At 43.2% G+C, this 124,248-nt stretch overlaps 1 protein-coding gene across 1 annotated transcript; it reads left to right on the top strand.

Moving 5' to 3' along the window:
* The first annotated feature begins 53,215 nt into the window (after positions 1 to 53,215).
* Positions 53,216 to 114,930, top strand: LOC126176500 (facilitated trehalose transporter Tret1-like). Its single transcript, XM_049923655.1, has 5 exons — positions 53,216 to 53,273; positions 69,154 to 69,546; positions 94,942 to 95,201; positions 105,331 to 105,543; positions 114,454 to 114,930. The coding sequence occupies exons 1-5, from the start codon at positions 53,216 to 53,218 to the stop codon at positions 114,928 to 114,930; spliced, it is 1,401 nt and encodes a 466-aa protein (XP_049779612.1).
* Positions 114,931 to 124,248: the final 9,318 nt, after the last annotated feature.

The following is a 124,248-nucleotide window of genomic DNA, read 5'->3' as shown; positions in this document are numbered from 1 at the left end:
GTCTATATTGCATATGTTTCTAATCTTAGTACCGGTTTAGGTTCAAGTGAAGCATCTTCAGATCTGTGGAGATAAAAAATAAAAGAACTAACCATAATATAACGACAGATTCACAACTTCGTTATTACACCAGGTACTTTATTGTACATTTGCTATTAGTGATGGGGTTACAGTAGCGTTGTGCACCTTAGGTTATATTGTGGTTAGTTATTTAATTTTTCTGATCCCTACAGATCTAAACATGTTTCTATGGAACCGAAGAGTAATAATATTAGCCATATTTGCAATCTAGGCGACGATGGAATATATTGTAGTCTACTTTTTATCCCTTTTCCTTTCGTGGCTTATCACTGCCGAGGTCTGCGAGTGAAAATTCTGTGGCCACATATTTCGAAGGATTATTGTCCTTTTCGTTCGCAAGAGGTGTCTTCTTACAAAAATTCATTGTGCTCAGCCCGGCTGTAGAAAGAAAACAACAAATAAGGTGCATAGCGCCTCGAAGCATGTGACAAGATCATCCTCATCACATATTGTTCTTTATCTGTCGATAACAATTGTATATTCTCTTCGTTAAATTTCTCGTTTTTGTTGCATTTATTGTATTTCTGCACGTACATTTATTAGGTATCTCTCATCTGGATCTACTTAAACACTGCGAAAGCACTCCAGAGTGCATTCTGGGTACAACAAATATTTGTTAGCAAGTTCAATGTAAACATGTTACGAGTACACAGTGAAACTTATCACATAACACGTGAAGCGGAAAGTAGGATATTTATTTAGCTAACAATTTTTACTAGCATGCCCTTTAGAAATATTGCCGATTTGATACATTCTCGGTTAACAAGTACGGAACATAGTCATCAAAACATATGTTAACTACAGGTGCAAGTTTTTTGAACAAAGGTGTTCTCTTTGTATAGTTCCTTGCAATTATAAAAGCAGAAACGTCGCAAGACATGACTATATACTAAAGTGAGTGTATCACCTTCACAATTGCTTCTGTCGGAGTACTTCTCTGCAATTTAGTAAGATTTTTGCTTGCTTCTGCAACACAGATACTTGTAAATAGATGAATCCATTCAACTCCACCGCTTATCGTTCGTCTCTGTTGAGCTATGTGGGCTGTGCCATTCTTCTTCCAGTATGTACTCACGAATAATTGAATACAGACAGAATTTACGTATATTTTCAAGAAAAGATACCATCAAACTAAGCCAAACATAGTACGCGGAAATGAGTAGCTATGTATTGTAAATAAGAAGCGATCTTCAAATTCTCTATCAGGTTCAATACGATCACAATGTTTGTCATTTAAGTTTGTGTTAAGTACAGAACTCTTTGGAGTGTAGGCAATATTTATTTTGGAGTGTCAATCATTTACATGCTACTCATATTTGGGTGGCTTTGTAAATGATGAAAGAATATAAATAATTAAATATGCTGTTACGTGCTTTATCTAGTCAATATCCCAGCGATGTTCGTTTTATTGTTATACATATGAGGTAATGGCAATAATATTTAATGTGTGTGTCCAGAATGGGATGTAGTTTTAAAGTGTATTTAAAACAAAACAAAGCACAAATGACGTATACAATCCTTCTGTTTATCAAAATGTATATTTTCATCCATTAAATTAATAGTTTGTGCATTTTGTTTTTTTATTTGCTAATTCATTAATTAAATGTGACAGTTTCAAACTACAGCACAGGTCCTTTTATACAGTCAGCATTTCTGGTCATTAAATACGTCTCGAGTTATTGATCCTGTTAAATGTCTTTATATATACTTGACGAGGCTCTTTTCGTTTAATACAATACTTGCTACTCGTGTAAATCCACAACTCCAGTCTGTCTCTGATGCGCATTCATTGTAGATTACAACGCCACTAGTATTCTAGAAACTTTTCGCTTCCTTACGTTTATAATGTATATCAACCCTTCGTCATACAACTTTCGAAGATAGTTGTGACGGCCGGAATAATGCTACAGGGTGTAATGTCCCCACAGAAAATTACCCTCTACCACGCACCAATTAATCATTGTCAATCAAATCATCCACATTTATTCACTTTTGAAAAGTATCTGATCGGATTTTCTAGTAATATATGCGCCGACAGCTCGTCGACGCCAAAGTATTTTCTAGTACGTTTATTCTTTGGAATAACAGAGATACATGTATGTATTCTCCAAGGTTGTTAGACTGGTAACTAGGACAGCTTCGGAAGTATCTGTTGAAAGATTGACGGGTTTCTAAAAGAGACATATTTGCTTTTCTTCTCGCTAAAGCGAGCTATTAACATTTGTGCCACTAGCGGGTTGTTTGAAGAGAAAGAAACTGTAACGGAAAATAATTAAGACTTGGAACCAACAGAGATCTGGACATGTAATGGAGATGGATTGAATATACAATTTCCTTCATAAATAAGGTTTGTGACCCCTTTTATTCTGGAGTGAATGAACGAATGAGTTCTCTGTCTGAATCATTGATGATCGCGTTGGCCCTGTAATTAGTGGGGAAGTTTCAGCTGTGTCGAAGAGAGCCTGCAATCACCGAGTCTTTGTTAAATCGTCCAAAAAGGCTTCGTACACATCTGGAATTCGAAATCTTTCGTAAAAGGAACGAATTGTTCAAACGATTGATTTTCCCAACTGAATGTAGCGCTTAACAATAATAATAAATGTAAAGATCTCTTACAGCAAGCCAGCCGCTGAATACTAAGACGAAGGGCTCCACCAGAGATTCTATTTGGCTGATTTCCGTAATGAAATATTATATAAAAAACTATACATAGATAAAGGAGAGAGAGAGAGAGAGAGAGCGAATGAAAATTAGAGAAAATACTAATAATCCTCCATTAGTCTAATTTTTCGCCTGTCTTATCACGGATCAGCCTAAAGACAAAACGGGAGGCCCTTACTTTTCTGTATAGATTTATGTGTGAAAGTGAAGGAATCTTAAAGGCAACAGATACACGTCTATACAGACAAGACATTACACGAAGTTGGCGGCAAGCTGCATGCATTCATCATTCAGCATCTATTCTCCTTACTATTAATACATTACTTACTATTCATCACGCATCATCTAATCTATCCTTACATTAATACATTATAAGGGGTATGGTGCAAAATATCAGCTCGGCGCATTTGCAAGCTGGGTTACCTCATACTGTGCTGTCTCTGCCCTCCTATGTGACTGGAAGCAGCGTTGTGTCAAAATACAATAGAGTCGAGTGAGTATAAATACTGGCCACTCTGGCCTAGCAGTATCTGTCTTCTACAGTAAGAACTTCTCCACGCCAGCCGTATCTACAACTAGCTGCCACCTCTGCTAGCTATGGGTCTAAGCGCCGCTCCTAGACCTGATGCTTATGGTGAGCGGAATGTTTCAAGTGGGAGCCCTCCATCTAGGGGTCTTTTCCAGGCTGTCAACTGGCTCTTGGGCATATGCAGCGGGTTTTGGGTTTGCAGTCTGTGCCCTGCCACGATCCACACCCGTTGTACTTCTGCTGCCAGCCAGTCTTCAGCACTTTTGCACCTCGCTGTCAGTGGAATGCCAACGTGACTACACTCCACAAGGTCGCTTGGATGGCGACTCTGCCTACTGGCATCTGTAGACTTCCAGCATATTGCCCAGTGTTGTGCTGTGGCGAGCACTGCTGACTGGGGTCATCGCATGTCATAGAGGTGTCATTCTTAGCTGATGTACGAGGCTAGCTAAATGAAGTATAATGACGATTTGGTTGCATTTCCGGTTCCACAACTGCCAAGGAGCACCCAGCACCATGGTGACTAATCTGAGACAATCGCCCTGGTGCTTAACGGTACTGCCATGTAGGCAGCAGCTTACTGTTCCTCACTGTTTGTCACTGTTGCCTTTATTACAATAGCTGCAAAGGTAAAAGTACGGTAAATAATCAGAGCCACGGGGGACATTCCCTTAAAATTAAATTTAAAAAAATTGGTAGCATGGCAAAGTTAGAGAAGTTGCTTGTACTAGACAACAGAAGATCTTTTTGTATGGAATCCTCATGAAAGAAGACATCTTAGGATAATTAGAAATCTGAAGGACTTCGACCACATAACGCTGTCTAGACACAATCATCCATACAACATGAGACACTTGGGATGACCCTAACAGCACGCACGATAAATGTGGCCAATATAAACTTGAAAGAATCATCAGAAAAAGTACAAAGACCCGTAATAACGTGTTTATCACGCAGCGTGAACAAGGAGCAGACTATGAAATACACAAATTCGTGCATCCTCCTTAAAGCTTATAATACTGAACAAAAATGACAGCTGAAAGAATTATGTCAAACATTACAAACCTTCTATGGCAAGGAGAAGTGTTTCAAGTAAAAACAAAATAGCCGCTCTACATCCCAGAAATGAGACTTAAGGACTGATCGATATGTTGTTGTTGTTGTTGTGGTCTTCAGTCCTGAGACTGGTTTGATGCAGCTCTCCATGCTGCTCTATCCTGTGCAAGCTTCTTCATCTCCCAGTACCTACTGCAACCTACATCCTTCTGAATCTGCTTAGTGTATTCATCTCTTGGTCTCCCCCTACGATTTTTACCCTCCACGCTGCCCTCCAATACTAAATTGGTGATCCCTTGATGCCTCAGAACATGTCCTACCAACCGATCCCTTCTTCTGGTCAAGTTGTGCCACAAACTTCTCTTCTCCCCAATCCTATTCAATACTTCCTCATTAGTTATGTGATCTACCCATCTAATCTTCAGCATTCTTCTGTAGCACCACATTTCGAAAGCTTCTATTCTCTTCTTGTCCAAACTATTTACCGTCCATGTTTCACTTCCATACATGGCTACACTCCATGCAAATACTTTCAGAAATGACTTCCTGACACTTAAATCTATACTCGATGTTAACAAATTTCTCTTCTTCAGAAACGCTTTCCTTGCCATTGCCAGTCTACATTTTATATCCTCTCTACTTCGACCATCATCAGTTATTTTGCTCCCCAAATAGCAAAACTCCTTTACTACTTTAAGTGTCTCATTTCCTAATCTAATACCCTCAACATCACCCGACTTAATTCGACCACATTCCATTATCCTCGTTTTGCTTTTGTTGATGTTCATCTTATATCCTCCCTTCAAGACACCATCCATTCCGTTCAACTGCTCTTCCAAGTCCTTTGCTGTCTCTGACAGAATTACAATGTCATCGGCGAACCTCAACGTTTTTATTTCTTCTCCATGGATTTTAATACCTACTCCGAATTTTTCTTTTGTTTCCTTTACTGCTTGCTCAATATACAGATTGAATAACATCGGGGAGAGGCTACAACCCTGTCTTACTCCCTTCCCAACCACTGCTTCCCTTTCATGTCCCTCGACTCTTATAACTGCGATCTCTTTTTTGTACAAATTGTAAATAGCCTTTCGCTCCCTGTATTTTACCCCTGCCACCTTCAGAATTTGAAAGAGAGTATTCCAGTCAACATTGTCAAAAGCTTTCTCTAAGTCTACAAATGCTAGAAACGTAGGTTTGCCTTTCCTTAATCTTTCTTCTAAGATAAGTCGTAAGGTCAGTATTGCCTCACGTGTTCCAGTATTTCTACGGAATCCAAACTGATCTTCCCCGAGGTCGGCTTCTACTAGTTTTTCCATTCGTCTGTAAAGAATTCGTGTTAGTATTTTGCAGCTGTGGCTTATTAAACTGATTGTTCGGTAATTTTCACATCTGTCTACACCTGCTTTCTTTGGGATTGGAATTATTATATTCTTCTTGAAGTCTGAGGGTATTTCGCCTGTTTCATACATCTTGCTCACCAGATGGTAGAGTTTTGTCAGGACTGGCTCTCCCAAGGCCGTCAGTAGTTCCAATGGAATGTTGTCTACTCCGGGGGCCTTGTTTCGACTCAGGTCTTTCAGTTCTCTGTCGAACTCTTCACGCGGTATCGTATCTCCCATTTCATCTTCATCAACATCCTCTTCCATTTCCATAATATTGTCCTCAAGTGCATCGCCCTTGTATAGACCCTCTATATACTCCTTCCACCTTTCTGCTTTCCCTTCTTTGCTTAGAACTGGGTTTCCATCTGAGCTCTTGATGTTCATACAAGTGGTTCTCTTATCTCCAAAGGTCTCTTTAATTTTCCTGTAGGCAGTATCTATCTTACCCCTCGTGAGATAAGCCTCTACATCCTTACATTTGTCCTCTAGCCATCCCTGCTTAGCCATTTTGCACTTCCTGTCGATCTCATTTTTGAGACGTTTGTATTCCTTTTTGCCTGCTTCATTTACTGCATTTTTATATTTTCTCCTTTCATCAATTAAATTCAATATTTCTTCTGTTACCCAAGGATTTCTACTAGTCTTCGTCTTTTTACCTACTTGATCCTCTGTTGCCTTCACTACTTCATCCCTCAAAGCTACCCATTCTTCTTCTACTGTATTTCTTTCCCCCATTCCTGTCAATTGTTCCCTTATGCTCTCCCTGAAACTCTGTACAACCTCTGGTTCTTTCAGTTTATCCAGGTCCCATCTCCTTAAATTCCCACCTTTTTGCAGTTTCTTCAGTTTTAATCTACAGGTCATCACCAATATATTGTGGTCAGAGTCCACATCTGCCCCTGGAAGTGTCTTACAATTTAAAACCTGGTTCCTAAATCTCTGTCTTACCATTATATAATCTATCTGATACCTTTTAGTATCTCCAGGGTTCTTCCATGTATACAACCTTCTATCATGATTCTTAAACCAAGTGTTAGCTATGATTAAGTTGTGCTCTGTGTAAAATTCTACCAGGCGGCTTCCTCTTTCATTTCTTAGCCCCAATCCACATTCACCTACTACGTTTCCTTCTCTCCCTTTTCCTACACTCGAATTCCAGTCACCCACGACTATTAAATTTTCGTCTCCCTTCACTATCTGAATAATTTCTTTAATTTCATCATACATTTCTTCAATTTCTTCGTCATCTGCAGAGCTAGTTGGCATATAAACTTGTACTACTGTAGTAGGTGTGGGCTTCGTATCTATCTTGGCCACAATAATACGTTCACTATGCTGTTTGTAGTAGCTTACCCGCATTCCTATTTTCCTATTCATTATTAAACCTACTCCTGCATTATCCCTATTTGACTTTGTGTTTATAACCCTGTAGTCACCTGACCAAAAGTCTTGTTCCTCCTGCCACCGAACTTCACTAATTCCCACTATATCTAACTTTAACCTATCCATTTCCCTTTTTAAATTTTCTAACCTACCTGCCCGATTAAGGGATCTGACATTCCACGCTCCGATCCGTAGAACGCCAGTTTTCTTTCTCCTGATAACGACATCCTCTTGAGTAGTCCCCGCCCGGAGATCCGATTGGGGGACTATTTTACCTCCAGAATATTTTACCCAAGAGGACGCCATCATCATTTAATCATACAGTAAAGCTGCATGCCCTCGGGAAAAATTACGGCCGTAGTTTCCCCTTGCTTTCAGCCGTTCGCAGTACCAGCACAGCAAGGCCGTGTTGGTTATTGTTACAAGGCCAGATCAGTCAATCATCCAGACTGTTGCCCTTGCAACTACTGAAAAGGCTGCTGCCCCTCTTCAGGAACCACACGTTTGTCTGGCCTCTCAACAGATACCCCTCCGTTGTGGTTGTACCTACGGTACGGCTATCTGTATCGCTGAGGCACGCAAGCCTCCCCACCAACGGCAAGGTCCATGGTTCATGGCGGGGGGGGGGGGGGGGGGGAGGCAAATAAATAATCTGCTCTCTTTTTAAAAGGACAGTGAATATGACACGAGCACCTCCAGACAGCATTAGAAGCAGACTTTTTAAAAACGTCGATCCTGAAAGTCTTCGACGTCCTATGGACGTGTGAAAAACTGAAAAACTTTCGCCTCCAACACACGAGGGCGGTTTTATAATGAAATAAGTTGTTTGAGCATTGAATTAATAAGGTTTTGGTTGAAAACAGTCTTGGGTGCAATTTCAGTTATTTATGTTTCAACTGCGCGTTTCACCTTATTTAGGCATCTTCAGGTTGATCTACATAGAAAACAGAGAACAAATACATCTATTTAAGAATCGCGATTGCGTTGTGCAGACTTGAATAACCTAAAAGCATGTGTAAACAGATCAAATACTGAAAGAGCAAATACCTTAATTTGGTATTTCTTAGAACGATCCTTTAGACAGTGTAGCCAAAGGGCATCGTCTAATACATCAAGCCAACATCGCCTTCGTTAACCTCAGTAAAACTAGACATTCAAAATAGTAAAAACAGATAAGAGAATTCACCAGTGATCGGACACTCAGAAATGCAATCATATTGCCGAAGCCTTATGATGAGGCCTTACCTTCCTAGATGGACGTGAGTGACTCCAAAACCCGCATAACGCGTTCCCGTTCACAGGAGCGAGTAATAGAATAAGATGGGGCTCAAGTAGTAAGCATAATGCACAACAGCGTCGTGTGCTAGTACTGACATCTAATACAGAATCACCTCAATAGTTGGCGCTGCCACGCAGCTGTTGGTAAGAATGAGTGATGGTAAACTGGATATACATAGCCACTAAAACTTTATAAATATAATGCACATAAAACATTAATAAGATGGAATTGCTAGGAGCAACACCTGTGCAATAACTTATCCTAAAATTTTGACGAAGTAAAATACAAATGAAGGCGGTAAATTTAAAATGAGAAAACAGGGTGTATAATACAATACACAGATGCAGTACTTAAACAGATTTTACGTGTCATATATCACTAGAAAGAGAAGATTAAAAACACAGGACCGTAATTTCATATGAAGAGTTCCCCCTATAACATGCAATACTGCGTCATTCGGAGCTAAAACTTCTACCTAACAAGAAAACACTTTTTTTTTATAAAATGCAAGTAAAGTTATTAGTTATTTAACGAAGGCGATGTTGGCCTGATGTATTCGACGATGCCCTTTGCCTACACTAAAAAACAAATTGCAACCAAGACTGTATTCAACCAATACTGTTAAGCACTGGTTTGCTGTGTGCCACAAATGGATTGGGAAAAAAAATCTTAAGGTCACGACAGTTGAGGTCGAGTGCTACTGTGCATCAAGGAAAGAAATTTGAATGAAGAAATAAAACAGCCAATTCAGAAATGTAGACTGGGCTGCTGTTTGGCTCAACATTTGTCTAAATGGCCTAACTTCCGGTGTAGTAATGACTTTATACAAATCAGTCAACAAGATCTTTAACACCAACGAGCAAATAAACGAAATCCGGGTTAATCAAGTAAACTTTTGCCAATGTTGCAGTCTGGTCGACACAGTTATAACAATCTGGAGGAAATATAAATAATTGACATAGAGCAAATGGCATTCATTACAAGATCTATAGCTGCGATCATAACAGCATACATGCTTTGCAGACCTCAAACACGTTAATTCGTAAAGAGAAAAAACAACACTATGTACCTGAATCTGACACCACCATAGATTTCAAGATATACAAGCTGAAGAATGGGGGTAGCATAAAAAAAAACAGTAGAAGAAGGACTAAGGCACACTTCAAATGTCAATGACATTTTATTCTATTATTTTCCTTTATAAGAATTAAACTTTTAAACTAGTATTCATAGAAAGAAGTTTCTTCTTTTTGTCATCTTTAGAAGGATCTCATTTGTGCTGCTTTCCTAAATGAGTCATTTTCCATATACACTGACGGAAAAAAATTCCAGTGGTAAGTAATAATTACTGTAGAGTAACAAAATTTCTAGAATACATTTATCTAGGTAATATATTTAAGTGACTAACGTTTTAAGATCAAATGTTAATGTAAGCCACTGCAAAAGTGAAATACTGGTATATTAATAACAGTTGTAACCTCCAGAAAGTTGAATGTTAGCATGCAAACGTGAGTGCATTGTATCGTACAGATGCCACATGTCAGTTGTTGGGATGGAGTTTTGGGATGGAGTTCCGTCCCTGTTGCACTTGTTCGGTCAATAAAGGGACGGTTAATCCTGGCTGTGGGTAATACTGGAGATGTCGTCCAGTGATGTCCCATACTTGCTCGATTGGAGGCAGATCTGGTGATCAAGCAGGCCAAGACAATATATCGACAATCTGTGTAGAGAATGTTGGATTACCACAGCGGTATGTGGGTGAGCGTTATCCTGTTGGCAAACACCTTCTGGAATGCTGTTCATGAATGGTAAGACACCAGGTCGAATCACCAGCCTGACGTACAGTTTTCCAATCAGGGTGCACTGGATGCTCATGAGAGTGCTCGTGCTGTTCATACGAAATCGCACCCCAGACCGCAATGCTCCGTGTATAGGTTCAGTGTGCCTAACACGCAGACAGGTTTGTTGCATCTCTTCAAGTAACTTCCTTCTAACCAACATACGGCCATTACAGGCACCAGGCAGAGCCATCTTTTATCAGAAAACACAACAGACCACCACCGTGCCTTCCAACGAGCTCTTGCTTGACACCACTGAAGTCACAAATGGCGGTGGTTCGGTCAGTGGAATGCACGCTACAAGGCCTCTGGCTCGGAGCTGCCCTTGAAGTGACCGATTTGTGTCACTGCGGTGTCAACTGCTGCTCAGATTGCTGCTCAGATTGCTGCTGCAGATACAGTACAATGCTCCAGATCCATACAGCGAACACGATAGTCTTTCCTCTCGGTAGTGCCAAGTGGCTGTCCAGTGCGCGGTCTTCTTGCGACCATACATTCTCTTGACCACTGCTACCAGCTGTCTTGAACGGTGTCTACATTCCTACCAAGTCTTCCTGCAACATCGCGGAAGAACCATCCTGCTTCTCATACCTCTATTACACGACCTAGTTCTAACTCAGTGAGGTGTTGATAATGCCGACTTCATTGTCTTAAACGCATTCTTGACTAACATCAACTCATTACGCCCAGTCTCAAAGGTAATTAACGCTCACGACTTTTTTCTTTATTGTTATTTTAATACCTTTACAATAAAGGTAGGCCGGCAGCGGCCTATCTACGCCGCTCTTCGGCCACAGTGAACACATACAGGAAAAAGAAAGACAGAAAAACAAACAAACATGGCGGAGAAAAATGGGAGACAGACATAAAGTAAATGAAGCCATTCACGGGCGCACTGTTTGGATAAAAAACGTTCATGACTGTACACAACGGAGAAGAACGAGTTTACACACGTGAACGGAGGAGCACAAACGGAGAGACACTGAAGCACTGATGCGAAGACACACACGAGCACTGGCGATGATCTCTGGCACACGAAGAATCACTGTTCTCGCACAAAGGGAAGAGTTGCAGGTAGGAGGGAAAGGGGAGGGTGTTGGTGCCAGTGGGAGAGAAGAAAGGAGGGGGTGGGAAGAGTGTAGGCGGGTTGTGGAAGCCCAGGGGAAGGGAGGGAGGGAGGAAGAGAGGAGGGAGAGAAGGAATAGAGGTTGCCCTGGAGGAAAAACACAGGGAGAGGAAGGGGAGGATCAAAGTTGGTAGGAGGGGTAGATGGAGGGGAAGAGTGCATCATCAGGGAGTGGGAGTTGGCGGAAGTCACCTTGGGCAAGGGTATGGAGTGTAGAGAGATGGAGAGCAGGTGGGATGTGGGAGTACAGGAGCAGCAGCAAATGCGGGTGGGAAAGGATGGGACAGACAAGTGGGTGAGGGGGATAAAGTTTTCAGGAGGTGTAAAGGATCCGTATTCGTTTGAGGAAAAGGAGTAGGTGTGGGAACTAAATTAAGTCATAGAGGATCCGTGTGGGGGAGAGGAGGTGGATGCAATAGGTGAGGCGGAGTGCATGGCGTTCCAGGGTTGAAGGGATCTGTAGAAGCTAGGAGAGATGGTGATCCATACGGGATGGGCATAGCAGAGGATGGGGCGGATGAGGTTTATAGATGTGGACGATGGTGGAGGGGCCAGAACCCCATGTACGGGCAGAAAGAAGCTTGAGGAGGCGGAGTTGGGAGTGTGCCTTGGCTTGGATCATCCAGAGATGGGGGATACAGGAGAGGCGAAGGTCAAGGGTGACACCAAGGTACTTGAGGGTCTACATTTACATCTACACCTACATGATTACTCTGCAATTCACATTTAAGTGCTTGGCAGACGGTTCATCAAACCACAATCATACTATCTCTCTACCATTCCACTACCGAACAGCGAGCGGGAAAAACGAACACCTCAACCTTTCTGGTCGAGCTCTGATTTCTCTTATTTTGTTTTGATGATCATTCCTACCTATGTAGGTTGGGCCCAACAAAATATATTCGCATTCGCAAGAGAAAGTTGGTGACTGACATTTCGTAAATAGATCTCGCCGCAACGAAAAAGTCTTTGCTTTAATGACTTCCATCCCAACTCGCGTATCATATCTGCCACACTCTCTCCCCTATTACGTGATAATACAAAACGAGCTGCCCTTTTTTGCACCCTTTCGATGTCCTCCGTCAATCCCACCTGGTAAAAATCCCACACCGTGCAGCAATATTCTAACAGAGGACGAACGAGTGTAGTGTAAGCTGTCTTTTTAGGCGACTTAATTCATCTTATAAGTGTCCTGCCAATGAAACGCAACCTTTGGCTCGCCTTCCCCACAATATTATCTATGTGGTCTTTTCAACTGAAGTTGTTCGTAATTTTAACACCCAGGTACTTAGTTGAATTGACAGCCTTGAGAATTGTACTATTTATCAAGTAATCGAATTCCAACGGATTTCTTTTGGAACTCATGTGGATCACCTCACACTTTTCGTTATTTAGCGTCAACTGCCACCTGCCACACCGATTTCTAAATCGCTTTGCAACTGATACTGGTCTTTGGATGACCTTACTAGAGGGTAAATTACAGCATCATCTGCGAACAACCTAAGAGAACTGCTCAGATTGTTACCCAGGTCATTTATATAGATCAGGAACAGCAGAGGTCCCAGGACGCTTCCCTGGGGAACACTTGATATCACTTCAGTTTTACTCGATGATTTGCCATCTATTTGCCGTGAGGTTGATAGAACGGCCGTAGATAGTGAGATAGAAATCGAGGAGACGGAAGGAAAGGGTGGTTTTGCTACAATGATCGCCTGGCTCTTGGAAGGATTGACCTTGAGCAGCCACTGTTTACACCAAGTGGTGAACCAGTCATGATGGGATTGTAGAATATGCTGGGAGCATTGCAGGGTGGGGGCGAGGGCAATGAAGGCGGTGTCACCGGTGTACTGGAGAAGGTGTAAGGGAGGTGAAGGCGGCAGCATGTACACCGTGTAAAGAAGGTGGAGAAGGGGGGATGGGTCAGAACCTTGGGGCACACTGGCGGAGGGGTAGAAAGTGTAGGAGTCCGTGCTACGGATGGTGACATAGGAAAGATAGTGGGAAAGAAAGGAGGCGATTAGATGGACGTAGTTAACAGGAAGCGACGGGAGTTGAGTTGTTCGGAGAAGAAGGAGAAGGTCATGGGCAGACAAGGATGGGCGAAAGCCACATTGGGTAGCGGGAAGGAGGCGGTGCTGATGGAGATGCTGGTGGATGCATCGGGTGAGGATGGATTCCAGGACCTTGCTGAAGACTGAGGTAAGGCTGATGGGATGGTAGGAGGAGACAGGAGATGGTGGTTGTCAGGTTCGAGGAACATCAGGATCCGGTAGGTTTTCCACAGGTTGGGGTAGAAGCTGATGGACAAGACCACATTATATAGTCTGGCCGGGGTGGAGAGGAAGGAGGTGGGAACTTCACTGAGGTGACAACAGGCAACATGGTCGTGAACAGGAGTGGTGGTGCATTTCGTGTGGAGTGTAGATATGAAATCTTGAGTAGTGATCAGGGCATTGAGTTCGGTGATAGCAGCGTCAGCTGCCGAGGAATGACTGCTAGTCAGACACACGCACGGTGCACGCAGTATTAGCGAGCGTGCTGTCCGTAGTACGGAGAAGGAGCGCGATCTATCTGAGTTTGACCAAGGGCAGGTTGTGATGGCCCGGAGGATTGGCACGAGAATTTTGGAAACTGCACGACTTCTCGAGCGTTCTAGGAGTGCTGTGGTGAGCGTCTTCGACACGTGGCGAAACCAAGGGAAACCACCTCCAGATGTCGTGGGGTTGAGCGGCCACCCCTCATTACATATGTCAGACGTCTTCACTGGGCAGTGAAAAGTGCCGGAACTAACATCAGACTTGAATGCGGGCAGACTAAAAGTGTGTCCGAACACACAGTGCACCAAAAACTCTTAATGATGCACCTCCGGACGACCCATGCATGTGCCAATGTTAACACTACGACGTCGGCATTTACGACTGGAATTGTCACGTGATCATCGGAACTGGTCGCTGGCGCAGTGACAGAGCGTTGTATGGTCTGATGATTCCCAATACCTTCATCATCACACCAATGAGGGGGCGCGAATTCGTCGTCTTCCAGGGGAACAGCTCGTTGACACCTGTACTGCGGGACTGAGACGTGCTGGTGGCGGCTCCATTATGCTCGGGGAAATATTAACGTGGGAATCCATGAGCCCAATGGAGCTCGTACCGTTAATGGGCAGGGATTGACCACGAGGGGAATACAGTAGGCACCCGTTGAGGTGAAGTATAAAACATAGCTTAAAATGTATAAAGTTTTAACGCCGTAAGAAAAGAGAGGCCTGGAGAAGCCGCCGAGACTGAATGGGCAGCCGTCCAAGAGAGCAGGGGATGTGGGCGTCTGGTCGGTTTGGAAGCTGCCATTAGAAGAGCGCGAATGGTGTGTCCGCTCCCGGCAGCTGGCCGCGGTTCCGCCCCTACTTGACCACCTCCAAACCTCCCTATTGGTCGGTCAGGTCGTGAGACGGGTAGTTCGATAGCGTTACCTCGTCAGCAACACGTGAGTTTAGCAGCTGATGATTCAACACTTGAGTTTCAGAGTGGTTCTATCCAGATCCGGGCAACGTTGAAACGTCCCCTTAGAAAAATTAGTAACTTATTGTGCTGGTAAACCCCTTACGTTATTTGATTTTCAAACAGCTGAGCAAAACTGACCGTACTCAGATATTTCTCTCGTGACTTATTCTGATCATCACTAAACTGACACACAATATTTTTAGCGCAACGCAATCTTACTTTCAATAATCCCTACAAAAGAATGGCCCTGACTAACAATAACCTATACCTTCCATGAATCACTTACCTCACAAAAATCTTCGTTACTCGAACTACTGCAATACAGCGAGCAGCAATACTGCTAGCTAAATAAAGGATTCTAACTACTGAAGGCACAAACTACTGATAGGCATAGCAAATGAGAGATTTTGATAGAGAACAAACAATGTATTCACCTTAATGGTGTTCAAAAGTCTTTATATATATATATATATATATATATATATATATATATATATATATATATATATATATCAGTTCATGACATCCAGTCTTACAAATTTACTCATTCTGATGGACACACGTCCAGATCCGCTCTCAAAACTCCGCCACCTCTCTCCCCACATCCACCACTGCTGGCGGCTCACCTCCAACTGCGCTGTTCATATCCAGCTGCCCAACACTACAATAGCAAACTCCAACAATGCAAACCCGTTACAGAATGCACACCGCACAGCCAGTGATTTTCATATAGAGCGCTACGTGGCATTACCAACATAAAAACCTAAACAGCATACTTACATAGCCCCCATGCGCCCCACAAAAAAATTTTACAAATTGTTTTGGGCACTGGCCAATACATATTTGTTAAAAAAATTATATTAACACGAAAAAATATATCAAATGCACACACTTATCGATACAATGTTGGTCAAAAGCTAAAATTTTCTCACAGTCCATAAAGACAGTCCGCATCATTCATCATAGTATTAATAACAATTTTATGCACAAAGTCTGAGCAGTAAAAGAAAATGCACACAGGTATAGTGTATTTCCATGCAGCCTTGAAGAAGTAGTGTTGTCCTTCCAACAGACGACAGTGCTGACTCTTGACATGCAGACAGGTAATGGGCCACAACAGAGTAAACCCACACCAGAGTCAGTCGAAGTTTTGAAGAATATTGGTAGGTAGGTCATCACAGAACAGACCCAGTATAGTTCTGGTAGAGATTATGGTATTGGTGGGCCACCAGAGGTGCAGACCCACTGCAGTCCTTGTAGAAATAATGGTATTGGTGAGTCATCAAAGGTGTAGACCCATTGTAGTCCTGGTGGAAATTATGGTATTGGTGGGCCATCAAAGGTGCAGACCCACTGTAGTCCTTGTAGAGATGGCTAGCAGCCATTCATTGTGACTGTGTGGGTGCACAATTACCATTGATGAGTCTCGCGGATAATATAGCAAGTCCATGAACCACCACTTGTACACACACAAAAATTTTTTTTGAAGTGTCCTTAGAACCAGCAATGCTGTCAACCAGTCCCTTGCTGAATTATCAACACACATGCGATGACTAACATTCCTCGTTTTTTTCATATATTATGCATATACTATGACCAACAGAAATGTGTGCAGTGAAATGAATGCTTATAAGTTACTTAATTTGATGAACTGGTGTCAATTACAATTTTATAACATGAGAATACAATAACAAAGGTACAAAATACATCATTAAAGAACATAACAATACAGATAACATTTGCAGTAATACAGACTTTACAATAGAATCGAAATAACATATACATCAATGTTATAGGAATTATGACATAAGTACATACATAAAAGATCAGATTAACTTTCGAAACATCAACTTCACGCATGAGCATTAAAACAAAACAGAATAAATAATGTCTAAACATCTTTACAAAGTAAATAACATAGTATTAGAAAAAATCTACAACAGAAATCTTATTAGCTAAACATATAAAGACAGAAAAAACACAAATACACAAGGGTACACAAACACATAGCGGAATAACACAAAAGGAAAGGACAGGGTTCGTTTTCAGTGTAACATTTGGTACTGCACTTCAATCCAAAACTTCATTCCATAGATCTTTACAGCAAAAAACAAAATCCTATCTAAACCTGCTGTCCCTAATCCCTACTGTTTTGTTTGTATCCTCTTTCAAATAAATATTTCTCATTGTACAATACTCATTTTTATCCAAATCTTTTTCATATAACTTCTCAATGCATTCTTTCCCTATTCTTCATAGTTAGTTTCTTATATAGAATCCCCCCCTCTTAAGCTAACTTAAATCTACTGAGCTCAGATACATAAACTAAGGGACGAGGCAATGCAGCAATACAAAACCATTAACACACACAGCAATGACAAAAAATGCAAATTGGCAAAGCAAGCAGCAGTATATCTAAGTTAGCAAAGCACATGCAACATTACAACTAATATGAGCCAATGTGTAGCAACAAGAAAAATAAATCAGTAGTAAAACTGGCTTAATAAAGTAATACCAAGTGAAATTAAGTAGCACTACACCTGGCAAACACAGCAGCAAATGCAATAACTTATATCTAAACATGACAAACCCACAAGAAGAGAAAATAGTACACTAAAGACAACAATGCAGATAAGGGAAATGTCTGTTCACATCTTAATGTCTATGTCATTAAAGTGGTGCACCACAACAACTTATTCTACCATAAAAATTACCAAGTACTTGAAAAGATAATTAGATATGCAGTTACTCTCACTTGTCCCTTCTTATTGTTCTTTCCTTTCCAAGTGCTCCTTTTTTTAAGAATGTGGATCATAAAATTATTATTTAACAGATCTGTTGACAGAAAGTGTTCACATTAGCAAATGCATTTAATTTTATTTTATAAAACCAATGCTGAAACACAGCTGGAAAACAGATATCAAATGAAATAAGTAACTATGTACAAAGCAAAGCATAAAAACATCATTCAATAGTCATGTGGCATTTCATAAGTTGGTTGAAATTCTCTCAACTCTCGTAGAAAGACACTTGTCATAATCAGGTGTGCAGATGCAAGAATATTTCCCCTCATTCATAAGCATTTCAGTAAGTAGCACAAAGTACGCGTTCCACAATATAATCATATGTTTCCAAGTAATGAGCGTGTCTTATTTGCGATGCTTTCTACAAAGGAATGTCAATAGCGAGGTTAATGGCCTCTTATTTCTCCTCCTAATAGCTTTTTCCCCAGGTGACTGGCGCAGTTGGGTGCCCACAACACATTACATCAAGGTTACTTAACTTTCTTACCGAAATATTTACGACAGCAGTTTGCACTACAGTGACAGTCTGATATAAAAAAATTTCACAGTTCGAGAATTTGCATTACAAATGTGTAGAAAAAAATCCTATAAATATAACAGTGTCCAAAAAAATTTTCGGTGGCATTGTGATACATTCACGCAAGTACACACATTTCATAACTCTTAAAGTACGATTCTTGGTTTCCGACATCCTTTTTCACATATCAAAGACCCTAACCACTATTCATTACTCCTTACCTTATTACACATATACATATTCGTCGACACTTCTTCAATATTTCATCATTATAAATATGTAGCATAATCAAATTCCTCATATAGCATTAGCTTATTGATCATAAACATACCTCAACAGCATAATACACATCGTCGTCGTAATAATATCATCATAACACCTCAGTCAAATCTCAAAAACGTCGTAGCTTTCTGCAATAATTTCAAAACCTAAAAAAAATTCTCTGCTCATTTCAATAGTGTCATCTACCTCAAACGTTCTTTAAAAATCATGATCCCATACCAAATACGTCATTAAAAGCTCTCATAGTATCACAATGGTTCCAAAAAAATATGAACAGTTCACAAAGTACAGACAAAACACAATTGCATAAGTGTGAAGTTATCCAACTGTGTAATTGCGTAAACATGTGTCACTGACATAGTAAAAAAATGTTTGTTCCTCTGTTAAATAATCAGATACCTGTGTAATTCTGTTAGGGAAATATGGTACCGATGTGTAAAGTTGTAGAAGCAAATACCATATTAGCTAGGGCTAGTAGCGCTCGCTACACGCTTAGCACACAAAGTATGCGTGTACCCCCTGAGGATTAATGTAATTGTGGCAGTGATATTTTTCATGTCTAGTGCAAAGTGAGATCAAAAGTGGGCGAGAGTTTTTTTTTGGTCATGTGTTGTTTTTTATCTTTGCCATAAGACTATAGGATCTCCTAGTTTTTGTTACTTCTCTGTTGTTTTTAGTTTTCTTCTCAGTGTGAGTTTTCACGAATAAATAGTACTCCGTTAACTCATTATACCGGACGGCTATGCAATTATTTGTTGTAGGCAAGTCGCCTACATAATTATACCCTCGGGTGTTACAGATTGCAGCAATGGAATCAAAGTTATCACAGAAAATCGTTGTATCTTTGTAATTCAAAAATCTTTAAAAATAAATGTTTTAAGTACAAAATTAATCACTCAAATACGTGCACTCTAGCGCTAAACTGTGCGTCTTGTTGTAAGATAATCTCTGTTATTACTTAAGGTTAAAAAATGTGCCAAGTGTCGTAATTATCGCCGTTCGTAAGCAAAGTTCTGTAGAAGTCAATGTACTTACCTCCCAATAAATAAAAGTGAAATGCTATGCGTATAGATATGGTAGTTATTACGTACATTACCATGATCAAGGAAGTACTATAATATAACGTATTGTTGTGCTACGGAAAGGGCTGTCTCATTGTAGCTATACAACAAAAGTTACTGCTAAAACATGTTTTACTTTCCAGAATTATACATAAAAACTGTGCAGATCTAAAACAGATAGACCGCAAAAACAACAATGTAAATTGTGTCACACATTAGTAGCGTCGTGATATAATCGTGTAGCTGTCAAAGAAACCGAATGCTAAGTCATCTTTAATCTCACAGAAAGTACTTTAAATCTAGAATGTATTTTCAAGTAAACCAAAATGTTGCGTTAAAATCTCGTTAGCAGTACTGGTATATGTTCTACGTATGTGAGCCTTATAGTCATTACGTAATTTTGCAACTAACAAGGAAGAATGTACACACACAATAACACTGTGTCGTCTGTTCACTATAACAATGCATTCGTAATTACTGTCTAAATATGTTCCCTAGGTTCTAGACTGGATAGTTAACTTCAAAACATTGTTGCATTGTACTAGTGTCGTGAAATGAAAAGTTTTATGGCAAAGACTAAGTTAAAAAGCAGATTATCTTTCAATAAACGGTTTTTGCATGTGAAATGTGGTGCAATCTTTTACCCTTTCTAGTGCACAGAGTTTCAACTTCAAAGCAATTATCATGTTGTATACTTCGGTAAGGAATGCTAAAATTTTTCTCAAGGTTAACGTCTATGTTATTTTTCTCTGAGCCAGCCGGCGCACGTGGCTGCCTGCGGTGCGAGTCATTGTTTGTCGCTTTGTTGGCGCGTGTCGTTATTGGGATTTGGAGGTCTAGCTTCTATAAATTCACCTTGTCGAGAGGGCCCTGCCCTATTTGAATCCCGCCAGTTCTGATGAAATTCGGGTCTGTCGTTACGATTATAGCGTCTGCCAGCTAAATAAAGGATTCTAACTACTGAAGGCACAAACTACTGATTGGCATAGTTAGCAAATGAGAGATTTTGATAGAGAACAAACAATGTATTTACCTTAATAGTGTTCAAAAGTCTTTATATATCAGTTCATGACATCCAGTCTTACAAATTTACTCTTTCTGATGGACACATGTCCAGATCCGCTCTCAAAACTCCGCCATCTCTCTCCCCACATCCACCACTGCTGGTGGCTCACCTCCAACTGCGCAACGCTATGTGCTGTTCATATCCAACTGCCCAACACTACAATAGCAAACTCCAACAATGCAAACCAGCCACACACTGCACACCACACAGTCAGTGATTTTCATATAGAGCGCTACGTGGCGTTACCAACATAAAAACCTAAACAGCCTACTTACAACGTGACTGAGACGCCGCAACTTACCGCCAGGCAGAAGGCACTGATGAACATCAAGTGAAACAATAAAAATAAAACATTATGCTAATAAATTCATTTAGTATTTGCCCCTTCTGTACAGTGCGCTGGTAACAGACCACTTAAACCCCTTCATGATGATCATGTGTCCCGACGGCAGTGGCATTTTTCAGCAAGATTATGCGGCATGTCACAAGGCTAAGAGTGAGGTGGGTTGGTTCGAGGAACACAGTGGTGACCTACAATTGATGTGCTGACCCCGCAGCTCACCATATCTGAAATCTGAACCCGATCGAACACATCCAGGTTGTGATTGAACGTTGCGTGAGAGCTCATCGTCCTCTTCCCTGGAATTTACGGTAATTAGACTTGTGTGTGCAGATGTGGCCCCAACTCCCTCCAGCGACCTACCAATGCCTCAATTCGTCCATGGCTCGATGCGTCGCCCCTGTTATCCTAGCTGAAGGTGGACATACTGGCGATTAGGTACGTGGTCATAATGTTCTGACTGATCACTGTACTAGGCCTACACTGTAAGTCATAAAAAACAAACGCCCTCGAGGGACTTATCCAAATGGTACGGAAAACCGTAGTGTGATCTACGTGTACAGAGAAACAAATGAAGATTAGATGCTTTACTAAGAGAATGAGCTTCACAAATAGAGCAAGTCTGATCCTTACACAAGCAGCTATGCGTCTTAGCACTGGTTGACAGAGTTGTTAGGTGTACTTCTGAGGATATCGTACCAAGTTCCATCCAATTGGAACGTTAGATCGTCAGAATCTTCAGATGGTAGTGGGTCTATGCCCACTCTGATTCTGCTATGAATAGAAATGACATCCCAGACCATCACTCCTTGTTCTCGGACCGTATGGTGGGCGACAGTCAGTTTGGTATCCCACAGCTGTACGAAGCGTCTCCAGACACGTCTTTGGCATATAATCTCATTGGACAGCAGTGGGCTAGCAATCTGACTGTCGCCTGGCAAATGACCCGACAGCCAGGAATAATGGACTGGGATGCCATTTCATTCCATAGCAGGACCCGTTTGGCTGTCATCTATGGCATTCATATAGCACAGTGGTACGTCGACGATATTCTATGTCCTTTTTAGTTGCCCTTCGTGGCAGGCCATGCGGGACTGAGCTTTCAGCAAGATAATGCCCTCCCGCACACGATGAGATTTTCTAATACTTGTGTTCGTGCTTACCAAACCCTAACTTTGGCAGCAACATCGACGGGTCTGTCCCCAATTGAAATGATAATTAAATCAAGACCCTACGCTGTCGACAGGTGTTGATATACAACACCAGGGACAGTTGAAAATGTGTACCCCGACCGGGACTCGAACCTGGGATCTCCTGCTTACATGGCAGACGCTGTGTCCGTCTGAGCCACCGAGGGCACACAGGATAGTGCGACTGCAGGGACTTATCCCTTGCACGCTCACTGCTTAATGTACACACACTACATTCTTAGAGCCCTTAACCATTAGACTCATTACTCGCGGCAGACAATCTTACCGAGTCCCAAAAGAGTTCCGACAATACGTGTGAATCCGCACAGAAGAAGAAGGTCAATGCCCAGTTAGCCTTAGCTATATGAAGATGGGTCAACGCGTTGTTGACTTGCTCGATTTTTGAAGCTTTTTGTCTTCAATAAATCATCTTTGTTTTCTGAAATTGTAATCATTTGTTTGTCTATATATGAACATCTCATCTACTGTCCTATTCGGATAATTCCTTCGTGGTACGCATTTTCTTTTATTATTTTTGTCTTAGTGTATACTGGCAAAACGAGACACTGTAGCACAATGCCACACCGTATGGCGCCCTCATGATGTGAAAAAGTTCTCTCCAGCAGCGCCTCCGTTTAGTGTACTGAAGTATGAACGGCAAGAAACACTGCCTCTTAACGAGTGCTTAATATCGTTGGATCACGAACCGTGGGGACACACCGTTTGTTGTCGTAGTTACTTTGAGATGAAACATGTAACTACCAAGTAAAGTGATACTCCAATGAGCAATGTTTTATTAGTATTTGATAGAAGAAAATAAGGAAGAAGGACCAGATCTTCCAAGACTATGTATGGTCTTCACTCATGTGTATTTTTTATTTCCACTATCTCCCCTGACCTGCTCCCATTATTTCTACCCCCATCCACCTCTGTTTCTCTTCCACTGCCACTTTCTCTCTTCCACCATCACTTTCATTCCCACTAGCACTGTCTCCTCTCTCTTTCACCATCACTGTCCCTCTGTTAATGTTTTTCAGCACAAGCAAACATGCCTTCTAAGTCTGCTGTTCCGCACCCCCTAAGTGAATTCCCAAAGTTAAGTTCCCAGTACCCAAAAGTGAAGTGCCCAAGATCCAGACGTTAACTGTCCGTTGTTTAGAAGTTAAAGCGATGCTTTTCTGTGTTTTGCACAAATCCTTAAAAGGTTACAATTTCTCAACTGATGTTTTTTAAACATCTAGCACCACAGGCTGCTAAAACGTCAAATCCAGTCAGCTCGTTTTCTGCCACGCTGTTCTCGAAATATTCCACTGCAATGCTACATCATACTGATGTTACACTCCTGCCACCAGTCAAAGGTCTTTTTAACTATCCATACAGTTTTCTCTGACTATGGAAAAAGAATGAAGAAAAAATATCTTCTTTCCCTGGCGAAAGCTTGTCAGCAATGTCAAGCTACAATTGTTTTAAAGTCCTGCTTTGCTGTATATTAGGACGGCCAAGAGAGGCTTATCTTGCCGAATTGTCGCGATTGCAGTCCCCTGCTTCACCGAATTCCCTGCTGCGGACATAAAGCTTTCAGTGCACCTTTCTCTGTTCAAGGTTGACTGTGGCCCATGGGCGCCACTGCCCCAGTATCTGGTCCTCTGCTTTGCTACATTTATGGTCCTACACATTATTTATTTAATAAGTAAAATGAATAAATAATGTGTACGGTCCCCATCTGCTTCTACCTCAGCTGCCCATTGCCAATTCTCAGAACGCCTTGTCCCATATCTACAGGGTATCGTTTGCTTGTGTTTCTCCCTGAATATCCCGTCCCCAGAACGCCACAACTCGAAAGTTCTCCCAGAGAGATCATTATAACTATGTGTAATGGGTTAATTATAATACAGTAGTCACTTTTATCGCCTTATCCAACATGAAAAAGCGTTTCCACGATCTGTGTAAGTTTAATTACGCTAAATCGAATCTATCATCAAACAACGAAAAGTCACTAACCGAAATGGCTTGACGCTTTCCATCATATCTTCGTTAGTCACTCCATGATACTTGTTTGGGAAAATGGAGATTGCGAAATAGCTGAAGTAGTCACAGTCAAAATTACTTGAATATTTCGTGAGAAAACGACAAATTATTTGTAACTATGTATCACATTTAATAAATCCACCAATGCATGTGAGCTTTGTAAGTATGTCAACTATTTGCAAACACACAGAAAACAACGGTTGGTAGCGACTGCGACACAAATTTTAAGGTGGCACAGAACTGCAGCTTCGGTTAGTCGCTTAATAAGACAGATATAACTTTTGTAAGTTCTTTACCTTATAGCTGATAATAGAGGATTTCCTTCAGCTCTCTCGTCTGAACTGACTCAACAAATGAAATTTTAACTTGTTAACTCATTTTAGCTACCAGAGCAATGTCTGACAATGGACACTGTCTGACAATGGACAAATAAATCAACAGTATGCAGTATAATTTACACCCCAACTCAGATTCTACTATCAGTTGTACAACAGTACAGACAACCTGAATTGAAATATTTTTTCTTTTTCATTTCCTTTGTAAGGCTTTTTATTGTCTGCTCTAGTTCTCATCCTTTCCTCGATTTTCTACAGTTTCATTTCTTTTTTCGATTGTATTTGGAAGGTTTCTAATAGGAAAAAATTGTTTTATCAACTTGAGCAATAAACAGATTTCGTTGCAGAAATCCACCTCGGGTCGGTAACTTGCTCAACAACTTGCCAATAGCAGCTTCATCCTGGACATCAAATGACGTGGAACATGCTCTATGTGAAGTGCGACATCGTATTGACCCTCTACAGAGACCGATGAGATTCAGTTATGTGGCTGATTCGTGGTTTCCTGTCAGAAAAATCACAGTTCGTAGTGACTGTCGGAAAGTCATCGAGTAACACAGATCTAACATCTGGCGTTCCCAGAGAAAGTGCTATAAGCCCTTTGCTCTCCTGATCTATATAAAATATTTAGGAGACAATTGACTCTAAATAATAAGTGTGATGTCATTCACATGAGTACTAAACGGAATCTTGTAAATTTCTGTTATACGATAAATCACACATATCTAAAGGCTATGAATTCAGTTAAATACTTACGGATTACAATTACGTATAACTTAAACTGGAAAGATCATACAGGTAATGTTGTGGGGAAAGCGAAGCAAAGTCTGCGATTTCTGGCAGAACACCTAGGAAATGCAACAGGCTTACTAAGTAGACTGCCTACATTATGCTTGTGCATCTTCTGGAGTGTTACTGTGTAGCGTGGCTCGACATCAGACAGGTTCACGGAGGACATCGAAAAAGTTCAAAAAAGGGCATCTCGTTTTGTGTTACCCCGAAATAGGTGTAAGAGTGTCATGGAAATTATACATGGAGTGGGGTGGCCATCATTTAAAAAAACCGTATTTCGTTGCGGGGCCATCTTCTGAAATTTCAATCACGAATTCCTCCTCTGAATGCGCAGATATCTTGTTGGCACCCATATACGCAGGAAGAAATGATCATCGTAATAAAATAAGAGAAATCAGAGATCTTACAGAAAGATTTGTGCTTTGGTTTTTCCTGAGCGGTGTTAGAGAGTGAAACGGTAGAGAAATAGCTTGAAGGTATTTCGATGAACCATCTGCCAGGCACAGAATTATGAGTTGCGGACTAGTCATTTAGATGTAAATGAAGAAATTTCAATTCTTACAGCAAGAATATATATCTCATCCGAACAGGACACAGGGTGTGAGCACACATCCTGCACAAATGGGGCAAGCACTCTAGCGCAAGCAGTGATGGTGAAACACAACCAGACTATCCGGCTCATTGTCAACGAATGTACAGTGTGAACCTACCTCTGAGATCCAACCGACTTTTTCATGGCTACTCCACCAATCCTTGACTGGATAAGGAGACTGGACAATAGCACATAAAAACTGTTTGCTATGTGAGCCCATCAAATCAGTTGTTTGGATTGTTCTCAGTTGTTCAGCTAGCTGCAGTCGTTTGCATAACACAATGGTTCGACAGCGTGGCTTGCCGTCATCTTAGAGTGATACTTGTAGCATGCGTCTTCCCTACGTCACGCCTCGTTTGTACACTGATCACCTCCCGCCCCTTCCCCACTACCCAGTCCTGTGCCGTGTCGGGTGGAGTGATGGGGCGGATGCGATCGCTGAATGCTGGGCACGAACTCCGGTCCTTCAGAGCTTCCTCTGCCACGCTGGGCACAGAAATCTCTCTCGGACGACGCTGTGGTTTCAGTTGGCTTTGCACTGGGTTCCATGCTTTACTGAGAGTGAAGCCACTATCCCTGTTGATCAGGTCGTCGGCATCTAATATTTGAATAGTCTTCCTTTGAGTCCAAATCGACGAACTCTGTAACATAATTTCCGTCTGTCCGTATTTCATTGACTCCCCTGTAGTTATGTAACGTTCTGTAACTGCAGATTATGTTGGTTGATTAAGTTCATAGTGTGTCTTGTGCTCCTTGCACCTTTCTTCGGCTGTACGCACAGTCTGCCTGATTGTGTGCAACCCAGCATCAAATTTTCTATGGAACTGGAAGAGAATGGCAAATTCTCCTTTTTGGATGTACTAGTCATGTGCAAAGTGGATAGCTCTTCGAGACACAGTGTTACAGGAAAACCACCCACTCTCTTTTGTACCTAAATATCTCCAGATGCCTTCATCCTTTACAGCGCAAGGGTTGAGTTATGTACACAGGCCCACAGGGCCCGTGCGATACCGGACGAAGAAAGCCTATCATGAGAGCTCAACCACTTTAAGCATGTTTTCAAAAATAGCCGTTACAGCTGGATAAAAATTCGACATGCCACCAGGGAAAAGGTACGACTCCAACAAATAGAACACGAAAATGGTTCAAATGACTCTAACCACTCTGGGACTGAACATCTGAGGTCATCAGTCCCCTAGACTTAAAACTGCTTAAACCTAACTAACCTAAGGACATCACACACATCCATGCCCGAGGCAGGATTCGAACCTGCGACCGTAGAAACAGCACGGTTCCCTACTGAAGCGCCTAGAACCACTCGGCCACAGCAGCCGGCATAGAACACGACAAGGAGGATAAGACAAGAGTACCTGTTGTACGTCAGCAAAGTATTATACATAATTGGCAGAATATTGGCTTCATATAACATCAAATGAGGTTTCCGTCCACCTCCGAAAACGTGCGCTCTGTTAGGTAAGGTGAAAAATGTTCTGGAGTTCCATAAACCAGGTGTCTACCGCGTTTCACGCACATGCGGCAAGGCACATATCTGTCCGACAGCGACAGTCGAAGAAAGGTGCAAAGAGCGCAGGAGACACACTGAACGAGAGCAAGCAAACAACAAAAACTGCGGTTACAGTACGTTTCATGGCTCCAGGTGAGCCAATGAAATGTGAACGAAAGGAAGTGTTAAGACAGACGACGTCGTTTTGGCGCTGTGTTGTAAAGGAGGCTATTGTAAAACGAGTGACCGACGGCCTGATCAACAGAGGCAGTGATTTCACTCTCAGTAAAGTTGGAGATCCAGCAGTCAGCCAGCTAAAGCCATGGCGTCGGCAGAGAGCAACTTCAACGACCGACGGGAGCAACAAAACCACTGAGGGCTGGAGTTCGCGACCAGCACTCAACCGTAGCGTCGTCCGGCCACTGCACCCGACATGGTGTATGGCGAGGTGGTGAGGGAAGGGGTGGGAAGCGATAAGACTAACAGAGGCGCAGTGTAGCAAAGACGCTCATTCAACAGGTATCACCTGAAGATGAGGTAAGGTACGTTGTTGAAATATAGTGTTGTGTAAACGACTGCGCTTATATGGGCGCCTGAGAGCAATACAAATTATTTGTTAGTTTAATGTTTCATTTGTAGTTATGACTTTTTTTCTTTTCTGTATTTCTGATTATATTTTATCTGTAGTGCTAAACGCTAAATCCAAACATATTATAAAAATGTATGTATGTATGTATGTACATTGTAACACGTCCGACCGCGACCACTTTAGCACTCGCTGAGATCGGCCGAAGAGGAGGAACGAGCCGGACATCTTGGGGCGGGCCCCGAGGAGAGGACACTGCAGTCATTCTGCAAACACACAGCGGGAAGCTGGGCTGATACCCTCGACTCACTCAAGGAGGGACACGTTGCGAAGGGCCTCTTTGACAATGAGAATGGTGCCGAGAACTGTTGGGCACCTGCAGTGATTAGGATGGAACGCCAAGAACATTAGAATGAAAGCATGTGAGTTCTTCTGGCCCGGCAGCTGTCATTTTACATGCCTTACAAAGCAGGAACGTGGCAATGATTCCAGCACCCCACGGACACAGGGAGGAGCGTACACAGAGCGCGTAAAATTGGCGCAGGAAGGTGTGTGAAAGAAGTCAGCGTTCTTAAGAAGAAGTTTTTCTCGACTGTAAGGACATCCCTTATAAATCACGGATGATCGCAGATATTGGGCCGAAGTCCAAACATGAGCCTGTCCAGGCCTCATGCAGAGAGAGAGAGAGCAGTTATACAGAAGTGTTGTGTAGTTGCTCTTACAACACACTCGGAATGCAGGAAAGCATCATAAGAATGTGAAATCGTGAGAAAGATGCAGATTCAGAAGGCACACGCCACCCGACGTCAGATAGAAAATTTCCGCCCCGCATGGAGAGGAGTGGTTATGAAACAGAGATCTGTCGTCATTGGACGGCATAGAAGATTTTGTCCGCCAATGACAACGCCGGAAGGAAGAATATTTCGAAGAGGACTTGAGCTGAGAGATGGAGGAGTAGCGAGAAAGGGGAGTCGTGGAGCACGAAAATAATACATTTCTTTAATGTTTTGATTATATTTTTGATTATATTTTATCGGTAGTGCTAAACGCTAAATCCACACATATTATAAAATATATGTATGTATGTAATAGGGTAATCCCAAAAGTAAGGGCCAGCCGGTGTGGCCAAGCGGTTTCAGGCGCTTCAGTCTGGAACCGCGCGACAGCTACGGTCGCAGGTTCGAATCGTGCTTCGGGCATGGGTGTGTGTGTGTTGTCCTTAGGTTACTTAGGTTTAAGTAGTTCTAAGTTCTAGGGGAGTGATGGCCTCAGATGTAAAGTCGCATAGTGCTCAGAGCCATTTGAACCAACCAAAAGTAAGGTCTCCTGTCTTTTTTAATTTTTTTTTAATAATTACATAGACCTGTTAATATCTACAACGGTTTGCATCAGTTTACAGCTTGAACTTTTAGCTGTGGCTGTTTTTGTATGCCCATGTCATACCAGCTCGTCTCCATGCTGTTTAGAAAGTTATGTACCTCTTCCTTCACCTCGTCGTCGGAGGTGAATCGCTTTCCGGCCAAATGTTCTTTTAACCTAGGGAACAGGCGATAGTGACTGGGCCCCAAGTCAGGACTATAAAGTGGGTGGGTGATTATGTTCCACTGAAACTATTGCAGGAGAGCAACGGTTTGCCGAACGATGTGTGGGCGAGCGTTGTCATGGAGAATGTGTACGCCCTTGGTCAACATTCCTGTTCTCCGGTTCTGAATTCCCCGTTTGAGTTCTTTCAGAGTCTCACAGTTCCTCGCAGCGTTAATTGTGGTCCCAGCGATTCATCTCCAACGCCGAAGTGAAAGAAGACATTCATAACTTTCTACACAGCATGTCAGCGAGCTGGTGTTACATGGGCATACAAAAACTGCCACAGCTAGTACAAAAATACAGCGACAGAAATGGTGATTATGTCGAAAAATAGCTAAATTTCAAGCTGTAAACTGATGTAAACCATTGTAGAAACAAACAGGTCTATGTAGTTATAAAAAAATAGGAGACCTTACTTTTGGGATTACCCTCGTATGTATGTTGTAACACGTCCGACCGCGGCAACTTTTACAAATTCGCTGCGAGCGGCCGAAGAGGAGGAGGGAGCCGGACATGCTGGGGCGAGCCCCAAGGAGAGGACACTGCAGACATTCTGCAAACATACAGCGGGAAGCTGGGCAGACACGCTCGCCTCACTCAAGGAGGGACACGTTGCGAAGGGCCTGTCTGGCAATGAGAAGTGTGGCGAGAACTGATGGGCACCTGCAGTGATTAGGACGGAGCGCCAAGAATGTTAGAGTGAAAGCATGTGAGTTCTTCTGGCCCGGAAGCTGTCATGTTACCTGCCTTACAAAGCAGGAACGTGGCAATGATTTCAGCACCCCACGGGCACTGGGAGGAGCGTACACTAAGCAAGGGAAATTGGCGCAGGAAGATGTGTGAAAGAAGTCAGCGTTCTTAAGAAGAAGCTTTTCTCGACTGTGAGGACATTCCTTATAAATCACGGATGATGAAAGATATTGGGACGAAGCCCAAACATGAGTCTGTTCAGACCTCACGCAGAGAGAGCAGTTATAAAGAAGTGTTGTGTAGTTGCTCTTACAACACACTCGGAATGCAGGAAAATATAATAAGTGTGTGAATTCGTAAGAAAGTTGCCGTTTCAGAAGGCACGCGCCAGCCCACCCGAAATAGAAAATATCCGCCCCGCACGGAGAGGAGTGGCTATGAAACAGAGATCTGTCATTTGGCTGCATTGAAAATTTTGTCCGCCAGTGACAACGCCGAAAGGAAGAATATTTCGAAGAGGACTTTGGCTGAGAGATGGAGTAGCGAGAAAGGGGAGCCGTGGAGACACCGCTTAAGCGAGAGGAAATGGCGCTCTTCCACCCGTCGCCAACATCCGCTTTCCGACACCGTGGCAGCACAGCTTCGGCCACGCGACCGGCAACTGTCAGGCAACATGGAGATCGTACCTGGGCCCCGCCGCGAAGCCGCGATTGATGATGAGGGCAGCCGAATCTCGCCACACAGCTCCGTGGCGACGTGCCGAACCGACTCAGTGCCTGCCGCCGACAGCAGTACACGACGAACGATAACGAATTTTGATGAGACGATTCCTCTTCTTCTCCTTCCCCTCAATAACTGAATCGTGTCTACGCCCAGCCAAATCTGCCCTGAGATTTATAATTTTGTTTTGGCTTGTGTAAACAGCATGAAAACAAATACATTTCATTTATGTTTTGATCATATAAGCAATCGTTTACATTTGTACATGAACCCCTTAGTTACAAACCATTTGTGTTTTATTTCATTTCGTTACTGATATCATGCAGTTGTCGGCTCGTAATGTGGGGCAGTCTCATTACTCATCTACCCGTCATTTCATGTCCGACAGCAGAGAGAAGAATTCACAGTTCACTACTATATTCGGGGTGTTCAAAAAGTCTCTTCGCAGTGCCGTATGATTGTTAGCTGCGCGTGACGTATGCCGCAGTGAATATACCGAAATGAAACTCAGTGAAATACATGTTATTAATTTATTGAGTATTCATTTTTACTTACTAATTTTCACATTACATGTTGTTCAATACACAATTCATTTCGTCTAATCATGTTTCCAAACACAAGCTGCAACATTTTTTCTGTAACAGAAGCAGCGAAAGTGGATATTGCAGTTTTCAATTCATCAGTGGATTTTGGACGGTTTTTATAGACAGTTGCTTCCGCTGCACCCCAGAAGAAAAAGTCAGGTGGTGTTAGGTCAGGCGATCGTGGAGATCAAAGTCCCTGTGAAATTATGCGATCACCAAAAACATCAGCAAGCAGTGACATTAAAACGCGAGCTGTATGCACGGTTGCACCATCTTGTTGAAAATAACCGTTCAGTATTTCACTTAACACAAGTTCACCTATGAATGGGTACAGAATATCACTACAGTATCGTTGTGCGTTTATTGTTTCGTTGAAAAATATGGTACCACAATCCGACGTCTAGCAATTGCAATCCAAACTCCTATTTTCACAGAATGAAGTGGTTCTTAATGAATACACCTTGGATTTGCAGGACTCCACATACAAGAATTTTGCGAGTTCATGAACCTGGATCAATGAAACCAAGCCTTATCACTGAGAAACGTTTCATTAAGAGTATCCCTTTCATTTTGATGAACGAAATTTTTGAACCATTGACAATAATGCAGTCTCTTGCCATGATCAGTATTTTTCAGTTCTTGCACGACTATCACTTTATACGGTAAAAGTTCTAATTTTTTCCTTACAGCTCTGTGGGCCTTTCCGACACTAACATCGATTTCCTGGGCGAGTTTTCTTACTGACTTGTTCGGACTCATGGACACTTTATCGGAAATATCGAGTAGTTTATCCTCAGACAAAACGCTGAGACGACCACTTCTCGGTCCATCTGTCACTGAACTCTTACTTAGAAATTTGTTAATCAAATCTCGCACAGTATCGCGACGTGGGAGCGTTGTCTCTGGGAAAACTGAATTAAATGTTTGACGAACTGGAACTGCGTATTTACCGCTTTGAACACTTGTTCGACTAAAAACACGCGTTCTTCAATGGTTAGCATTTTAACAGTGACAAAAACGAAACAAACGAACAAAGGAACTAAACTTAAACGTTCACGACAGCACGTAACGACACACACCAACGATACTACCGACGCTGGCTGAGATAAACGAAACCGTGGAATGTTGGGAGAGTCCACTTGAAGGGAAGTAACCCAGGCAGGCGAACAATCATACGGTACGTGCGGCTAACAATCATACGGCACTGCGGACAGACTTTTTGAACACCCCGTACATACACTACCGGAAATAAAAATTTGGTACACCTGGAAAGACGACATCGGTTTTGAATCAATGACGGCCTATGCCACTTGGGGGATATTAGATGTACTGATAATGTTTTCAGTGTCTTCCGACAACGATGGTGTAGTGGCATAGATATAACAGTGCCATCTGTGTCTACCCTTTAGTAGGGAATGTTCACCGCCGAAAGTGTAGTGTAGACGTTTGAAGCAAGCAGGCAACCATGCAACGAAGAAACACTCGACTTCCTACAGTCAACTGATCGAGTTTGAAAGGGGTGAATAGCGGCCTTTCAAGTGCTGGGATGGTCCTTGCGGAGACTTGCCATACACGTTTGATGTGCTGCGTCAGTTGTGCAACAATACTGGTATCAGTGGTCACGTGGGCATTCTCATGCCTGTAGATGAGTTCCTGGACGTCCACGCTGCATCTACGCCCGCTAGGATCGTCGTATTGTAAGGTCAGCAGTGGCAGATCGTACAGCTACCACAGCACAGATAACAGGGCTTGCGGGCCCAGACATGTCAACACGAACTGTTCGAACCGGACACTAGCAGTGGGAGGGAGGAGATTTGTGTTTAACGTCCCATCGACAACGAGGTCGTTAGAGACGGAGCGCAAGCTCGGGTGAGGGAAGGATGGGGAAGGAAATCGGCCGTGCCCTTTCAAAGGAACCATCCCGGCATTTGCCTGAAGCGATTTAGGGAAATCACGGAAAACCTAAATCAGGATGGCCGGAGACGGGATTGAACCGTCGTCCTCCCGAATGCGAGTCCAGTGTGCTAACCACTGCGCCACCTCGCTCGGTAAAACTAGCAGTGGGTGTACGGGCATTTACACCTCTAGCCCGTCTTCTACTCACGCCACAGCATCGACATCCATGATTGACTGATTCCGTCAGAGGATGACTTGGAAGATGGAATGGGGCGTCGTGGTCTTCCGTGATGAAACTAGACTTTACCTGCACGCAGCGTGATCGTTTGTGCGTATGACGTAGAGCTGATGAGTGCTGTCTCGTTGAGGGCATTCGTCCATGACACACTGGCCCCACCCAAGTCCTTACGGTAAGCTACAACTCTCTTTCACCTTCGCTGTTTCTGGGGGAGGAGGGACGCTAACCAGCACTCGGTATTTGTAGAGTGTGAAACGTCCCCTTAGAAAAATTATACATGACTGTGCTTAAACTGACACACAATATTTTTTTAGCGCAACGCAATCTGACTTTCAGTAATCCCTACAAGAGAATGGCCCTGACTAAATTAACCTATACGTTTCACAAATCACTTACCTCACAAAAATCTTCGTTACTCGAACTACTGCAATACAGCGAGCGCCACTACTGCCAGCTAATTAAAAGATTCAAACTACGGAAGGCACTAACTACTGATAGGCATAGTTAGCAAATGAAAGATTTTAATGGAGAACGATCAATGTATTTACCTTAATAGTCATAATATATATAGCAGTTCATGACATCCATTCTTACAAATGTACTGTTTCTGATGGACGCACCTCCAGATTATCCATTCTCAAAAATCCGCCATCTCACTTCCCCACATCCACCATTGCTGGCGGCTCGCCTCCAACTGCGCAACGCTACGCGCTGTTAACATCCAGCTGCCCAACACTACAATGGCAGACAACAATGCAAACTAGCCACAGACTGCACACAGCACGGCCAGTGATTTTCATACAGAGCGCTACGTGGCGTTACCAATATAAGAACCTAAACAGCCTACTTACAAGTGTTGTTAGACCTTTTCTTTTGCCATTGTTGCAACAGGAAGGTAATGTGTTGTTCCAACAGGATAGTGCTCGACCACACACTGCCCGTGAAACTCAGCGTACTTTGCAAGACGTGCAGCAATTTCCCTGGCTAACGCAATCTTCGGACTTGCCCCCAATCGAGCACGTTTTGGATATGATTGTGATACGATGGGACAGGAAGTGACTCGTGCGACTCCTCAACCAACAGGTCTTACAGAACTACATGACCAGACCGAGGAGATGTGGCATAACGTATCCCGGGACAGTATTCGCCATTTGTACGATCGACTGGATCCCAGAGTCAGCGTCTGTGTAGCCGTTTCTGGAGGCTACATCACATACTAATATGGGTGTTTCAGCATGGGTCGGTACCTGGTACCTCAGAACCGCTTGTGCTACTGATATAAGATTGTAATCGTTTCATGTACCCCTTATGCATCGTTGTCCGCCCCGATAGTTGAGCGGTCAGCGCGGTGGTATGTAACGACAAGGGGCCCGGGTTCGATTCCCGGCTAGGTCGGAGATTTTCTCAACTCAGGGACTGGGTGTTGTGTTGTCCTCATTATCATTTCATCATCATCAGTGGAAGGCAACAGGAAACCACCACTGGAATCACTTCCCTAGACGCTCATGTGGTGGACCTCTCTGACGAGGTTTCCCGCATGACAAGACCTGCCGTAAGCCAGAACATAAAGTTAAGGAAGTTATGCATTGTTGCAAAAAGAAATTCTGAGTGAGTTGTAAATCTCTATAACGGTGTAATAATTCTTTTCTGCAGTGAGTGTATGTGTGTATGTATGTTCCACATCTCCTCTCAAACCACTGGACCAAATTCAACGAAACTTGGTACGCATACCACTTACTGCATGGAAAGAATCGCTGAGGGGGTAAGAACCACATACTTATAATAGGAGCGGGGGTGAGAGTGAAAAAGTAGTGTAGCTCACAACGCGCGAATTCGCATGGTTCATTCATCCCCTATTTGAGAATGAGTGCACTTAGTGACATCCAACAAAATTTACAGATAATTTCAAGCCTTTACGAAACTTATCCTCGTTGACACCACCATAGATTGATGAAAGGAAAAAAATTATCGCTAACTACATTTTTGTAGTTCATACAGCAAAACTGCCGCATCGTGGGTGACATTTAAAGTTGCAAGTTCTCTGCTACTAAATCTACACTGACAAGCCAAAACATTATGACATCTGACCATCGCGAAGTATGAATCCGCTTGGTGACGTTGCGGAATGTGACAAGGTAAGGAAAGTATGTTAGTGGATCAAAGGTGGATGGGGAATCATTCTAGCGACGACACGGGCCGTAAATTGGGAAATCTACTGACATAAATAACTTTGATAAAGGCGATATTACTATTATCCAGAGCCTATGAACGAGTATCTCGAAAACGGCCTTGCTATGGAATGTTCATGTGCTACTGTTGTGGGTATCTGTGGAAAGTGGTAGAACGACAGTGATGCTATCAGTGGGCGATAAGTGGTTAGAAGTTCACGACTATTCCTAGAACGTGTGATTTGGAGGCTTGCCTTGTGTGTAAAGCAGTGTAAGAGGACATCTGTGGCATCTCTGTCCGAAATGGCACAATGCTGGTGCACGTACAATTGTTTCGGAGCACACTGTTCGTCGTTCAGTGCTGAACACAGGGCTCCTCAGCCGACGACCGCTACGTATTCACATGTTAGCCCAACGGCATCGTCGATTATGACTGCAGTGGCCACAGTATCGACGAGATTGAACCTTGGATCAATTGAAACGTGTCGCCTCATTGGTAGGTCGAGGGCCGTCTCCAAAAACTCTGTCATACACTCAAACGGTGGTTCGAAATTTGCATCGGGCCAAGAACGCATGCTGCCGGGAGCAGCATTATGTTATCGGAGACATTCTGGCGCTCTCGCGTATGACCTGTAGTAGTAATCAAAGACACGCTAACGTCTATGGACCACCTGCACCCGTTCATGCTTGATCACTTCCCCGCCGGCAATGTCATCTTCCAGTAGGATAATTTTCAGTGTCTCAAAGTCAGAACCGTTTGGTTCGAGGAGTACAGGGTGTATACCACACGGGACAACCAGGAGATCCGGGAGAAACCCGGGAATTTTTTCATCTGGGAGAAAACCGGGAAAAACCCGGGAATTTTTTTGAATTCCAGGAATTTTTCGTTTAGTTTTCAGTAAAATTTTTGTAATTTTGACTGGTAAGAATCGATACTCTAACAAAGGCTATTACTGTATCCCGCTGCTGCAGAATAATACTGCAACAATAAAACGTGAACGAGGAAGAAAAACGAAAATAAAACATAAATTACAAAGGAAATGTGTCATATACAACAACAAAACACAGTGCTCATACAAGCGTTTGCCAACAGCAAAATGTGTCAAAGGCTTTAGGAAAGCTATGCAGTGCTTCATAACAACAAATTGCCTCCGATGAGCGTGACATCACAACTGTTTACGTTAGATTCCTTTCAGCAGTTACGAGCGGGCTCATGCGCAGTTGAATGGCGTATGAGTAGCCTTTCTCCCGTTTCTGGCTACAGAAATGTGGCTGCTGCTGTGTGAGCAGTCGCAGTAAGCAGCTAGATGCAACCGGGAAATATTGTGCTGCGCGCCCAAACTGCCAGATTCACGCATGCGCAGCGGACCCGGATCTGTGAGGGAGGGGGGCGGGGCGCCAAATTCATATTCTTGAGGAGTAAAAACGTAGTTTCACAAAGCGCCTAGCATCCAGCGCACGTTGGTCTTTCGATTACTCATATGATTTTGATGCGCATCCCTGTTGGTTTTTGAACACACTCTGAAGTTGATTTCTGAATGAATCATAAGCCGTGCGGTCTGAGGCGACTTGTCACGGTTCCCGCGGCTCCCCCCCCCCCACCCTCCCTCGACGGAGGTTCGAATCCTTCCTCGGGCATCATCTCGGGCATGGGTGTATGTGCTGTCCTTGGCGTAACTTAGATTAAGTAGTGCGTAAGCCTAGGGACTGATGACACCAGCAGTTTGGTCCCATGGTTAAAAAAAATTCCTAAGTTGATTTTGGAATGCGTGCATAGTGCACGTGATGTCTCTGTCAGGGGAATCCTCGTCGCATCTAGAAATAAACTTTCCTGCAGGCAAAAGGGGACTGTGCTATACAAGCTGAGCGGAGTAAAGCCGAACGAGTGAACGCCAATCGCTGTCTGATTATTTGGTTGTTTGGGTCTGATAATGATCAGCGGTGTTATAATTACTAGGGAAATCCATAGATTCAGATTACCAGAGTGGAAATAAACGACTAACAGGAATAGCAGGTAAGAAAGATTACGCATTATCTTCTCGGTGTATCCAGGAAAATGAATTTTTGTCACAAAATTTTTGGCCAGATCGCTACACTAGTAAGGGCCAGTTGTATGAGGTGCATTCAAGTTCTACGGCCTCCGATTTTTTTTCTCCAGACTGGAAAGAGATAGAAACATGCGCATTGTTTTAAAATGAGGCCGCATTCACTGTCAATAGGTCCCAGAGATGGCAGCACCGTACGGCGGATGGAATTTTACCGCCAGCGGCGAGAATGAGAACTGTTTTAAATACTTAAAATGACGACGTTTTCCTTACTTGAACAGCATGCAATCATTCGTTTTCTGAATTTGCGTGGTGTGAAACCAATTGAAATTCATCGACAGTTGAAGGAGACATGTGGTGATGGAGTTATGGATGTGTCGAAAGTGCGTTCGTGGGTGCTTTAATGAAGGCAGAAAATCGTGTGACAACAAACCGAAACAACCTCGGGCTCACACAAGCCGGTCTGACGACACAATCGAGAAAGTGGAAAGAATTGTTTTGGGGGATCGCCAAATGACTGTTGAACAGATCGCCCCCAGAGTTGGCATTTCTGTGGGTTCTGTGCACACAATCCTGCATGACGACCTGAAAATGCGAAAAGTGTTATCCAGGTGGGTGCCACGAATGCTGACGGACGTCCACATGGCTGCCCGTGTGGCATGTTGCCAAGCAATGCTGACGCGCAACGACAGCACGAATGGGACTTTCTTTTCGTCATTTGTGACAATGGATGAGACGTGGATGCCATTTTTCAATCCAGAAACAAAGCGCCAGTCAGCTCAATGGAAGCACACAGATTCACCACCATAAAAAAAATTTCGGGTAACCGCCAGTGCTGAAAAGATGATGGTGTCCATGTTCTGGGACAGCGAGTGCGTAATCCTTACCCATTGCGTTCCAAAGGGCACTACGGTAACAGGTGCATCCTACGAAAATGTTTTGAAGAACAAATTCCTTCCTGCACTGCAACAAAAGCGTTCGGGAAGGGCTGCGCGTGTGCTGTTTCACCAAGTCAACGCACCCGCACATCGAGCTAACGTTACGCAACCGTTTCTTCGTGATAACAACTTTGAAGTGATTCCTCATGCTCCCTACTCACCTGACCTGGCTCCTAGTGACTTTTGGCTTTTTCCAACAATGAAAGACACTCTCCGTGGCCGCACATTCACCAGCCGTGCTGCTATTGCCTCGGCGATTTTCCAGTGGTCAAAACAGATTCCTAAAGAAGCCTTCGCCGCCGCCATGGAATCATGGCGTCAGCGTTGTGAAAAATGTGTACGTCTGCAGGGCGATTACGTCGAGAAGTAACGCCAGTTTCATCGATTTCGGGTGAGTAGTAAATTAGAAAAAAAAATCGGAGGCCTTAGAACTTGAATGCACCTCGTACAGTCCCCGTCTAGCAGCCCCTTAAGTTCTATTCTGGAAGTAGCGCGGAAAATGGTTTGTATGAACGTAACAACGCCTAACCGGAGAATAATCAGGGATAACTAAACCGGTGATTGTGGCAGGGTTAGTGAAGTTAACCGGCGAATAAGTTTTCACGAAGACGAGGAATAGTTCCGGAATTAGTCATGATTAGATTGTTTGTTAGAACGAGGAAGGAGAAGAAACAGGGACATCACACCAATTAGAGACGTATATGACGATTCCATATTTATATTAAAATCTCGTACTACTATTTTTCGATCTCATGCTCGAGAAACTGGAGCGTTTGCATGAAATGTGAAACTATTTTCTAAAATAAAGCTATTTTCTTGTAGTAAGCCTAATAGGCATTTTATGTTGGTCTTCGTGAATTATATTCTGTCGTGTTATAAAAATGACCATTTGTGCTAAGTCTCGTTTATTTGGTGTGTGTTACAATTTCTGCAGTGTTAGAAAGGCCTATTTTGTTTTATTTAGCAGATAGTAACAAAATAGACGTAATCAGACCGAGAAACCACACCAGTCTTGGGTACTACTTGTATTAACAGCTTACGCAGTATTAGACAACGATATTTCGATTTTTCATGTAGCAAAACGTTTGACGAACTTTGATGAGGTAATAGATTCTTTCGCAGAAAGCACGCCGTGTAAAGCTGTAGCAAGATTAGAGAGAAAACAATGCTAGCAGCTAAGGATTGAAGAAATGTGTACTGAATTGCTTGTCTGTTATCTTCACTTGTTTTATGTATCCTACATTTAATTTTATGTCCTCCGAAACAGAAAGTTATCAGCTAACAGGCAATAAGAAGTGCAAATTTTGTGAAGAGTTCTTGTTCTCCCGATTACAAATAATTGCGAGAGGATTTTTTTTTTTAAAGAAAGAGGAGCAGGATGTTAAACCGGGCGACTGGGAGCAGGAGAGACACCACAGGAGATAATTTCCACTGTCCTGAATATAGTTTGATGGCATCCATTGCAAAATATACACGTTTCAATCCCACGGAGCGAAATACAGTGACGCGCAATAGAAGAATGCTGTGTGAAGAGGGGTGGCACTGCACTCTGGCACACTTAAGACCAAATAACGTGTCTTACATTTCCTCGAACATATATGTTTTATGTATCAGACTCTTCAGAAAGATGTGCGCTACAAAATGAACACATATTTGAAAATTCGATTTCTTAATTTTTGACGTCGTATCTCAAACGCTCGACGGAGGGGGGGGGGGAGGGCGGGATTTCCACTTTTCTGACAGCCATGCATTAATCGCCTTGTAGAACAATGAAGTTATTTTTGTCGGTTTGCTAAAGATGTTTGAAACAAAGTGTTCAGCTCCACTCTATTGACTGATTTCAACTGCTCGGTGCGTTTCAAGTGCACGTTTTCATCTTCTAGCACGTATGGAATTTTACCATAATAAAGAATCTAAAATGTGTTGATACAGTACTGGTACTCCAAGAAAATTTACATCCCGAAACCCACTCTCAAAAGCTTAATGTCAGGTCGAGGTCTACTTCATTAGGAATCTGGACATACGAATGTGCACTTAAGTATGCGCTTTAAATGTGCCATTTTAGCAGGGTTCACGAAATTCGGATGCTCTTGGAGTATCCTCTGATGTCTTTTTTCTTTTGCGACATAATGTAAGATCTTTTAATGTTTTACGTGTGCGAACATACGGGCTTCCTGCGTCATAGCAGCTGCCAAAGCGCGGTGGCGCCTGTTATTTGGCACTCTCTGACGACTATTGAAATGAATCTATTTCTAACAGGTCGCGGGAAAATATTGCGAATGGTGGTTTGAAAAGCGTTACTTTCACAGTAAATTCCCTTTTACGCAAGTTGAACTATGTGCGAGAATGTACGATGAATTTCTTAAATCACAGAGCGTTTGATGACGAGCCATTTAGAAGTATTTCGAGCCCAGATCAGACATTCATGTCGTCATTATGAGCAAATTGATGTCGTGCTACGGGAAACTCTCTCTCCTCTGCGGTAGCTAATTTATTTGTGGGAAACTCTGAGGACAAGTCACTGGACTCAGCTAAAAATTTTACTGGCACATTTGTGTTGTATACCTTAAAGTGTAACACGTACAAAAAATATCAACATTATATGTGAAAGCTTAGTTTCTCTTGCAGCTTATTAACCTTAGAGACCAATATTATATGTGAAAGCTTTGCTTTTCTTGTAGCAACACTATGTACATTAATTTAAAACATTAACTTTTCCTGTTTGTATATCCGCGCTACGTAAGTGATGTTGCTATTAGCTGAGTACATCACGTGGCCTGAATATCCACTGTCATCGGCTGGCGGTGTCACGTGACATGAGCTATGACTGGCTTACATAAGCGCATCGAAATCGATTACAGTGGTTCGGAAAGTAACATGCGATGTTTGGTGGAATTCGAATTTATACTTTCGTAATACGAAAATATGCAGTGTACATGTTGCTGCACATCAAAAATTATTCTAAAAGGAGTTTTCTTCCCTGAGTTTAGTTTTCTAAAGTGCCGGGAAATTCTATGCCCATGTATAAAAACATAACCATTCAAAGGATTGATAAGTTTTACAGTTCCGAGGGCAAATATACAGTCACTTAATAACACGGAAAAAGTGTTTTCATCTGGGAGAAAGTGTATTTTTAACCGGGAATCCGGGAAAAATCCGGGAATTTTTTTTCCTTGTCCGTGTATACACCCTGAGTAAGACAGTGTACTCACGTTGACGTTTTCGCCACGAAATTCGCTTGATGTGAATCCAAAGGAACCCGTTCGGGTAACTATCAAGCGCCATCACCGGGTACACGAATTCCCGCCCTCTGTTTAGGGAAGTTACATGACTTGTGCGTGAACATCTGGTGCGTCATACCTCCACAAACCTACCAACAAAATGTCGAATCCATGATACTCAGAATCAGTTCCATCGATAGACCAAGAAGTTATGAAGCAGGTTGTCTTAATGCTTTGGTGCATCAGTGCATTGGCAACAAATTTCGCAAACAGTATCCACATATGTCACTGAATGTACTTATAAAATTATATTACTCTAAAACACATAGTTCAGGAGATATGACGTCGCAAGCACTGACATGCGAGAAAAACTATCGCATCACGCATGACGTTTTAATTCATTACCACTTTAGTAGTGACAGTATTCACCATGCATTTTGCGGATAGTACTCATTTATATTTCTAAATGTACCTAGAAATTTATATCATTATACGATTCATCATTCACGAGATATGACTTCATAAACAGTGAACTGTGTGAAAAATTGGGGCCTCGTGCTTGACGTTTAAATTTATTATTTCTCTGCTACTATTTCTACACCTAACAAATTTCATAGACGGTGTTCGCATGTGATGCTGAATATACCTACAAAAGTACGTCACTGGACGACACAGAATTAAGAATAGTAACATCATAAACACTGAGATTTGTGAAAAAATGCCACATCCTGCACGATTCTCTAATTTATTGCTTCTTTACTAATAACTTTATTCACTCACATTTTGCGGACAGTATTCCCCTACATCACTAAACGTACCTGCAAAAATGTATCGTTGTATTCAGGAGATACACTACTGGCCATTAAAATTGCTACACCACGAAGATGACGTGCTACAGACGCGAAATTTAACCGACAGGAAGAAGATGCTGTGATATGCAAATGATTAGCTTTTAAGAGCATTCACACAAGGTTCGCGCCGGTGGCGACACCTACAACGTGCTGACATGAGGAAAGTTTCCAACCGATTTCTCATACACAAACAGCAGTTGACCGGCTTGCCTGGTGAAAAGTTGTTGTGATGCCTCGTGTAAGGAGAAGAAATGCATACCATCATTTTTCCGACTTTGATAAAGATCAGATTGTAGCCTATCGCGACATTGCTGCTCGCGTTGGTCGAGATCCAATGACTGTTAGCAGAATATGGAATCGGTGTGTTCAGGAGGGTAATACGGAACGCCATGCTGGATCCCAACGGCCTCGTATCACTAGCAGTCGAGGTGACAGGCATCTTATCCGCATGGTTGTAACGGATCGTGCAGCCACGTCTCGATCCCTGAGTCAACGGATGGGGACGTTTGCAAGACGACAACTATCTGCACGAACAGTTGGACGACGTTTGCAGCAGCATGGACTATCAGCTCGGAGACCATGGCTGCGGTTACCCTTGACGCTGCATCACAGACAGGAGCGTCTGCGATGGCGTACTCAACGACGAACCTGGGTGCACGAATGGCAAAACGTCATTTTTTCGGATTAATCCAGGTTCTGTTTCCAGCATCATGATGGTCGGATCCGTGTTTAGCGACATCGCGGTGAACGCACATTGGAAGCGTGTGTTCGTCATCGCAATACTGGCGCATTATCCGTCGTGATGGTATGGGGTGCCATTGGTTACACGTCTCGGTCACCTCTTGTTTGCATTGACGGCACTTTGAGCAGTCGACGTTACATTTCAGATGTGTTACGACCCGTGGCTCTACCCTTCATTCGATCCCTACGAAACCCTACATTTCAGCAGGATAATACACGACCGCATGTTGCAGGTCCTGTACGGGTCTTTCTGGATACAGAAAATGTTCGACTGCTGCCCTGGTGAGCACATTATCCAGATCTCTCACCAATTGAAAACGTCTGGTCAATGGTGGCCGAGCAACTGGCTCGTCACAATACGCCAGTCACTACTCTTGATGAACTGTGGTATCGTGTTGAAGCTACATGGGCAGCTGTACCTGTACACACCATTCAAGCTCTGTTTGACTCAATGCTCAGGCGTATCAAGGCCGTTATTACGGCCAGAGGTGGTTGTCCTGGGTACTGCTTTCTCAGGATCTACGCACCCAAATTTCGTGAAAATGTAATCACATGTCAGTTATAGTATAATATATTTGACCATTGAATACCCGTTTATCAGCTGCATTTCTTCTTGGTATAGCAATGAAGTGTATGACGTCATACACACTCCATTACACATGAAGTTTTAATTTATTATTTATTCACTACCAATTCTATTCGCTAAACATCTCGTAGACAGTATCCACGTACACCACTCGATGTTTCTGTGAAATTACATCGTTGTAGAACACATAATTCAGGATACACGAATTCATAGAGATTGATCTACTAAAAATGAAACTGCAGAGCCAAATTAGCTACAGATGCAGGTGAAATATGTGTACAGATATATATGTGACGTGTGTACGCTCTGCAAAGCATTTCGTAAATAGTATTCACGTACAACTCTGGAAGTTTTTGCGAAATTGTATCGTTATAGATACCATAATTCAGGATACACGAGCCAAGTTAGCTACAGATACAGGTGAAATACGTTCACAAATATATATGTGACGTGTGTATACTCTGCAAAGCGGCAGGTAAAAATCTCCTCCTGAGTCCCTGGATCGATTTCTTCTAAACGTGGTTAAAATGTTACTCACTATCTGGAGAAAAGTGCAATGGCGGTAAGAAGCAGTAGACTCTCGTTGGTGTGGGGGTGATGACATGGAGAGAGGAAGGAAAGGAAGAGATTGTCACGCAGAGAGGGGAAAGAAAGACATCGACACAGATAGGGGAGGAGAAGGTAGACTTACTGATTGGGAGAGGGAAATGGACAGAGAAAAAGAAGCGAAGGAGATGGCAGAGAGAGAGAGGGGAAGAGGAGACAATCTGAGAGATGGGAGAGGGTGGAGGACAAGATGGACAGAGAGAGTAGGAGGAGGAAATAAACAGAGAAAGGGAAGAGGAAGTGGAGAGAGAGAGGGAGTGTGTGTGTGTGTGTGTGTGTGTGTGTGTGAGAGAGAGAGAGAGAGAGAGAGAGAGAGAGAGAGAGAGAGGAGTCGATGGACAAAGAGAGGAAGAGGAGGAGATGGATGGAGAGAGGGAGAAGAGGGAAGAAGAGGAATAGGGAAGAGATAAAAGTGCAGGAGGGATGGACTCAGAGGGGGGAGGAGGCGATGGGCAGAGGGATAGGAACACATGGACAGAGAGGGGAGGAGAAGTGGGATAGAGAGAATGGGGACAAGCAGATGGACAGAGAGAGAGACGGATGTAACAGGGGAAGAAGGAGATGAGTAGAGTGTGGGGGTCGAGGAATGGACTGTGAGAGAGGAGTAGGAGATGGACATAAATGAGAGCGGAGGATGTGGACAAAGGTAGGGGAAGGAGGAAATGAACTAACAGAATTGGAATAGAGATATACTCCGGCAACTTTGGTTACTCAGCTAGTAAATACCTAAGCAAATTCAGCGTGTACGATGATTGCCACAATGAATTCTCTAAAAAGAGACTACAAATAAGATTTCTAAGAAATTCGGTGGAAGCTGTTGACGATCTTAAAAGTACTTAGAAAACTACTAGCATTTACCGTCGGTTATCGGTTAAAATACACTTACAGATCGTTTGACGTTCGTGTTCAGATAAGCATATCAGAAAGTATATTCACACACACGTATTTTTATTAGCCTACTGACCACAATGAGCTTCAATTTAGACTTTTTACTGTTTTTTCGTCTTGAAAATACCATCTGCCTATATTGTACTAATGTTTTACAGAGTTTATAATCACTATTAATTTTCGCGGGAAACGTTGGCAGTTGAGACCTCGAGCGAATACTGCACAGCTTATTTACAAGAGCAATCTACAGCTGCCGTAAGGCTTTTGTTCTTCCACTCCAAGTAACAAATCAGTTTAAGGAGACGGGTGTTTGCAAATTATCTTCAGATTGCTCGAAAATAGGTATAATACTTTTAACTGAATATTATGTTATTGCAATAGCAATAATTTTTCCTTGCCACTCCGGCCGGCGTTAATAATCACAGTGGGCAGATAGCCTTCTTTTGTCGATTATCTAGACAGTCACTAATTTTATTAACATGTTGTCTGAATATTTTAATAAATTCCGAATAACTCTTGCGTCTTAAGTAAATATTTTAAATTTAAAAAGAGATCAAAGATTGATAAATCCTGCGTGACATGTTAAAATAGAAGTACTGAAAAAGAAAACACAAAAAAATCTCACGCTCTCACGACCTTATTCCAAACACCTTCTCCACACACGCAGTTGGATCTTCTTGCACTGTACATTGTCCTACATTAGTCACATAATTCAATTTATTTCATAGGGTTTTTTTATCAAAGAAATGGTTAAAATGGCTCTGAGCACTTTGGGACTTAACTTCTGAGGTAATCAGTCCCCTAGAACTTAGAACTACTTAAACCTAACTAACCTAAGGACATCACACACACCCATGCCCGAGGCAGGATTCGAACCTGCGACCGTAGCGGTCGCGCGGTTCCAGACTGTAGCGCCTAGAACCACTCGGGCGGCGGTTTTTTATCCTAATAGGTCTTACATTCCTATTAGTTGACTGATTACAACAACGAATGTCTGTAAGTTATTTCATAGTGACTAAATCAGCCTCATGAGTGTAATTATCAGTAGTAATTTCCGATGCATTGCATGAGAAGCGTATTATATGAGAGTTTTAGAGAGTATAACTCTTTGTGCAAATTTCCATATACACTTTGAGGCATACGTGATTTAGTACTAAACATAGGAATATTTTACAATTTCATTTATCGCGCAATACAACGCACAAGAATACTGTAACTAACGCCATTTTGGTTTCTCTGAATAAATAGAATTACTATACGAACTAGCGATTTTGCAGCTATCATATCTTAGATACAGTGTGGAAGGTAGCGTTTGATTTAAACGCCGATCTTGAATAATGAGGACATTAGCTCGCGGTAGAACAGACGACTATCAACAAACGCATCGTAGCATTGTGTATATCTTTGACATTTCGATTCGTAGTTCCGTGCCAAATGAAGGGAGTCAGCAAATGTAATTTTTCAAGAACTGCCCAGAATTGTACAAGAGGAAAAGTTTTTAAATCATTTGCCCCAGTGCACTTGAGGAGGAGGTTTTAAAACAGTGTTTGGCCAAACTGATGATGCCATCGACGAAGCTTCAATAATACTACAGAATAATCTGTTTTAAAGCGCCCTGTATCTAATGCTTCTCGTTTCTTTTATCTTTACCAACGAATACCTCGGTGAAAGTGGGGAGAGTAAAAAAAATTATCGACGTTTTAGACTACAATACGACTAACGATTAACTGAAAACTGAAGATTAAAAAAGAGCTATAATCGTACCTTGGTGACTTGCTGGGATACCAGTTCTACACCAGCAGTACATAACGTAAGTATGAGATAACTTTTAATAAGCTGGTCTTTCATGCAGTTTATTTGTCTTTGTTGACGAATGTATTGTCCTACGTTGAGCCTAATACAATTACCGTGTGCAGTAGTACACGACGCAGCAATAGCCTGCAGTTTAGAAAGAATCTTTTAGCGCACTTTTTTCGGCGTTAAGAATAAATAACAACTTCCACAGTCATTCGATATGTACCTCTTATTGTATAGTCTGCTCCATTGTGACAAAGTACAGCTACAATGCTAGCATGCAGCTGTGCTATAAGAAATGTATCTCTCCTTCACGTCATTTGTAATAACCAGTAGTCTGACATATACAAACGAAGTTGCCCCTGAACTAATTCATATCCGACTCTTTAGGTAACAAACAGTTCCCGGTAGCTAGAAACTTGACAAGGATCAGTATTACGCTCCTTGAGATAGCGATTGTATTACTTCAAAGTTTGTTACTAACTCCTAAACCCATATTCCAGCAATTTGTGCATATGAGAAGGAGCGAGTTCAAATCGAGACCTAACGTTAAAATGTGGGTTTCCCAGCATCGGTAACATTCTCATAAGTACTTTTTCAGGTTGGATGAAGACGAGATCATATCGTAAACCTGACGAAGCACAATAGGTTCACGTGATAGTAACTTGTTTTAGATGTACCCATATTCTGCATAATTTATATTACTTGCGAATGTTGCAGTGAATTCACTTCATGCGGGGTAAAGATAAAAATGCATTATTAGCCATTGTGTTTCACCAATGAAGCAGAGAACATACGACAAACGACGTAAACAACAGGACGACTCTGACATAGTAGCATCGGCGATACACTGCTTCTATTACGAGAATTTACTGCAATGGGAAAAAATAATCCGTATTACAGCTATTATGGTCAAAGACATGTTTTAAGAACACATTTCTCGGAAAGGAAACGAATCATGTATCCTAAAAACAAGTTCAACAATTGTAAAGGACAGACAGTACGAATTAAAATGCTATTTACCGTAAATAAATGGAACATAGTAGCTTAAAAGTGGCCTGTTTTGCGACTAAGGCATTACTTTATGACAAAGCGCACTTGAGCATTTTATTGTTAAATTCTGCAATCCGGTTTACAATTCAACAGATAGCTCTGCGGTAGCGTGTTCTTGCATAGTGATATCATTAATGATGGAAGTTACAAGCGCGTGCATTACATCTAAGACGATCACAGAGCTATTTTGTTTGTAGATGGATAAACGTGTTTGTGGTTTTGTTGGAAACGTTATTACACTTCCTAGAACTCTGAATAGCTGACTGACAATGCATGTCGATATAAAGAAGTTATATATACCGACTATTCAGTGAAAGAGTTAAATTTTACTATCATTTTCATCAGCCATTGGAAAGAGGAAAACAGTTATTTCGATTAAAGCGGTAGGAAACAACTCTCTTTAATTAAAACAGGAACATTCGTGGGCGGTTTATTAAAAAAAAGACGTTGTTTGGTTTCCATTATTATTATTTCTAAATATAGCATACATTTGCTAGGAATATTGTATTAAATGTGTTATTATTTTGTTTCCTCGCATACTACTAAAATTGCAAGTAATTGTGCATCAGTTTGATGTAATTACCTTTCTTAGAGATCATTGTGTTAATGTACTTGTTGTGATCTGGTTTATTTTCACATACGCTTCCACTGAACAGATACGTTAATAAGTGTGTGACAGGTTTATTTAATTACCTTCCTTAATTCAAGCCAGTTGCTTTCTTAGTTCTTATTTTGTTGCAATAATTTTTTGGATTTTAGGAAGGCCTGAAAAATAAATCTCACCAAACTGTCGAACTTTGTAACACATATTTTTCTCTATATTGGTGAAACAAAACTACTAAAATTGGACAAAGTTGTAAATGACAAACTACCCGATGGCTTCTTTCTCGGGTTCTTTGGCTAAAGTTTGTCTGATGATATTCCTGACGTTTTGCTAGCAGGAGTGGCTGGCATTGTCAAAGCTTCACCCTCCATTGCTGGTGGTAGACTGGAGTCGAGCTCTCGGTCGCAGACTGTATGTACCTGGCGCGCCAATGTCCAAGGGCTTTTCTGTGATAAATTCCGTTGAGGTTTCCTCTTGCTGCTTGCAACGGGTCCAGGGTTCGTTCACCTTGAGGCTTTCTTCATGAAGCTGTTGTCGTGTTTGTGTATTTCTATAGTTTCTCTGAACAAGCGGGTGTAATAGCTCATACAGCTCTACAGTCAGGGCCGGCCGCAGTGGCCGAGCGGTTCTAGGCGCTACAGTCTAGAGCCGCGCGACCGCTGCGGTCGCAGGTTCGAATCCTGCCTCGGGCATGGATGTGTGTGATGTCCTTAGGTTAGTTAGGTTTTAGTAGTTCTAAGTTCTAGGGGACTGATGACCACAGCTGTTAAGTCCCATAGTGCTCAGAGCCATTTGAACCATCTACAGTCAGAACTTCCGTGTCGGCGAATTTTACAGTGTGGTCGGCATCACACAGCGCGTGCTCTGCCACGCCCTATTTCTCCACCTGTCCCAACCCGCAATGCCGCTTATTTTCAGTGATCCTGGTGTTGATTGATCGTCCAGTCATTCCAACATAAGCTTTTCCTCTTGTGCATGGTATGCGTTATATTCCCGACATTGCAAGTGGGTCCCTTTCTTCCTTTGCTGATCTGAGATACCCTTTGATCTTCTTTGTCGATTTATAAATAGTCTTTACGCCGTGTTTGAGCAATATACGGCCGATTCTTTCCGTAACGCTGGGAAGTATGGCGGTAAGGCCGTGCCCGACATTTATTTTTCCAATGTGTTGCTTTGCCGGTTGTTTGACTCTGTTTCACGTCTTATATGACTGGGGGAGTGCCCATTGCACCTCATAACGCTTTCCAGGTGTTGCATCTCGCATCTGACGCGCTGCGGCTCACATATTCGTCTTCCTCGCGTTATGAGCGTATTAATCATACCGAATACTGGCTCATGTGTTGATTTCACAGTATGAACAGGTATCGGTCCGTGTGTGTCTGGTTGCGGTACACGCTGTGTCCCAGGTTTTCACTAACCCTTGCGACCACCACATCTAGAAAGGGTAGCTGTTTGTCCTTTTCTACTTCCGTGGTAAATTTTATGTTGGCATGAAGGCTGTTCAAGTGTCTGTGAGCTGCTACTCACCATGGCTCTACGCAACGAAGGTGTTATCGACTTATCTGTACCGCACCTTAGGTTTAAAAGGTACCAACTCCAGTGCCTGTACTTCGAAATGTTCCATGATGAAGTTGGTCTCCACTGGACTAAGAGGATTACCCTTGGCGACGCCTTACAGCTGTTCGTAGAAGTTGCCATTCGATGTGAAATAGCTCGTGGTGAAACTTGCGTGGAAGAGCTTGGTGATGTCTTGCAGGAAAATGGAACCGATGGTCTCCAGAAATAATAATGGGATATTTTGATAAGCGAAAGAAACAGTCAACACGGTTTTTAAAACAAGTAACCGTCCCCATAAACCACGTTGCAAGTTTCTTGCATGAATAGAAACGACTGTATGATGCCACCAGCGTAATACGAAACACTTCGTCAGTGATTATCATAACAATTTAAATGGCGATTAAAACATTCATAGACGATTGTAAATATACAAATGTCCTACCGATCCTCAAAAGAACTGCCAACATCAACTGCGAACCATGATTACTTATTGCTTGACATATAAACCTCGAAGCTCTCTTGAGCAACGTGCAAGAAAAACGAGAACCTTATGAGCATATTCTTCTACCTAAGATAATAAAACTACATCTAAAAACATTTCGGAGGAGCAGGATTCAAATCTGTTCCCCGCTATCAATATTTGTGTTTTAGTGGTTTCTCTAAATCGATAAGGATGAGTACTGGGATGGTTCCTTTGAAACAGAGACGGCCGATTTCCTCTCGTAGCTTGCCTTGAGTCTCCAATTCTCTTCATATGCTAGCCGTGTTCACTCTTGCGTTCTCAAGATCTTTTATTTTTCTGTAATCTTTTCCGTGGCGTTTTGTTTAGGTGTATGTTTTTTATGATGTTTCTGAAATGTTCTCAATTTTTTGCGGAATTATGTTAAATAGGAGGGGGGAGACTCCATTTTTTTGGCGAACACCCATATGGATTTGAAACGCTTCTGAAGTTTCTCTCGTTGATTTGAATTTCGAGATAGTACCTGTTCACTTCTGTTGGATAACTGTACTTGTATTCCTCTTGCCACCGTTGATCTTCAAATATTGAAATCCTTGTCGATTTCTGAAATGGAATGTTCCATGTCATTAGCTCCAACCATTATTCGGCGTTCAAAGTCAGTTAATTTCCATCGTGCGGCCATAACCATGTCAGAAACGTTTTCACATTAATCACATGAGTAGAAATGACAGCTCCGACAATTTCCGGCTCTTTTATAACGCTATCTCATAGCTTTTGTCGCCACGCGGGATTAGCCGAGCGGTCTAGGGGCTGCAGTCATGGGTTGTGCGGCTGGTCCCGGCAGAAGTTCGAGTCCTCCCTCGGGCATGGGTGTGTGTGTTTGTCCTTAGGATAATTTAGGTCATGTAGTGTGTAAGCTTAGGGACTGATGACCTTAGCAGTTAAGTCCCATAAGATTTCACACACATTCGAACATTTTTTGAACATAACTTTTGTCACCTCGGTGTGTATATTTACCAGACATCAGATACAGGACCCTATAGATGATAGCGTAATAGGTAAGCAATGAATAACGGAAGTTTTTTGAACTGTTGTTGACATCAGGGCTACGGTCGCAGGTTCGAATCCTGCCTCGGGCATGGATGTGTGTGATGTTCTTAGGTTAGTCAGGTTTAAGTAGTTCTAAGTGCAGGGGACTGATGACCTCTGATGTTAAGTCTCATAGTGCTTAGAGCCATTTGAAACATTTTTTGTCAATCTGTATAAACAATATGCCATTCACATTACAGTTTCACAAACTTCTGAATATCTGCAAGTTAACTACTTGCTTAGAGTTCATCATAAATTATTAAACATAAGGTAACCATAAAAGTTTTATCTTGCGTACATAACCAGTGTGTTGTACATAACTTTCACACACATTGTGGTGTAAATGTTTTTACTGGTTAATGTCAATATATAGTTGTCAATGAGGTTAAAGAACACATTCCAAAAAGAAAAAATATGGCAACTGTTTTGACCAGTCTTATAGTGATAGCACAAAATTATTTTTGAGATCAAATATATGCTTTCCATGGGCCACAATGTTCCGAGTCCTGCAGGAAGGGAAAGGTTAAGAGTAAAAAAAATTAGTTGCAAACGAGAGATTTTGGTGCATTGTGTAGCGTTTTCACACATACGTTGTCAATATTTCAACGAAAATGTAAAACCCTGCGAGATCTTAATTTTTTATTATTTTTTCTTATTCTCGACGTATATCGATATGTTACTGTTATACGGCCGTAACATAAGTACTTTTAGAATGGAAAACCTGAGAAAACACTGGAATTGAAAAGAAAAGAAAACTGACTCAGACTTTCTGCTCTCAGTTCATTGAAGAACAACTATTGCATAGTCCATTTGTTAAGAAGTCATCATAGCATCTTATGGCCTGTTATTTGTTAAGTGTAACTTTCTTCTTTGTACCATCAGATTTGATTTTTAAGTATTTGATTTTTAAGGAGTGTGTAATATCTGTTTCAGACAGTAAAAAAAGGAGTTAATCACTGTCGCAGTCATGGACAAACCTTCTTTGATTAGAAGGAGGCTGCCTCAGCTGTTCGCCGCTCTATCGGGTATGTACGTACGTTGTGTTACCACTTTTTCAGGTTAACACTATAATTTGGTTGTGAAGAGGATACGCGAAAGTACTGTGCTATAATTTTCAGATACACTGCGGAAATATTAAGTCTATTTATTTCAAGTAAGGCATCACAAGTGATGACAACGAAGGTCGGATAAAGTAATCATGTGGTCAGTCTAGTCGCATAATCATTTCTGTATGAGGTAATCAAACGCCCCTCTACGTAAGGCAGTCATGTGGCTAGTCCATTCGCAACGGAATCCCATGTTTATTGTTCTGATTACTGGACATATTTTCTATGCATCTTGACGTTCTAGTATCTGGAACAATACCAAGCGACTGCAGCAGACCGTTTTCAATCAGATTTTTCTGTTAGGCCAGTTACAACAGAAAAGTGATCAAAAGTATCCGGAAACAACCAAAAACATACGTTTTTCATATTAGGTGCATTGTGCTGCCACCTACTGCCAGGTACTCCATATCAGCGACCTCAATAGTCATTAGACGTCGTGAGAGCAGACTGGGGTGCTCTGCGGAACTCACGGCCTTCGAACGTGGTCAGGTGATTGGGTGTCACTTGTGTCATACGTCTGTACGCGAGATTTCCACATTCGTGAATATCCCTAGGTCCACCGTTCCCGATGTGATAGTCAAGGGTATAGGTGAAGGGACACGTACAGCACAAAATCATACAGGCCGACCTCGTCTGTTGACTGACAGAGACCGCCAGTAGTTGAATAGGGTCGTAATGTGTAATAGGCAGACATCTATCTAGATCACCACATCCACATAAGAATTCCAAACTGCATCAAGATCCACAGCAAGTACTATGACAGTTACGCGGGAAGTGATAAAACTTGGATTTCATGGTCGAGCGGGTGTGCATTAGCCAAACATCACGCCGGTAAATGCCAAACACGCCTCACTTGGTGTAAGGAGCGTAAACATTGGACGACTGAAGAGTGGAAAAACGTTGTGTAGAGTGACGAATCATGGTACACAATGTCGCGATCCGATGGCAGGATGTGGGTATGGCGAATGTCCGGTGGACGTCATGTGCCGGCGTGTGTAGTGTCAACAGCAAAATTCGGAGGCGGTGATGTGGTGTGGTCCTATTTTTCATGGAGGAGGCTTGCACCCCTTGTTGTTTGGTTTGGGACTATCATAGCACAGGCCTACATTGATGTTTTAAGCACCTTCTTCCTTCCCACTGTTGAAGAACAATTCGGTGATGGCGACTGTATCTTTCAACACGATCGACCTGATCATAATGCACGGCCTGTGGCGGAGTCGTTACATTACAATAGTATCCCAGTAATGGACTGACTCTGCACATAGTCCTGACCTGAATCCTACTGAACACCTTTGGGATGTTTTGGAACACCGACTTAGTGCCAGGCCTCAGCGAGCGACATCTATACCTCCCCTCAGTGCAGTACTCTGTGAAGAATGGGCTGTCATTCCCCAACAGCCGGCCAGGGTGGCGGAGCGGTTCTAGGCGCTACAGTTTGGAACCGCGAGACCGCTATGGTCGCAGGTTCGAATCCTGCCTCGGGCATGGATGTTTGTGATGTCCTTAGGTTAGTTAGGTTTAAGTAGTTCTAAGTTCTAGGGGACTGATGACCTCAGAAGTTAAGTCCCATAGTGCTCAGAGCCATTTGAACCTTTCCCCAACAAACCTTCCAGCACATGATTGAACGTATACCTGCGAGAGTGGAAGCTGTCATCAAGGCTAAGGGTGGGTCAACACAATATTGAATTTCGGCTTTACTGATGGACAGCGCCAAGAACTTGTAAGTGGCTCTGAGCACTATGGGACTCAACTGCTGAGGTCATTAGTCCCCTAGAACTTAGAACTAGTGAAAACTGACTAACCTAAGGACATCACACACATCCATGCCCGAGGCAGGATTCGAACCTGCGACCGTAGCGGTCTCGCGGTTCCAGGCTCCAGCGCCAGAACCGCGCGGCCACTTCGGCCGGCAGAACTTGTAAGTCATTTCCAGCCAGATGCCCGGATACTTTTGATCACATAGTGTATAAAATAATTAATTCAAAGTCGTCACAGAGGGATGGAATGACTGGTATACACTGAGCAGTCACATCAATGTGACCACCCGTCAAAAGCCCGAATAACCACCTTTTGCAGTGCCGATCGCTACGAGGAGTGCAGAAAGAGAGTCAGTGAGGTTCTAAAAGTTACCGACATGGATGTGGGGCCATGCCGACGCCAGTGTTTTTGCCAGCTGCGCTAGGTTTCGCGGTTGAAGATCCAAGGCATGAACAGCCCGATCGAAGTTGTCCACAGGTTCTCGACTGGGTAAGTGTCCGGAGAGTCTGATCAGCAAGAGAGTACTGTAAACTCATTATGCTGTTCTTCGAATCACGCACGTGCATTGCGAGCTGTAGGACACTTTGCAGTGTTCTACTTGTAGATGCTATCTTGCTGAGGAAAACAAATTGCATGTAGGGTAGGACATGGTCCCCAAGGACAGGTGCATACTTGTGTTGATCCATTGTGCCTTCCAAAACTACATCACCCAGAGAATGCTGCAAACAGAAAGGCTACCATTCGCCACTCAGTGGATGTCCATTTGTGGTATTGGCGTAAGTTCCGTCGCAAAGAACAGCAGTCAGCTTGGGTGCATGAACCACGTGCCTGATACAGAGGTCCATGCACAGCAACATTTGCGTAGCGGTCATTGAGGGCACACTGTGGGTAGCCCCTAGGTTCATCTGGGTGGTGGGTTGCGCAACAGTTGCACATCTATTCGCCCGTACAAATCTCCGCACCCGTCTTTAGTGGCAACTTCTGCCACCGATGTATCAGGATGACCAAATATGGCGGGAAGAGGCAGAGGGCACGATATTAAGATTCGTTTGAGCCTTCTACGTGATTTATTGTTTCCAGCTACAGTGTCCCTCTTCCTCTCAGTCTGCGTCACTGGGCCCCACAATGCTGAGGAAGCGCCCCAGTGGCCCGTGCAATGCAATGCTGTGTCAAGCCAGCCTTGGCCAGCCACGGAGTTCCACTGGCGTCAGGATGCGCTGGCTGCTGAGTCAACTGTCCCCATCCTTGTTGCCTCCATGTCACTCCGAGGAGCCGCCGAGCAGCCCACTGACAACTGCAAGATGGTCAGCACCATGTTCGCTCACCAGCGTGGCTTAGGATGCAGCGACAACAAGTACCTGTGATCCGTAGCTGAATCTGCGACCTTCATACCGGATGTCACTGGTGCATCTTGTAGCCCGGAAGACTGCCCTTGGTAGTGAGCCAAAGAGTGTCCTGCTGCAGGCTGGCTGCCTAGGGACCCCACGTCGGCCTCAGAGGGTCGAACCAACAACCCACCGTGGACTTGGACGCTTGCGTCCCATCTGTTGCTGCGTGTAGCTGGTGGTGTGACACACCCCACTGTCCAGCAGAGCTGCCACACTTGAATGAATCTCGTTAGAAACCCACACCCATTTGTATGTGGCTGTGCACCTCTGTTTTGCCATATGCGTCACTTCGCATCACGTACTCATAACACGCTAGGTTGGCCAGTGGGTCCCTTCTGGCTGTAATTTGCGGCATGCAAAATTGCTATGTATACGCTTTCAGCAATTTGACGGCTCTGTGGCCTCTATTCTAATGTTGATATGCATAACTCACTGCGATTCAGCCTGCACCTGGCTGTAACTTGTGCTCAGAATACTGCACAAAACTAACTTTCCTTATCCTAAGCGATGGTGCCACTACATTCGGTTCACTCCTGTCATCTGTTCCCTATGGTGCACCACTGTTGTCATGCTCGGTATATTTTTACCACAGTGGCACATCAAAAGCTTACAGACTCAGCCGTTTGGGAAATGCTTTCACTCTCTGTCTGAAAGCCAGTGATCATGCCCTTTTGGACGTTAGAAAATCGTTCTGTTTTCTCATTATGATAATGTCGTACTGTTTCCTGCCTAGCCCCCACAGTTTCCCGACATTCTTTGTATACCCTTCACTGCTACTGCTGCCTTCTGCCATCTGTTAGTGGTTATTGCAGGTTGACTTCGAACATAGGTGGCCTGTTCTGAAAAGGTACCCCAGACAGCATCACAAAAACATGTGACAGCAATGCCAGAATCGGAAGCACTACTTTAGCTTTGCGAATCACATGCTGTCCAAGAATCAAGCTGATATCACTCCGCGGGCTGTGTATTTAGAACAGTGCCTGTGTGCTCTCCGCCAGTTAAAATTGTCGGGCTACTGCAAGCAGTACCTCGAAGAAAATGACTTATTGACTCATAGCATGGATTGAGAAAACACCGTTCTTGTGAAATACAACTGTCTCTTTACAATGGTGAAGTAATGAGTTCTATCAACAGACAATCAACATCTACATATACATCCATACTCCGCAAACCAGATTGAGAAAACACCGTTCTTGTGAAATACAGCTGTCTCTTTACACTGGTGAAGTAATGAGTTCTATCAACAGAGAATCAACATCTACATCTACATCCATACTCCGCGAGCCACCTGACCGTGTGTGGCGGAGGGTACCTTGAGTACCTCTATCGGTTCTCCCTTCTCTTCCAGTCTCGTATTGTTCGTGGAAAGAAGGATTGTCGGTATGCCTCTGTGTGGGCTCTAACCTCTCTGATTTTATTCTCATGGTCTCTTCGCGAGATATGCGTAGGAGGGAGCAATATACTGCTTGACTCCTCGGTGAAGGCGTGTTCTCGAAACTTGAACAAAAGCCCGTACCGAGCTACTGAGCGTCTCTCTTGCAGAGTCTTCCACTGGAGTTTATCTATCATCTCCGTATCGCTTTCGCGATTACTAAATGATTCTGTAACGAAGCGCGCTGCTCTCCCCGTATCTGGTATGGATCCCACACCGGTGAGCAGTATTCAAGCAGTGGGCGAAAAAGTGTACTGTAACCTACTTCCTTTGTTTTCAGACTGCATTTCCTTAGGATTCTTCCAGTGAATCTCAGTCTGGCATCTGCTTTACCGACGATTAATTTTATATGGTCATTCCATTTTAAATCACTCCTAATGCCTACTCCCAGAAAATTTATGGAATTAACTGATTCCAGTTGCTGACCTGCTATATTGTAGCTGAATGATAAAGGATCTTTCTTTCTATGTATTCGCAGCGCATTACACTTGTCTACATTGAGATTCAATTGCCATTCCCTGCACCATGCATCAATTCGTTGCAGATCCTCCTGCATTTCAGTACAATTTTCCATTGTTACAACCTCTCGATGTACTGTACTACAGCATCATCCTCAAAAAGCCTCAGTGAACTTTCGATGTTATCCACAAGATCATTTATATATATTGTGAATAGCAACGGTCCTACGACACCCCTCTGTGGCACACCTGAAATCACTCTTACTTCGGAAGACTTCTCTCCATTGAGAATGACATGCTGCGTTCTGTTATCTAGGAACTCTTCAATCCAATCACACAATTAGTTTGATAGTCCATACTGTAGTGGTCTGGCAAGACAGCCAATCCACAAGGAGGAAGCCGAAAGGCACGCATTTAAGCTCACGCAGGCTGGCGTGAGGTCTGGAACCGGACAAGGTATTTATAGTAGCAAAGAACGTACGTAACTACTGGAATACTTAACTTTAATTCATAATTGGTAAACATCGCTCTTGACGGTACATGTTTTATAGCATCAATAGTAACTGATAATGGCGCCTTGCTAGGTCGTAGCAAATGACGTAGCTGAAGGCTATGCTAACTATCGTCTCGGCAAATGAGAGCGTAATTTGTCAGTGAACCATCGCTAGCAAAGTCGGCTGTACAACTGGGGCGAGTGCTAGGAAGTGTCTGCAGTCACTGATAGTGGCGACACGCGGGTCCGACGTATACTAACGGACCGCGGCCGATTTAAAGGCTACCACCTAGCAAGTGTGGCGTCTGGCGGTGACACCACACATATGCTCTTACTTTGTTCATTAAACGACTGTGGGGAACTGTATCAAACGCCTTGCGGAAGTCAAGAAACAGTGCATTTACCTGGGAACCCGTGTCTATGGCCCTCTGAGTCTCGTGGACGAATAGCGCGAGGTGGGTTTCACACGATCGTCTTTTTCGAAACCCATGCTGATTCCTACAGAGTAGATTTCTAGCCTCCAGAAAAGTCGTTCAAAATGGTTCAAATGGCTCTGAGCACTATGGGACTTAACATCTATGGTCATCAGTCCCCTAGAACTTAGAACTACTTTAACCTAACTAACCTAAGGACATCACACAACACCCAGTCATCACGAGGCAGAGAAAATCCCTGACCCCGCCGGGAATCGAACCCGGGAACCCGGGCCTGGGAAGCGAGAACGCTACCGCACGAGAGAAAAGTCGTTATACTCAAACGTAATACATGTTCCAAAATTCTACAAGTGATCGACGTTAGGATATAGGTCTATAGTTCTGCACATCTGTTCGACGTCCCTTCTTGAAAACGTGGGTGACCGGTGCCCTTTTCCAATCTTTTGGAAAGTTGCGCTCTTCTAGAGACCTACGGTACACCGCTGCAAGAAGGGGGGCAAGTTCCTTCGCGTACTCCGTATTTCTAGATTTCCAGGAGGCTTTTGATACGGTTCCTCATAAGCGACTTCTAATCAAATTACGTTCCTATGGAGTATCGTCTCAATTGGGCGACTGGATTCGTGATTTCCTGTCACAAAGGTCACAGTTAGTAGTAACTGACAGAGAGCAATCGAGAAAAGGAGGAGTGATATTTGGCGTTCGTCGGGGAAATATTACAGGCTCGCTGCTGTTCGTAATCTGAATAAATTATTTGGGGGAAGATCTTAGATCGTTTGCAGATGATTCAGTCACTTACCGTCTAGTAAAGTCATCATAAGATCAATGATTTATATAAGATATCTAGATGTTGTTAAAGTGCAGGTGACACAAAAGCGTTGAGGTTATGCATGTGAGTGCTGATAAGAATCCACTTACGTAATAAGTAACACGAATGTAAAATATCTGGCGATGAGAATTACGAATAACTTAAAATGGAACGACCATACAGATAATGTTGTGGGGAATGCGAACCCCAAAGACTGCATTTATTGCCAGAACACTTAGAGGCTGCAACAAACACACTAAAGACACTACCTACACTACGCTTGTCCGCCCTCTGCTAGAGTACTGCTGTGTGGTATGATAACCTTACTAAATGGCATTGACGGAGAACATCGAAAAGGTTCAGAGAAAGGCATCTCGTTTCATATTATCGCCGGGCGGTTCTAGGCGCTACAGTTTGCAACCGAGCGACCGCTACGGTCGCAGGTTCGAATCCTGCCTCGGGCGTGGATGTGTGTGATGGCCTTAGGTTAGCTAGGTTTAACTAGTTCTAAGTTCTAGGCGACTGATGACCTCAGAAGTTAAGTCGCATAGTGCTCAGAGCCATTTAAACTATTTTGAAGACCCGCGCAGCTAGCTGTAACGCCGCACGGAACCCATACTCACACATTTGTGTCCGGAATGTCACGTCTCCACATTCACATCAAGTGTCCCACAGTCCAGACGCACACAAAAATAACACTATGTGATCAAAAGTATCCGAACACCTTGCTGAAAATGACTTACAAATTCGTGGAGCCCTCCATCGGTAATGCTGGAATTCAGTATGGTGTTGGCCAACTGTTAGCCTTGAAGACAGCTTCCACTCTCGCAGGCACACGTTTAACCAGGTGCTGAAAAGTTTCTTCGGGAATGGCAGCCCATTCTTCACGGAGTGCTGCACTGAGGAGAGGTATCGATATCGGTCGGTGAGGCCTGGCACGAATTCGGCGTTCCAAAACATCCCAAAGGTGTTATGTAAGAATCAGGTCAGGACTCTGTGCAGGTCGCTCCATTACAGGGATGTTATTGCGTGTAACCACTCAGCCACAGGCCGTGCATTATGAGCAGGTGGTCGATCATGTTGAAAGATGCAGTCGCCATTCCCGAATTGTTCTTCAACAGTGAGAAACAAGAAGGTGCTTAAAACATCAATATAGGCCTGTTCTGTGATAGTGCCACGCAAATCAACCAGGGGTGCAAGGGCCCTCCATGAAAAACATGACCACACCATAACACCACCGCCTCCGAATTTTACTGTTGGCACTACACACGCTGGCAGGTGACGTTCACCGGGAATTCTCCACACCCGCACCCTGCCATCGGATCGCCATACCGTGATTCGTCCATCCACACAACGTTTTTCCACTGTTCAATCGTCCAATGTTTAAGCTCCTTACACCAAGCGAGGCGTCGTTTAGCATTTACCGACGTGATGTGTGGCTTATGAACAGCCGCTCGACCATGAAATCCAACTTTTTAACTGTCGTAGTGCTTGCAGTTTGGAATTCCTGTGTGACGGTCTAGATAGATGTCTGCCTATTACACATTACGACCCTCTTCAACTGTCGGCGGTCTTTTTCAGTCAACAGATGAGGTCGGCCTGTACGCTTTTGTGCTGTACGTGTCCGCGGTCTAGGCGCTTCAGTCTGGAACCGTGCAATCGCTACGGTCGCAGGTTCGAATCCTGCCTCGGGCATGGATGTGTGTGATGTCCTTAGGTTAGTTAGGTTTTAGTAGTTCTTAGTTCTAGGGGACAGATGTTAAGTCCCATAGTGCTCAGAGCCATTTGAACCATTTGTACGTGTCCCTTCACGTTTCCACTTCACTCTTACATCGGAAACAGTGGACTTAGGGATGTTTAGGAGTGTGGAAATCTCACGCACGGGCGTATGACCCGATCACGTTTGAAGTCCGTGAGTTCTGCGGAGCGCCCCATTCTGCTCTCACGAGTCTAATGACTACTGAGGTCGCTGATACGGACCTGGCAGTAGGTGGCAGCTCAATGCACCTAATATGAAAAACGTATGCTTTTGGGTGTGTCAGGATACTTATGATCATATAGTGTATTTAAGTCTACAGTCAACCCACAAACTGTGATTAATACTTATCAATTGCCACGCCCAGATGATCTCATGGACAAATTAGGCGCTGGACGCTACTTCTCAAAAATTGATTTGCTTGACGCATATCTTCAAATACTGCTCTATGAAGACTCAAAAAGTGTGCGTAATAAATACTCGTTAGGGCTTATTAAAAATATTTGTTTTTGTCATTTGACAGTGCTTCCGCAACCGCCATTTTCCAACGGTATTTGGAACAGCTGACTGCACAAGTGCCAAACTGTTCAAACTATTTGGACGATATTGTAGTAGTACGTCATACCCCTGAAGAACATATTTAAAATTTTTCGTTAATTATCTGATGCAGGACTAAAGTGTAGACTGGACAAGTGTGATCTTTTAAACCTGAGTTGCAGTATCTTGGTTATGTCATAAACAGTCAAGGTGTGCATCCTCTTCAGTCGCATATGTTAGCCATATGAGATTTTCCAGTTCCTCGAAATATCACAGAATTGCAGTACGTTTTAGGAAAAATGAACTATTATATTTGGTTAATACCGAATGCTGCACAAATCGCAGCTCCATTGCATCGTTTGCGTCTCAAGAATGTCGACTTTGTCTGGACAGATGAGTGCCAGGTTCAAATGGTTCAAATTGCTCTGAGCACTACGGGACTTAACATCTGTGGTCATCAGTCCCCTAGAACTTAGAACTACTTAAACCTAACTAACCTGAGGACAGCACACACATCCATGCCCGAGGCAGGATTCGAACCTGCGACCGTAGCAGTCGCGCGGTTCCGGACTGAGCGCCTAGAACCGCTAGACCACCGCGGCCGGCGAGTGCCAGGTAGCTTCACAAAAACTTAGAGATGCATTTCTCAGTGATCGCTGCTTAGTTTACTTTGATGCTGACAAACCAGTTGTATTGCAAGTTGACGCTTCCTCTTACGGACTTGGTGCAGTGTTTTCGCACAGAATTGATGATAAAGACAGACCTATCGCTTTCGCATCAAAAGTGTTGTCCAAACCTCAGTGTAACTATTCACAAATTGAAGAAGAGGCTTGGCTGTTGTGTACGGTGTCACCAAATTTCACCAGTATGCATACGGCAGAAAATTCTACTTAGTAACGGATCACAAGACTTTGCAGTCCTTGTTTCATTCGACGAAACAGGTTCCTGTACGAACTGCCCAAAAATTGCAAAGATGGGCTTCGTTGTTGTTTCAATACCAGTACGAGATTGTGTGTCGTCCGGCGGCTCAACATGGTAATGCGGACGAGCTTTCACGTCTTTCGATTGGTTCTGATACAGACTTAGACGCTTCTGCTGCATTTTGCTGTCACATCAATGCTCAGGATTCTGAATTGCTTCAATCTTTTCCGCTGAACTATAAGAAAATTGCACAGCTGATCCAGATTTGAACATTTTGCTCAACTACATTCGCACATCTTGGCCTCGTTCCTAGCATTACACAGAGAAGTCCGTAGTACGCCGATACTTTGCATGTCGGCATAGCCTCGCTGTATAGACAGGTGTGATTCTTGTTCAGAGTGACAGTGGCCAGTCACGTTTGTTGATCCCTAAAGCTTTGAAAAAAAAAAGGTTCAAATGGCTCTGAGCACTATGGGACTTAACATCTAAGGTCATCAATCCCCTAGAACTTAGAACTACTTAAACCTAACTAACCTAAGGACATCACATACGTCCATGCCCGAGGCAGGATTCGAACCTGCGACCGTAGCGGTCTCGCGGTTCCAGACTTTAGCGCCTAGAACCGCTCGGCCACACCGGCCGGCGCTTTGCAAAGAGTAGTGATACAGTTACTTCACCATGGACACGGGGGGGGGGGAGGGGGGTTGTTAGTACGTAACAGGTAGCACGTCAACATTGTACTTGGTAGGGTATGGACGCCCAAATAGAACAATGACGTCACAGTGTCACGCATGTGCGGAAAGTCAGTCCGCTCCGCCATAGAAATTCTCTGCCTGGCCTAAGTCGCAATCACCATGGCAATATGTTTACATAGACTTTGCGGGACCCTTTTGGAACACCCGCTGGTTGATTGTGGTTGACTCGTATAGCAACTTCCCTTTTGCTGTGCCAATGAACTCGACAACGTCACGTAGAACAATTCAGGTGTCATCGATCTTTTGTCTAGAAGTTTTACCTGAAGTAATAGTGTCAGACAACGGACCACAGTTCACTTCAAATGAATTTGAAACCTTCTGTGAACGCAATGGCATACGGCATCTAACTAGGCAACTATTCCATCCACAGTCAAACGGCGAAGCGGAACGTTTTGTCAGGACATTCAAGCAGCAGATGGCGAAACTTTGGTCCGCACACACCACGGATCAAACACTGTTTCTGGCCTCATATCGCTCGCACCCACGAGATGGACCATCAATGGCGGAATTGCTTCACGGCCGCCGCCATCGGACACTGAAGACCTGCTCCACCCTCCTTAGCATCCGGCGCCGAAGGATGGCCGCAAGTATCGCTTCGTATCGCATGATATTGTCTTTTAGAGTGTTTTCAGCGACAGCAGACGGTGGGTGCGAGGCAAGATCGTCCGTCGACCCGGCGCTTGCATGTTTCTTATTTCAGATCTCGGTGGCTTACAGCGCTGCCATAAAAATCAACTTCGCCTCTGTCGTGTCCACGATGATCTTTCAGTTTCTCTTCCCCCAGTTTCACGGGTTCAGAGGGCAACGCGGCCACAGCAGCCGACAGAGGGTTTCACTACTACACCGCGGGACGACCCCATGGAGACGGAGCCTTCGCCTCGTCTCGTTCTACCGATGGAGCTGGACTCGCCCACCTTCTTCATCTGGTTCATGGAAACAGGAGGTGGAAACGTACCCTTCTGGTCGTTTTCTGGGGGACGATTCCTCCAGAGCGCAGGCCGGATGGCGGGGTACCGCCAGAAGCTTGACGTCCCCTGCAACCACAGCTTCCGGCCCGACGTTGCGCCCACACACGTGTGAGATGGAGTTATCAGCACCTGCCGAGTTTGAAAGGTGTCACATTGTGAGTCTCCATCCTGTATCCCCCCGCCGTGGTCGCACTCACTAAAAGACGACGGTCTGTTGCATTAGGGGGAGGAATGTTCTGGCGCCGGAACGAAGACGAAGAACGCAAGATCAGAGACGGAGGTGAAACGACGTCGCCCAATTGTGCGCTGATCAGGACCGCGCCACGACAGGAGCGACACCTGCAAGAAGCGAATAAAAGCTGCCGCCCATGCCAGCCTCGAGCGGACATTAGCGGACATTAGTGCTCAGTAGCGGACGTTAGTGGAACGTATTCGCAGAGCACAGCACGGCCTAGCAGAGAGTGCTACAAGAACAGTTAGCAGTGATAAACAAACCGTGTGACAGTCTTGCTTGTTTGAACATTGTGTATAGCAAGGACTGGGATTTACGTTGAATGTCGCCCATCACTTGCGACACCTTTGTGCATTAAAGTTAAGTATTGTCTATCTGATTTATAGAAATAAAACTACTAATTTAATATGCTTGAATTGTTGTATAGCATTCCGAGAATGGAGCATCCTTTAGGTATCTTATACGAGATGAGGGGGTTAGACCCAACATATGGAACGTCGCTGGGTTGGGTTGATTTGGGGGATGGAGACCAAACAGCGACGTCATCGGTCTCGTCGGATTAGGGAAGGATGGGGAAGAAAGTTGGCCGTGCCCTTTCAAAGGAACCATCCCTGTATTTGCCCTAAGCGATTTAGGGAAATCACGGAAACCCTCAATCAGGATGGCCGGACGCGGGATTGAACTGTCATCCTTCCGAATTAGAGTGTTGCAATTCGAGTGTTAGCAGACATAGGCGACATAAAAATGAAAAAGCTTGCATACTTTGACTACTTTCATTCCATAATGTCATATGGTATAATATTTTGGGGTAACTCTTCAAGTCAAACAAAAGTTTTCAGAGTCCAAAAGCGTGTAATACGTATTATTTGTGGACTAAATTCACAGACGTCCTGTAGAAACCTCTTCAAAGTACTGGGTATACTAACTAATGCCTCTCAGTATATTTACTCCTTAATGAAATTTGTCCTAAATAATATATCTCTTTTTCCAACAAACAGCTCAGTTCATACATACAATACCAGGAACAAAAATGATCTGCACAAGGACTTCAAAGCACTTACTTTAGTTCCAAAAGGGGTCCACTACTCAGGAACACTCATCTTCAATAATTTGCCAGCAAACATAACAAATTTAGTTACAAATAAAGATCAGTTTAAAAGGAGCCTGAAATACTGACTAGTGGCCAACTACTTCTACTCCATTGATGAATTTTTTAAAAGAAACAAATGATTTATTGTATATACTCATACTAATAATATAGTTATTTCAGCTTAAAAAAATAATGTATTGTATATACTCATACTATTAGTATTGTTATTTCAGCTTAAAAACATTTGACATGTTGCACATCCACGAGGATCTCCTCAGCACGGATCTATGGAACGAAAAACTAACCTAATCTAATCTAATCTCCAGTGTGCTAATCACTATGCCATCTCGCTCGGTGCCCTCACGGAGGACACGAATGGCATCAGATAGTGTCTTCGGACTATTCCAGGTTATGTTTGTTTGAAAATGATGGCCACATTCTGGTTTGGCACAGACAGAGAGAATGGCATCATAGTGACTGCATTCGCACAAGACATACAGCGCCAACTCAAAGCGTAACGGTGTGGGGTGCTGTTGGGTGCAACCACAAATCACAGTTGGTGCGTGTCCAAGGCACTGTGACCAGTGTGACCTATGTGAATGACATTTCGCAAGCTGTGGCAATACCCTTTCTGCGCAACACACCAGGTGCCATTTTTCAGCAACACCATGCACGACCACATGCTGCTGCATTAACGCTTGCCTTCTTCGTGTCATGGAATGTCAGCTTCTTGACGTGGCCCGCCAGATCACCAGTCTTGTCCCAAAATGTCGAAAATAAATGGGATACAGTGAAACAACAGTTGCAGCACTGTGACCCAATGCCAACCACCACAGATGTATTTTGGAACCAGGTGAATGTTGCATGGATGGCTATACCGCAGGATGCCATGCGCTCGTTATATGCGCGGATGTCATCACGTATGGAACAAGTTAGCAGGGCCCGTGGCGCACAATGTGCTTACAAGCCAACAGAATACATGCTGAAGCGAGGTCACTAAAATGCTAATCATTTCTGCAGTATATGTCGTGTGAATATGAACGTCCTATTTCAGCTGTTCGAGGTGTTCTGTTCTTTCTTAACATGAGTGTACATTACAACGGCCTGTAGACGGAACATTGTATTTTCTGCCGGTACTTTAGGCAGTTTCTCGCTAAGCACCATGTTTGGTTGGCCATCACTTGATGCCCAGCCATCTAACATGAGCACTTAGTCTCTTGCCAGGGTGAAACACTGAGGTGTGTGATCGGATAATAGACTTTCTGCTGTCCCATAGATGACACAAAATGTACACTACTGGCGATTAAAATTGCTACACCAAGAAGAAATGCAGATGATAAACGGTTATTTATTGGACAAATATATTACACTAGAACTGACATGTGATTACATTTTCACGCAATTTGGGTGCATAGATCCTGAGAAATCAGTACCCAGAACAACCACCTCTGGCCGTAATAACGGCCTTGATACGCCTGGGCATTGAGTCAAATACAGCTTGGATGGCGTGTACAGGTACAGCTGCCTATGCAGCTTCAACACGATACTACATTTCATCAAGAGTAGTGACTGGCGTATTGTGACGAGCCAGTTGCTCAGCCACCATTGACCAGACGTTTCCAAGTGGTGAAAGACCTGGAGAATGTGCTGGCCAGGGCAGCAATCGAACATTTTCTGTATCCAGAAACGCCCGTACAGGACCTGCAACATGCGGTCGTGCATTATCCTGCTGAAATGTAGGGTTTCGCAGGGATCGAATGAAGGGCAGAGCCACGGGTCGTAACACATCTGAAATGTAACGTCCACTGTTCAAAGTGCCGTCAATGCGAACAAGAGGTGACCGAGACGTGTAACCAATGGCACCCCATACCATCAGGCCGGGTGATATGCCAGTACGGCGATGACGAATACACGCTTCCAATGTGCGTTCACCGCGATGTCGCTCCAACACGGATGCGACCATCATGATGCTGTAAACAGAACCTGGATTCATCCGAAAAAGTGACGTTTTGCCATTCGTGCACCCAGGTTCGTCGTTGAACACACCATCGCAGGCGCTCCTGTCTGTGATGTAGCGTCAAGGGTAACCGCAGCCATGCTCTCCGAGCTGATAGTCCATGCTGCTGCAAACTTCGTCGAACTGTTCGTGCGGATGGTTGTTGTCTTGCAAACGTCCCCATCTGTTGACTCAGGGATCGAGACGTGGCTGCACGATCAGTTACAGCCATGTGGATAAGATGCCTGTCATCTCGACTGCTAGTGATACGAGGCCGTTGTGATCCAGCACGGTGTTCCGTATTACCCTCCTGAACCCACCGATTCCATATTCTGCTAACAGTCATTGGATCTCGAGCAACGCGAGCAGCAGTGTCATAATACGATAAACCGCAATCGCGATAGGCTACAATCCGACCTTTATCAAAGTCGGAAAAGTGATGGTACGCATTTGTCCTCCTTACACGAGGCGTCACAACAACGTTTCACGAGGCCACGCCGGTCAACTGCTGTTTGTGTATGAGAAATCGGTTGGAAACTTTCCTCATGTCTGCACGTTGTAGGTGTCGCCACCGGTACCAAGCTTGTGTGAATGCTCTGAAAAGCTAATCATTTGCATATCACAGGATCGTCTTCGTGTCGGTTAAATTTCGCGTCTGTAGCACGTCATTTTCGTGGTGCAGCAATTTTAATGGCCAGTAGTGTATGTTCTCGTTGGCTCTCTTACCCAACTGGACGTTCAGTTGATTTGCAGGTAACACTGAGTGTTTGCTGCAGCGACTCTGGGCGGTTTCTGTCTGGGCACCGTGCTGGGCTGGACGTCGCCCGCAGGCCCCCGCCTGGAGAAAGAGCTGGATCTGTCAGAAGAGACCGTCTCGTGGTTTGGCGGGATCATGCCGCTGGGCGCACTGGCTGCCATGGTGATGGGGTCCTTCACGCTGGACAAGGTGGGCAGGAGGCTGCCTCTGCTCTGCCTGGCGCCGCCCTTCGTGCTCGGCTGGATGCTGCTCTCCTTCTGCAAGGACGCGTGGGTTCTGCTTCTGGGCCGCTTCATCACTGGCTTCTGTGGTGGCGCCTTCTGCACAGCCTGTCCTGTCTACACTGGAGAGATCTCCGAGAAGGAGATCCGCGGCGCACTAGGCGTCTGTTTCCAGTTCATGGTCACTTCAGGTAAACCTAAACTTTGTAACACTGAAACGTCCCCTTACAACAATTATAAATGACTGTGCTGATAGTTTACCCCTTACGTTATTTGAATAAAATGTTCTCGGGTTTCCAACCGCGTCAATTGGTTAAAACTACACGAGCTTTCGGCCAAGCACTCCTTGGCTATTGTCACTGCCAGTGGGCTGTTGGTGCTCCCTTATATACGCTAGCTGCCGGCTGTGACGTCACTAGTGCCCGTGACATTGCCAAATATGGGCACGTTTTGAGTCGGCTTTCGATGTGCCCTCTTCAACCGCGCTATCGCTGGATCCCACGCAGCGCTGAACTGGGTGTTTGTGGTAATTTTTATTTTAATAGCTTCCTATATTAAACTGTCCCAGAAGCCGTTAGTGTGAGCCACGACAGAGGTATCGTCAAATTTTATGTGGTGACCGTTTTCTAACTGACCGTTTTCTAACGCATGCTCAGCTAACGCAGATTTTATCTGGATAGCGTAGGCGATAATACCTCTCATGTTCTTTCCTGCGTTGTTCCACAGTGCGCACTGTTTGTCCGATGTACTTCTGGCCACACTCACAAGGTATTTCGTAAACTGCAGGTGTTCTGAGACCTACAGCGTCTTTAACTGCCCTCAGTAGTTGACGTATTTTCGTTGGAGGCCTGAAGATCGATTTGATCTTGTGTCTTTACGATATTTGATTTTCAAACAGCTGAGCAGAACTGAACGCACTCAGACATTTCGCTCTTTACTTATTCTTATCAACACTATACTGACACACAATATTTTTAGCGCAACGCAATCTGACTTTCAAAAATCCCTACAAAAGAATGCCCTGACTAACAATAACCTATACCTTTCATGAATCACTTACCACACAAAAATCTTCGTTACTCGAACTACTGCAATACAGCGAACACCATTACTGCCAGCCAAATAAGTGATTCTATCTACTGAAGGGACTAACTACTGATAGACATAGTTAGCAAATTAAAGATTTTGATAAAGAACAAACAATCTATTTATCTTAATAGTGTTCAAAAGTCAAAATATATATATATCAGTTCATGACATCCACTCTTACAAATTTACTGTCTCTGATGGACACACGTCCAGATCATCCGCTCTCAAAACTCCGCCATCTCTCTCCCCACATCCACCACTGCTGGCGGCTCACCTCCAACTGCGCAACGCTACGCGCTGTTAACAGCGAACTGTCAAACACTACAATAGCAAATTCCAACAATGAAAACCAGCCACAGACTGCACACAGCACAGTCACTGATTTTCATATAGAGCGCTACATGGCGTTACCAACATAAAAACCTAAACAACCTACTTACATACACTAGGCGTCTCTTTCCAGTTCATGGTCACTTCAGGTAAACCTAAATTTTGTAACACGTGTCGCATACGCAACATCCAAAACAGGAGTCCAGTCTGACGAGACGTATCTGGCAGCGTGTTAGTGTGCCTATCCAAATCTGTATCAATCAGTTTAACCAGCGACAAGGAGGAAATCGAATTTCGGAGTAGGAAGTGTGGCTCTAAGATAATGCGACATTTACTGTAAAACATTTTATTTCAGAAACATACATATCCAAAGAGAGCAGCTGCTGACAGGTGTTGAAATTACCTAACTGTCAGTTTAATAAGTCATGCTTGCAAAATACTAATACAAATTCCATACGAGAGAATAGAAAAACTGGTAGAAGCCGAGCTCGGAGAAAATTGGTTCGGATTTCGGAGAAATGTAGGAACACGTGAGGCAATACTGACCCTGCGACATCCATAGCAAATAGGTTAAGGAAAGACAAACCTAAGTTTATGGCATCTGTAGACTTAGAGAAAGCTTTTGACAATGTTGACTGAAATACTCTCTTTCAAATTCTAAAGGTGGCAGGGATAAACTACAGGGAGCAAAAGGCAATTTACAATTTGTACAGAAAGCAGATGGCAGTTATATGAGTCGAAGGGCATGAGAGGGAAGCAGTGGTTGAGAAGGGAGTGAGACAGGGTTGTAGCCTATTCCGCATGTTATTCAATCTGTATATTGAGCAAGCAGTAAATGAAACAAAAGAAAAATTTGGACTAGGAGTTAAAGTCCAGGGAGAAGAAATAAAAACTTCAAGAATTGCCGACGACACTGTAATTCTGTCAAAGACAGCAACGAACTCGGACGCGCAGAATGGGCAGTGCCTTGAAAGAAGGATATAAGATGAACATCAACAAAAACAAAACAAGGATAATGGAATATAGTCGAATTAAGTCAGGTGGTGACGAGGGAATTGGATTAGTAAACGAGACACTGAAAGTAGTAGATGAGTTTTGCTATTTGGGCAGTAAAATAAGTGATGCAGGCCGAAGGAGCGAGGGGGGAGACAAGGAATTTCTGCCACGACTTGTTTCGAAGAGGGATCGGTTGATGGGATACATTCTGAGATATCAAGGGATCATGCATTTACCGCTGGAGGGAAATACTGTGGTTGGGGGGGGGGGGGGGGAGGCCAAGGAACGAATACACTAAGCAGATTCAGAAGGATATAGGTTGCAGTAGTTATTCTGAGATGAAGAGGTTTGTTCAGGATAGAGTAGCATGGAGAGCTGTATAAAACCAGTCCACCACCACAACAACAACGTATTTATTTATTGTCGCCTTTACTATACTCCCATCCTGTGTCCTTACAACTCCTCACGCGGATTTTTCATTGATGGAAATAGTGCTATGAGTTCCTTGATGACGCGTGCCACTTTTTCTTTCACTGCTTTAACGGATTGAAATCTTTTACCTTTTAATGCAGATTTGACCTTGGGGAATAGATAAAAGTCACGTGCTGCAAGGTCAGGCAACGCTAGAAGTCTCTTAGCAGACAATGCGGTATGAGTACGTACTCTTGATTCAGAGCCCATGACGTGTTCTTCTACAGTTCCAGTCGTTTTTTTCCTACTGTCTCACGAAGTTGAGGAAGAACCTCAAGTTAGTAATGCTGATTAATAGTTTGACCTTCAGGAAGCCAGCGAAGATACGCAATTACATAAATATTGAAAAAAAACCATCATCGCTTTGAAACTTCATTTGCTCATTTGAGTTTTTTTCGCTCTCGGTGAAGTTGGGCCTTCCAGTGCGTGGATTGGCGCTTAGTTTCTGGACCATAAGTGAAAAACCAAGATTCGTCATAAGTTATCTCTCTTTTCAAGAAATTAGGATCATTTTCAGTGGTATTCGAACCGTCAGTACATAGAAATTCACAAACCTCTTTTCATTTGATCGTGATAACTCGAATTGACCTTAAGGGACCCGGTATTCCCCTGGCCGTGGAGTGGACCTTGCTATGTTGAAAGTATTGTGGTTGCAGAGCCTAGTTGAAACAAAGTTCCATCCAGTTCTTCTACCGCATGCCGTTGCAAGTCAGTTATGGTGTGGCGTGCAACGAGAAAGTCGAGTCCGAGAATAATGTCGTACCTACCATTGGAAGAACTTCTGCATCCACTTGGAAGTAAAGTTCCTCCACTCAAAACTTCAGCACTCCAGCACCAAGTGAATTTACACGCCCTCCACCTACGCCACTGAACCTTTAGCATGGTTCACTTAACCTATTTGCTCCAATTCTCGCTTACTTACAACCGATTCCTGAGAGTCAGTATCCAACATTTTACATAATTTATCCCCCACATAGGTGGTCAGAGTAAAATCTGCCACTGCTTTCTTACATGCGCTAACTCTTACTGGGAGCGTGGCACAGTGGACAATCCGCTCCTTGCGCCGTTTAACTGCTGCGCGTAAGATTTACCCTGAGACTGAAATTTCTCTTGTTGCTGATTTCTGTTACAGCAATGCCGGACTAAATGACCAAATTTTTGACATTGGCTGCAACGTTGATGTCTGAAATCTTTTTGTACATAATCCCTTCGTCCACAGCGAAAACAAATTATGTCCATACTACACAATGTCCGGTGACTTAGCCAATGACTCAACTTCCTCTAATGAAAATGCAATATACACTACTTCACTCAAATACTTAGGAAATTCCAAATGAATCTTTCTTGACATTTTCGGTTGTAGCCCCCTCACAAATGCGTTATGAACCCTCTGCTCTGCTTCTCGCAAAATTACCGAGTTTGCCCTATCACTATCCGTGAGCTCATAGGTACCTACAATGATTTTACGAATACGGTCTGCGAAACCTTCAGTCCATTAATTCTGCTTACAAAAAACCCTTGTAAGCTGTTTCCGACAATATCTTACCGTGTTCTTCTTCCGATATCTCTGTATTAACCCTTCCTAAAAATCGTCAAATGTTTTAGCCTCCCTCAGATTCTCATTACACATGACATGTACTCCAGCATCTCCCGTTAACTTCAATCTAGCAGCGCGTAGTAAATGCTCCTTAAACCCCTCCCCAATTTGGTGACTGTAGCCAATTTGTCAAAAAGATAAAAACATCTTCACTTCCCTGAGGACGAGGTAAACAGCAGTACCATCCACAGGGGTGGTTTGGGATGTGACTGTTCCCTCTCTGCCCCTCTGAGCTGATTACCTCTATCTGTAATTTCTCTATCTGATCCCTAAGTTATTCAATAGTATTAGCAGCTGAAAGTTCCTTCTCCATAAGTACAGTTTAATCAAGAGGAAAGTAACCGAAAGAATACAAAAGTGATCCAGCAAAAGACAGGAAAAGGGACAACCCACCTGGCTCGAAACGAAAATAACAGATATCGGCACTTCTCTGTTGCGTGGCACACCGCTGCTGTAGGTGCTCCACACTGCTGACTCTTAATTCCGCAAAACCCGTCCTCCACGATGCTTCAACAGTTTTCCAGATACCAGTGTAAACAGGCATGAGACTCCATTGTCCGTCACCAGATTCAAAGGTGGGTTCTCTGCTGGGCTTAAGGAAGAGGATGGTGGGTGTTTGTCCACGGATGGCTCTTGATAACAGAATAACAAAATTTCTTGATCAACAGTAATATATTGATTGTTGGCCTTCTGGGCCAGTTTGCTTCCGCTCTTAATTTTCTCGGCAGCGACGAAGGTAGCCAGTGGACGCTCGGACGTGAGCCCGCTAGGCTTTGCTCGGTTGTACCGCGGTGACTGGAACCACGCGCTGTTGGCCTCTGTTGTGATCGCAGCCGGGGGCCGTGACGGTAATGGACCCGTTCTTGGAAGCTGTGCCATTGAATGTCCGTCAGGAAATGTGGTTTCAGCATGATGGAGCACCACCTCACTTTTCACTGGCTGTCTGGGGACATCTCAACAGACGGCTTGGTGAAAGATGGATAGGCCTCGGTGGTCCAACCGCGTGGCCGCCACAAATGACCGATTTAGCCCCTATGGACTACTTCTTGTGGGGTCGTATGAAGAGCCTAATTTATGAGACACATGTAGAGACAGAGGAAGATCTGCTGGCACGAGTTCTAGGCACTGCACAAGACCTTGATGAGACACCAGGTACTTACTTACTTTCCGTGTCCGGAACTAGACTTCAGACTTCCAAAAATCAGCAGCCAATATGGCTTTGTCATTTGCCTCCCATAAGTCATTCATTGTACAGGGCTGGTCTAAATATGACAGATAAGCAGGTGTTGATGATCCTGGACAGAACCACACAGACAGAGTGTGTTCTCATTCTCTTTTAGGAAACTCCATTGCTGCAGGTTTGTCTTGCGCTTTGGCACTTCTACCCTCATACGGTTTAGGGTTCTCCAGACTGTGTATGGTAGGTCTCCGCCAGGCGCCAGTTCTTCTTTTACATCTTTATGGGGGTCTCTCAGGTCTATTTCCCACCTTTTCAAACGATTCTCTGCAGCCGACCCTTCCAGGGCACGGGTACATGACAGGAAACTCTTCCTCGAACAAAGCCGTCGGTCAGCAGGCTGGTGTCCATATAAAGGATGACGCATGTCCTTTCCTTGCTTGGTTTTTTCGGCTTCGGCAGCGATGTCACGTCGTATGTTGAGCGGTGCGATCCCCATGATTAAGTACATCTTGTGCACTGGGGTTGGTCTCAAGGATCCGGTAACAATCCGTGCCATTTCATTCACCGCGACATCAACTTTTCTCGCGTGTGTTAATGCAGACCATACTGGAGCGGCGTATTCCGCGGCTGAGCGTAAGGGCTGAAGTTCTCAGGGCTTTTGGGTTTGCACCCGAGTATCCGCTGGTTAGTTTCCTGATGATGTTGTTTCTAGTTGAGAGTTTTTCCCTTGTGGCATTACAATGATGTTTGTAGGTCAGTGTGCGATCCAACGTGACACCAAGATATTTGGGCGTTTTTCAATGCTCGAGACGTTCACCTTTCCACATTACATTTAATTCAAGATTTGCCTCCCTGTTCTTTAAATGGACTGCACAGGTGGGATGGAGAGAGTGTACCAGAATATGTTTCGGAGGTACAATGTGTGTAACAACGCTGGTGGTCGTCACATCGAGCCGCTGTTGTAATGCATCGGTACGTTGCGGCTGGTGCCGTAGATGTTGGGTTCTTGTTGTTGTCGAATAATGTAAAGCATAAGGAGTACGGTGTAATGCAAATGCGTAAATAATAATGGAACGAGTCAGTATTCTTTTCAAATGGACTACAACAATTGTACTGGGTCACGCCTATGTACATTCCTCACGTGGATGTGGATGAGATAATCATCTGCATTGAAACTGTCATAGAACGGAAACGATACGTTTCCGAAGATGGCTCTGAGCACTATGCGACTTAACTTCTGAGATCGTCAGTCGCCTAGAACTTAGAACAGCTTAAACCTAACTAACCTAAGGACACCACACACATCCATGCCCGAGGCAGGATTCGAACCTGCGACCGTAGCGGTCGCTCGGTTCCAGACTGTAGCGCCTAGAACCGCACGACCACTCCTGCCGGCTTCCGGACATGGGTTCCTATTCAAAATGTTATGTACTCACTACTCTCTACATGTCCTAGAAGTTTGTAACGGCAATTTCCGACCATACAGTATAAGAGAAAATCAGAAAAATATCATCCACTAAGTCACAACGCGGACGGAAGTATGTGTTGAGTGATACTGACGGATGGTCACTGAAGAGGACTGCGACGAAAAATAAGAGGCCGATGGTTGCAAAAGTCGTTGCAGAAGTGGCTGTCGCTCTCGCAGCCTCGACAGCACCAAACCAAGCCAAAAGGAGCTCTAAAAACAAGGAATTTCAGGATGAGCTGGAATTCCAAAACCACTCCTCAGTAATGCAAATGCCTGTACCAGGAAAACGTGGTGTCGAAGCCATACAACGTGGAATGGGGAGCAAAGGAAAAGAGTGATTTTGTCGGATGAATCGTGTTTCACACACCAATTTCTGGCCGAGTTTATGTCCCAAGAGTGAAATTTGATGAGAATTCGGTGATGGTTTGGACAGTCATATCGTGGCATTCCATGCGCCCCACTGCTGCTCTGCAAGATCGCATTACATTCAAGGACTTCGTGACCATTTTGACTGATCAGTCCGATGCCATGGTTCAATGTTTGTCCCCCAATCGTGATACTGTATTCTAAGACGCTAGCTGCCTGTTCTGACAGCTCGCATCATTCAGAACTGGTCCTGTGTGCACGAGGATGAAGTGTCACATCTTCCTCGGCCACCATCCCGAGATGGCTAGAAGCTGTTTTAAACGCTAACGGTATTCCTACAGTGTATTGTGCTTTTGGTGTTTCCCTGTTTTTATGCACCTCCCGTATAATATCTTCCACGTGCTGCCGGAGTTATACAGAGGGCTCTAAAAAATGTATCCACTGTTTAAAAGTCCATAACTGGCAAACTAATTGGTAGTGTAATAGTTTGTATTTCCGGCAATCGCCACATAAGCGTTGTATTGCGTTGTTTTGTTTTGTCAAATGACAGTCGCCAGACAGTCAGTGTTTTGTATTTAGTTGCACCTAGTTACTCGAGTAAACATGGCTGCAACAAGACTTACATTCGATGAAAGGAAGTCAGTTTTGAAGTGGTATTTTAAGTACAAAAACATTAATGAGGTTCAACGGCAATGGCGAAATGAGTATCAAACAGAGCCATCGACACGTTTAACGATTCGTCGCATTCGAGACAAATTCGAAGCCGAACGCTGTGTCAAAGATGTACACAAACAACGATCTGGACGACCTGTAACAGTAACAAGTCCAGATAACTCCCGTCGTGTTTTACAACAATTCACTCGCTGTGAGACAGTGTACCCGTGAAACTGGAGTGAGTCGCTCAAGTGTTCGGCGAATTTTTAAGACAGCAAAGTGGAAGTGCTACATCCCACGATTGCTACACGCAATGAACGAGGACGACCCAGATCGTAGAATGGAGTACTGCGAGTGGTTTACTAACATGGTGCGCAACGATGAAGAGTTTGCAGAGATGAGGCACAGTTCAAACTCAATGGTACAGTAATTCGCCACAATTGCATCTACTGGGCCACCGAAAATACGAACGTCCATGTAGACAAAGCCGTGAATTTGCCAGGAGTAAATGTGTGGTGTGGGTTGTCTTACCGGGGCTAGATTGGGCCATTCTTCTTTGACGGCACAGTTACCGGTGAGGTGTACCTACAAAAGCTTCAGACTTCCATTTTACCTGCCATCTGAGACTTGTGTGGAGACGGAAGAATTTACTTTCAACAAGATGGTGCCTCAGCCCACTACCAAAATCGTGTTAGGGCTTATCTGGACGAAAATCTACCAAGAAGAATGGATAGGCCGTAGAGGTGCTGTGGAGTATCCAATACGTTCCCCAGACCTATCTCCTCTGGACTTTTACCTGTGGGAAACACTAAAGGACGTCGTTTATCGACAAAAGCCACGCGCATTAGATGAACTTCGAGAATCCATCGTACATTCATGTGCGAATATCCAACTGAACACGTTGCTGTCAGTAGTTCGTGCTGCAGTTCGGCGGCATCGTTTGTGTGGATGTTAATGGTGACCATTTCGAACACCTACAGTGATATCTTTAAGTTGGGCTTTAAACTACACTTTCACCAAAAATGAGACAACTCCGTCAATTAGTTTGCAAGTTATGGACTTTTAAACAGTGGATACATTTTTTTGGACCCCTCTGTATATATATTTTTGAATGACAGTTGATGGAATATAAAGTTGAAAGACTTTCATTAATGCCATACATCTTACATGAACAGATATATGTCTGGCTTGTAACCGTACCATGTTGACTATCCTGTCTGATTCACATGCTAACTGCTCGTACCAGTGTGCAGAACAAGTGTTCTGTGGAGCACGTATTTTATTTCATTTCCCCAATATCGCTCTATGTGATCAACAGCCAATAGTGCGTGCATATTCTGTACTCTACATGAAACACATGTTGTAAGCCTGGCAGTGGGCTGTAACTCTTTTCTTCTGTTCCTTTCTGGGGAAGGCGACGGAGAGTTTCCATTAACCTTCTCGGCACAACAGTCGGAGGGATCTACCAAAAAAACGTGCAGGCGGTATACCTGCACATTCCTAGGTGGCCTACACGGCGAGTTCGGCGTACACGAGATGAAGCTTCAGCGGCAAAAGTGAAGTTTTCCACTTACTTTAACAGCGAGACGTTACATTGACTTCTCTAGATTCATTGTAAAAGCTTCGATATTTTCAATTTCTCTCTGTTCTGGAGGGAGGCTACGGTGACATCCTCCCGCCCTTTCTCCCATATCCTGATTTGGCCTGCGCGCCACTGTTTCGGAGCCAGACCGCGGATTGGCCACTTAGTACCCACCAAAAAATTCAGCCGTTCTGTTTGACTGTGATGTGGGGCAGGAATTGTTCGTTCGGTCTCTGACTTTGAGTATTTTATCTGTGGCACTAAGCTCTTTGGCCAACATGGCGGCGCCCATGGACGCACGGGCCTTATTTTTACTATAATACAACATACAGTCACCATTGATCTTTATTTCACAGTTGCCATTGCCGACTTTCGCCCATATAAACAGGTACTCATCAGCATTCAACTTCTTCTTTCTGCTGGTAGACAAAACAAATGGCATACTAGGAACAAGAGTACCATAAGGCTGTTTAGTCAACAGTCCTGTAGTCTCAGCTATACTCCACGTCTTCCAAGTAATAATATTTGCATCAGGAAACGGTTCAAGGCCACCATAGTCTGCGTGATTGCCCCAAACAACAGCCAACGTAAGCCATGTACTACCTCCAAACACTGCTTGTACATCACAGGTGAAGTTCAGACGCAGTCCACGAAAAACTTTTGGTCCACCAATCAATTGCTGTTTATTAAACTGTCCGGCCAAGTCAATATCAATAGCTTTTAAGCTCCGGTACACAGGTACACTGCGCCGCCAGCGACGACGGTAACCTAGACGTCGCAGAGGAATTGTTGAGGCATCTTTAGTAAACCAAAAGGATTTGATTGCTCTCGCAAAGTTTGGTCAACTCTTAATCGCATCAGAACCAATTATGGGAGATGCGCCGACTCCTTACACAGATGGGGTAAACTTCCTTCGGCCGCTTGCGACTGTGGCGCTGAGAGTCAGACGGTCAAACACATCGTACAGGAATGCCCACTAAGGGCATATGTGGGTGAACCACAGGATTTCCTAATGGCGACCCAAGAGGCAATCGACTATATATTTTCTAAGCTGGACGTTTGTTTGTGATTGCTCTTCTGTGAGTGTAAATTTACAATTGGTTGTGTCCTTATATACAAACTGTTATTTATTGTTCTGTTTATGCATATGTGTTTTTTTTTAATCGTGTTGTTTCTGTAATTTTTACTGTGATGTTATGAGCCATACGCTAAATAAATAAATAAACTCAGTCGTGGCACGTAGCGTCTGCTGGACATTAGCTGAAGGCTGCTGGGAAGAGGACATAGGATGGAGTGGTTGTGAAGAGAACTCCGGATGAAGCGGAAGTCGGGTCATGTGGGATATTATGACGCGCAAAATGCTGACGGCTTCAGTGCTTTCAGGAACAGGGAGTGCTAGTTTGGTATTCAAATTACCTTTGCGTGAGGGCTTAGACTTTCGAGTCAAACTTGATGCCATGACTTCAGTGTTCGAAAGGAGCCAGTGTCACTTGCGTCGAAAATCTTGGTTCACGGCAGTCCATCATGTCAATTGGTAGTAGACAATTTATATGATGGAACTCTAGCCTTTCGACCCCAGTTCAGTTCTGGGTTCGTTCTACTGTAAATGCAACCCAGAATCAACTCATCTTTCTTTACTCTGTTTAATGGAGAAGTTTTAGCGCCTGACTGGCTAGGAACCGATTCGTTAGCAGATTATCTCTGAAAGCACAGGGTATCCCAATGCTGAGCCATAAGCGAACTGTCTACATTTTCCACAATATATAGGAACGGGACCATCATAGTTAAAAAAACAAAAAATGGTATTCTTTAATTTTCTGTTCATCCTACGTTAATCAACTGTCAGCATCACTTTATCTTTATAATTTGTTAGACCTATTCAGCTTATTAACACTCCTAATGTACCTTAGCATGTGGTATCTGAGATATTTTAGGTTTGGAACTGAATATAAAACAAAGACAGTCGTCACCGTAAGCTCGTACCGAATTAGGGCGCTTACCTTGTGCAGGATTAATCTGGGCGTTTATCATTTTAACTTCAGGGGTTAGATGGTTCATGAATAACTTAGAGCTCAGCGTGGCCATCGTATTTATAGTGAACTTGCAAACCTTGCAGTGCTTCGCAATTCCTAAACATGTATTGCAGTTGGATGTGCATCACAATCTCCTTCTCCCCCCCCCTATCTAGCTCCTCCCCCTTTCCCCCTGTCCATCCCCTCCTCCCCCTCCCCCTATCAGTTTTCTCCTGTCCCATTTCTCTAATTCCATCTTCTTCTCCCCCCCCCCCTGTCCATGTGCTCCTCCTCCCATCTCTCTCTGCTCGTATCCTCTTTCCCCCTCTGTCCATCTCTTCCCCCCCCCCCCCCTCCACCACTCACTCTCTGTCCTTGAGCCTTATATTCTGTTGTTGCAGACAAAGCTTTGATTGGGGGCTGAAATCTCGAAAAACAAGTGGCTGAATCGGTTGGGACCGTTGGTATGAGAAAGATCGCCCCACTTGCAGTATCTGTGAGGAGAGAAGCTTTCACGACAATATTTCACACACTTTTTTTAATGTATGAACAGGTAGGATTTAAGCTTCGGATGATACTGATTCCTTAGTAATATTCTGATCATAAGCTGGCGGTCCATAAATATAACTTTCCTGTTTTCTGTTAAAAACGACAGTGAGGAAGAAAACAAAACAGCACATTGTGTATAAGGATAAATAATATTTGGGAGAAACAATTCGTCAAATGATTAAAATATCCTGCTATCGTAGTTAAAATTGACTTCAAGAATGAAAGTTAAACCACGTTTTCGCAGCACAGTATTATTTTTACAGTCGGTTTTAGCATAAAACCTTTAAGAGTTCTTGATGAAATATCGTGTCAATCGGTCAATAACTTTTTGAGATTCTTGCTAACATTGTTTCTATGTCATATATACCGGGTGACCAAAAAGTTAGTATAAATTTGAAAACTGAATAAATCACGGAATAATGTAGATAGAGAGGTACAAATTGAGACACATGCTTGGAATGACATGGGGTTTTATTAGAACCAAAGAAATACAAATGTTCAAAAAATGTCTGACAGATGGCGCTTCATCTGATCAGAATAGCAATAATTAGCATAACAAAGTAAGACAAAGCAAAGATGATGTTCTTTACAGGAAATGCTCAATATGTCCACCATCATTCCTCAACAATACTGTAGTCGAGGAATAATGTTGTGAACAGCACTGTAAAGCATGTCCAGAGGGTGAGGCATTGGCGTCGGATGTTGTCTTTCAGCATCCCTAGAAATGTCGGTCGATCATGATACACTTGCGATTTCAGGTAACCCCAAAGCCAATAATCGCACGGACTGAGGTCTGGGGACCTGGGAGGCCAAGCATGACGAAAGTGGCGGCTGAGCACATGATCATCACCAAACGACGCGCGCAAGAGATCTTTCACGTGTCTAGCAATATAGGGTGTTTTTTTGGTTCTAATAAAACCCCATGTCATTCCAAGCATGTGTGTCAATTTTTACCTTTCTATGTACATTATTCTGTGGTTTATTAAGTTTTCAAATTTATACTGACTTTTTGATCACCCGGTATATATATGATACATGATACTTTAATAAATATCTGGATGGACATGGGAAATAAATCTTTCAAATATATATATATATATATATATATTAAAAGATTTATTTGAAAACTGAATAAATCACAGAATAATGTAGATAGAGAGGTAAAAATTGAGACACATGCTTGGAATGATATGAGGTTTTATTAGAATCAAATATATATATATATATATATATATATATATATATATATATATATATATATATATATATACGGATTACAAAGAAAATTTTTAATTACGTTAGTAAGCTGAAAAACACTGTAGGATGGATAGAAGCAGTAAAGAAAGACGCCAACAAAATAGGTGTTACAGAAGAAATAATACGTGACAGGAATAACTTTAGGCTACTTATAGAAAACGGAAACTATGAAGAAGATGCGTCAAAACCTCGACCCAAGAGATTTATTTCCCATGTCCATCCAGATGTTTATTAAAATATCATGTAAAAGTTTCAAGTAAACTTCCAGATTTTTGCTAACAACGTTTGCCCTTCATGTATTGCATATGTACTTATTTACCCTATATATTTAAAAAATACGTAGTCTGTGTCCATCCGAAATTTTCGACATTTTTGTTAACGACACTTGCGCTTTATACACCAACGGAAAAAGAATCACAAAACCAAGAAGGAGTTGTATGACATAAAGGACAGTTGGCAGTAGTGTTTCTACATCTTAAAGATGAAATTCAAATTTCGCGCTAGTAGCACCAAAATGAGCGTGAAAATCAAGTTTGCTTTAAATACGGACTGTAATGGTCATGAGCGTTCGTTGCCTTTGAGACTGGACGTGGAGGACTGCTATTAGTCGAGAACGCCTTTAAGGCGACAAAGACGCTATTATCAACACTTCACTGAGTTTGAACGAGGTCGTGTAATAGGGCTACAAGAAGATGGATGTTCCTTCTGCGATACTGCAGAAAGGCTTGGTAGGAATGTAGCCACTAAACACGATTGCTGGCAGCTTTGTTCACGAGAATGTTCGGTCACAGAAAGGCCTGGTTCTGGCCGGCCACGTGGTATTACCGAGAGGAAAGACCATCATGTTCTGTACATGGCTCTGTCGCATCGTATGCATGTGTAGCAGCAATTTGAGCCGTAGTTGGCACCAAACTGAGAAAATTCATTGTTACAAATCGGTTACTTCAAGGATCGCTTCCAGCCAGATGATCTACAGGGTGTTACAAAAAGGTTCGGCCAAACTTTCAGGAAACATTACTCACACACAAATAAAGAAAAAATGTTATGTGGACATGTGTCCGGAAACGCTTAATTTCCATGTTAGAGCTCATTTTAGTTTCGTCAGTATGTACTGTACTTCCTCGATTCACCGCCAGTTGGCCCAATTGAAGGAAGGAAATGTTGACTTCGGTACTTGTGTTGACATGCGACTCATTGCTCTACAGTACTAGCATCAAGCACATCAGTACGTAGCATCAACAGGTTAGTGTTCATCACGAACGTGGTTTTGCAGTCAGTGCAAGGTTTACAAATGCGGAGTTGGCAAATGCCCATTTGATGTATGGATTAGCACGGGCCAATAGCCGTGGCGCGGTACGTCTGTATCGAGACAGATTTCCAGAACGAAGATGTACCGACAGGAAGACGTTCGAAGCAATTGATCGGCGTCTTAGCGAGCACGGAACATTCCAGCCTATGACTCGCGACTGGGGAAGACCTAGAACGACGAGGACACCTGCAATGGACGAAGAAATTCTTCGTGCAGTTGACAATAACCCTAATGTCAGCGTCAGAGAAGTTGCTGCTGTACAAGGTAAGGTTGACCACGTCACTGTATGGAGAGTGCTACGGGAGAACCAGTTGTTTCAGTACCATGTACAGCGTGTGCAGGCACTATCAGCACCTGATTGGCCTCCACGGGTACACTTCTGCGAATGGTTCATCCAACAATGTGTCAATCCTCATTTCAGTGCAAATGTTCTCTTTACGGATGAGGCTTCATTCCAACGTGATCAAATTATAAATTTTCACAAGCAACATGTGTGGGCTGACGAGAATCCGCAAGCAATTGTGCAATCACGTCATCAACACAGATTTTCTGTGAACGTTTGGGCAGGCATTGTTGGTGATGTCTTGATTAGGCCCCATGTTCTTCCACCTACGCTCAATGGAGCACGTTATCACGATTTCATACGGGATACTCTACCTGTGCTGCTAGAACATGTGCCTTTACAAGTACGACACAACATGTGGCTCATGCACGATGGAGCTCGTGCACATTTCAGTCGAAGTGTTCGTACGCTTCTCAACAACAGATTCGGTGACCGATGGATTGGTAGAGGCGGACTAATTCCATGACCTCTACGCTCTCCTGACCTCAACCCTCTTGCCTTTCATTTATGGGGGCATTTGAAAGCTCTTGTTTACGCAACCCCGGTACCAAATGTAGAGACTCTTCGTGCTCGTATTGTGGACGGTTGTGATACAATACGCCATTCTCCAGGGCTGCATCAGCGCATCAGGGATTCCATGCGACGGAGCGTGGATGCATGTATCCTCGCTAACGGAGGACATTTTGAACATTTCCTGTAACAAAGTGTTTGAAGTCACGCTGGTACGTTCTGTTGCTGTGTGTTTCAATTCCATGATTAATGAGATTTGAAGAGAAGTAATAAAATGAGCTCTAACATGGAAAGTAAGCGTTTCCGGACACATGTCCACATAACATATTTTCTTTCTTTGTGTGTGAGGAATGTTTCCTGAAAGTTTAGCCGTACCTTTTTGTAACACCCTGTATAGCGTGCGTTCCACTAACCCCAAACCACCTTCATTTGTGACTTCAATGGTGTTAAACGGTAGCTCATTAGAGGGCAGGGGGTCGAAGTCTGTTGTGTTTTCTGGTGAAAGCAGCTGTCCTCGGTGCCAGTGATGGCCGCGCGTTGGTTAAAAGGAGGCCAGCTGAGGGACTGCAACCAACCTGTCTCCGTGCTAGGCACACTGGACCTTGTAATGGTCGCCTGGTCGTAGATATTGCTAATTGCTATAATCGCACTATTTCACTCCCATTTACGGAGCTTGTTAGCACTTGATGTTAGGTTGGCGCCATTAAAATGCATTGTGTTGTAGTAATCGCTGCTACTTGCTGGATCGCTGCTGTCTCTCGATGCTGATGCTGGCTCTACATCTGTTGTCACTTTCACTAACTACCTGTGCTTGAACACTGTTTTTATTAACTGTACCACTTTTACTCATAGTATCCCAAAACCTTTTATTAAATTCTAATTTGTTCATTCTAACAACATAAGTATTTTCATGGTACTTACTCTTTACATTGTATCCTCTCCTTTTCCAGTTTCGGTTATGTGTTGTCCTGTCATAATATTGTCTAGCCCCAAAACTACGGACATCTAGTGGGACTGTCCACCGTTTCCCGGCTGGTTCCCTCGGTCTGTCCGTTTGTAGTTGTCGTTTTGTTCACTAGTTTCAACAAACCCCCTTCTATCTTGTTCTCTTCCCCAATACCTATTTCTATCATTCCTGTTATCTCTCCTCCATCCTCCCTCCTGTGTATAGTTTCTGAAATCATTTTCATATCTCCTATCTCCCCTATTTGGAGCATTATTTCCAGAATTTTCAAAGTCTCTCCTCCCATAATAATCTCTATTTACATTCCTGTTCCACCCCCCATACTGATTGTTGCCAGAGCCAAAACTTTGGTTATTTTCTCTTTCCAAGGCCCTATCTAATCTATCTACAAATTTCAGGAACTCTTCCATTGAATCGTCTGGTCCATGGACCAATTCCCACTGCAGTCTGTCTGGTAACCTTCTTTTTAAAACATCAATTTGTGTCATAATATCAAAAGAGTTATTCAAGTGAGCAAGTTTTTTCAATTGATCTCTGCAAAATTTTTGCATTCCCCCTACTTTCCCTCTATACACTGGTCCATTTAGAAATTCTGACTTTAATCTGGCTTGTATGGATTGTGACCAAAATTTGCAAATAAACTTAGCTTCAAACTCTTCAAAAGTATTCCAAGAATCATTATTCTCATTTGCCCAGGATAGGGCCTCCCCTTCTAGAAACCGTTTTACTAACTTAATTTTTATGTTATCTGACATTCCTACAACAAACATATCCTTACATTGGTGAATAAAGTCAATAGGGTGCAGATTTTCACCAGGAAAGCATTTCACTTGGATGTGCCCATACATTGTATTTTGATTGTAAATCGTTTGTTTGGACATCAGTGCGTCCTCCAATTGTGTACATTTAGTGTGTATATTTTCTACTTTTGTATCTACATTAGTGGTATACAGGTTGTATTCTTGTTTAAGGTTTTCTGAAGTTTTGTCTATTCTCTGATCTAATCTTTCAACTTCAGTATCTACTCTGTTGTAGATGACAGCAATGCTGTCTGTGTTAGCTTGTATGTTTTCATTTAAATTTTCAACTTTAACTTGAAATTCTTTTCTGAAGTGTATCAACTGTTCTGTAGTGTCCTTACGGAGGGTAGTTTTAATTTCCTCACACTTCTCATTGAGATGAGTACTTAATAGATCAAAATCCAAACTTAACTTATCCAGTCTATCTGTGAGTTTCAAGCTTACTTGTTCACTTGATTGTTTAACATCCAAACGTACTTGTTCAATTGACTGTTTAAGTTGCGAGCTTATTTGAGTTGCAAACCCTGCTAGCCACTCTGTTAAGTTTAATTGTTCACCATCCCCTGGTTCAATTTTTACATTTCCTACGATCTCATCACTCTCAGGTAGAGACATGTTAACTATTAATTATTTTAAATGACAACAACAAAATACCTTGCTTTATATGCTATGATGTCGTGATCGGTGTTCTTGCTGGCTTTCTTCACTTATATTCGGTTTTATCGAAGCTGAAGTCTTGATTGATGAATTCCATTGACATAATCCAGACGTTAATCTTCTGAGCGGTGTGATGATGGTTTTTGGTAGTCGCACAAACACACTTTATTTATTTATTTAATTTTGACATATTTTCACTGTTGCCACACTGCACAAATAAACTTTTTTGGAATGCTAAGCACTTACGAAATTTATCGCTGCACTATTATCATCGATGCACTTAAAGATCCCGGCTGAGCCCCCACTTTTGTAATGGTCGCCTGGTCGTAGATATTGCTAATTGCTATAATCGCACTATTTCACTCCCATTTACGGAGCTTGTTAGCACTTGATGTTAGGTTGGCGCCATTAAAATGCATTGTGTTGTAGTAATCGCTGCTACTTGCTGGATCGCTGCTGTCTCTCGATGCTGATGCTGGCTCTATGTCTGGTTGTCTAGGGTGAAAAACATGAGGTCCCGTGTTTTTATGTGCTTTTGATGATAAAGAATGAGCGAAACCAACAAATATGTAAACTTCAAATATTTATTACTCTGGTGGCCATCTTAATTCTACTGTCCACCAAAGACCATGACACAACACAAAGTAGTACTTCCATTACATGTTCTTTGCATTGTTTATCCACCTCAAACAATAACACACAAACACACTGTACCAAAGTGACATTCCGACTGCTCTCTCGACCGTTCTTGCTGCTTGTATTTATAACATCGTGAAAGAACTACTAAAAAGAGATGTAGTTTACAAGTCACATGTACATCTGTTATCATAATTTGTGCAGAAAAGTTATTAATTTGCATCGAGTGACATAATTTAACATGTTATTAAAATGACAGACAGATTTGCTGACTTGACAGAATAATTCTTTGTTACAAAAAGTCCGTTTTTTAGAAGTTTGTCAATTGACTTCTCTAATTTGCATAAATAAGTAAATAACATGAATTATTAAGAATTACATTGGTTTTCGTCTAAAATAGGATTGATTTCGTGAATACTGAGTGAAAACACTCCTAGTGGACAAATAGGTTTCACTGGGTGATTTTTATTTAAGGAGATCCAAAATACCTAAGTTGGCCACTATTTTTCGTACTTCATATTAATTATTTAAGATGAACTCAGTGTTTTTACATGATGCCATTTGCTGTATCAGTGATCAAGTGATATTAACTTTTGTGTGGGTCAGTTACTCAGTATAATTTAATGGGTTGACCGTTTATGGAGACATGTTATGCAATCATAGTTAACATACACAATACCTTTGCTATAATCATAAATACTCGTTAAACTGGTTGAATTTGGAGGGTATCGCATACTTCGGTACAGTAAAGCCTTTAATATGTTGCGTTACCACCTGCACCTGGACTTACGGTCTAGGATCCGATTTCGTATGACAGCAGGAGCACTCTCGTGATATCACACACGCTCTGGCTGAAAATTTGTACGTCAGTCTGCTGATTCGACTAGTTGCGATGCCATTCATGAACAGCACTTCAGCGGGGTATTTTCCAACAGCATTCCGCTCGCTCACATACCCCTTCTCTAACCCAACATTCTCTACAGAGTGTCATCATGTTGCCTTGGCTTGCTCCATTACCAGATCTATCAGCAAATCGAGCACATATGGGACATCATGCAACGACAACTTCAGCCTCACCCACAAACGGAATTAACTGTTAGTCTACTGACCGACGAAATGCAACATGCAATGAGCTCCATACCAGAAACTGATATCCGGCCCCTGTACAAAAGTACAACATTATGCATGAGTGTCTGCGTGGCGATCTTGCACTGTTACACACTTAAATGTATTCTCGAAATTTCATTATTCTACATTAATTACTTTTTGGTATTTTTTCTGTCAGTATATATATTCACTACTGGTCATTAAAATTGCTACACCAAGAAGAAATGCAGATGATAAACGGGTATTCATTGGACAAATATATTATACTAGAATTGACATATAATTACACTTTCACGCAATTTGGGAGCACAGATCCTGAGAAATCAGTACTCAGAACAGCCACCTCTGGCTGTAATAACAGCCGTGATACGCCTGGGCATTGAGTCAAAGCTTGGATGGCGTGTACAGGTACAGCTGTCCATGCAGCTTCAACACGATACCACAGTTCATCTAGAGTAGTGACTGGCGTAAAGTGACGAGCGAGTTGCTCGGCCACCATTGACCAAACGTTTTCAATTGGTGAGAAATCTGGAGAATGTGCTGGCCAGGGCATCAGTCGAACATTTTCTGCATCCAGAAAGGCTCGTACAGGACCTGCAACATGCCGTCGTGCATTATCCTGCTGAAATGTAGGGTTTTGGGGAGCAGAATGAAGGCTAGAGCCACGGGTCGTAACACATCTGAAATGTAACGTCCACTATTCAAAGTGCCGTCATTACGAACAGGAGGTGACCGAGACGTGTAACCAATGGCACCCCATACCATCACGCCGGGTGATACGCCAATATGGCAATGACGAATACACACTTCCAACGTGCGTTCACCGTGATGTCGCCAAACACGGATGCGACCGTCATGATGCTGTAAACAGAACCTGGATTCATCCGAAAAAATGACGTTTTGCCATTTGTGCATACAGGTTCGTCGTTGAGTACACCATCACAGGCGCTCCTGTCTGTGATGCAGCGTCAGGGGTAACCGCAGCCGTGGTCTCCGAGCTGATAGTCCATGCTGCTGCAAACGTCGTCGAACTGTCCGTGCAAATGGTTGTTGTCTTGCAAACGTCCCCATCTGTTGACACAGAGATCGAGACGTGGGTGCACGAACCGTTCCAACCATGTGGATAAGATGCCTGTCATCTCGACTGCTAGCGTTACGAGGGCATTGGAATCCAGCACAGCGTTCCGTATTACCCTCTTGAACCCACCGATTCCATATTCTGCCAACAGTCATTGGATCGCGACCAACGCGAGCAGCAATGTCGCGATACGATAAACCGCAATTGCGATAGGCTACAATCCGACCTTTATCAAACTCGGAAACGTGATGGTACGCATTTGTCCTCCTTACACTAGGCATCACAACAACGTTTCACCAGGCAACGCCGGTCAACTGCTGTTTGTGAATGAGAAATCGGTTGGAAACTTTCCTCATGTCAGCACGTTGTAGGTGTCGCCACCGGCGCCAACCTTGTGTAAATGCTCTGAAAAGCTAAGCATTCGCGTATCACAGCATCTTCTTCCTGTCGGTTAAATTTCGCTTCTGTAGCACATCTTCGTGGTGAACAATTTTAATGGCCAGTAGCGTACATAAAGTTTTGCATCACCTCGGTTCCGAGAGTTCCGGAACTTGTACTGAAAACTGAAATAGAGATCAACATAAACATCATTTCCGCCCTTTTCATTGCTCATGAAAACCACACATTGCATGTTGTACCTCCATACAGCGTGACCTACAGAGGTGGTGGTCCAGATTGCTGTACACACCGGTACCTCTAACACCAAATGTTGTATGCCTATATTCGTCGTGGCATACTGTCCACAAGTTCATCAAGGCACTATTGGTCTAGATTGTCCCTCTCCTCAATGGCGATTCCGCGTAGATCCCTCAGAGCGGTTGGTGGGTCACGACGTCCATAAACAGCCCTTTTCAATCTTTCCCAAGCATGTTCGATAGGGTTCATGTCTGGTGAACATGCTGGCCACTCTAGTCCAGCGATGTCTATCCTGAAGGAAGTCATTCACAAGATGTGCACGATGGAGCGCGAATTATCGTCCATGAAGACGAATGCCTCGCCAATATGCTGCCGATATGGTTGCACTATCGGTCGGAGGATGACACTCCCGTATCGTACAGCCGTTACGGCGCTTTCCATGACCACCAGTTGGGTACGTCGACCCAACATATTGCCACCCGAAGACATCAGGAAACCTCTACCTCCTGCACTCGCTGGACAGTGAGTCTAAGGCGTTCAGCCTGACCGGGTTGCCTCCAAACACGTCTCCGACGATTGTCTGGTTAACTGGTTGAAGGTGTATGTGACACTCATCGGTGAAGAGAACGTGATGGCAATCCTGAGCGGTCCATTCGGCATGTTGCTGGACCCATGTGTACCACGATGGTGTTGTGGTTTTCAAAGATGAACCACTCCATGGACGTCAGGAGTGAAGTTGCGCATTATGCAACCTATTGCGCACAGTTTGAGTCGTAATACGACGTCCTGTGGCTGCATGAAAAGCATTATTCAACATGGTGGCGTTGCCGTCAGGGTTCCTCCGAGCCATAATCCGTAGGTAGTGGCATCCACTGCTGTAGTAGCCCTTGGGCGGCCTGAGTGAGGCATGTCTCTCTGTATCTCCTCCATGTCCGAAAAACATCGCTTTGGTTCACTCCGACACGACTGGACACTTCCTTTGTTGAGTGCCCCTCCTGGCACAAAGTAACAAAGCGGACGCGATCGAACCGGGGTATTGACTGGATAGGCGTAGTTGAACTACAGACAACACGAGCCGTGTACCTCCTTCCTGGTGGAATGATTCGAAATGATCGGCTGTCGGACCCGCTCCGTCTTATAGGCGCTCCTCATGCATGGTTATTTACGTCGTTTAGTGACATCTCTGAACAGTCGAAGGGACTTTGTATGTGATATAATATCCACAGTCAATGTCTATCCTCGGGAGTTCTGGGAACTGGGAAGATGCAAACCTTTTTTTGATATATATAATTCAGGGTGGTCCATTGATAGCGACCGGGCCAAATATCTCACGAAATAAGCATTAAACGAAAAAACTACAAAGAACGAAACTCGTCTAGCTTGAAGGAGGAAACCATATGGCGCTATGGTTAGCCGGCTAGATAGCGCTGCCATAGGTCAAACGGATATCAACTGCGTTTTTTAAAATAGGAACCCCCATTTTTATTACATATTCCCGTAGTACGTAAAGAAATATGAATGTTTTAGTTCGACCACTTTTTTTCGTTTTGTGATAGATGGCGCTGTAATAGTCACAAACGTATAAGTACGTTGTATCACGTAACATTCCGCCAGTGCGGACGGTATTTGCTTTGTGATGTTAAAATGGACCGTTTACCAATTGCGGAAAAGGTCGATATCGTGTTGATGTATGGTTATTGTGATCAATGTGTGCTTTGTATGCTGCTTATGATGCTCGGTATCCTGGACGACATCGTCCAAGTGTTCGGACCGCTCGCTGGATAGTTACGTTATTTACGGAAACAGGATGTGTTCAGCCACATGTGAAACGTTAACCACGAACTGAAACAAATGATGGTAGGTGTTATAACTGCTGTCGCGGCTAATCCGCACATCAGTAGCAGACAAATTGCGCGAGAATCGGGAATCTCAGAAACGTCGGTGTTGAGAATGCTACATCAACATCGATTGCACCCGTACCATATTTCTATGCACCAGGAATTACATGGCGACGACTCTGAACGTCGTGTGCTACTGGGCACAAGAGAAATTACGAGACGATGACAGATTTTTTGCACGCGTTCTATTTAGCGACGAAGCTTCATTCACCAACAGCGGTAACGTAAACCGGCATAATATGCACTATTGGGCAACGGAAAATCCACGATGGCTGCGTCAAGTGGAACATCAGCGAACTTGGCGTGTTAATGTATGGTGTGGCATTATGGGAGGAAGGATAATTGGCCCCCATTTTATCGATGGCAATCTAAATGGTGCAATGTATGCTGATTTCGTACGTAATGTTCTACTGCTGTTACTACAAGATGTTTCACTGCCTGACAGAATGGCAATGTAATTCCAACATGATGGATGCACGGTACATAGCTCGCGTGCGGTTGAAGCAGTATTGAATAGCAATTTCATGACAGGTGGATTGGTCGTCGAAGGACCATACCATGGCCCACACGTTCACCGGATCTGACGTCCCCAGATTTCTTACTGTGGGGAAAGTTGAAGGATATTTGCTATCGTGATCCACAGACTACGCCTCACAACATGCGTCAGCGTATTGTCAATGCATGTGCGAACATTACGGAAGGCGAACTACTCGCTGTTGAGAGGAAAGTCGTTACACGTATTGCCAAATGCATTGAGGTTGACGGGTATCATTTTGAGCATTTATTGCATTAATGTGGTATTTACAGGTAATCACGCTGTAACAGCATGCGTCCTCAGAAATGGTAAGTTCACAAAGTAACATGCATCACATTGGAACAACCGACATAAAATGTTCAAACGTACCTACGTTCTGTATTTTAATTTAAAAAACCTTCCTGTTACCAGCTGTTCCTCTAAAATTGTAAGCCATATGTTTGTGGCGCCATCTATCACAAAGCGAAAAAAGTGGTCCAACTAAAACATTCATATTTATTTACGTACTACACGAATATGTAATAAAAAATGGGGGTTCCTATTTAAAAAACGCGGTTGATATGCGTTTGACCTATGGCAGTGTCATCTAGCGGGCCAACCATAGCGCCTCTGTTTCCCCCGTTCAAGCTGGACAAATTTCGTTCTTTGTAGTTTTTTTTGTAGTTTTTTCGTTTGACGCTTATTTTGTGAGATATTTGGCCCGGTCACGATTAAAGGACCACCATATATATATATATATATATATATATGTGTGTGTGTGTGTTAAAAAAAGGTACGGCCAAACTTTCAGGAAACTTTCCTCACACACAAATAAGGAAAAGATGTTATGCTGACATGTGTTCGGAAACGCTTAATGTCGATGTTAGAGCTCATTTTCTCTTTACGGATGAGGCTTCATTCCAACGTGATCAAAATGCTAATTTTCACAATCAACATGTGTGGACTGACGAGAATCCGCACGCAATTGTGCAATCACGTCATCAACACAGATTTTCTGTGAACGTTTGGGGACGCATTGTTCGTGATGTCTTGGTTGGGCCCCATGTTCCTCCACCTACGCTCAATGGAGCACGTTGTCATGATTTCACACGGGATACTCTACATGTGCTGCTAGAACATGTGCCTTTACAAGTACGACACAACATGTGGTTCATGCACGATGGAGCTTGTGCACATTTCAGTCGAAGTGTTCGTACGCTTCTCAACAACAGATTCGGTGACCGATGGATTGGTAGAGGCGGACCAATTCCATGGCCTCCACGCACTCCTGACCTCAACCCTCTCGACTTTCATTTATGATGGCATTTGAAAGCTCTTGTCTACGCAACCCCGGTACCAAATGTACAGACTCTACGTGCTCGTATTATGGACGACTGTGATACAATACGCAATTCCCCAGGGCTGCATTACCTTAACGAGCCCTCTCTGTAAGGTAAACAAAACCAACAGACATTTTTGAAAGTAAAATAGTTCCTCCGTAGGAAAAGTGGTATTATGTAGGAAAAATTAAAGCTGTGGCCTTCTAGAGCTTATAGTAAGATAAGTGTGGTATTCTGATGAAGATGGGTGGAGGGCTACATGTTGTGGACCACCTGCAGGCATCCTGTATGTTTACGTGGTGGGTAAATGGGCGAACCTGATGTGGCTGTCGCTGTTGTGCTCCATCCCGCCCATTTTATTCTTCGTGCTGTTCTTCTTCGTGCCGGAGTCGCCGATATTCCTGCTGAGCCAGGACAAGACGGAGAACGCGACGGTGGCGCTGCGGTGGCTGCGTGGTGGCGCCAACGCCGATATCAATGCTGACCTCGCTGAGATGACCGAGGTAAGCAGACTTTTCACCGTAATATGTAACGGATCATCTCCATTGTGTTTCGTGTTAACCATTCACGTTAGTAAAATGTAGACTTTCATGGCCTTATCACAATATTCTGGTCAACTGTGTTGCATTCGAATGAATTTCTCGGGCTACCCCGAAGTTCCGTGTTCATATGAACAGCATATTTTCATCGCAGATAGTATCTTACGGTTTTATCGTTGTCAGTCTTGTGACTCGTTTGCTGCTGATGCTACGACTTCTTCTGCTGTACCAACTTTTTCATCTCCCTGTATCATTTAACACCTGCAGTCCTCAGTTTGATATATTCCAGTCTCTGTCTTCCCTACAGGTTTTACCTTATGCAGCTCTCTCTAGCACCATAAAAGGTATTCCTTAATTTTGTAACATATCAAGAGCACAGAAAAAGACTGCTTCGCCTACATGAACAAGTTTTTCAAGACAGAAATAGTAAAGGTTGAAAGAGAAATTCAAGGGCACTAATGGATAAAATTAATGAATACTTAAGTTGTTTGGAAGGATAGTTATATGCATTAAAGTTAATATAAACTGATAACTTAAATATTAAAATAGTAGTTTTATTGGCGTAATATTTAAAGTAAAATCATGCGTAAAAAAAAGACGAATGTGCTACTTGCATGTAGCGGAATAGAAGATATTGCAAGTAAAAGTGTACTTTTTCTTAAACATTAGCTGTAAGAATATTTTGTAATGAAATACGATGTTTGAAACAATAAAGATAGTTCTTTTTAAATAATTTGTCTTTGCTGTTTTAACGTCATGTGATAAAGTGGTAATGAGAATAAAGTAAAATATCACTTTGTCCCAATATGTAATTGTAAGCCTAGTGTAAAAGGTTTGTGTAAAACTCTCTTCCTCTTGTCCTTAATATTCCTTCAAAATCTAGAGGTCCTGACACTTTTCTTTCGATATTGTTAGAGGACTTGTAAAGACAAATGATTATTACTATTATTATAAAAATATTCTAAATAATATTTTATAAAATTTTCAAATTTTAGCACGTTATGTAATCATATTCTCTAGCCTGCTGCTCCTGAAGTTACTGTGAAGCCCTCACCATCTATGAAATCCAAACTCCATTATAAATTTTCACGATACTGAATGAGGCAGAGCTGTGTTTTTTGTGTTAACTACCGCTCTGAAAGGGTCTTTTCAGCATTTTTTCAAATATTCTTTCTTTATAAATGATTCCCAGTTTTCTTTCAAATCCTGACTGACCAGCGCAGCATAAAATGGTTTAGGTTTACATAGGGCTTCAACCAATGATCCCCACCCAGTCCACTGGAACTTTTGCTACTGCTTTATGTTAATTACCCGATACGCTTATCGTACTACATAAAAAGATCCCCCAAGAGGGAAAATATTCAGTTCATTTACTAGGCAATTAAGATAAGTTAGAACAGTTATTCTTATTCTGACCTGAACACGAATCACAAAAAACTTAAAAGTGTGTGAATTCCCTGCTCAATAATTTTGTTACAAGGTGATTTAAAAAGGAAACAACTTCATTCGGCGCTTTTCTTCCAGTCTCTTAAGTGCAAGTACAGAACACTGAACTTGCACTTGGAAGCTGATGAATGTTGAAAAAGTAAACAGGGATTTGCCTTTTGTACTAGATGTCATTAGTACTTACTGTAGTACTTGATAACCATAAAGTTTTGAGGTAGTCCATGCAATTTGTCTCGGTATCATTAGAATTTCGGCTTCTTAAACGAGCATTTCTGTTTCTGGAATAAAATGTTTCATCTTTGACTTTCTGTATCATGTGGTCACTGGTGATCTTAGCAGTTTATACCAAGACTTAGTTTCTTCGCGTCGTAAATCCAAATTTTCAGATAATCTTGCATTCAGAATTTCATCTCAGCAGTGTATTTATCACAGGGTGAGTATGTACCACTCCTTGCATACCAGTAGCTATATTAAATTTCGTGCTGGGTACTGTTCTAAGCGTTTCATATGAAAGGTCAAGTTTTGGATATTTGTCCTGGAATATTTCATACATTTTATTCCCCGAAAGTTCCTCTAGAAGGTAAAAATTCTTGGTCTTTTCATTGCTGTAATGCCGTGATCTACCTTTAAGTAGATCAGTGTGATCATAAACTGCCTTTTCTACTTCTTCCTTAATTTTCCATGGCCTACGGCCATATTTACACCTTTCATCACGAGGAAACTTGCACAACTTCATACATTTCTAAACTGGCATCAATCATCAAAAGGCTCTGAGCACTATGGGACTTAACTTCTGAGGTCATCAGTCCCCTAGAACTTAGAACTACTTAAACCTAACTAACCTATGGACATCACACACATCCATGCCCGAGGCAGGATTCGAACCTGCGACCGTAGCGGTCGCGCGGTTCCAGACTGTAGCGCCTAGAACCGCTCGACCACTCCGGCCGGCGGCATCAATCATCACTTTGTTGTTATGCCATGAACGCTTTTCTGCATTTAACAATTTATCGTATAACGTCGTCACATTTCGCTCTTGCGTTGTACTTCAAATTATACTCTGGAAGGTGTGCTTCATCTTCGTCCTTCCTTGTTCGCCTTCTGTGAACCTCGGGCATTGTAATGAGGCCTGTCAGACGCAATTATTCAATTATTGTCCATTCTAGTCTTCCAAACCATTAAATTTTCTTATAAAATTTGATATTTCTTCATCATTTACATCCTCAAAGTATTTTGGTTTACAGATGTAGTTTTCTCCTAATTCTTGCGAATGAACGTTCAATTTCTTTATGGCGGTGCACATTCACCCTCGTACTTTCCTTTTACTAACACTGTTAGTACATGAAGGTCTGTCTTTCAAGCTAAAATTAAGTACTCGTCATTCAGAATAAAGTGAAATCACTTACAACATATGCATTAATAAACAAAATGTCCGAAACTAAAGCAACGGATTTCACTAGTACCAACAATACACAGAAATGGAAAATTCTCTATTCCTTATTCTAACATTGTTAACCAATACACAAGGAATCTAAAACATAATATACAATACTGGTCAAAGCAAATTTATTCCCTGTAGTGAAAGACATTAGAGCGCTGTTACCCTGGATGCCTGACTTAAAATGGGTTACACAATGTGGACTATTCATATTATCACACTGGTCGATTAAAAACGTTAAACAACAATGAATACTGCATCTTATATCATACATAACACATTTTTGGAAAAAAACATGGACAAAGCACGTTCTTCTCCTGTACTATTCACATGTCATATCATCATTCCCATTCATCTTCGCCGTTTGCAAGAGCTTGAAAACTATTTTTGCGGTCAGCCAGAAAGCGATGGAGAACACACTGACCATAATTTCCAGTCTGCAAGTCGACATTACTCGTTGTATTCACTGAAAGAAAATGTTCCTGTTTGCTATTTACTCAGTGCGATCAGGGAATATGACTATAAATAAAAGTTTAGTGTTGTAACTGATTAATATATTCAGTAAAAGTTCACACACACAAACATTATAACATTCTTGATAATAATAATAACGTCCTATCGGAAACAGCACTCTTAGCAGTTCAGGGGCTACCTCTGCGTAAGTTACAAGTAAAATGGTCTATCGTCTGGCTTCTGACAACCAAAAGTTAGTTGCTGGCCTTAAAATTGGGAAATAATCTCGCCACTTACCACGTGGTTTTGTCGACACTACGGGCAGCACACAAACAGTTACTTTAGTGAAATCTAAGCGATCCAGGACGGTGTACAGTCCTCATGGGTTCTTTTCCTACTTTTACCATAAACGTATTTGGCGGCTCTCCGGCTGTGACATCATCCAAGGCACAGTGCTCGCAAGCATTTAACTGACGCGGACAGATTGATGTCTCAGTCCGATGTGCCTCCTTTTACTGCCACTCTGGCAGTATTTATATATGGGCGCAGCAGATCATCAGACGTAACATTTGCTGTCAACCTGTCTTGGCAGAGGTAGCAACATCTAAATGGCCCCTTTCTCGGAAACGTATTAATTACTATCTCTGTCATTTAATAGTTCACAATTTTCTTAATTTTTATGTGAATGGAGTTAAGCTGGTTTTAGTTACTGAAAAAGTTTTAACCCGCCTACGTTTAAACTTTGCTAGCTAGAATTTTTAGAACGGAACTGGCAGTAGAACATGACCTCTGAGCTGCCTCATTAAGATTCCTTGCAGTGATTTTTATTTACAATACAGTCTTGAAAGCCCGTCGTGTGGTCGAGCGGTTCTAGGCGCTTCAGTCTGGAACCGCGCGAACGCTACGGTCGAAGGTTCGAATCCTACCTCAGGCATCGATGTGTGTGATGTCCTTAGGTTAGTTAGGTTTAAGTAGTTCTAAGTTCTAGGGGACTGATGACCTCAGATGTTAAGTCCCGTAGTGCTCAGAGCCATTTGAACCATTTTTGAACAGTCTTGAATCTTGGTACAGCTGCATTATTTAATGAAAGTAATCAAGTGCTGTAATTAGAACTTTCTATTAATAAATGCAAATAATACTTAAATTAATATGAATAGGGACGTTTTCGTCCCAAATTTAGTTTTTAGTGAATAACTTGAAAACTAATAGAGGTAGCTTATTGGTGTTACATATTTAGTGGTTTTATATCAAACTGAGACTACATATGAATTTTCATCTTTCTGAGTCTAATATTTAGTGTCTTCAATTTTTCGTAAAAACACCAATTTTGACCAAAATATTGAACCGGTCAACTTGAAACTCGCAACGTTTGATTGTGACATAAATTTTCAGATTCTGAAAAAATTGTTAGACTTCTATCTTCATTATTAAGCGCCACTTATTTTTTTCTTAAAATAACGCATTTAGCGAAACATATTGATTAGATCATTCTGAGACTTCACAATGTTAACATCATACACTAACAAAGTTTGAAAAAGGTATTTTAATTTTTAATTTCACTCTCAGATTATGGCGCAATACTTTGTACTCTATGCACGGGAACATAATGGCAATGTGGCGTTGGTAGTAGTTAACTGGGGTAAGTTCCAGCACACTCACTCTCCTCTGTATCTCTCACAATGATACAGCGCTTGATTCGCCACATCATGCCTATTTTTTGTGAAAAAAATATTTTTGAACAAAATTAAATATTAGATACAACTGATGTTACTACAGCTGCCCTCTTTTAAATTAAGTTGATTTTAGATAAATTTTCCTTAATACTAAATCCACAAAATTAACGATAAATAGGGCATACACAGAAAAACATGACTTCTGCTAATCATGTAATGAAATAACGTAGAAACACGAAATAAAATTTTCAATTATTACAAAATTAATTTTGTGATTTAGAGATTTTAGTCCTTACCTGAAGGAGAAACACATAAAATATTTTACTCTTTCACACTTTTCACTCTTTCCACGAGGTGTGAGGGAATTCCTCATCAATTTTCCCTCCATTTTACTATATAAGTCAGCCTACAGACTTCATTTCTCCTGTTTCTCTCTATTTTGATTTATTCATACACTCCTGGAAATTGAAATAAGAACACCGTGAATTCATTGTCCCAGGAAGGGGAAACTTTATTGACACATTCCTGGGGTCAGATACATCACATGATCACACTGACAGAACCACAGGCACATAGACACAGGCAACAGAGCATGCACAATGTCGGCACTAGTACAGTGTATATCCACCTTTCGCAGCAATGCAGGCTGCTATTCTCCCATGGAGACGATCGTAGAGATGCTGGATGTAGTCCTGTGGAACGGCTTGCCATGCCATTTCCACCTGGCGCCTCAGTTGGACCAGCGTTCGTGCTGGACGTGCAGACCGCGTGAGACGACGCTTCATCCAGTCCCAAACATGCTCAATGGGGGACAGATTCGGAGACGTTGCTGGCCAGGGTAGTTGACTTACACCTTCTAGAGCACGTTGGGTGGCACGGGATACATGCGGACGTGCATTGTCCTGTTGGAACAGCAAGTTCCGTTGCCGGTCTAGGAATGGTAGAACTATGGGTTCGATGACGGTTTGGATGTACCGTGCACTATTCAGTGTCCCCTCGACGATCACCAGTGGTGTACGGCCAGTGTAGGAGATCGCTCCCCACACCATGATGCCGGGTGTTGGCCCTGTGTGCCTCGGTCGTATGCAGTCCTGATTGTGGCGCTCACCTGCACGGCGCCAAACACGCATACGACCATCATTGGCACCAAGGCAGAAGCGACTCTCATCGCTGAAGACGACACGTCTCCATTCGTCCCTCCATTCACGCCTGTCGCGACACCACTGGAGGCGGGCTGCACGATGTTGGGGCGTGGGCGGAAGACGGCCTAACGGTGTGCGCGACCGTAGCCCAGCTTCATGGAGACGGTTGCGAATGGTCCTCGCCGATACCCCAGGAGCAACAGTGTCCCTAATTTGCTGGGAAGTGGCGGTGCGATCCCCTACGGCACTGCGTAGGATCCTACGGTCTTGGCGTGCATCCGTGCGTCGCTGCGGTCCGGTCCCAGGTCGACGGGCACGTGCACCTTCCGCCGACCACTGGCGACAACATCGATGTACTGTGGAGACCTCACGCCCCACGTGTTGAGCAATTCGGCGGTACGTCCACCCGGCCTCCCGCATGCCCACTATACGCCCTCGCTCAAAGTCCGTCAACTGCACATACGGTTCACGTCCACGCTGTCGCGGCATGCTACCAGTGTTAAAGACTGCGATGGAGCTCCGTATGCCACGGCAAACTGGCTGACTCTGACGGCGGCGGTGCACAAATGCTGCGCAGCTAGCGCCATTCGACGGCCAACACCGCGGTTCCTGGTGTGTCCGCTGTGCCGTGCGTGTGATCATCGCTTGTACAGCCCTCTCGCAGTGTCCGGAGCAAGTATGGTGGGTCTGACACACCGGTGTCAATGTGTTCTTTTTTCCATTTCCAGGAGTGTATATTCTGACGCTTCTTTCTCCCTGTTATCTTCGTATGCCTACTCACCTCATTATTTACATATATTTTGGTGCGATCTTCATACCACCCCCACCCATCTCGTTTAATTGATATCGAAACGCTTTGGCTTACCACTAGTGGCACCACTTTATTACCCTTTCTTATCTATAGACAATCTTACTTCCAATTGAAGATTATTAATCTATGCAGAGTTTACTGTTTCAGATTCTAGAAATTTTCATCTTCAATTACTTCTGTTAGCTGAAAGTATCTGTATTTTACTGCTACTAATCCTTTTTGTGGATATCATTTATTATTTATTTACTTCTGCCATTATTTTTCTATCATTGGTGCACATAAGTTACCTACTGCCATTTTAACATTTAGAATTTACTACTGCAGACAACCTCTCATACTCTCTTGCAACTCATCATAAGGGTATAGCCATTTATGGAAATAAGTTATTACCTACTATGAAGATGCTAAAACCAACGGCATTCCTTACTTACTATAGAGAGGAAAAAAGAAGAGAATGGAACTTGAAAGAAAAATAAAGATTCATCCCGCATAGACTTATTTGTTTTCGCTGAAATTTTCTTAGTTTTTTCTTTAGTTTTGACTAACACTAGTTCACCAATGTTAAAACTAGTGGGCGAAGATTTTGAGTCACGCCGTCTTTTTCTGTCCAAAGTTCTTTTAACCGAAATTTGATTTGTTGATTGTACTTTAACCTCTATTTCTTACAGGATTAAGTTCTCTTCCACATTAGCATCTTGCACATTATTACCAAATTCAATATTTTCGTGCAAATATCCCTTATTCCTTATTACTCTAATAAGTAGTTCCCATGCTTCATTATTAGTACCCGCATAATTAGCAATGAAAGTCCCTGTAATCACCCGAGAATCTAGTAAAGTTAATATTAAGTGGCTGTCATCAAAGTAAATTTTTCCTTGCTATGTCGTTAAAAGATCTGTGCCAGTCTACACACTTAAACCGTGCATGATTATTATGTTACCTATACCAATCGGCATCAAAGGTTCGTGCTGTAATGGTCTAGAAGCTTTTCCAGTAGCAACTTTTATTCTCAAACCACTTACTTTCACGACAGTTAGTTCATTCTTCTGAGAAATAGAATCAAAGAATTCATGGGACAAAGCATTTGCTTCACTGCCACTATTAAGAACACAACGCACTGTTACCCCAGGATGTTAGTTTTTATAATGCGTGAGTTATTGTAGGCTGAACACGTTCCTCATTAAAGTCTTTCCACCTGGTGAGCGTCAGTTTCCTCATAGACGGGACTTAGTTTCCCAAGCGCGGCCTATTGTGTTCATTCGATTCGGAATCAGATAGGGTAGCGTTCGGCTCTCCGCCTTGTCTCAACGGCACATTATTTGGATTTCTTTTTCGCCGTAATAATTACTGCGAAGGCACAGTGGCTGTCTATCTCATTTTCCTCTACCACAGCCTTGACAACGATAATCAGATTGTGTTTTAAACCTCTATACTTCTAACATCCGCATTTACACTGCCATTATTTCGGTTGTTTACATGACTGCTAGAAGACGTATTATTATTCTGTATCTGCTCCTCAACAGCAGCTACTCTTTCCACTCACTTCAGATATTCGAAGAACCTATCCACATTATCTCTATGCGCGGAAATGATTCTTTTCTGCTAATAGCAAGACAGTTTACCCACTGGTCCCATGATAATCATTTCCCGCTTCATCTTTTCTGTCAGATGTAACAGCCGCGAGGCCCGCTTTCTAGAGAACTCTTTTATTGATTCACGACCTGTAGCAAACTTTTCACCACTCCAAAATTCTCTCAGAACATCGTTTTGTTTGATATGTGACTAGTACTCATTAATAAATGCACTTTAAAATTAAGGAAGAACTTTGCATCTAATCATTGCGTCAGCTGACCATCGCAAAGCATCTCCTGACAAATTACTTCTTATGGAAGAAATTTTCTCTCTTTCTGACCATGCCTTTGGCTAAACATTCTCAAAATCATTCCAGAGCTCTAATTGGTGAATAACTCTAATTGGTGAACTTGTTTGTCTGGACCAAACGTAAGAACTGACGACATTTGAGGAAAGCGGAGTCAACTGAAACAGCATGCTGTACAGTAGCATTTCAAGAGCCACCAGACGTTGCTCTATTTCCTATGTTAGTATTTCCTCTACCTGTAGTTCTACTGAATCCACTCTGTCAGAAAACTTTAATCCTCATATAATTTCAAACAGTCAGACTTTATTTTCTTCATATCCTTCTGACAAGCATTTGAAACATCCCCTGTGAAAATTATGAATGACTGCTGGTAAACTTCTACGTTATTTGATTTTCAAACAGCTGAGCAAAACTCAACGTATTCAAATAGTTTTCTCTTTACTTATTCTGATCATCACTAAACTGACACATATATTTTTAGCGCAACGCAATCTGACTTTCAATAATCCCTACAAAAGAATGGCCCTCACTAACAATAACCTATACCTTTCATGAATCACTTACCTCGCAAAAATCTTCGTTACTCGAACTATTGCAATACAGCGGGCGCCAATACTGCCAGCTAAATAAAAGATTCAAACTACTGAAGGCACTAACTACTGATATGCATAGTTGGCAAATGAAAGATTTTGATAAAGAACAAACAATGTATTTACCTTAATAACGTTCAAAAGTCATCATAAATATCTCTCAATTCATGACAACCATCTTTACAAATCTCGTTTTTCTGGCGGACACATGTTCAGATCGTCCGCTTATAGTAAGAAATGACCGTTTTCATTGTCTTATACAAGCCGTGTGCACTTCCGTATCATAAGCAGGAGAGAACCTTAAGAAAAAAATTGTTACCAAACTGACGTTTGGTCATCAATAGTGCTTTACGACCTCAAAGCGTTTACGCGGGTAATGACACCTAGCAGTAGGCATTTGTATTGATGGTGATGATCAATTATTATAACAAGCAACCTTTTCCGTGGTTTTCTTGAATCACTCATGATGAATACCGGTATGGTTTGGCCATCAGACCACAGCCACGGCTCGTACTTCCCATAAAAGAACACCGACGAGAAATTAAACTAAAAATTTGTAGTAATAGTAACTTTGTCCACGAATGTGAGATTTCTTGGAAACGACGTCTATAACTTAATCCATAAGTTTCTTAACAATCATCATTTTTTTGGTTTCCTGCAGACAGTGGCCCACGCAAGGGCGCGTAAGGGGAAGTTGAAGGATATGTTCGTTTCACACGCAGCAGGGCGTTGCCTGGGCATCGGCTTGGGACTACAGTTTTCCCAGCAACTGTCCGGTATCAACATCATTATCTTCTATTCTGTGTCCATCTTTGTATCTGCGGGCAGCAAAATGGACCCCAGCGACTGTGCCATCATAGTCGGCGTCGTACAGGTAAGCACAATCTGTATCCCTTACAAATATCACAGGCGTATGTCTTGTTACTTTGTATGTGAGAAGGCTGTGTCATGACCACATGCCCCTATGGGCTGGCAATGAAACGGCGGTCGTTCGGTACCGTTGGACCTTGAAGGCCTGATCGGATGGAGTATGATGACGTGTAGAAAAATGATGAGGACATTGTTTCATGCCCACTTTTAGTATCTGATAAATTTGCCAAATGCTTTAAAAAACATTGTGTTCTACCTTACGGCAGGGGGGAAGCCTCGTCAGAGAGGTCCAGCGCATGAGCGTCTAGGGAAGTGATTCCAGTGGTGGTTTTCCGTTGCCTTCCGCTGATGATGATGAAATGATAATGAGGACAAAACAACACCCAGTCCCTGAGCAGAGAAAATCTCCGACCCAGCCGGGAATCGAACCCAGCCCCTTGGCGTGACAGACCGACGCGCTGACCACTCAGTGCTTTAGAGACAAGCATTATTTGTAACTAGCGACATCGAATCATGCAGGCCGTCCGAGCAATCGTACTCCACTTTTATTCTGGTCGAGCACAAAGTTCAGATTTATTGTAGCTGACTAAAACATCAAGAATGACTATTTCCATTTTTTTCCTCTCTGCCGCTCCCTCTATTACCATGGAAATTATTCGCCGATATTCCGTTCCTAGCCGCTTCTCTCCAGAACCTCCTCATCCCTTCCGTTATCAGTCCACCTTACTTTCAATATTCTTCTGTAGCACCACATCTCAAATTCTTCGATTCACTTCTGCTCTGGTTTTCACATAGTCCGTGCTTCATTACCGTACGTTTCTGTGCTCCCAACGTGTTAGAACTTTCTTCCTTATATCAAAACCGATGTTTGGTACTGGTAGGCTTATCCTGGTACGGAATGCCCTTTTTTCTGGGGCTAGTCTCCTTTTTATGTCATCTCCGCTGCGTCCGTAATGGGTTAGTTTGCTGCCTATGTAGCAGAATTCCTTGACTTAATCTTCTTCATGATCACCAATTCTGATGATTTTTTCGCTATTTTCATTTCTGCTACTTGTCATTACTTTGGTCTTTCTTGGATTTATTCTCAGTCCATATCCTATACTCATTAGACTGATCATTCCATTCAACAGATCCTGTAATTCTTCTTCACTTTTACTGAGGATAGCATCAGCGAATCTTATGATTGATAATCTTTCACCATGAATGTTAATACTTCTCTTGAACCATTCTTTAATTTCGGTCATTGCTTCTTTGGTGTATAGATTGAACAGTAGGCAGTAGGGGTGAAAGACTATATCTCGGTCTTACACCACTTTTTATGCGCACTTCGTTCTTGTTTTTCCAGTCTTACTGTTGCCTCTTCATCATTGTATATACTGCGTATTACTCGTCTTTTCCAATAACTTATCCATATTTTCATCACAATTTCGAACATCTTGCACAACTTTACATTGTCACACGCATTTTCTCGGTCGACAAATCCTATGAATGAGTCTTGATTTTTCTTCCGTCTTGCTTCCATATCAACCGCAACGTCAGAACTGTTTCTCTGGTGCTTTCGCTTTGTCTCTTTTCTATTTGTTTTGTTTTATTATTATTATTATTCGCGTAGCAACCAATGTATGAGATAAAATATGCTACTACGAAAAGAGACCCGAAATACCTTTTAGTGATGCTGTGCTATGCCTTTCTTTGGATCATTAATTTTCAACAAAACAAAATATATCATGTTCTTATTGTTCTGGATCTGGCTTTCTATTAAAGGAACATTTTCTCGTTACTGTAACTCGCCATGAAGTTCAACATATCTTCCCTACTTTATAGTTATTGAAAAGGTTAATGAAAATTACTTCGTTATCAATACTGATGTTACAGTACGCAATGATTGTTCAACATCATAATTTTGCAGTGGATTTTTGTTAACAGTAAAACAACAATAAGTACCACGACTAACACGAGAACATGAGACTATTATCGGAGAAAAAAGATGTTTTAACTATAAGTTTGCCAGACCAGAACTACGCACAGCAAGATTTCTTTTATGTGATGAAAGTAAATTATCTTTTTGCACTGTTAGTAATACATTATCAGCAGCCCGCATCAACCTGTAAAACACATCATAGAATCTGCTGCTCTGCCCTGCAACTCCGAAAGCTGAAAGAAATAATTTTACTTCACTATTACCTGCCCGCTTCTTTGCGGTATGATAGATTTCATTTAACGGCTCGTTCGTTCGTAGCGCAGCTCTGCACCACGAATAATATTTAAATAACTGAAAATGTCTTAAAGGGATGGGATAAAATACCAGGCAAGCTTATTAAAAATCATAATGCAAGGTTTCACTAAGTAACTCTATTCAAAACATTTAAACAATCGATTAATTACACACCTTTCCAAAACCTTACTTAATGGCGTCCCTCTTACAAACTTGACAAAAGAATGCTACGCTAGCGTACAATATAACGTCACAGGCTATCCTACTCACGTAACTCCAAGAAGACGACAGAGAAATTAATGTTCGTTCTGTATTATTTATACTAGTCACATATTCTCATCTTTGTTTGATATTTAATAAGTATCGCCTGTGGCGGTTTCAGTACTCGCCGACACAGATATTATCTAAAATAAATAATAAAAAAGTACATAATTTTATACAAGAACACAACATGATGCACAATGTTTCCTCTTTATTACATAATATGCCTTTTGCTAAGAGACGTTACAGTGCCTTTACCTCGCTAAAGCCTGTTTTCAGCTGTTTGGACACATAAGCTGTTGAACTGATGGTGCGGTAATCCTTGCTATCTTCAGATATTGACTTTAGCGAATATTATAATGTAAGCAGTAATAAAACAGATTTTGATTCTCATTTTAAAACATGCACATACAGTATGACACACAGATCAAAACGATGATGTTTGTTATTATATTCCTAAAACCTGATATCTGGATGTACTAAAGAGCTTATTTAAGAAAATAACCGAACCAGCTGTAAAATGGACAATGCGATTTCCTTGAAGTCTTTTTCGAAGTACGCTAATTTTGGAAAAAATGAAACATCAAGACCGAGAATGTGATAATGAAACTTATTCTACCGATTAGGCTCAAATGGCTCTGAGCACTATGGGACTTAACAGCTATGGTCATCAGTCCCCTAGAACTTAGAACTACTTAAACCTAACTAACCTAAGGACATCACACAACACCCAGTCATCACGAGGCAGAGAAAATCCCTGTCCCCGCCGGGAATCGAACCCGGGAACCCGGGCGTGGGACTACCGATTAGGAACATGACACAAACACAAATGATTAGCATTACAGATCTGTACATGCACCGTGACTTTGGAAATTCAGTACGGAGCAATGTCACCAAATGCTGCAATCAGAATCACTAGACGTCGTAGCATGGAATCAAAAGAGCGCCTGAATATTCTGCTGGGGAGTGGCCTGCTAAGCTGTTTGTAGCCGCGTCCACAAAGCGTCATATGTGGCTGGCTGCAAGAGGACCTGAACGAACAAGTTGCCGACCGACCGTATCCCAGGCACGTTCGATGGGCGACATGTCAGGCGAACGGCAGGCTAGGGAAGCAGTGGTAACCGTCGTTCTTATCAAGAAGCCTTACACAGGTCTCGACACACGAACATGTGGGACTGCATTCCCACCCCCCTGAACCGAATAGTGAGTGGTACCAACTGACTTTCGCAGTGGAAAGTGAGCGGCTGCGTATTCTCACTGAATGATAGTGATGTGACTGGTGACTGGAACGATGTGTCTGCAAGGCAGAGACTGATGGAACAAGTTCAGCAATCTGTGCTCGCAATGCGGCTGGAGTATTATCTACTTGAGGCTGTGGACTAACAGCTGCAACACAAACGGACGGGTGCATTTCCACAATGCGATCTACAGTCAGTGCGAACGCGTCGAGATCACCAGTGCATACCTTCATTATCTTCTACACATCAGATGGAAAGCACGGAAATTAGGTATTCTGTATCTAGAGTGAAATTTTCACTCTACAGCGGAGTGTGCGCTGACATGAAACTTCCTGGCAGATTAAAACTGTGTGCCGGACCGAGACTCGAACTCGGGACCTTTGCCTTTCGCGGACAAGTGCTCTACCAAGTTTCTGTGAAGTTTGGAAGGTAGGAGACGAGGTACTGGCGGAATTGAAGCTGTGAGGACGGGGCGTGAGTCGTGCGTAGGTAGCTCAGTTGGTAGAGCACTTGCCCGCGAAAGGCAAAGGTCCCGAGTTCGAGTCTCGGTCCGGGACACAGTTTTAATCTGCCAGGAAGTTTCAGGTATTCTGTAACATGTCCCCGTTGACGGTGTTGCTCACTAGAGTCCGCAGGAGGCCTAGTAACTACAAAGGAGGGATGATCAAGATATTGTTGAAGGACATCTAACGATCGGTGCTCGGTGGCGATGCTAAAATGTCCTGCACTTCAGTAGCCATGAGCTCATTTTGCTGAGCGGCAACGTAGCTGTATTTTGTGTCGTCAGCAGTTACGTGAGCAAGCATAAACAGACTCTCCAGCTGCGCAAACCATGAAACCGGTCTCTGTTGCCAGAATAGTGACGGCTTAAATATGACGCGGTTGATAAGCATGCTTGTAGGTAGGTCAGCAGCCGGTGGCTGATCTTGCATAGCGAAGTTATGGAGGTGAAATGCGCAGAAGATGCGCGGCGAGGTTCATGCGGATATTCCGTATCTAGCGCGCGACGCGGTACCGTACGAGGTGTCGGCTAGCATTGGGTATCACGTGGGGGTCCGCAATACGTAGCGGTTCAGATTTCCTTTATTGCAACATTAATCACCGAAACTGTCCAAGAAATTACGTACAAAAAGCTACGGGATACCAATAAAAGCATTAATAAATGCATGTCAGGGCTTATATGTTAACACGTGGGGATCATTTTCTGTGGAGCCCAATATTTAACAATTTGTGCTGAATGTTGTGCCCGAAATACAGGGTGATTGTAATTAAAGTTAAACTTTCAAAACGCTGTAGAAATAATACCACTGGTCAGAATGACGTCAAATTCCATAGGAATATAACCGGAGAAGGGGGAAAACGTATGGCAGAAGAAAAATAAATAGGTACAAAATGTAGCAATAGATGGCGCTGAAAGCATCATAATTTAATATTCGTCGACTACAAAAGACAAATGACTCATACAAAAATGCCTAAGGTGTAGGTTTGACGTTAAACAAACTGTACTACTCAGTGTGCTTGGGAGTACAGGTGTGATATGTTAGTTACGTAAGCCCATGCACCACGGCAAGGTCATATCACATGGGATGGGAAAATCGGTTTTTAATTGTACCGAGGCCAAACACCGCATAAAAAGCATCAATAACATCTGTTTCTAATTGTCCTGATGACAAAGACCGCATAAAAATCATCAATCAAAATCAAATCGGATTACTAATTTCCGTTTTCTTCAAAAAGTTGAATCGAGAAACAGCATGTCCCACAACTGATCGAAGTGTCTACGAGGTCACGCTCATTATGTGTTGCCCAATGTGTGCCTTTAGTGGGGCTAAGTTTGCAATCGGAACACTGAACACAACATCTTTCAGATAGACCAACAGCCAGAAGTCACACGGATTAAGATCAAGTCATCGGGACGGCAAGTCTGTAGGGAAATGGCGGCTGGTAAGTCTAGCATTTTCGAAATGGTGCTTCAGAAGCTGCTTAACTGCATATGCAATGTGCGGAGGTGCGCCATCTTGCGTAAAACTGATCCCATCCACACATCCACGCTGTTGGAGAGCTGAAATGACGTGGTTGCGCAAAAGACATTCATAGTGCTTACCAGTAACACTACAGCAGCATCTGCCCCTTCGAAAAAATATGGCCCTATGATAAATGATGCCGTAAAGCCGCATCACACAGTGACCTTTTCAGGATGAAGTGGTACTGGTTGATTTGCGTTTGGATTTTCCGTTGCCCATATTCGACAGTTCTGTGTATTGACATAACGTGACAGATGGAAGTGTGCTTCGTCTGTCCACAAAATCTTCCACGGCTAATCATTGTCCACTTCCATGCGAACAAGAAATTCTAAGGCAAAGATCTCTCTTCCTGGCAGGTCAACAGGAAGCAACTGGTGTACAATGATGTTTCGTAGGATTTTACCCACCGTGATCACGAGTTTGTCCAACGTTCGGGCAATTCTCCGTCAATTACACATTTGCACACCACTCGTCTCCTCCTGCATTGCTGTGGCCACTGCTTCCACTGACGTCGAATCAATTCGTTTCCTCCCTCTTCTAGGTTGCACACCGAAAGAACCCGTCTTTTCGAATTTCCAAGTCATTTTCTCCTGACCCATGGCTGTCATCGGACCAAAGCCTTCAAACCCTTCAGCATCCGGAACTTCTGCAGAGCTACGTGCACACAGTCATCATTCTTGTAATATAACTTTACAAGCAGAGCTCGATCCTGCATTGAGACAGTCATGGCGAACGTTGCAGGCGCGAAAGAAGGAAAAGCCGTGTGCCCGGCGTGTTTATACCAATTTCAATGGGTCGTGCGCATGGCAAGTGTTTTCATTTACGTACTCTGACACATACAGCGCCATTTATTGATCAATTTTCACACTATTTTTTTCTTCTGTCATACGTTTTCCCCCTTCTCCGATAATACTCCTTTGCAATTTGAAGTGATTCTGACTAGTGTTGTTATTTATACAGCGTTTTGATAGTTTAACTTTAATTACACTACTGGCCATTAAAATTGCTAAACCAAGAAGAATTGCAGATGATAAACGGGTATTCATTGGACACATATATTATACTATAACTGACATGTGATTACATTTTCACGCACTTTGGATGCATAGATCCTGAGAAATCAGTACCCAGAACAACCACCTCTGGCCGTAATAACGGCCTTGATACGCCTGGGCATTGAGTCAAATAGAGCTTAGGTGGCGTGTACAGGTACAACTGCCCATGCAGCTTCAACACGATACGACAGTTCATCAAGAGTAGTGACAGGCGTATTGTGACGAGCCAGTTGCTCGGCCACCATTGACAAGACGTTTTCAGTTGGTGAGAGATCTGGAGAATGTGCTGGCCAGAGCAGCAGTCGAACATTTTCTGTATCCAGAAAGGCCCGTACAGGACCTGCAGCATGCGGTCGTGCATTATCCTGCTGATATGTAGGGTTTCGCAGGAATCGAATGAAGGGTAGAGCCACGGGTCGTAACATATCTGAAATGTAACGTCCACTGTTCAAAGTGCCGTCAGTGCGAACAAGAGGTGACCGAGATGTGTAACCAATGGCAACCCATACCATCACGCCGGGTGATACGCCAGTATGGCAATGACGAATAAACGCTTCCAATGTTCCTTCACCGCGGTGTCGCCAAACATGGATGCGACCATCATGATGCTGTAAACAGAACCTGGATTCATCCGAAAAAATGACGTTTTGCCAATCGTGCACCCAGGTTCGTCGTTTGAGTCCTGTCTGTGTTGCAGCGTGAAGGGAAACCGCAGCCATCGTCTCCGAGCTGATAGTCCATGCTGCTGCAAACGTCGTCGAACTGTTCGTGCAGATGGTTGTTGTCTTGCAAACGTCCCCATCTGTTGACTCAGGGATGGAGACGTGGCTGCACGATCAGTTACAGCCATGCGGGTAAGATGCCTGTCATCTCGAGTGCTAGTGATACGAGGCCGCTGTGATCCAGCACGGCGTTCTGTATTACCCTCCTGAACCCACCGATTACATAATCTGCCAACAGTCATTGGATCTCGACCAACGCGAGCAGCAATGTCGCGATACGATAAACCTCAATCGCGATAGGCTACAATCCGACCTTTATCAAAGTAGGAAACGTGATGATACGTATTCCTCCTCCTTAAACGAGGCATCACAACAACGTTTCACCAGGCGACGCCGGTCAACTGGTCTTTGTATATGAGAAATCGGTTGTAGGTGTCGCCACCGGTGCCAACCTTGTGTGAACGCTCTGAAAAGCTAATCATTTGCATATCACATCATCTTCTTCCTGTCGGTTAAATTGTGGTAAGCTTCATGTCGTCTTCTCTTAGTTTCACCATGCTACAACATGGACGCTCAGGACAGTAGCTCGTGAGATGCCGACTATCTTCGGTGTCTCCGATGTGCTCGTTCCGAAGAGGCGGGCCGTAACATCTGCCCTTTGTGGAAGTCTCTCATGTCTGAGGATTTCCATATTTGCGAACCCCATCGTCGTTAGAATAATTCACCATTCGTTTATGCTTCGCTTATAAACTTTCCTTACAGCGTTACCACCAAGGCGGCGCTCAGTCTCACGGTGAGATTGGTTTAGCAGTGTACACTGGAGGGGAAAAAAGTAATTGGATAATAATATGCTCATATACAGATGACGGTAGTATCACGTACACAAGGTATAAAACGACAGTGTATTTTCAGAGCTGTCTTTTGTACTTAGGTGATTTAAGTGAAAAGGTTTGGTCTAAGGCCCTGCAGTCATGGACTGAGCGGCTGGTCCGCTACGGTGGCAGGTTCGAATCCTGTCTCGGGCATGAGTGTGTGTGATGTCCTTAGGTTAGTTAGGTTTAAGTAGTTCTAAGTTCTAGGGGACTGATGACCTCAGAAGTTAAGTGCTCAGAGCCATTTGGTCAGAAGTTCGAAAACAGCAGAACATTGATGTAATGAAAAACTACTAGAAAAACCGGAAGTTAAATCAGGATGTTGTTAATTGAATGCCAAATGAGGTAAAAAATGTTAAAAGACAATGGCAGTATTATTAGTACTTGTAATATATCAATTTTTTCTTCGCTACAGTAAACTGTCTTCTGTTAGTTGCACTAACTGACGTCCCCACGCACTGCGCTGTAGCTTTAGGTGTTCACAAAAGATATGTGTTAGACAATACTGATGACTCATTGCGTTGCAGGTGCTGGCGACCTTTTTGTCTACAGTGCTGGTGGAGTGTGCAGGCCGGCGAATATGGATGATGCTGTCCATGAGTGGCATGGGCATATGCCTCCTCTTAATGGGAGTGTACTTCCACCTCAAGAACAGCGATCCAGAGACCGCAGACAACATCGGTTGGCTCCCCCTGCTGTCCATGTGCCTCTACCTGCTCTTTTTCTCTCTAGGGGCCGGCCCCCTACCCTGGGTCGTCATTGGGGAGATCTTCCCAGGAGAGATCAAGGGTATCGCCGCCTCCATTTGTGGTGGCACCAACTGGACACTCGCCTTCATCGTCTCAAAGACATTTGTCAACTTGGTAGGCGCCATTGGGACTGACGCCACTTTCTGGCTATATTCTGGCATCTGCTTCCTCGCCACCGTTTGGATCTTCTTCCGCGTTATTGAGACGAGAAACAAGACGCTGGATGAAATCACGAAGGAAATTATTGGCGAATAGATTAGTTGCTTTCTTTTCACTATATGAAAGTCAGTTCGCTGTTGGACCAAATAAAGTTCATTTCCTCTGGATATCCTGTGGCATTCTTCTTCTTAATAATCAAACACAAGAAGAATTCCGATCTATCCTCTATTACCATATTTCAGTTTATGTTGCCTTACCTCTGGTTTTTTTCTCTTTTCATTTCTTCCAAATTTCATTTCGAAAATTGTCATCAAATATAAACTACTCATCTCCATCTGTTCTCACACCTTCTTTTATTGTAATCACAACAGCTTCTTAAAATTGTGTGCAACAACTTTTTCTCTGAATTCCTATACATATAACTGTTTTGTCTGTTTTTCGTTCTGTGGTTTCATTTATTTCTGCCACTCTACTGCATGTCTGGACTAAACAGTTTTTATAGTACTGGAATATTGCTGTTAGAAGATTCAGTGATTCTTCAACCACATACAGTGAAATGCTGTAATGACTGTTGTATTTAACATTTTAAATAGAATAAATACCTAATGTCATTGGTGTATGTAGTCCACAACTCTCATTCCTCTGTAACTGTAGAACATTTCGATTTTTATGACTGTGAATGTAAGTTTAATATTTGACGTCAGTCTTTACTGAATTTTCAGATGAACGTTATTAATTAAGGCAAGCATATGGACTTCGAAGGTTACATCACCTGTTAATGAAGTGGAGTAGGATTCAGTCGCAGCTGTGAGAAAATATAAATGATTATGACTGATTTTGGCTGCTGAGACCACTTACTGCAACGTAGATGATAAGTTACATACCAACAATCGATATTTGCAGATGACGTGAAAGGCTGATTACTGGCTATGAAAATAACTCAAATTATAAGAAAAGTGAAGCTTTTACATGAGAGTCATGCAGGAAAGACTGTAGATTTCCGATATTTTGTGGACGTCTCGTACCTTAATATTCTGTGGGTCAGCCAGGTTGATAACTTCATCTCAATCCTGGTCATCCATATAGTTCAAAGAAAGTTTTGCATGACTCTCACCGATTGAACAGGTGTGTTTTTAATATTGAAAAGGTAGTTATAGAGTTTCACAGTTCATGTTTCCACCGTTAATCGCCACTGCTGTCACGGTGCTGAAGTTGTAGGAGGTGATGATAAATACAAAGATGCAAGATGGTGGCCACCCCTCTCCTACCCCCTACCTATCACGTGACAAGTGACATCCTCAAATTCCAGTCACAGTCTTACTTTCCCACCATTTCCCTCCCATTCGCTCTCCAGCCCATATCAGTGTAACATTAAAATGAAACAACCATTCACAGCATAGTATTTCAACGAATATTAAAATGAAATCACAACGTAGCCCATGAGCAGCAGTAAATATTAGTTGTACTCAAATGTGTCTCAACGATCGAAACATAAACATACACACACACACACACACACACACACACACACACACACACACACAGACAGAGGTAGGCACACATTGTTTATGCCACGAATTTACAGGTTAAGTAGCACTAGTGAACCTGGAAAGTGCGAATTCTGTGCCTCACATGTCTTAGGGCACACTGGAGTCTCAAATTAATTATTTTTCATACCTAAATTATCCTATGATGCTTGTCAGGTGTCATAATGTTCTTTCCAAGCCAAAACGTATGCAATAAACTTCTATGTTACCAACAATGCAGTGTTTATGCCAAATGTCATATTGTTATCTCCCCTAAATATTTTTCACATCTAAATTGTTCGACGAGGTTTATTATGTGCTACAAGTATATCTCCACATCTAAAATACGTAAAAACTGACATCATTTCAATCTCAATTTATGTTACTGATGGTACTGGCAGGAGTGAAGCTGTGAGGACGGGGCGTGAGTCGTGCTTGGGTAGCTCAGTTGGTAGAGCACTTGCCCGCGAAAGGCAAAGGTCCCGAGTTCGAGTATTGGTCCGGCACACAGTTTTAATCTGCCAGGAAGTTTCAATAATGTTTTTACTTTATCAAGTGCCACTTTGGGGGTGGGTGGCACATAGGCAATGCATGATATTCTACCATTGGAAATATAATTGATGTTATTAACAGCCTAATAATGAAACTTCCCGGAAGATTAAAACTGTGTACCGTCCGAGACTCGAACTCGGGACCTTTGCCTTCGCAGGAGAGCTTCTGTAATGTTTGGAAGACAGGAAACGAGGTACTGGCAGAAGTGAGTGAGGACGGGGCGTGAGTCGTGCTTGGGTAGCTCCGACGGACTGCCGGCACGGTAGCTCAGCGTGTTCGGTCAGAGGGTTAGCTACCCTCTGTAATAAAAAAAAACTGAGTGAACGGATCAATGAAGAACCTGAACGGGTGTCATTGGACGTCAGCCCCAAACAAATTCAACGAACAATACACAAAAAAATGAGATCAACTAAAAAAAAAAAAAATAAGAAAAGACGGTAGAGCACTTGCCCGCGAAAGGCAAAGGTCGCGAGTTCGTGTCTTGGTCCGGCACACAGTTTTAATCTGCCAGGAAGTTCCATGTCAGCGCACACTCGGCTGCAGAGTGAAAATCCCATTCTGGAGCCTAATAATGCCTTTCATTCACCTATGATTTATATTTACTAGGGGTTATGTCGAAAATGAACTTACAGGGACTGCTGCAATATTTACCGATCGGAAACACGGTCCCAAGGTTCTCTAAAACATTTACAAACCGTATTTCTTTCAATCATCCAATAAGTAACACCAAAATATAATCAAAATACGCAAATTAAAATCACACATACATAAAGTGGCCAAAACACAAACGAACTGATGAAACATGATTTTAGGAAAAAGGGAAGAAAGTGTTTTGACGACATTTCATTGTGATGTTCCTCTTAAACTGCTTATTTTCGTAAAACATTAATAGAACTTCAGCACCATTAACTTGCATCACAACATATGGTGCTGGAACAAGAAAGGATCAAACATAGAAAAAGACAGCGGAGCAACAAGACAGATGAAATGTTTCCAGGGCTCTAGGGTGTCCAGCCGGATGCAATCGTTGAAGTCCCAAGATATTTCGGCGAATACCTTTCCTCCATCATCAGGTGGTTTTGATGGAATGGTCTGTCCGCACTACTCACTGCACAAAAGAGCGGACTGGCAAGTGGTCCGATTATGATGGAGGGTAAGCAGCATGGCTGCTGTTCCTTATAATGGTCGCCTAGTCGTAGATATTGCTATAATCGCATTATTTCACTCCCATTTACGGAGCTTGTTAGCATTGTAGCATGAATTGTAGTAATCGCTGCTGCTTGCTGGTTCGCTGCTGTGTCTCGATGCTAATGCCGGCTCTAAATCTGGTTGTCTAAGGGTAAAAAGATGAGGTCCCGTGTTTTTGATGTGCTTTTGATGATAAATAATGAGCGAAACCATCAAATATTTAAACTTCAAATATTTATTACTCTGGTGGCCATCTTAATTACACTGTCCACCAAAGACAATGACACAACACAAAGTGGCACGTCTTTTACTTGTTCTTTGCAATGTTTATCCACCTCGAAAAATAACACACATACACTTTACCAAAGTGACGTTCAGACTCCGCTCCCGACCCTTCTTGCTGCTTGTATTTATAATCTTGTCAAAGAACTACTAAAAAGAGATACAGTTTATAAGTCACATGTACATCTGTTATCGTAATTTGTGCAGAAAAGTTATTAATTTATATCGAGTGACGTAATTTAACAGGTTATTAAAATGACAGACGGATATGTTGACTTGACAGAATAATTCTTTGTTACAAAAAGGCCGTTTTTTAAAAGTTTGTCAATTGACTTCTCTAATTTGCATAAATAAGTAAATAACATGAATTATTAAGAATTACATTGGTTTTCGTCTAAAATAGGAGTGTTTACGTGAATACTGAGTGAAAACGCTCCTAGTGAACAAATAGGTTTCACTGGGTGATTTTTATTTAAGGAGATCCAAAATACGTAAGTTGGCCACTATTATTCGTACTTCATATTAATTATTTAAGATGAACTTAGTGTTTTTACATGATGACATTTGGTGTATCAGTGATCAAGTGATATTAACATTTGTGTGGGTCAGTTATTCAGTATAATTTAATAGGTTGACTGTTTATGGGGACATGTAATGCAATCATTGTTAACATACACAATAACTTTTCTATAATCATAAATACTCGTTAAACTGGTTGAATTTGGAGGGTATCGCATACTTCGGTAAAGTAAAGCCTTTAATAGGTTCCGTTACACCCTCCTTTATCCTCTTGGGTGATTCGGTGACCTCGCGTTCGGATGAGCATACGCACTGTCGGTGTTATTTATGTCCGTCAGTCGGGCTTCGATTCCCTGCGCTCCGATTGCGGCCGCGCTTCTGCTGCGGTCGCCGACAATCCGTTTGCGGGAGCCGACCCAGGTCCGCGCCGCCCTCGGCGTCGCGCCGGGTGGTGGAAGATGCAGAATCCCGTAAAGTGTCCCCGGCGGCCGTCGTGGCAGGATCTTGTGCCCGCTTGAGGTGTGACTCCTTGACGGAGCTAAGTAATGATTTCCCTGCCTTGCTGAGTTGAAAATCTGTGTCTCGGTTTATGAGATTGTCCGTGGTGCGGATTTCAATGGCGTCCTTGAAGAGCTGTCGCAGTAGAAGCTGGTGGGGGCCAGAATCTTGGTCTCTCGTATTTCTCATTGTGTCTAGTTTCCAAGCAGTGTTATGCCAGTCCTGATTTGTTGGGATGGCCTAGGCGCGTGTGACATTGGCATTATTTACGTGACTGCCCAGGGATTTGTTGTAAGAACCGTTGAGCAGATGAGCAAATCTGGGGCAGAGAGTAAGTGGCCATTGTTCCAAGTCACTCTGCCAGACACACCCCAGAACAGGCGTGAGATCAAGGTTGTTCTAGCAGTCCCTGTCACCACGGAGCCGCTCCGCTGCAAGAACAAGGTAGTGCAATGTTTCAGGTGTCAGAGACTGTATCACATAGCCGCCCATTGCCAAATGTCCGTGCGCTGCAGAAAATGCGCCAAACCCCATGACACCAGGACTTGTACAGTGAAACACATGGACTCGCAGATAAGGTGCGCGCTGTGTTGGAAGACTCACACAGCAGTGTACCAAGGCTCTGAAGGGTGCGAAGGCCACTCTCCCACACACGAAAACAAGACACCACCAACCCATCAAACCACACAGAGACAAAACAGGACAACTCAGACAAAACTTGGGTAAAACCAAGGCCCAGCACACCAAGGGCTACGTACATGGAAGTAGTTTCTCCACCAAAAAGCCACGGAAATGTCGAGAAATCGAAACAAGCCCAGTCACTATAACACCAGACGCACACACAAGAGCAACACTGGGAAAAACAGAACAAGGACCAGGTCCACCAAGACAGAGGAAGTTCTAGGGAACCCCACACTCAGTCCACCCTGTCGGATCAGTTGTTAGGCATTATGGTCCAGACCATGAACCTTGTCATGGAAAATGATGAAGGAATTCAGAGAGGCCCAGAGGCAGAATACTCAGATTCTCATTGCCCTTCAGGCAGCAGTCCAGCAGTCACTCCCCTCTGCGACTTCCTCAGTAGTTTCAAAACCCCATCATGGATAGGCGAGCAGATATCCAAGGCCTGACAATGTGCATCTTTAACGCAGACAGCACTGTTAATCAAGAGGTCGAGTTCAGATAAATCATGAAGGAGTTCTCCATCGACATATGCATGATGGGTGAAACCCACCTAAAACTGGGAAAAAAGCGACAGTTCCCAAATACATTAGCTACGATAAAGACAGGCCAACCCAAGTTGGAAGAGTGGCCATATACATAAAAAGAGGGATTCCCCGCCACCAGGTATACTTACCAGCTACCAATAAAATTGAAGCAGTGGTGGTGGAAGTAACCACTGCCACCGGATCCCTAACAGTTGTTGCAATCTCCTAATACGAGGCGACTTCAGTGTCAAACACCCCGATTGTAACTCAAGAGTAACCTCCAGAGAAGGAGCCAAACTGCAACTACTAGTGCGTGATCACCACTTCGAAACATGGGGTCCGGTCGAGCCCACACCTTTTCCAAAATATGGAGGTAGCCCCGACGTGTTAGACATAGCCGTCACTAGAAGGAACACAGGGTTTGTGGCCGCAAGGGCAATCAACAGACTGTCCTCCGACCACAACCCAGTGATTCCAGAGGTCGATGTGGGAGAATGGGTAGCACTCCAACGGTACCAGACGTCTTACAAACGTACAGGTTGGGAGTGATACCGAGAAACTGTCGCCTCTAATATCGCTCGCGGAAGTAGTCGTGATACACAAACCAGGGAAAAACCCGTTATTCCCGCAGCGCTACATGCCGATTCCCCCTTGCCAACTCTCAGCAAGTTCTATGAGCTCCTCCTGCTAATATCCATACGAGATCACATCACCAACGAGCGACTTCCGCCTGATTTCCAACTCGGATTCCGGCAGAAGCATTGAGCTCCACAACAGACCATGAGACTGGTGGAAGCAGCCGCAGGGGGCTTCAACTGCAGAGGCTACTGTGGGATAGTGCTACTTAGTGTAGCCAAAGCGTTCGATTCAATATTGCATAAAGGGCTATTATACGCCGGCGGGTGTGGCCGAGCGGTTCTAGGCGCTTCAGTCTGGACCTGCGTGACCGCTACGGTCGCAGGTTCGAATCCTGCCTCGGGCATGGATGTGTGTGATGTCCTTAGGTTAGTTAGGTTTAAGTAGTTCTAAGTCTAGGGGACTGATGACCTCAGATGTTAAGTCCCATAGTGCTTAGAGCCATTTGAACCATTTGGCTATTATACAAGTTATACACACAGGGGTTCCCAAGGGGCATAGTCAGGATAATCCAAAGCTATCTCATGAACAGAACTTTCTCTGTCAAGGTAGAAACAGTCACCTCCAACAAAAGGCGTATTTGTGCTGGGGTGCCACAGGTATCGGTCCTGGGACCCGTTTTGTACAGTCTGTACACTGCATACACCCTCACAGGCCCCCTGGTGCACACCACACAGCACACTGACAAGACAGCCTTTTACACTCATAATGCGAATAAGGACCTGGTCTTTCGTAGGCTACAAAGGGTTTTGGATGACACAGAAACCTGGGCCTGTTGCTGGCGCATCACCATCAACCCTGAAAAGATACAGATTATGCCGATCACCTGGAGGCTTGGGAGACACAGATCCCCTCAATGCCCCCCCCCCCCCCCCCCGCTTCACCTTTCACCTATACCTCCATCTTTGTTGTCACATTGAAAAGTGTGTAAAAGCGTGTATTTTTGTGCTAATTTTGCGACATTAAACATGTCATTTCAACTTACACAGTGTCTTGAATCCTAGAATAAGTAAACCACAGAATATTGCACCTTACAAATGGCGACCATGCCAGGATGGCAATTGGTCTGCCTGGATGGCAATTAGTCAAATTAGTAAGAAAAATAAAAAAATTGTATTTTGCTTTATGACGAGGTTACCCAATGTATGTAAATGTATAGTGGACAGAATACAGTAAATGTCTAATCCAGAGTGGAGAAAAGTTATATTAGCAAGTAGAAGAACACTTGTCATTGTGTAAAAGTAGCTTGCGCATGACATTGCTGGCGTGCTCGAAGTTATTCACAGTGTTGTTGGGTTGGGTTTGAAAATCCACAAATAGTGAATGGTGTTGCATACGATGTGTAAATAAGCGCAATTCGAGAAAGAAGTTAGCGAGATGGTCAGACATGGTGGAAGAACGGAGAATGTCGCAGGTAGGTCAAACTGAAGATCTTGACAAAGATAGACCTAGAACAAAAAGCATAGAGTGCGAGTCACGAAACGGAACGTAGTGATAGTGCAGAGGGAATGGTAGCAACTTCACGATTGGTATCACAGACTGAGAATGCACGAAAGCAAACAAATGACGGGTCTAGTGGGTCAGAAATTCAATCAGAGGACGAGCAACTTCGGTATGTTGAACCAAATATAGTAATTTTGAACCAAACGGGACAGTTTCCAACACAAAGAATGTGTGTAAGTGCGTCCGCACTGTGCACGGAGGTCGGTGAGACGCCACGCGAAAGACTCGAATGGCAAAATTTTCATCAAATGGTGACAGGTGACGATGGCGAAGAGTCAGACAGTGTGTTTTAATATTGAAGCAACTCACTATGGTCGTAAAGTAGACAAATGCAGGGTTAGCAGACTTAAAAACAGAAACAGTAGATTTAAAATTTGAAACAAATGCAGGGTTAACGAATTTAAAGATAGGAACAGATGCAGGATTAGCAGACTTAAAAGCAGAAACAAATGCAGGGTTAGAAATTTTGAAAACAGAGACAAATGCTGCCTTAAGTAGTCTCCAATTTGAAACTTACGCTGTGTTCGAAAAAGTCCGAGAAGATCAGCAAAAACTACGAACGAAAGTTAATGAAGAGTTCTTGAAATTCGGAGAGAGGCGAGAGACTCGCGGGAGGCTATACAATCGTTAATGGCTGACCAGAAAAAGATGCGTTCTGACGTTGACGTTGCAGGATGCAGTGTCTAACGTTAATCAAAGAGTGGATAAGTTAGCACATTAAGACGTCTAGTAAGGCGCAAGTAATCGTGGAAGAGCTCAATGTCAGAAAACGTGCCACGCGAGCCGCTTTTAAAAAGTTTCGGCACACGCATTGAAACAGTAGTCGCGAAAAATCAGAAACAGTATGAAGACCTTCGTACAGAATTGAAACAGTGCATTGAGAATCGTACAGAAAGCAATAGTGAGGCAACGAAATCGGTGGTATCATCCGACAAAGTGGTGGACAGAAATTCAGAAGTAAACAAGTCAGGTATGCAATCTTCCGTAGCAGTAGCGGAAACACAAAAACGTCATGAAATTACAATCGTATAATCACAAGAGGTTGCGTCCGTAATTACGGAGTGAAACAAAAGCAAATAGGAAGCAGGTGGTGTGCGGTCACAGCAGACAAGGGAGCCAGAAATGGTACACGAACGCATTCCGACCCTCTGAACGTACGCGAGTGACGCGAGAGCAGATCAAGTTACGGCGATACATGTACCAATTTAGTGATTTCCAAGTTGCACAAGTTGCAGTACAATAGGTTATGGACCCCAAGACAATATGAATATAATAGAAGGGCAAAATATGTAAACGATTCTTTCAGTCCGATTCACGAGGAACGGTACGGTGTAGATAACTGCACACCACTGCGTAGATACGTTGCTAGATGGGACATAAATACGTCGTATCTAGACCCAAATGTGGTAGAACGAGTATGACACTGTCTAAGGGAACGAGTAATGTTGTGAAAACACAAACGTCGTGACAATGATCACTTTTTGACAGTCAGAAAATTCCAA

This window comes from Schistocerca cancellata, chromosome 3, assembly GCF_023864275.1.
Source record: "Schistocerca cancellata isolate TAMUIC-IGC-003103 chromosome 3, iqSchCanc2.1, whole genome shotgun sequence".
NCBI lineage: Eukaryota > Metazoa > Arthropoda > Insecta > Orthoptera > Acrididae > Schistocerca > Schistocerca cancellata.
The sequence above is the reverse complement of the archived record's forward strand: the minus strand, read 5'-3'. Positions and strand labels throughout refer to the sequence as shown.

Bases quoted from the DNA above. Each gene is read 5' to 3' on its own strand.
- LOC126176500 (XM_049923655.1), top strand. From the start codon at position 53,216: ATGGACAAACCTTCTTTGATTAGAAGGAGGCTGCCTCAGCTGTTCGCC. The intron at 95,202-105,330 runs GTAAGCAGACTT...GGTTTCCTGCAG, and splicing joins ACCTCGCTGAGATGACCGAG to ACAGTGGCCCACGCAAGGGC. The intron at 105,544-114,453 runs GTAAGCACAATC...ATTGCGTTGCAG, and splicing joins TCATAGTCGGCGTCGTACAG to GTGCTGGCGACCTTTTTGTC.